Below are 144,179 nucleotides of genomic sequence, written 5' to 3' on the forward strand. Positions count from 1 at the left end.
TAAGTAAATTGTGAGCATGAGGACCATGGGAGAGGGTAGAAGGGGGAGGAAAGGAGGGCAGTGGAGAAATATATATGGCCTAATAAAAACAATAAAAAAACATGAAAAAAGAAACGTTGAGTTTTATCCCTTCAGACTGACTTGCATAAATACCATCTTACAGGTAAGTATTTCTTTAAGGCCTTACTATAAATGTTTAGAAAAAGGATGCATGGATAAAGAGTTTTGGAGACTTTTCATTCAAATTTCCTTCAAGAGATCCCATATATAATTTTCACCCCCTCCATCACTCACCAGCACTCACTCTCATGCCTTTCCATTTTTTCCAGTTCAATAGGCAGATGATGCATTAGCTTATTTGAATTTGTGCCTCTTCTGGTAAAATTGTCAATAATATTTGCCAGGCATATTGGCACAGACCTCTAATCCCAGCCCTCAGGAGGCCGAGGCAGGAGATCAGTGCAAGTTTGAGGCCAGCCTAGGTTACATAGAGAGTTCTAGGCCAACTTAGGCGACAAGAAATCCTGTCTTAATAGCAAAACAATCACTGGCAAAACGATACTCACTTGTATTTGCCAGATTCCCTTGTGTTGCAGTCATAGTGGGGGCATTGGATTTGTTTTGACTGGTCAGCTGTGAGAGAAAGGCCATGTACAGCCTTTCATCTGAGATAATCAGGAAATGATCAGAAACATTTTTAAAATCAAGTACCTTCGAAGACTCACTCTGAATGTTGATTTTACTGTGTATACAATGGGCCTAATAATACCTATTTTACGTAGATATTGGTGAAAACATCGGCAATCCTAATACTGTCTGAACGGGTATGTGGTACAAGGAAAAGCAGTAACATCCTGGGGATAAGAGGTTTTGCCTCTATTCCAATTATCCCCTAGCGTGTCCCCAGTAAACGATGAGCTAGTTCATGAACAGAAAGGTAGGTAAACATCTCAGCCAGCTACAGAATTCTAGACAGGGTTCAGAGCTCATGGTCTCAAATGGAGGTTTGTCCTGTGTGATTTACTGAAATAGTCCACATGGCAGAGAATGTGAGGATTTGGGGTAAGGACTCTGTGGCTGTGCCCAGGGATTTCTATTCCTGCCTGTGGTTCTAACTCCCAGGGCTTCAGGCCAATGCTTCATGGCAAATCTTCCAAGTCCACCCAGTTCCTCAGGTTTTTTGTTTGCTAAGATTTATTTTTATTAGTTTTAGTTATGTGTATCTATCGTATGGGTTCAGGTGCCTGAGGAGGCCAGAAGAGGGGTCGGAACTGGAGTTCTAGGTAAAACCAAGTGAGGCACACTTGAGTTGGGGCCTGGGGAACTGAAGTCAGGTCCTCTGGAAGAGCATCTCTCCAGTTCCCATTCCTTCATTTCGAGGCGTCTTTAGGAAAGAAAGAAACTCATCCGCAGTAAAAGCTTCTCAGCCTCCTTACACTCAGCTCCAGTTCCACTGTCCTGGCTGATGGCTCTCTTGCACTGAGCCCGCGGGTACCTCTTGGTTTTCGCTCACTGGCCTTTCTTCCTTCTCCATAGGTAACGCTCCTCCTGTATAAGCCACGAATCACAGAGTGATGGGCCATTCTCTTACGTGTTCTCACCTATGCCAAATTTGCAGAAATCCTTAGAAATTAGAGCCAATGGACACAACCCAGTTTTAGATGCAAATGCAGGCTTCCCAAGAATTGGAGGGAAATGTGCAAATTAAAAGTCCAAATCATTTTAAACATGGGTCTGGCCATCCATATTTCCATGAGCATTTGAAAAACCTGAAGTGGAAACCCAGATGTTGGCTGAGGGAAGAAGCTGCCATCTCTCGACCCCCACCATCCTCTCCATGTGGAAGGGAGTAGTTTTCAGAGATTTATTTTCCCACTGAAACTTTCCTTAGAAAATGGAAACAATTACAGTGAGTTTTGAATATTATTTTTCCTGCAGTTGCATAAATCACAGAGTGCTAGTCGGTGCTCATTTTCAGTTGCTGTCCCGTGTTCCCGTCAGTTCCTGGATTTCAAACCCCCATTCATGGGTGAGATCTTATCTATGGAAAATAGTTCTTTATTTTTCTGGGGAATGCAGATATTAAATAAAGATACTTTCATAAAACTAAATTATCCAATGTAAATAGCTATCGGGTTATATCCTTTGAATAATTTTTGACATTAAAATGATTTGTCTTTTACAAAATGACTACAGTGTTAGATGATAGTTTGATTTACTTTAAACACTCTTACAACATTAGAAGTTGGCAACTCTGTGTTGGTTTCAAATTTATTTTTGAAATGTTTTACGCTCTAAATAATTCCAAACCCTCTGAGCCACCAGCATGCATCTTCAAATAGTTTTTCAATTAGCAGACCCATTGGCAAGCCCTTCATTTCTAAGAATGCCTGCCTGTCCTGCTGAAAGACAAATTGCCGGGTGTAATGATCTTAGGTCATAACTCCCCCCACCCTTCAAAACTCCAGGGAGTCGTTTGGCATGTAACTATTGGAGAGGAAATGTCTGAGGTCAACCCAAAGTTTTATTCTCTTACAAATTTCTACCTAATACTTGATTGCCCCACCCCCTGTATTTACATTTCTCCCTTTCTGAAGGTATAGTTCAAGTCCCTTCCACACACATGCTCCTGAGGAAATTTCTAGCATCTCTCAACTTCAGGCTGTGTCAACACTTTACTACCCACAGGATCCTTTGTGCAGAACGGCAGGCTGGTGTGTGTCTCCCCAGTAGACATGGTCCATTTCTAATGCGATCTTAATTGGAAACAGGGTCTTGCAGATATAATCAAATTGAAGTTGTTACGATGGAGTCTAAATCAATATGGCAGGTGATTTTACAAGAAGTGAACTTTAAAGCTGGGCATGGTGGTGCAGGCCTGTAATTCCCAGCACGTGGGAGACTGAGGCAGAAGGACTGAAGCCCAGAGCAGCCTGTGCTACACAATGATCTCTGTGTACTAGTCATTTTCCTGTGGCTATGATAAAACACCACAACCAAAAGGAACTTAAGAGAGAGTTTATTTTAGTTTATGGTTCTGGAAGGATCGAGTCTGTCATGGCAAAGAAGGCATGGCAAGGAATCCAGCTGATGGTATGTTCATCTACAGGCAGGAAGCAGAAAAAGAGAGCAAGCGAGAAATAGGGTGCCTGCTTCCACTGATGCTTCTTCCAGCAAGGCTCTGCATCCTACTGGGTGCAGGGCCTCCCAAACAGTGCCTCAAACTGGGGACCAAGTGCTCAGTACATGAGCCTATAAGGGATATTTCTCATCCAAATCACTATACTGTTTGAAAAATGTAAAAGAACAAAAAGGGGGTTAAAATTAGACAGACATGGAGACTACCATATGAAGACACACAGGGGAAAGATGATCACATTTAGGAGGGGTCTGAGACTGGAATTGCTGTTTCATGCCAAGGAATGCCTGGGAAGTTCTAGAAGACTTAAATGAAAATGAAGGCTACTCTCCCAGAAGCAACTAAAGGGCAAAGCTCCACTGGCATTTCTCACCTCCATAGTGGGGAGACAACACATATCTGCTTCTTTAGGCCACCCAGTCTACGGTGCTTATGGAAGCATATAGCTGCCTATGAAACCAAGGAAGACTTCCCAAACATGCTCAGCCTGTTACTTTATAAAATGTAGTTAACCTAAATTATGGTTAGTGAGATTAAATGTCATTAAATGAAATATGATTTATAAATGTGGCAAACCCAATCGAATAAAAATGAGTCATTTTGGCTGGGCAATGTGATATGGGATGCCCTTCTGTATATGTGTTGTTTTATTGGTTAATGTATAAAACTTTTTATGCCAATGGCTTAGCAGAGTAAAGCCAGGAAGGTAATTTGAACAGAGATATACAGAGAGAGTAGGCAGAGTCATGTAGCTGCCCAAGAAACGAGAGGTAACAAACCATGAGCCTTGCGGTAAAATATAAAATAATAGAAATGAGTTAATTTAAGATATAAGAGCTACCTAGGAATATGTCCGAGACATTGGTCAAACAGTGTTGTAATTAATATAGTTTCTGTGTGATTATTTGGGTCTAGGCGGCCAGGAAATGAATGAAAAGTCTCTATTTACAGCAGTGGTGGTGCATGCCTTTAATCCCAGCACTCGGGAGGGAGAGGTAGGCAGATCTCTGGGAGGTCAAGGTCAGCCTGGTCTACAGAGTGAGTACCAGGAGAGTCACAGCTACACAGAGACTCTGTCTCAAAAGACAAATAAAAACAAAACAAAACAAAAGGCACTTTTTTTAATCTTCACCCTCATCAACACTACCAGCATCAGCACAATGCATCCAGGCACATTTTCTGTACTGTGGGGGCTTGAATGACCATGTTATTTGAGGAACATGAAAAGTTTGGAAAGTTTGAAATAGAAAAGCCACTGGACACTTTAAGCAGTGGGAGACCAGAAAACAGTAGTACAATGAGTTATGCGAATAGTGGATGCCCAACTCATAAGATTTCAGAGAGGAAGGAGGACTCTATTGGTGATTAGGATAGAGGTCATTTGTGTGATTTTTTTTTCTTTTTCTTTCTTTTTTTTTTTGGTTTTTCAAGACAGGGTTTCTCTGTAGCTTTGGAGTTTGTCCTGGAACTAGCTCTTGTAGACCAGGCTGGCCTCGAACTCACAGGGACCCATCTGCCTCTGCCTCCCGAGTGCTGTGGTTAAAGGTGTAAGCCACCTCATGTGATACTTTTGACGAAGTATCTGGCTGCCTTCTGTCATTCTGAGAACTTGACTGAGGCTAAATTTAAAGGTAACACTTTTTTCTTTGGCACAGGAAATTTCAAGACAGTTTTATGTTGTGTACTGGTAAAGAGTCTGTAACTATTAAGATTAGTTTCATTAAAGAGATACCTTTCGGTTTGCAACAGAAAGATAGGAAAGCTAAGTTCAGGGCAAGACCTAACACACCTAAGCCTCCAACTTGTGTAAGTGAGCCTAAGGAGTTTCCTGCTCCTACGAAACAATGGCATGCAGAAGTAGCTGCCCATGTATTTGAATACTTGGTCCCTTGTTAGTGATGTTGTTTGGGGAGATTATAAAGCCTTTAGGAGATTGAGCCTTGCTGGAAGAAATGTCACTGGCCATAGAGACATTTTTGAGGGCTTATAGTCTCACCACTGTTCTTGTTCTCTCATTCTTTCTTTGCTTCCTCTGTTCAGTCGAGATGAGCACTCAAAGTCCTGCTCGCACTGCCAAGCCTTCTCCACTACAATGTCACTATCCCTCTGGATCCATTTCTCTGCATTTGCACCTTTAGTCCAAACAGCAAGCAAAACTTATTTTATTTTTTTAATTTATGTGTGTGTGTGTATTCCTTAAGTTGTTTTTGATAATGGTGATTTATCGCAACAACAGAAAAGTAACTACTACAAGGACTCTTATTTTCATATAAAGTTTATATGACTTTAAAAAAAATTGCAATAATTTTTAAAGCTGAATTGTCAGATCCACAATCAAAGCTTTTAACAGGTCTTAGGTAGAAACCTGCATTCTTGCAAAGGTCAAATATGGACTAAGTACTCACAATATAAAGTAATTTAAGTTGTAGAACTGGTATTAGTATCCCGTTCTATACATATTACAAAACTGGGCCAATGAAAGTTGAACCTAAGTCAGCAAATGTAAAATCAAGCAAATGTTTAACTTCAATAACTTCTCTGTTTTGACGAAATTAAAAATTCTAGAATAGAATAATACCAGCTAACAGAGACTGCAATACATAAAATATGGTATGTCTTGGTATTAGACAGGCTTAAATTATAAATGTGGCACCTTTTAGAGTGTGAATTTGGAAAAATGGGTCATATCTGAAATACCAATGAATGTATCAGAGTTCCTGAGAAGAAAGAACAAGACTGGCATGAACAGGTGTTATGTAACAGCAGTCATGCTAAAGGGTGCTAAAAGACGCTGTTTTGCAAATATGTAATGCACTGCTGTAACAAATAGACTTCAGGTATGATGAGCTGGCTCAACTGGTAAAATGTTTGTCCTATAAGCCTAACAGTATGAATTCAACTCCTAGAATGAACCCATGGTAGGAGAGGACCAACTCCTGAACATTGTCTTCAGACCTTTACACAAATGCCATGGCACACATGAACATACACACACACACACACATCAAATCACAAAATTAAGACAAATTTTGTTTGCTGTTGGGCTAAATGTACAAATGCAGAGAAAAAGAGGCTCACTGATGAGAAGGAGTACCTGGTTCCAGAAAAGATATAAGGAGGTCCACATATTCCTAGTTGTTTATTAAAGATTACTGTCCTGGAAGGCACTTACCTGGGATTCTGCTTGCTGGTTTGCCTTCTGCACATCTCCTTGTATCTTGGACTTGTATTTAATACTGACAGTTCACATACCAGAATACAGAACCATTTCTTTAAAATTCCCCACAGCTAAATACCTTAGTCTTTAGTGATGTTCTTAAGGTTATGGATTTCTCAAACATAGAATTTGCTTCCTATGCTTAGAAAGCTTCACTGTCTACTTCACTAGGCTCCAAGATGCTGAGAAGGACCAAACACGGAGAGGAAAGCATTCCGGATGTAGTAAACCAGATGTTTATTATTATCAAAGGAGATGGGTCTACAATAAACAGCAAGAAACACTACAGAAAACAAATCTGTATAAAATGGCCTTTTATTTTTAGTGTTACTTAAAGCATCATAGATTTATTTTATATGAGAAATTATTTCTCAAAAGGTTCAGGCAGGAGAAGCACCAGTTTAAAGTCAGCCTTGGGCTACATATTAAGAACGTGTCTCCAAAAAAAAAAAAAAAAAAAAAGTCACTCTATTTGAATTTGTCTTATTTCCACTCAGCGTGCATCCTTTTTGGAGAGCTGCCACAGTCCTGGTGGTCTCTGTCTCATGTATCTTCAGCAAGCTTTAACGCAGGTTGTTCAGCCCCCTAGACCATTCACTAAATACATCACCCAGGATGCAAGAAACTGAAGCTTATTTATTCTTCAGGCTTGTTACCGCAGAGCTTCAGGATCACTGCCTTGGCTTCAGGAATTTCCAATCTCAATCCTGCTTCCTGAGAATAAAAGAAGCAAGGCAGAAAGAACACCTCCCTTTACAGGTTCGGTTCAACAGCAACCAAAATTTTCTTCAAAACTTCACTAGCAGGCTTCTCTTTTTCCATGCTACTGTTGGAAACCACGGAAAACCGAAAGACAGTTAACGATGAATAAAATTACGCGGTCTTAAAGCAATCATGATTCCTCTTTGGTATTGGGAATTTTGCTTCCCTCGTTACAGTCAGGATCAGTTTGTTACAAAGATGTTGGGAAGGATTTATTCAGTAACTATTTCTGCCAACCTACCCATTTCAAATAACTGTCATTTTCACGTCTAGTACGCTAAAACTCACGTATGGTCTTGAGATCTGGAAAGTTATAAAGGGAAAGGTGTTGGCAGACTTCAACTGAGGTGTCTGTCTGGAATGATCTCAGAGGATGAGACTACCCTGATGTGATCAATCACCTTGGAGGAACAAAGAGGAACTCTGAGGAGCTGAGTTGGGTGGTCAAGTTCATGGGAGGCTGGAAATTCCATCAGTCATTCACAAAGCTACCATGCCTAGAGCTGGGGATAGGTCAATCACATTGCTGCAGGGGTCCAGCACAGCTCTCCCTGTGAGGGTCAAGATGCAGCAAGAGGCACAGGGAGATGGGACTAGTTTCTCTTCCCCTTGCCTCCTTCTCATCTGCCTGTACTTCCTGGAAGCACCTCCTCAGGATGTCATTCCCTAGAAGTAGCTGAGCACTTTTGCTGTTTTTTTTTAAATGTTCAAAGAATCAGCGTGGGGCTGGAGGTAGAACTTAGGACTGCTTGCCTTGGTTAAACCCTTAGTACCAGAACAAAGGAACCACTCCCATTCATGTCCACTAATAGATTTGTTCTTTACTTATCCCTATTGTGAGTCTCCTTTGCAGAGGGGAGACACACTTCTGACAGGGGATACCAAGCAGAGGCTGGGAACACATTGTTAGTGAGAAGCTAGCATGTTGAGCAATGAACACCGAGGGAGTTGGAGAGTCTTTAGCATATTTCTATGAAAATAATGCCCATTATCCTCATCAAAGATTTACATCTGACAAATTAGTACTGTCTACACCACGGTTTTAAGCATATTCAGAGTTGTAAAACTACCACCACAATCGATTTAGGGATATTTTGATCTTTCCTCTATTCAAATGAGCCCTGCACCCATTAACAATCACTCTTTTCTCCCTACCCTGTCTACTAGCACTAGGCAAATGTTACCTACTCTCTCTCTTTAACGATTTAAGCATTCTCGTCTTTTTATATACACGGAAACTATCCAGTAAGTGATCTTTTGTATTGACTTCTCTAACTTAGTATTATTTTCAAGGTTGTAGTATATAGTTGTACTTCACTTTCATATCCACTTTCAGATATTGTGATATTAGAATGAACCAATGCTGTCATTGTCTTGGGCATACACCTGGGAAAGGCACAGTGGGGCCATGAGGTAGCGCTGTGATGAACTTATTGAGGAACACGTCAACTATTCCCAGAGTGGTTATGATAGTTTATATTGCCATAAGCAACGTATCAGAATTTGTATTTCTCCAAACTTGGCAGCTCCTGTTATTGCTTGATTTTGTGTATTACCATCTTAGGGTGGATGCAGTCCTACCACCCTTTGGTTTTATAACATGAATTTTAGTATATACATATACGTATACATACATACATACACACACACACACACACACACACACATATATATATATATATATATATATATATATATATATATATATGGAGCATTGAATCAATCTCTCTAGCCCTTGGGTTCTATATCCTATAACCATCCAACTAGGTATCTGAGGCCTGGTTTGTAAAAGGCTTAGCAATTTATGATGGTAAAAAGGCAGACCCTTCAATGTCGTTGAAGGGAACCAGTTCAAGAACAGTCAGTTGGTCTACTTAGCCAAGATGGATGCAGAGCAGAAGGCCTGATTCATCTAAGAACAAGCAAATGTTGTTGGTATGAATGTAACTCCAAATTGCGCATTTGATTTGTGTATTTAATGCTTGGACTTCATGATATTTCACGAAACAGGGCATGTTGAAAATGCTTGCAAAACAGTGATTGAACGAAGTTGTTATTGACTTTTCAGTTACTCTCCAGGGATCCACTCTCTTGTTCCTGAGTTTAACATTAATTTGATGGGGGACACCGTGATGAACCAATGATTGGCCACGAAGAATCAATCTCACTCTCTGCTGTCTTCCTTTCAACCTGGAAAAACCGCAGTTCCTTCCACTGAGCAGCAAGCTGGGTCTTCAAAGCCTTTCTTCAGAATGCTCACCTCAGAAATGCTCACCTCATTCCGTGGCGCTTTAAGACTCTCACAAGGAGCACTTCTCCCCTGCAGAGAGGTACAGTGCGTGCTCCCGCACAGTCGCACAGTCGGCGAGTCTCCTGCCTCAGTGCCCCTTGCCTAGCACCGGAGGTGAACCACAGGACTCTCACCTCATCGCTTTCGCTCTTCTTAAGGAGTTCCTTTCTTCCTCGTTCTTTTACTTACCAAACCCCAACACGAGAAGCCGGAGGCTGTGTTACATCAGCCTGGAGGACAATTCAGGAGGCTTCAACTCTCAAGCCCAGCCGGGACCGACTCCGCAGCCCTAACCCCACCACGACTCGCTCTTCTGTCCGCGCGCTCGGGCAGTTTGGGCGCCCAGGAGCGTCGCCTCCACCTAGTCTCGACCCGCGGCACCTGAGCGGCAGGTGAAGACACCACCCTGGACGTCCACAATCTCCCCCAGTCGAGCTTTCACTGTCACTGAACACCGGACGTGACGGACAGGAAGTCCCGCCTCATTCATAGGGCGGGCTAGCAAGATGGCGGCGCCCTGGAGCCGGTGAGGTGAGAGGACGCCAGGCTCCCGGGGACAGCTGCACCGGTGCGTTATGGCCGCGTCCCCGCACACCCTCTCCTCGCGCCTCCTCACAGGTATTGTACCCGACCGGGCACGATCGTGGGAGAATTCTTTTCTATTTGCCACGCGCGAGACCTTGGTTCCAGCTGGCTGCAACCTTGGAAGCCCTTGGCTTGTCACCTGGCAGGGAGGTGACCTTTGGGGTAACCTGAAGGGACGAGGCCACGGAGATGTGGACCAGTTTTGTACCGTAGGCCAGGTGGTCCCTAACGTTTGGTGTCTCGTGCTTCTTTGGGGTTTCAGACAGTACAAGCTGGCGGGCGGGGTAAACTGGGGGGCTCCACAAGCCTCGGCCTTATGAGAGCCGCCCTTCCTAGCCACTGCCTTGTCATGACAAGAGGCACACCTGCCCCCCATGGTAGAGCTTTCTTCCAGCTTGAAGTGTTACAGTAATAACCATGATAATAGCTGCAGGCTGAATCCCATTGAGACTTAGCTCTGTGCCATCAGGATGTCTCTTTCCGTTTTAAAAAGGCCTTCTGATAAGTGTTTATTTATCACAAATCCTTGAACAGGTCTCATATCTTACCTTTTCAGAGAGGCCAACTTCTGCACTCTACCTAAAATAGGCTTTATCTTTCTTTCCTCATATCACCTTAATTTATCATGGCTAGGACATACTCTAATTGTTCACACACACTATCCAGATGTACATCAATAATTGTTCACACACACAATCCAGATGTACATCAATTTAGTACGTTTCTCCCAATTAGATACATACTTTGTGAAGGTAGAGATCGCCTCTCTCTCTAATTCACCCCTTTATCTCTTTCATGCCCAGAGAAGTTCCTCTGTACATTGACAATGGTCAGTCACTTGTGAATGAATGAGATTGTTCTGGTAGAAATATTTGAAGAGGAGGTTGGTTTTGTTGCTAATATCTGGAGATGATAGCTAGGTGGACCATCTGAGAGACAAGATAGTAGAAGTCAAGAACTTCCTTTGCGTATCCCAGAAATATTTTGTCGGCCTCACTGTCAGATACAAACTGCCCACAGTGTCTGACTAGCAGTGTTACTAACAGTGGTTCCAGGAAGTTCTTTTCTCCCCTGGGTTCGTGTGATCTCAGTGCAGATCATTTGAGTTTACTATAATTGAGGTAACTGAGAGAGATGGTCTCAAAGGTCCCTCCTGGCTCATAAAATAGGGCGGCAAGAGGAAGGGAGGCTAAGGAGGCAAGGTTGGGCAGTATTTGGTAATTGTTGAAGCTGGGGGATAAGTAATAGGGACTCCTTGGATACCTCAGTTTTTAATATGATTGCCAATTTCCATACTGAAAAGTTTGTGGGGTTTCTTTGGTTGGGTTTTGGGGGTAGGTGGGTTATGAGTCTTTTTTGAGTCACTTTGTTCCTTTCTGTCATTCCTGCTGTGAGTGTTCCTCGATCCTGACCGTTGGTATTCATTTTCAGAGGACTCAGCTCTTCTTGTTGCTTGACTGTTCTCCCTGTATGGAAGCTTCTCCTGTATATGTTCCTCGGAGAAGCCTTTCTTTCTACCTTGCTGTTCTACATTTCAGCTCCGTATGGGACAGTTTGACTCGTGAGTCCCACAGTGTAGGAGACAGGTTGTATACGACCCTGCTGTTCTAGGATCGGTCTCTGGGATGGTGGAATAGAGGAGACTAATAGCTTAGTTGCTAAAATTGGGCATACCTTCCAAAAATCCTGCTCCCTGAGAGTCTATGCAAGATCCCACTCAGAAGTTTGATGGGGAAGTTGGCAGAGGAGGATCAATAGGGTTGTTAGGTACCTAGCAGGTACTTCTGAGTTTGCTTAGAAAAGTTCAGATTGTCTTCATTTCCATGAAATAAACTTCAGGAACTTTCAAGCCACTTGTCTCCTTAGCTGATTAAAAAAAAGAAAAAAAGCCCTACAGATGCCGTCTAGTGTTACTAGTAAATAATGGTGATAGGACCATTTTCCCAGATTTTTAATGTATCTGTTTTAAGCCCTGGATGGCTTAAAGTGTATTTCAGGTCTGAAATAGCTCTCATTTTCTAGGTATTTGTTCATGAACACATGACACACTTTGACTAAACCAAGGGTTGTTATCATTTACACATTCAGTTTCCAAGTTATGTCCTGCCTGCCCTCCCCCAGGATTTTTGTTACTGCCATCCTGTAAAATTTCAACTTGGCCCACCTAATCTTGAAAGAATTTCCAAAGTGGTTCCAAGGCAAACACATATCCATCCATTTGAAAGTGAGCATGTCATAATTGTGGTTCGAGGATTTGGCTCACCTCTACTTTAAGATAATGGCCTTGTGTTTCCAGGGGCGGGGCTTGTTCTCATAGTTGAGGAAGGCTACCTGGGCTTGTCAGTCACCAAACATCATTTCACTTTATTATCTGGCAAGTGTCCAGTAGCTGTGGTAGCAAAGGTGACTAAAGGTGGCCATTAAAAAACTAAACACTATGATGATGGTGTTTAGAGAATTCTTTCCTTGGGGAGATGGAAACAGTGCCTACTCCGTCATTGTAAGGTCCTAATGAAGAACCAAATTATGATTCCACCAACGTTCAACCTGGGAAACCAATGTGTTTATTGGGTTGCTTATAGAACATGGGTGAGGGGCTACTGGTAGGAGTAGAGGGATCGCAAAGCAGCGGCTCTTGCAAGTTTGTCCCCAGTGTGGATGATGGTGCCCTCCAGTGAACCTTTCCCAGCCTTTTACTCTAGCACCTCTGAGCTCTGAGACCACATGCCGTTAAGGCAGAACTGTAAACAAATGATGAGGAGTGGCTGGAATCTCAGAGGAGAGTCCAAGCCTTCCCCAGCGCTTTGTCTATGAGGGAAGGTCAACAGCTAGCAAGCTGGATCCTGATGGACTTTTGCAAGCAAGTGTAGCTGGTCTGACAAAGATGGAGGCTGTTTTGTTCGGAGGACTTCATTCTTCAACAGTTTGCATTAAGAAGTGCTATCTAGGGGCTTGAGAGATGGCTCAGGAATTAAGAGCACTGACTCTTGTTCCAGAAAACTTGGGTTCAATTCCCAGCGCCCACGTGACAACTTACAACTGCCTGTAACTCTGCCTCCAGGGGATCTGACACTTTCCCACAGATATACAAGGAAAACACCAATGCACATAAAAATAATAAATAAATAAGTCATTGAAAAGAAGAAGTGCTATCATCAGACACAGAGACCCACAGCCAAACATTAGGGAGCTGGGGAATCCTGTGGAAGAGGGGAGGAAGGGTTGTAGGAGTGAGAGCATCAGCGGCACCACAGAATATGGCCCACAGAATCAACTAACCAGGGCTCATAGGGGTTCACAGAGATGAAGTGACAACCAGAAAGCCTGTATGTATCTGACCTAAGTCCTCTGCATACACATTATGGTTATGTAGCTTGGTGTTCTTGTGGGACTTCTAGCAGTGTGAGCAGGGGCTGTTTCTGACTCTTGCCTGCTCTTGGGACCCTTTCCCTCCTCTGGGTTTTCTCATATATTTGGGGATGTGCCTAGTATTAATGTAACTTGTTATGCAGTGTTTGCTTGATATCCCTGAAACCCTGCCCTTTGCTGAAGGGAAATGGTGGGGGAGTGGATCTAGGGAAGAAGGGAGGTGGTGGGGGAGGGACTAGGAGGAGAAGGAGGAGGGGGAAACTGGTCAGGATGTAATATATGAGAGAAGACGAAATAAAAATTAAAAAGTAGTAGGAAGTACTGTGATAAAACACAATATAACATGATAGAATAGTGAAAGAGACTGAGAATTTGATAGGTAGAAAGTAGATTGCATAGAAGGAAACAGTGTAAATAATGTTGATCCAGTTGTGTGTAATGTGCTTTGTTGGAAGGTCATGAGGCAGTATTGCTGTGATAAAGCAGATTTGCAGATTTGTGTTAGCAGTCTATGCTGGTTTGAATATGGGCACAGACATTTGAACACTTGGTCCCCAGAGGTGGTGCTGTTTGGGGAGGTTTAGGGGTACAATCTGAAACACGGGTTGGAAAAGAAAGGAGGTGCACGAAGGCAGGATGACCTCCCTCTCACTGCTATAACTCTGCTCCAGTAGAAGGTCACAGGAGTCTTGGAGTAGGAATAGCAAGAGGGGGGATAGGTGTGGCCTGCATGTCCTACCTTGCAACTATTTGACCACATATATAACCTCAGGGAGGAGCCCTTCCCAATCTTAAAACTTTCTAAGCTTCCAGAGCCCTGTAGGTTTGTAGCTTCTTGAGTATTACAAGCCTCCTCTAGGAGGGAATGCTTAAACTTAGAGGAAATGACTACACACAACATAGAAATTTGAAGCACACTAGAAAACTAAGAAGCAGAAAACAGAACATAGATAAACTTTAGGTTGTAGAATCCATGAGAGGAGAAACTTTAGGAAAGATTGGCTGGGGACCCGGAGGCCAGCGAGGGGATAACTGTAGCGTATATGCTGTCACATTCTGGACGAGGGGGATGCCTGAGACAAGCTCTGAATTTGTTGATTTGAAAGGTTTAATAAAGTGATTAAAATTCAAATTTGGGTGCAGCAGAAGCAGCTCATTTCTAACTGGGTTGACGGTCATATTTTACTGAACGTCATTTTCCCTTCCTTGTAGTTATTTTAACTATGCAAAGGAAATGCAGACCTTCATTTCAGTTTGCCAGTGTTTAGTGAGAAAAGATGAGTGCTTCCCTTTCTACTTTATAAAAAATGAACTCATTGCATTGTGTTGTCTTCTTAGAAACATCTACAGTGTGGTAGTCTTCTGAATTCTTGTAAGCATAATGATGTGAAAGTGACATTTCCATCCCTCACCCAAGCCTAGCACTGATGAGTGCCACTTATCCCCCAGTGGGAATCAGTGTGGCTTGGAGACCAGCCCCACACAGCAGCATCTTGCTTGGTTTTGATGTAGGCACTGTTGAGTGAGTGACCACCGTTTCAACATGCCTTCTTCTCTTTGTCTCCTTGCTGCAGGCTCCGTGGGAGGCTGTGTCTGGTATCTAGAGCGAAGAGCTATACAGGAATTGCCACACAGGGTCACACATCTGTTCAGGAATGTCAATAATCAGTGGGTCATGGTCCAGCACTTAAGCTTCCTCAAGCGCATGGTAAGTAGAAGCCTTCCTTCAGTTGCTTTCCACCTCTGTTTTTCTCGTGAGGGAATTGCAGAGATTCCTATTCGAAGAAAAGTTTTAGGAAGTATTGTTTGAAAGGGCTTTTCTTTAGTGTTCTCTTAAGTTTATCTAAAACTTTAATCTCTTGCTTTGATTATTCTTAACTGAAACCAGAATAATTCTGGCATTGAGGTTAAATATATGATCTTGAATTTATTGATTAAGTTTGGAGAAAGATTGAAAACTTATGGCATATTTCAACCAGGCTAAAATTAGGAAAAGCTGAACTGGTAAGATGTATCTTTTATACATTCTTTGAAATTCTGTAAATGTGTCAGGAATACAGTAGTTGTTTAACAGTGTGATCCTCTTATTTTCTTAGACCATTGGTGCTTGAAAAATCTTTAAAAATACTTCTGAGGGAATGTAAAATGGCCCGGTCAGTAAAGTGCTTGCTTTGTAACTATGAAGATCTATGGGGAATCCCCAGAACCAACAGAAAAGAGCTGGGTGTGGAAGTGTGCACTTGTTGCCTCAGTTTTAATGAGTCAAATATAGGATCTGTGGGGCTTACTGGCTAGCCATCTCAGCCATTTGGTGAACCCCAGAGTCTAGCAAGAGACTGTCTCAGGAAACAAGGTGTATTAGGCTGGAGAGATGCCTCAGAGGTTAAGAGCACTGGCTGTTTTTCCAGAGGTCCTGAGTTCAATTCCTAGCAACTCCATGGTGACTTAGAACCAACTATAATGAGATCTAGTGCCCTCTTCTGACCTGTTGGCATGCATGCATACAGAACATTGTATACACAAAAATAAATAAATCTTTAAAAAAAAAAAGATGACTCCCGAGGAGAGTCACTGAAGATTGACCTTTGACTTGTGTTTGTACCTCACTACATGTGAACATACATACACACACACACACACACACACACACACACACACACACTACTGAGTGGACTAAAATAAAGTTATTGTTGTTGTTTTTAATTTGCCAGTGCGTTTACAGTGACACTGAGTGTCTGGTTCTTACAGGCCTGTATCTCTGTGAGCTTGTGGCAACATGATGACTCAGTCTTCTAGGAAAGGGTCATAGACTAGTAAGACAGCTGGAAATTCGTAGTGCTTCTATGAAAGAATAGCAAGTCTTAGTCTAATGTTCTATTTAGAAACATCTCACCCTTTCATTTAAAACACCCACTTTAACTTAAAATTTAATTAATACAAAATGTTACTAAAATCTAATATTGGTTTTGTCAAATTTTAGAAGTTTGGTGTTCTCATCTATAAATAGAAGCATTATAAGTAATGGCCTAGCTTTAAACACTGTTATGAAGATTAATTGAAATATATATTAATATGAAAAATAAGGGCCCTCACAATATTTTTCGTAAGTATCAGTTTTTTCCCACCAGTGACAGGGGCTGACTCTAACACTGGTGTTCTTTCCTCTTCCCGCACTCCTACATGAGTGCAGCGCGAGTGGCCCTGCTCGCCTTCCAGTGAACTCCGCTCACACTGTTTGCTTAAGAGCCAGGTGGTCAGTAGCTGACCTTGGTTATCTGCAGCCTTTCTTATATTTAGATTAGAAAGGCTAGCCTTCAGGAAGGCCAGTTGGTAACAGATGGATCTTCTTTGCCATGAACTTAGATTCCTAGATTTTTCTAAACCACAACTTTAAAACTATAGCCAAAGCATTAACTTTAGCTCCGTGTTTTTAGTGCTGATGTCTGTGTCGCGCACTGTATTGCATGCCGTGCTAACAGTGGAAAGTTATATAGTAAGCTCTTCCAAACAGTGAAAGCTCTCAAGGGGCATCATCATTTTTAGTAACACATGCTGTTTGTCTGTCTGTCTAGTATGTCACACAGCTGCACAGGGGCCTTAGCCAGCGAGTCAAACCAAAGCCAGAGCCAGCAACTTCTCCATTCCTTGAACACATGTCTTCAGGACAGGCTAGAGCAGAAGTGGATGAGCTGCCATCGCTGTCAGCCTCCAGCCTGCCTTTGTCCCAGAAGCCAAATGAGAGGCTGATGGAGCTGGAGGCTGCGTCCATAGTGGAGCATTCTGTCGACACAGCCAAAGAGACCAAGGAAGAAAAGCAGTGGAAAGAGATGAAACTTCACGCTGATGATCTGCCTGGCATTTTGGCTCGACTGTCCAAGATCAAACTCACAGGTACCTGGTTTTCTGGGCCTGTTTTTTATTTCTACTGAGCTGAATTTATTACCTCCCTCAAACTTCGAAATTCAAGATCTTTCTTTCCTCTAATTAGGATTCCCACTTGGATATTCTGAATTCTGCTTCCACAGAATTGGGGATTGTCGTACATTGTAACCTTTATGCCAAAAGTGACCTGGTGTGAATTAAAGTAGACGTTTATCCTGCCTATTTCCTTATGCTTGCTATGTTTACAGTCACTGTGCTTTTAAAATGCAGTACCTGAGTACAGGAAGCTGCACTGCACTACATACTCTAAGCCTTCCCTTTGGGACCTCTGGGTTATCGTGTGTGTGTAGGGCTATAGACTAGATAACTCCAAGGATGTTTGGAAGTGTTTCCCCTTCTAATTCCACTATTAGAGCCAATCTTATTGTATCCATTTGGCTACTGTCCCATAATAGTGTTGTTGATTGTATGGACTGCCCTGTGAGTCTGATGGCTAGAGTTAGATCCACTCTGTGACAGCTATTTTCAGAGTGTTCTGGTTATCCCGCAAATGAAGACCTGCTCCTGCTTCTTCTTGGATGAAAGTGAAGGGACAGTATGGCAAGCTGTGATCAGGTTAAACCAAGTGCTCTTGGAAGGCAGAAAGTGGCAAATAGAGTCTCACCAGATGAGCAGAAGTGAAGACTCTGAGCAGAGAAGGATGGTGGAAAGGAGTCCCTTTGTCTCCAAAGGTACGGACACCAAGAATCTCGGGCAAGCACTTATTTCCTGAGTGACTAAATGCTCTTAAAGAAAATTCTCTTTTGCTGGGAGTGGGGTGGGGTTGAATGGACATAGTGAGTGTGATAGAGTCTAGCAAGAATTCTGTGGTGTAATGAACAGAACGAGTCTATTTCTGCATAGAGACGCTCCGGCTGAGCAAGAGCTCATCATTGTGCTTCGTAGTTCTTGCAGGAGGTCTGGGTGTATCACTACGCTGTAGCCATAGAGATGTCACCTACAAAGTGGGACCTTTCAGGAGGTCAGCCTCAGAAGTGACTCCTGTCAGCAGCAGGGTCTTCTTTGTGCAGTGTCATTTAACACGTCAATGCTGCTGATTGGTCCACTTCTCTTATCTTCCTGTCCCTGTTAGGAATAGTAGCAGTATTCTCTCCTCAGCTGAGAAGCCAGTCTCTTTCAGCTCTAGTCCAGCATCTGAGTGGAACCAGGGGTGGTGCCTCTCAAATGTGCTTCCCCCTGTACAACTGCTATTCTAATTCAGGTTGGGAACATCCAGGGCTGTTGCTTTTTGAGATTTATTTATTTATAATGTTATATGTATAGGTGTTTCATCTGTGTGCCACATGCATGCTTGGTGTCCACAGGTCAGAAGAGAGCAGCAGATCCCCAGGAGCTGGAGTTACAGAGGGCTGTGAGCAGCCTTATGTGTGCTAGGAACTGAACCATGCTCTTCTGGAAAAACTCTTAACCAATGAACCATCTCTTCAGTCCTTTTTTTTTTTTTTTTTTTCTTATTGTCCCTTTGTCTTCCTCCACCCTACCTGCTGGTCATGCCCCTCAGAACTGCCAGCTGCTTTCCCGAGACCACTTCCCGTCTTTGTTTGCTAGTCTACACAAGAGACCTTTGTGTCTATATATTACCTTCTGCTCCAACTCTGCCTGCTTCTAAGGCAATGTACTTTAGTGACAGCCAGTTCTTACATCTCGGCTTACCTATCTCACGCTACCATTTCTAGTCAGATCTTTCAGGCCTGTCTAGGAAACCTGCATGGGGTTCCAGTCTTGAGATCCTAGCTGGACGTTTACTCCCAGTAAGATTTTAGGTGGTTTTTCTTCATCTTTTTGAGAAAATTTACACATCTGTAAGGAAGGAAATAAAATAAATACATCATTTCAGAATTTTAATTGTATAATGTATTAAAGCACCTAGCAATGTTCCTTACAAATGGGAGGTGCTGACAGGTGAGTTTGAAAATAGTTATGGGTAAATATTTAAGCATCTACCGACTGTGTGTTGTGTTTCCAGGGGAACTGTTTCTGTCCATGCAGATTGTATAGGTGAGTGAGGGTTTACTGGGCAGGGAGATGAGGGGAATGAGAAGCAGCAGCAGAAGTCTGAACAACAGCAAAGAACCCTGCTGCATCCTGGCACATTCAGAAAATTGATGTATGACTTGGGTGTCATGTAGGGAGGTGCTGGGAGGACGAGTGCTGTCACATGGGTGTCTACTCTGTTGTAGAGTCGCACTGTTCAACCACGGCGGTCACAAGTTCTCGAAGATTTCTCAGAGAGAGATGGTCACTTTGTGATTTCTTTCTGTTTTAAGTGTCTTAGTTGAACTAAATCTGAAGACTAAGTCAAAAGCAAGCTTCAGACAGCGCTAAGTTGTGCGCCTTCAGCCGAAAGTGCTCCTTTGCAGCACACTGGCTGCACAGATAGTGGGTTTGTGAACTCAAACCATATTCACACACATGTTGCCTGCACCTGCACCCTTCCACTGTTTCCTTTTCTTTCCCCCAATAGTTCCACTTTTATGCTCACATATATTTTGTATTTAGATCTCATAAGAGAAAACACATGACTTTGTCTTTCTTAGTCTGGCTTACTTCAGTTAACACAATCTCTGGTTCCATCCGTTTTCCTACAGACAACAAGGTTTCATTCTTCTTTCTAGCTGAATAAGACTGCACAGTGTGTGTCCTTAGTGCGTTCTCTTTATCTGCTCTTCCACTGGTGGATACCTAGACTGATGTAACTCAGCTGCTGTGGACTGCTACAGTGAGCTTCCCACTCCCAACTTTGGACTATTGAAGTTGGACTGAGAACATTTTGTATTATGAGATGGCCGTGAGCCTGTGGAGCAAGGAATGTTACGGTTTAGATGTGAAATGATTGCCATAAGCTCATTTATTTCAATCCTTTGTCTCCAGCCAGTGGCACTACTTGGGAGGTTATGGGGCCTTTGAGAGGTGGGCTTCGCTGAAGGAAGGGGTTGCTGTGGGTGGGCTCTGTTAGGTACAGCCTGGCCCGTTCTAGCTGGAATCCTCTCTGCTTACTGACTAGCCTTAGGATGTAATCAAGCTGCCTCTGCCATTATGAACACTGCCCTGCCTGTTTGGCCACAAAACTGAGCTAAAAGAGCCCCAGAAACTGAACAGAAGTGCTGTGCCCAGGGTTCTGTCACTGTGACTTCCCGTCCCAGTAGTCACAGAAAAAAGCGTCATCTTCCCTCCAGCCATGCGCACTGGAAGTGGCTGTTCAGCGCTTTGGGTTTGTGCCTGTGATGCTTTGTTGTTTTCTTTTACTCCGCCCCACTTACCTTTTCCTTTTGGTGAGTTCAGATGGGTCCTGCCTTACTCACGGTTAGGAAGGGCTGACTACTGTACGTCATAAAGTCCTAGTTCAAGGCTCTTGTGATAGGCTGTGTGTTTGCTCAGTCTGTAAGGATTTGGTGTCATCTAGTAGTATCTGTTTCACTAGAAATGGAGTAAGGTGACATGGCTCACAGGCCTATTAGCCATGGTCTCCTATATCCTTAAATAAGGTTTTATTGGCACCCAGATACTCCTTTAATCTCAGTAATTGGGAGGCTCAGGCAGGCTGATCTCTGAGTTCAAGGTCAGCCAGGGCTGTGCAGTGAAACCCTGTCTTAAAAAAGAAAAAAAAAAAAACAAAGAAGTATGGGGGAAAGATGAGTTTGATTTTGGCAAATTCATTGAGCAAGTCTCTTCAAAAGACAGGGGTCTGATGGAATTCTATCCTGGAAGAACTTGGGGTCTTCAGATGGCGTTTCACAGGAAAGAACAGGTATGGGTGTGGTAGGTAGAGCGAGCAGAGCAGAGGGAACAGGGCAGAATTCCTTAAGATCATTCCTTCTAGTTCTTAGGAAAGACCTGTAATAATCCTGCAAGGAAGCAGATGGTCAAGGTGGGGGAAACAAATAAGGGCTGTGTCCCTGGCAGAGGTGCAGACCCCTCCCCACAGGAAGGACTCAGACCACGCTGCAGATGCAGGAGGACCTCTCAGAAGCCTGGCTGGAAAGGTACAGGAAGTCAGTGCCCACTACCTGGAAAGTCAGGAGATGGCAAGCAGCGTTTCTTCGAAATGCTTACAGGTGCTGCTTTGAGTAATCTATCTCATTTTTTTAAAGTTTATCCAATGAGTATTTTATTAGTAACAAATAAAGGGTGACTAAGGTCAGGACTGTTTTGCTATTATGTTCTTTATTCTGGCTATTGTACTGTTTTTCCTTTTATGTGGCTTATGTGGTTGTATATCTGAGTTGGCATTCTAGATATAGCAGAATTTAATATGTAAAACCTGAGTCTGGAATCTTAAGCTAGTAGTAATGATTTAATATCTTAATTATTCTTTTAGTATACTGTGTTAAAGGGGAAGGAGCACTGGTGGCATGCTGGTTAAAATGCTAATTCCTTGCCACTGTGCTAGGGACTCAGATTCCCTCGGTCCAAGACATGACCCAGAGATCTAAATGTTTTATATGTAACACCGGGTGATCAGTACTTAGAAACCTGATGGAGGCAGGACCCGGGCATCAGACTTGGTCCCAGACATTCTGGTCTGACTGGTGCTGGGGAAAACTTGCTTATTTGAGAGCCAGAGCTGGCGGATGGGACAGCTGGCCACAGGAAAGGCAGCTGGGCAGAACCTGGACCACACAAGAGAGGCATGCCAAAACAAGATGTTCCGAGGAAAGGGGGCTACCTCCTCACCTACAGCCACAGATGGGAGAGACCTGGGGTTGTAAATTTCCTTCATATGATTTTATTTATCCCATGTGACTAATTGAATTAAAGCCATTTCCTTCTGCTTGTTTCATTTAAAGAAGTAGCACCCTTTAGTGACCCTAGGCCTCTTATCTGACTGACCGTGTACTCTCCTCTTTAGTCTATTACTTGAATTCATACAGCCTGGAGTCAGCAGGAATATTTCTTTAAGGAGATCCCTGACACATGTAAATTGATTTCTCTTGGACTTTTAACATCTTAGACAACTCATTTCTAGCTAATGGCAGCTGAGGCAGGACGTTTTGAGAGCCTGCAGTCACATTATAGAACGAGTCTTTTCTGTGCTTCCTCTGTTTGTGCTATAATATGCCAAGGAAGGGCCATATACTGATCGGACTGCGATTTCCTTTGTAGGAGGGCAGACTAGCTGCAGCCCGAATCCTCAGCACTTCTTCCAGGGCATGGGCCAAACCTTTGCTGGTCTGAATGTCATTTGAAGATGTGTGCACAAGTGTGTGTGTGTGTGTGTGTGTGTGTGTGTGTGTGTGTGTGCATGCGAGCGTGTGAAGGAAAGTAAAACTGAGTTTATAAAGGAGTCATAGGCCTCCCTGAGCCCCTGCCAGCTGAGGTGTTTACAGTAATGTTGTTGCAGCTTGTTGCAAGCACCACACCAGGGTGAGGAAATTTTATTTGGATTAGGATCATAAGAGGCTGCAGTGACTCAATGAGTTTCAACTGAATGTAGGTCAATGAAAAGCAGGACTTTTCCTGACCAACATCTGTGCTAAAAAGTTACATTTCCCAAGGCCAGCACACTAAATAGATTGTTTATTGGAACCAATATATGAAGCTGTTGCTAGAGCTGGTTCATTTTAGATTGCTTTGTGTGGCTTACTGTGGTCTCTGGCGTTAGCTGTGCAAACAACCTATGCTCTCACAGTAATACCTTCCTACTTGCAGAGTTAGAGGGATCCCTTGAGGTTTACATTTTGAATAATGCCTAATAATACTTCCCAAATTTTCTGTAGTATTTTAAATTATGTAACTATTATGTATTCATTTTAAGAAAATATAAATAGGTTTTAAAAAAAGAAGATTAAAATATTCTCATTTTAGTAATGCCAAAATAACTGTCCTTTTATAGATTTTGGTAAATAGGCTTGTAGAATTTAATATCATACTCAGCTTTTTGCATGAGACTTACTCTGATTTTGCCTACTTACGTTGTGTTTTGTTTTTGTTTTCTTTTAAAACGATTCATTTCGTGTGTGTGTGTGTGTGTGTGTGTGTGTGTGTGTGTGTGTGTATGTGCGCGCGCATGCGCGCGTACCTCTCTGCCTGGCTGTGTGAGTGTGAATGTACGCCACTTGCATGCTGGTTCCAACGGAGGTCAGAAGAGAACACTAGACTCCTAGAAGCGGAGTTCCAGGCACTTGTAAGCTTTGCAGTGTGGGCTTTAGGGTTTGGTCACAGGTCTTCTGGAACAGCAGAAAATACTCTTAACCACGGAGCCAGCTGATCAGCCCTCTTATTTTATATTCTTGTTTGTCCCTCAAAATGTGTTAATATCACTCTATGAAATATAGTATAACTTTAAAAGTCCCACACTCTATAAAATTTACGCACTTTAAAAGTTCAGTTTCTTTAAAATATCTAACATCTCTTGAAAAATTCAAAATCTCTCAACTGCGGGCTCCTGTAAAATCAAAAAGTAAGATACATACTTCTTACTCCAGCAGGGAAGAACCAGTGCACAGTTACAATTATATCATACCAAGTCCAGCAGTGTAAGTAGCTCAGTGTCTGATGTCTGAGGCTCACTCACGGTTTTCTGTGTCCCAAAGAATTTGGGCAGACTCCTCCCTTCCTAGTTCTGCCATCTGAAGTACAAGCAACTTACCTTGTAAGCTCTGACCAGCTCATTGCAAACCTGCCAGTGTCCTTGGTGGTCATCCCCAAGCCCTGGCATCTTCAGTATCCTGGGGTCTCCATAGATGCTAAGGCTACAGCTTCACCAGTAGCCTCTTCAGCCTCTATTTAGTGACCCTGACCCTGCCTCATGGTGCCAAGCCTCAACTGCTCTCTAAGACCCTAAAGTCCTCTAGCTCCCGTGCTGCCCAAACTAATAAGATGTGGAAGAATCACACATTACCAAGTTTGTCTGCCACCTTGGTGATGCAGCCTTTGCCCCTTCTGGACCACAGCTCTGCCCTTGAGGAAAACACTTCCCAGAAGTTTTCAACTGAGTGATGCTGGTCTGTTGTTAATCCCAGCTGATTCTTCAGCCCCAGCTGAGCAGTAAAGAAAGGTTTGCTTCAGTGATGCTGTCTCCTGTTGATCAGAGCTGACTCTTCAGCCCCACCTGACCATAAACTACAGCGTCTTCATACAGAATACCTCCCAAATGGCCCCAGGAAGGCTTCCAGGGATTCTCAGCTTCTCCTGAAACTTCACAAGCCAGGCCTCGACCATCTGCATTTCTCTCAGCAGTGTCCTGGAAGTTCCTACAGAACAGCTCACTAAGGTCTGAGAACTCAGTGGCTTTTCCAGACCGAAGTCCGAACGCTCCCATAGTCCTCTCAGGTCTGTCATAGCAACACCCTATTCCTGTCCTCGCTTGACTTTGTGTTGTTCTATAATGGTCTTGTGTTGCTCATAAACACCATGACATGACCAAATACAGCCTGCTGGGGAAAGGCTTTATCTCACAGCTATAGTCCATCCTGGGGGGAAGTCAGGTCAGCAGCCTGAGGGCAGAAAAGGAATCAGAGACTGTTGGGGAACACTGCTTACTGCTTGCTCCCCCTGGCTTACTTAGCTTCCTTTTTTAATACCTTTAGGACTAGCTGCTATGTGGGCAGCATGGCCTACACTGGGTTGAGCTCTTCCACATCAATCATTAATCAAGATAGTGTCCCCAAAGACTTGTGTACAGGCCAACCTGACAAAAACTAATTGGTTTCTTTTTGTTTTATGGAGTTTTGTTTGTTCATGATAGGGTTTCTCTGTATTACATATATGTAACCAGGCTGACCTCAAACTTAGAGATCTGTCTGCCTCTACCCTAGCATGAATAATAGAAACTCAGAGACAGATATTGGGGTTCAACCTGAAGATCAGAAAAGCAAAGCAACCAACAACTAGAGAGACCTTTTATCTTTACCAGATCTTCAGACCAAAGGAGTGAAATCCTGTCTCCATGAGTCCTCAAACTCCACACAACGCTGAGTTTTTGTCTCTTCCCCTTTATATTCTTTCCACCCAACCATATCGCTCCTGTCTCCACCTTCCTAGTGCTGGGATCACCTTTGTGTGAGCTCTTTCTTGTTGGGAACTGCAGACCACCAGACCCTGAGTTTCCTGTAAACAACTTGTTTTTCTCTGCTCTGAGCAGCCTGCAGCTGCTCTGAGTTCTGGTGAATCTGCAGCTGAAAGATCCCACAAGCTGGGGCGTGGCCAGAGCCCTATATAAGCTGCCCCTGAGCACAATAAAGTTGGCTTTTGTGTATCAAGGATAACCCGTGACCCCATGTCTCTGTCTGTGTGCGTGTGTTTTTAAGTCTCCAGCTTAGTTCCTTGCTGGCACACCATCCTGTAGTGTAAGCTCTATAGTTTCTCTCTTAGACAGATTCAGTCTGTGCTACCCAGGGTGGCCTTGAACTCACAGGGATCCTCCTGCCTCTGTCTCCCAAGTCCTGGGATTAAAGGTGTGTGCCACCACTCCCTGAACTGTATGCCTAACTAGTATGACTGCGTTGCCCTCTGATCTTCAGGCTAGCTTTATTTATTAAAACACAAATAATATACCATTATGCCTGAGTGCTGGGATTAAAGTCATGCACCGTTCACCACTGGCTTTTAAAAAAAAGTCCTTTTTTTGAATGACTTATTTTTATTTTATGTGCATTGGTATTTTGCCTGCGTATATGTCTGAGTGAGGGTGTCAGATCCCCTGGAACTGGAGTTACAGATAGTTGTGGGCAGTCATATAGGTGCTACGAATTGACTGAGTCTTCTGCAAGAGCAGAAGTGCTCTTAACCACTGAGTCATCTCTCTCCAGCCCTTAACCAGTTTTGTTTTGTTTTGCTTTTAATGTGGATGAAAGTACATTTAGCTAATTTGCTGTTTTCTCCTCATATCATTATTAATTTGGGATTTACTTGTCTTAAATTCAATTTCATGTTGATTGAACTGGTTGTTAAGTACAAAATGCTGTAGTTAATGCTAGAAAAAGGTAAAAATAAATTTCTCCTGAGGATGAAAATCCCTTTCTGACAATATTGGTTGGCAATTTTCAAGGAAAGAGAAAGAAACAAGAACTGAGAATGGGCTCGGCTGTCTGGATGGGAATTCTGAAGAGCGGGAGCTTCAGCGCTCTTGTCAAGAAGTCCTGAGTTATTTTTTTCAGGATTCTACCATGATGCCTTGTGTCTCTTTCTTTCTCTCACTGGTTCATGATATATGACCCTAAGACCACAAGATGTCTTCTACGCTCTCCTCTTCCTCTAGGCAGCAACATGAACATGGGCAAAGATCAGGAACCACCTTACAAGAGGGGAGGGGAAGCTCCCGAGAGGAGCCTCCACTGTGTCTTGTGCCAGGTTTGTGTAGCATGCAGCCAGCCCCAGGGAGGCTAAAATGTGGCCAAGTTTCAATGTCCATCATTTTAAAAGCCTGCATCAAAATCCTAGTCTAATAAACTCTCCAGTATTTCTCTAGCTTCCTACACCTTTGAGATCCTTGGGATCATGTTTTCATGTGCATTTCTGAGCATGTCCTCCCAAAATTCCTTCTCTCTTGGCCTGAGTTGTAGCCTGAGAATCTGAATTTCAAGTGATGACCCTGATATAGACGGTTCCCATGGCATGCTTAGAGGGGAGAGTGCCGAGTCCCCTTTCCCTGGATCTCTTTTAACTTGCAGAAACCTGTCTTCTTTCTCCTCCCACACAACATAAGGGAGTAGTTCCTGTCCAATAGGAGAATTCCCACATGCCATTATTATCCGATCCCTATGTCTGTTTACCTAGCCCCCACCCATCACTCTAGATACCTGAGTTTCTATTAGAGTCTACAGCTCCAAACAGGTCACCGTCTAGGAGCAAGCTGTCTGAAGCTCTTTGGAGGTGCACCAAGCATGCTAGACTTGGCTGGGTGCCAAACTACCCTTTGGGAGTGTTATTGAGGGCTTAGTTTTCAGTTCAAAGCAAAACATAGTAGCTTCCCGTTTATTAAGATTAAGGGATGCAGTAAGATGGTTCAGTAAGTAAAAGCTCTTTTTTGCAAGCTTTATAATTTAAGTTTGATTCCTAGAATCCACATAAAGGTGAAATGAGAGAATCAACTCTACAAGGTTGTCCTCCCTATTACTCTTGTATTATAACACACACACATGTATATGTCTATAACACATGCATACACATCATGCACACATGTACACATGCACACAGATAAACAACAATAATAAAGAATTTTTTTTAAGATTAAAGAATGAAACACTAACAAAAGTATCAAAAGAATGCTCCAAGGTAATAACTGCTGAAGAAAGATTTTGTCCATCTGTTATTTTGGAAACCTTTCTAAACTCTACTGTAGTTGAAATTTTACAATTGTCTTTTTAAAGCCACAAATATGGAGGAGGAGTAAACTTGGATGTCAGGAATACAAAGAGAAGTCTGTTGTCTGTCCACTGACTTTATAAAGACAGACATATAGTTTGGTCCATATTTACCTTCTGAGAGACTTCATTTCTGGGTGGGGAGAGGCTGGCCTAGTCTCTCACTCTAGAGCTCTTGAGCCAGCCCTTCCATCTGTCTCCAGGACACACACCCCACCTTCCTGCCTGTTGGCTAGGCAGCCCTAAGTTCTTTACAGAGTTCTCTGTATCCTTCACACAGTGAAGCTCCATTACCCGTGTGTGAAATGTGGCGGGCTGACTTGTAGAATAGTCTCCAGATTGAACCTTTGTTAACCATCACCTTTCCCTTGGCTAGTGTCTAGTGTCGTGCACACAAGGAGCTGACGAAGAACTAGTCAGTCAATAGTAAAAGAAAGTGTAGTGGATTCTGTTCCACTATTTCAGTCACAGCTCAGCCTCTTAATGACAAATAATCTATTATAAGGCTACCGTACTTAGTGACGGACCCTTTCTGGTTGGTGACTTTGTTGTGCAGACATCACAGAGTGTTAATCACACAAGCCAGAGTGGGCACAGTGTCGCTAGGTGATAGCATCTTGTGGGACTACCATTACTATGTGATCTGTTTTTGTCTGAAGTTGGTAATGTGTTCCATGGTTGTATTTTACTGTACTGTAGGAGTTTATTGCTTAGGAGCAGCTAAGGAATACTGTGTCTAACCAAGTGATCTTAGGTTGGTGTGTTTTGTGGTCCTTAGTTTGCTTATTGCTAGCTCTGTGTCCTGAAGTCTATAGCCTGCAACTTTGTTTTTCTCCTCAGCGTATCTCTTGAGTACTGAGGCTGCCCCACTTCATTTTTCATAAATTTTCATCAAATTTGAAAACTCTGCCCTTTGAGCTCATAGAATTGTCAGAGACTTTGGTTTGTTCTAAACGATGTATATTCTTCAGTTAAGAATTGTCTTTCTTGCTCAGATAAGTAATGAGCATAAATGTTACCAGTGAATTCCATTAGGCTTGGCAAGCGACTGTTGGTATCCAGGTTTACTTACAGACAGTGGTCCATGAGGGCATTCTTCCAGGTGTTAGTCAGCAGCATGAAGCTTGTTCTTGTTGGAAGCTGTGCCCACTGCTCAGAGTGGTGATGCAGTTAGCACTGCTGCCACTTCGTCACTGGGAAGGAATGACAGTTGCCATGCGTAGGGTTAGACTTGGAGAGGGAGAGAGTAGTCGGTCCTGAGGCAGTAGTCAGATGAAGGAAAATACCGAGTACTGTCGGACAGAGCGAAGATGCTCATTTTTGATGCTTGGCTGTAGGCAGTCCCCTGAACAGTTGGGGTGAGACACTTAGAGAAGTGTCACTTTTTTAATGGAAACTGCCTGGCTAACAAGTCCCTCCTGTCAAACTCTTTTTGGGGACTGCCTCCACTTCTCAGAAGTTTAACCTTCATGCCGGAGCTTTGGCTTTGGAAGGTCATTTTATGGAAAGGTTGTTAGGTATCTAACCATTATATCTCAAAAGAAAAGAACAAAGTTGTAAAGTTATTGAGTATAGAAAATATATTGAGAAGAAATAGTTCTTTATTGAAAAGGAAAAAAACTACAAATAGGGTTTCAAAGCAGGAAAGGTCTCAGGTTCAAAGAGAGACCGTAATTGAAAGAATTATGGGGGTGGTCTCACTTATTGGTGGCATTAGCTTAGTGTAAACAGCTCTTATTTATATTTTCGTGAGGGCTGAGGGGCACTTGATTGCCCTTTGCTGAATGCTAACTCTAAATGCAAACCAAATGCTCCTTGGTGAATTGCCTCGGTAACCATCCTGAAACATTGCATTCTGGCAGCAGTGTTACTCAGTACATTTGAAGGTAAGAGGCTTAATGTGGTCCTAGGTCTTTCAGACCAGACATAGTCATTAAGTATATAGGAGAGGGAAAAAGGGGGAGAAGGAGGGAAGAAGATGGGGACCTAGTGAGTTCTGCAGCTGTTATTCTCAGTCTCTATGAAACATTTTATGTTTTCACCCAAAGTGATTATACGTAATCAGCTCCTGGCTGATACCCTGTCCCTCATCAGTTGACTTGTTACCAAGATTAACAACACCCATAAGAACTGTTCCCCTCTGGTATGGCTGCTGATGAGAAGACTATACTAGGAAGTTCAGAGAAGGCTGCCAGTTGGGGAAGCCTAAAAACCTCACTTAAGTTAGAAATTCAACCAGCTGGAGCAAGGGCGTTCGTAGAAATAAAGACAATCATGGCTGTCACAGAATAGCTACTTAGTGAAAGACATGGTCTCATTAGCAAACCAGGAGAGACCACCTCCTGCGCCTGGATTAAGTTATGTCATAGGAAACTTTCAGATCTAAGCAATTATACCACTGCCCAGGGGCGCACCTACAAACTCATTCTGAGAACACAGTTTAGGTTTGTGGGGTTTGGCTTATGATGTTGCACGGTATCTGCCATCAGTGACAATGAAAATGATAGGTCTGTTTGCAAGTTGAAGTCTATAGAAAATTTCAAAGTGTCATCTAGCTAATGGCTTTCATCTTCCTACCGGGTAGTGTGTCAAAATCAGCAGTTGTCCAGATTGGTTCATCACCATTTTGCTTTTCAAATAATTCTTTTGGGAGTGAATCTTAAAAAATAAATGGGCATTAAGAAGCAGAGCTTATGGGAAATCCATATGTAGATGACTAGAGTGGACTGTGAGCCTTGTGGTCCAGTTGACAATCTGAGAAAGGAAAGCACATGCATTGGTTATACATGTGTTCAGAGACCAGTGAGTCTTGGAATAGAAAGCCTCTAAACATTTTGATGAAATTTGAGTTTCCAAGGAAGACTTTTGTATACCTTCCCAGGAATTACATAGCTCCTCTAGAAAATATACTGTGAGGATGGATTTAGGGATGCTGTCTTGAAAGTCTTGAAAGTGCTGGGTTACAGTGACAGATATAACCACCTTTTCCCCAGCTGTGTGGATGGGACGCCCAACACACACTTTCAGTATGAGGGTAAGTTTCTCCTCTGTGACCCTTTAAAACTCCTCACATCTGTGGAATTCCTTGTGAACCGTATTGTGGGGAAGGGGGTTTAAAGCTTGCCTGCCTGCTTATGATTTTGTAATCCGCTGGGCAAGTGTGTGGTGTGTCTTCCCTTCATTTTGTGAGCTTTTCATCTTTGTGAAAATGAATCTTTGGAGAACTTACTGGAGAATTTCCCATAAAGCAGAGAACTAAATACGCTACCATATTATTTCTGCTGAGCCCCTGGGTGTTTGCACAACTCCCTGTTTACAAAACCAACCGCTCGCTCTCCCAGTGCTTCCTTTGCTGCCTGTGCAGAGCAGACTTCTCCAACTTTGTTAAAGGCCTTCCTTGTATGGAAAGCATCACTGTATGGGAATATATGCATAATTTATTATATACAAATGTCACAGAAGACATAGTTATTTCTAAGTGAAATTCATGTACTCTTATACCAATAGATTCACTTTAAGGTGTGCAAAATGCCAGTTATAAAAGAAAGAATTGGCGTTGTGCTTAGTTAGCATGTGAGGCCCTGGGTTCTGTTCCCAGGAGAGAGAGACAGAAAGAGAGAAAATGAGAATCAAATATAAGCAGAAGTCTTATTTTTTACCTTGTCTCTGGGGTGGCCACATGCCACTGCTGAAACACAGTGGTTTTGTTGCGTTGAGTACACGTGAAGACACTTGGACTTTGGCACTCTAAGTTGTTTACGCCGTTTGTTTACTCCTACCCCCTTAAGCAGGGTGCGGCTTGTGTGCTTCCAGCAGTGCCTTTGCAAGATGCTTTGCTATGTGAAGCCCAAGCTGAGTGGCCCGAGGAGGGCTGCTCTGGAATTCTAGAGAGCTCATTTCACTAGTTACCAAAGCACCACTTAATTAAGCCCTTGATAGTCACCATCATTGTGTTGAGTGCTTTTGATGGAGTGAAAACCCTTTGTGCCTCCACCAAGTGTCCTCAGCATCAACAGTAACAGGAGTCCAGATCCAAGCGTGCTTGGTTGCCCCGGATACCTCTCAGAGAGGAGGAGAGACTGGACATGGTGGCTTGTGCATAATTGGAGCTTTGTACCAAGAAGGTAGAAGCTACCTAGTATTGTTGCGGAGACAGGCACTGCATCGCTAGGTAGGTGTGTCAGGGATGTCGCTTTGGACTGGGTATGTGAGGTCACTGTCGGATAGCTCTCGGAGCCGTGAGGGGTTAGTCCCCAGGCTGGGGTTAGCATTTCTCCTTAGAGAGGTTAGACTATTTGACTGCCTTTTAACAGTGTACAATTTTCCTTCTTAACGTTTGTCACTCTTTGAGCTTGGGAGTTTGTTTCTCTGTTGCAGTCTAACTGCTCATACTTTCTTCAGTAATGAAGCCCTGATCTGCTTACATGGCAGTCAGCTAGCGCAGACTTTTGGGTCTCCCACCCGCACGCTGCAGTGGTCTGTAAATGGTCCCTGAGTATGTTTCCATGCAGCTACTGTGCTGATCTTGCTGAGCACCAACCTTGCCACACCCTTAGCAGCTTGAGACAGTCACGGTTTCACCACTTTTCTAAGGGGACTGTTGACCTGGTGTAGATTCTCTGCTTGGTCTGCCCTGGGCAGAAATCGAGGTGTCTGTTGGTCGGGACCATCATCTTCATCTTCATTTGGAGTTCAGGGTCCAAGTGCAATGGTTGTTGGTAGAATTCATGTCCTTCAACCTGTGACCCGAGGGCCCAGCATGCTTTCTGTCCGCTCTGCCACTCTTTTTACTTCCTAGAAGTTACCTAGAAGCTTCAGCAGGTAGCTCTCAATGGCAAGTTGGAGCAAGCTGTTTGTTTCCTCAGGCCAGTCAGTGTGTGCTGTGATTCTAACAAAATACAACATTTTAATTACAGGAATAGAAATTGAAACTTCCCCTGGAGGAGGCAAGCAGACACGTGAAACTTAGTGAAGGACCTGGAAATAGGATGCCCACACCACATTTAGACTAGTCTGGTGGGCGGTTCAGAACAGACTCACTCATGGTAGGACTCAGTGGTGCCATGGATTCCGGGTGGCAGCTGAGTGGAGCTGCTGCTCATTCTTAAAGGGGAAGCATGGAGTTCTCTGGCTGACCACCCACTCCGGAGCAAGACTGGGTCAAGCTCCAAGGAACGGGGTTATTACTCTTGTGCGTTCTCAGGCATCGACTTGCAGTGCTGCACCTCAGCCTGGACTGAATGGGCCATGCTTGGTTGGCAGCATTGATTTTATGTTTATTTGCGAAGGGACAGAATATGAGATTACCAAATAAAATATAATCTCAAGAGTTATTAATGAAAGAATATATTACATTCACTCTTAATGAGATCCTGGTGTTACAAAATGATTCCATGTAATGAATCCCAGGAAATCAATGTGAAGTTTAATTGCAGCTGCGTTGTATGAGGACATTGCTCTGCTCAGTGTTGCTTGTACAATTCATCAACTCTCTCTTCCTTTTTCCTTCAATTAATTGCTTTGACTTAGTCGGTAAATGCATTCTTTGTTGGCTTGTGATCCTTTTTAGAAAAGTCTTAAAAATCCCAAATTCTACCACAGTAATGAGTGTTTGCTGTCATTTTTTTGTGTGTGTTACCACTTATAATTTGTGCTTTCTAAACTTAAGCCCATTTTATAAATTTATTGCTGTCATTTCTTTCTAAACCCTTTTCCATTTTCTTTGTTGGTCTTTTGCAAACCGTTTTCTGTGTCTTCTCAGCTTCTTTGCTAGACCTGTGGGTCAGAAATCTGAAGTTTTTTTCTGTGGTTTCCACCCAGTCAAATAGTGGGATGAATAAAAAAGACTATGATACTTCTTCCTCTGATTAAGTTTTCTTTTCTTTTTCTTTTTTTCTTGTTTTTTTTTTTTTTATTTTTCAAGACAGGGTTTCTCTGCCTCCTGAGTGCTGGGTGCTGGGATTAAAGGCGTGTTCCGCCACAGCCCTCCTAAGTTTTCTTCTAATTGTGTACCCTTTCCGGCTTAGGCAGTCTTCAGGCTGTTTTGTGTTTGACATTTGGTTGATTATAGCACGTTGTCAGCTACTGTGAGGGTAACTGACTGCTGCTGTTGATTCATTCTGAGACAGGGTCTTCCTTTAGTCCAGGCTACCTACCAGCTAACTTTTGATTCTCCTGCCTCAGCCTACCACATGCTGGGGCTCCAGTCTTGTGCTACCATGTACAATATAAAAAGCTGAGCTGTTCATTTGCAGATTTCTAAACTTGGTCTTGTTTTGGTGTATCTAGGGTTTAACTAGTTGTATGCTGACGATATTCTAATGGATTTTCATTTAGCTGCTCTTGTTTGTGAGTTGTTTATTTTTGGTTTAAGGTTTAAGCCTTAAAGTAGAGTCACCAGTTGTTTTGACTGACTTACTCTGGATGAAAGCAGTCTACTAGGTTTGATTGTAAAAAGGAAACCTTATGGTCCATCAGTCTCTCTTTTCCCAAATCCTCTGTAACTGAGCCCTGGCCTAGGTTCTCAGGGTTGTCTTGGTTCTTGATGTCCCTTTGGTTGTGCAATATGCAAGGAGCCACCTGTCGAAAGCTAGGTGACTCTCACAAAAACCTGTTTTCCCTGAAGCTTTGCAGCTCGTGGTGTGGCAGCTGAAGAAGTGAAGTGCTTCCTCTGGTGACTACTGTTGGAGGAGCCTGTGGGGTCCTTTTCTTACCCTGAAATGTCAGCCTTCTTGAAGGCCCTGAATGTGCTCAGGACTAGAAGCTGATTCTTTCTTCTTAGCGCACGGGTGACATGTCCCTACAACTACTGTTTTCAAGGCCTGGAATCACCATGGAATTGCCTTTGGAACATAAGCCATTACAGAATCAGAGCTAAAAAACTTCTTCCAAAATATTTCCTTTGAAATATGTGGTTTTTGAAATATGCACCTGCTGTACTGTTCCAGGTGCTGCCAGGTGCTAGCTGCTGCCACCACCTCACACGCACCTGTTGTGACTTGCAGTGCCATATCTGGGGGACAGGTGGGTTGCATTGTGCCTCTGATGTCTGAGCAGCTTCCTTTGTTTCTTCATTCTCAACCTGCTTGTCCTCTTGTATCCCTTATCTAGTCATGCACCCTCGGCCCTGCCCTTGCCCCTTTGCTGCTCAGCCCTTTGCCTGTCTCCTCTGCTCTTGGGGGAGCGCCCATGGAGCTGCAAGTGCTCACTGCATTTGCACCATGCTGCTAGACTCTGTAGTCTGGATTTTCAGTGCCCTTCAGAAGCTGTGCAATCCCAGCCTTCCCTCCCAGTAGTGCTGACATAGGTAGTAGGGAGTGGAGCCTTAAGTGGCAGAATCTAGGTGGTAACCGGGATGAGGGGGCGGAGGAATGGACACGGCAAGGGGGTGGGTGAGCAACATGGGAGGACGACGACACTACTTGTGGGAACACAGCTCTTTCATCCCTCTTCCTTGTATTCTGGACATGAGTTGCAATCTCAAGTCCCGAGTAGTGGGAAACTGATCATGGAGTAAAATCTCTTCAATTGTGAGTGTAAATAAACCTTTCTCAGGTACTTGTTCTAGGCCCAGAAAGCTGGCTGGTGTCGACAGTCATCTTAGCACACACACTTGTTTCACCTTTCAAAGGACATGAAACACAGCTAAATAATAATAATAATAATAATATAGAACTTCTAGAAACCAGGCTGAGGGGATGGCTCAGTCAGCGGTAGTTGCTGCACAAGCACAGGAGGGCTTGAGTTCGAATCCCCAGCAGCCATGTAAAAGCTGTTCTGAAGGTGAATGCCTGCAGTCCTACCGCTGCGGAGGAAGAGGCAGGAAGATCACCGTGACTTGCTAGCTAACTAAACTGTTAAATGTAGCCCTTGCCATCCTTTTCCTTGTTTTCTTATTGCACCTCACCCACACACCACGTTCTGACAGTCCTCCAATCCAAATGTCCCTTAGAACCCTTTAGTTTTCCAGTTGCTCACTGGGAATATGCTCATCCACAGGGGTTTAATGGGATCATTTCTCGGTCCCTGCATGGCCTGGGACATTGCTCTTAGATTGAACTGTACCTGTGGATCACCTTCCTGCATGGACTCCCAGGGACTCAGCTGGCTACCAAATACATTCAGTCCAATCTGGCAGCCATCACCTTTCTTCCTCTGCCTTCAGTAAACCCTACTCTATTCCTGCCATGGTGGTAACCCTGAAAACAGAGCCGGAAACTATTCCATAGGACTCTGCCTTCATGGAGCTCTCATTTTTGTAAGGATCCAGTGTGTGGTGAGTGATGTCTGTCAGGGAGGGAGTTACTGAGCTGGCCTACTTTTGATGAGATGACCAGGGATATTCTCCCTAAGAAGGATATCTTAGATGGAACCCAAAGAAAGAGAAGGAGCTAGCTCAAGGAAGCAACATACAAGGACCCTGAATCGCATGACTTCAAGTGGTCAAAGAACAGCCAGAAACCACATGACTAGGCAATAGTGTGCTAGCTGGAGAGAGGTGGGTGCACTTAGTGAAGCCAAAAGTTATCACAGGTACAGTTCCAAACACCTGGTTTGCAGCGGGGTGCTGTAATCTGTTCCCAGTTCATTCCAGAGAGAAACATAGTGGGATCTGGAGAGCCGTTAGGGAGGGAGCCCCTATAGGTGACAGATTGCACTAGATCACGGGATTCGAGTAGACCAGAAAGTTCCTAGTGGGCTTTCCTGTGTTCACAGGAAAGATAAGCAGAAGAACAATGACATCTACCCTCCAGAAACAGCGGCATTTCTTCCTCCCAGTCACAGCAACCAAAATGAGCTCCAGGACTCACTCAGCAATCATGAGGACTCGAGTTTTAGTCTCAGAATCTACCACCCCCCCAAAAAAAAGCCTGACTTGGTATGGTGGACATTTATAATCTGAGTTCTGGTATGGCAGAGACAGGAGGATCCCTGGGGCTCTCAGGCCAGCTAATTAGGCTATTATTTATCAAATCTCAGGGTATGGTTAGATACTGACTGCCTCTAAAAAATATGTTGACCACACCTACACTGCAACAACACATGAAATTGTCTTCTGACCTTCAGTGCTTGTATGCACCGGCACATACAGACACACAGACGATGTCTTCAGACACTGTCTTTGTTTCCCAGTGTGCAAAGCTGCTCGGAGTTGAAAAGTGTGCTGGTTTGAGTCACATTGTCCATGTAGAGCACACAGCATTCCCATCTCCCTGTTGTGTTGCACACCTATCACGCTCTCCCCTTCTGCATTTCTTCCCAAAGGTTAGCATGGTGCTGCCTTGAAGCTTTCCTGATTATCTCATAAATGCTGAAGGATTTTCTGGAGAATTCTTACTACTCACCTCCATGGCCCTCATAGGCTCTTTTTGGACCCATCAGCCTCTGTAAACCCAAAGAAGGAAACACCAGGACTCCCCAGGGCAGCAGCCTCATGCTAGCATGAGTTCCATGGCTTTGTTTTACACCCTCTTGGTGGCTATGATCCTACCATCTTCCTCTATTCCAGTGGTTCTCAACCTTCTTATTGCTGCAGCCCTTTGATTCAGTGACTCCTAGCCATAAAATTATTTCATTGCTACTTCATAACTGTAATTTTATTACTGTTATTAATTGTACTGTAAATATCTTCATTTTCTGATAGTCTTAGGGCAACCCATATGAAAGGACTGTTTGACACCCCCCTCTTCCCAAAGGGGTCATGACCCACAGGTTGAAAACCTGCTGTTCTATTCCATTCTGGCCCCAGGAACTTCCTCTGTTGGAGGCAAGGCCTCCATTACTGTTATCTGGAGTTCTCTGCAGAGTTCAAGCCCTCTCTGTTTGCTGCTATGTGGTTCAGTTACTAACAGGTTCCCTGTATCTCTCAGAACATTGAGCACAGCTTTATCTTTTATAGTTGTTAGCATTGGCATAATATTACTCACAAATTGGTAGTCCTTAAATCTTTGTTGAATGAATAAGTGAATGATGAATTTGGAAGGCCTGTTTTATTTTCCTTCCTCTGAGTCTAATGAATTTAAATATATATATATATATTTAAATAATCTATACATATCATTTTTAAAATCAGAAAAATGCAGATTTTTAAAAATTACTACATTTTATTGTGTGTGTGTGCGTGCATGTGCACATATGTGTGTTTGTATACGTGCCATGTTGTGTATTCGGATGTCAGAGGACAACTTATAGGAGGTTCTCTCCTACCAATGTGGGTTCTAGGTTTGAATTCATCAGGCTTGGTGGCAGGAACTTTTTCCCATGAAGCCATTTTGCTGGCCCAGAATGTAGATGTTTTTAGATGTAAGAACATCCACCTGGAATTTGTAGGATCATCATCTAGTACAAGTGGGAGACTGCTCCTGTACCATGTGCCTGAAAATCCCGCTTCTGACCAGCATTTCCGTTGATGTGTTACAGCTCTCGTCGTGAGCACCACTTCAGCTGGCTTTGCGCTGGCTCCAGGCCCTTTCGACTGGCCCTGCTTCCTGCTTACTTCCCTTGGAACGGGCCTGGCATCCTGTGCTGCCAACTCCATCAATCAGGTCAGTTCTCCCTGAGCAGGTGATGCTGTTGTCACTTGCTGGCTGGGTTGTGCCTTTGTGTTTGAAGACCTCCCCAGATCCTGTGCCCAGCTGCAGAAGTACCCTGAACTCACAGAGGTGGCCTGTGGAGGACTCTGGTTTACTTTGGTTTGATTTTTGAGGCAAATGATTTTCAGAGTGAGGCAGAGTATGTACTTGAAGTGGCCAGGATTTTTTGGGCTAAAAAGCATTGAAAACTGCCAGAACTTTGTGTTCTCTTCATTTCAGAAACATTTCCTTGACTTCATTGCAGTTGTATGCTGTTGATGTAGTTTGATTTCTTTGTATTTTACTTTTTATTTTATTTGTTTATTTTATTTGTTTGTCTATGTTTTAGCATGGTCTGGCTGTGTCACTGAGGGGCATTTAAACACACTGTACCACTGCCTCTCAAGTGCTAGTACTACAGCAATGTGCTATCATGCACAGTCTCTGCATTTTAAACCACCACTGTGCAAACCGCAGTATTTTAATGTTTGTTAGTTTAAATTACGTGTAGGTGTGTATGTCTGCGCGTGTCCATGTGCATGTGAGTGCAGGTGTGTAGGGAAGGCAGCAGCATCACCGTTTGAGGAGCTAGAGTTACAGGTGGTTGTAATCCACCTAACTTGGGTGCTAGGAACTGAATTCAGGTCTCCTGGAATAACAGCATGCACTCTTAACTTCTGGACCATCTCTCCAGCCCCAGAGTACTTTAAAGGAACATACCCAGTTTTAAACACACACACACACACAGTTTTCTTAGTATGTACAGCCAGATTAGATCATATAATTAATTGCTAAATTCTAATAGGTCGTTTTGCTATTTTAAGTACGCAGATGATGCTCTGAAATAGTTTTTTCCTTTGCCTGGTCACTGTGGTGTGCCCTGATGTTGTGGTTTTTCAATAGATACTATAGTGAAAAAGCCTTGGCTAAAACTTAAGGAAAACTGTCTCATCCCCAGAACACCCAGTAGGAGTTGGCACAGTTTTCAAATAGGAGCCAGCTTGGATGCTCACAGGACACCACATAGAGGAAGCTAGTCTGTGGGAGTGTAATTTGATAAGGCTTAAAAGCGTGTGCTTCCATAATGTTTTGTCCACTGTTGGGAAGATGTTATGCATTTCAAATAGAATTTCTTATTATTGTTGCTTTTGAGACAGTCTGCTAGCCTGGAACTCACTGTGTAGACCTCACAGAAATCTGCTTGCTGCTGCTTCCTGAATACTTGTACTAAAGGTTTATGCCACATACATTGGCCTGTTTTTTGTTTGTTTGTTTGTTCCAAGACAGGGTTTCTCTGTGTAACAGCCCTAGCTGTCCTGGAACTAGCTCTGTAGATGAGGCTGGCCTTGAACTTACAAAAATCCATCTGCCTCTTTCTCTTGACTGCTGGGACTAAAGGCATGCGCGCGCACACAGACACACACACAGTTGCATGTGCAGACAAACGTGCACGCAAGCACACAAAACAACCCTTTTAGCAATCACAAGGAAGTATCTGTAGGGGAAGAGGGGGATGGTGTTCATTTATTTAGGCAGAAACTGTTAGGAACTGGGCCCCAGTTGAGAAGTTAGAAGCTTTACAGGATTGAGTTTTAGCTGCTTGGTTTCCAGGTCCATACCTGTGTACTTGCTACAAGGGGTGGATTAGGTTCTCTAAGACTTTTAAGAACATTGAGGAAAGCCACAGATTTCATGATTGGATTCTTTTGGTACCAAGCAATTGCAGTGTCTGCCCCTGTGGTGATTATCCTTCTCAGTTGGTTTTCCAGCCCTGGATCCCTCTTGTCGCTCCCCTCATTCCTGGGACATTTTGTCACATTCTTCCCTTGTGTCACTAGGCCTTGCCAGCCCTCTTCAGGGCTGTGAGTGGTGTGTGCTCAGTGAGTGCACGCAGCAGATGGGTTCCCTGTATCTGTTGTGAGCCTTTGTCCATCTGGCTGGCATCTAGTTGTGTTTGGAGGTGGTGTACTTAAAGCCTTGTGGTGTTCCTCAGCAGAGTGTAGTGTTATTAGGGTTTTACCAGCACCCCAAGCGGTAGTGTTGGTGTCTTACTTTTGTTATTATTAGGCAGTCTCAGAAAGTTAAGAAACAAAGGAGTACAGGGCCATTTTACGAGCAGTCTTCAATCTGTGAGCAGAACAGAACAAGCACAGTAGGCAGCACTAACCCAAGTGTTGTTTTATGCGTCTGTGCGCTGTGTGCATGCCTGGTGCCTGTGGAGATGAGAAGAGGGCATCAGATTTCCTAGAACTGGAGTTATATAGGGTTGTTAGCACCAGGTGGGTGCTGGGAACCAAAACTGGCTCTTCTGCAGCTAATGCTCTTAAATGCTGATCCGTTTTTCCGGCCCCTGAACTGGGCTTTAGTTAGGTAAAGATATATATTTTTTTGAATGATAGTGTTCACATTAAAGAGTATGTCAGCTACTCATGGGGTCTAGGAGAGGGGAAAAAAATCTGTCCATATTCATAAAACTATTCAAATAACATCTTACATATATTTTAAATTTTTATGTGCTTTATTTGAGCTGTTATTCATTTAGCCCTGTTTCTTCTTTGCATCCAGCTTCTGTGATCTCTTTGTGAAAGAAGAAAAGAATAAAGCTTTGAAAAGCAATTCTTCCATTTCTTTTAAGGAGAGAAAATGAGATTCCGTTTCTGAGTGACAAGGCAGTAAGAGGTACTTAGGAGATGTGTGCGAGAACCACGGACACTGACACGCAAAAGCAAAGCTCTAGAGCGTTCTGTAATGTGTACACACGCCACTCAAGACCCAGGCGTGGCTTTAAAGTAGACATGCCTTCAAAGGATGAAAGCAGTCTCTATGTGTTTTCAATTTAACCACTGAAAGACATACTGTGGATGCCTTTAAGTGATCAGATCACGAGAGGGGACAAACATAGCCAAATAAATTCAAGTAGAATGAATTAAGAATTTTAAAAAGTTGTCAGAAAAGTTAGAATTATCTTCAGTATTTATTGCAATAAACTGTAATTGGGATTATTTTACTCATTCTATGTGTGCAGCAGTATCCCCTGGAGTTCTCCCATAATCAGCTGCTTGGAGGGTATTAACTGGAAAATTCCATACATAAATAATTCATAAATTTAACATAGCTTATCACATGTTGTTTTAATATTGCTGATGCTACTTTTTTTCTGTACCTAGTTTGTAAATTAATTTTTATTACAAGTATGTATGTGTGGGGATAAATACCATTTATATAGTGGACTGTCAAATTCTTAAACATCCAGTAAGCGTCTCAGAATGTATTCTCTGCAGATAAGGGCAGCCTGGCATACGTGGCTTTTTAGGAGCGCTTGTGTTGATAAATGTGTATGTCTGTATACGTTTACTGTAGTAAGTGGGGTGATGACACGGTATTCCTCTTTCTGCCTCTTCCTCAGCTCTACAACCCATCAGTCCCCTTTGCTTCTTATGTCACTCTGCACATGGTTCTCGTGGTCTTTAAGTGACAGGTTTCTAGCAGCAGAATGGCTGTTAGGGAAGGCCATCAGCCAAAGCAGTTAAAACTTTATCTTTGGAATTAGGATCTTAAGATAATCTATGTTCATGGAGTACTGAACAGCCCTTTGAAGTAGAAGGCAAGAATTCCTCTTATATTTGTAAGACATTTTGTTTTGCTGTTCCTTTATTTTTTTTAAGGTAACAGTTAAAATTTTTTATAAAATGTTTCTTTGGGAATTAGTGACAAAATGTAAGCAAAAATAACAATTTTTAATATAGAGCATATGGTCCATATGTATTTTTCCTATGAACAGACCCTTTCTAAGAATATATGCTGCACATGCTTGCACATTCGTGCACAGTGGAGAACGACGGCTGCATGTGGGTCTGCTTTATTTAACCGGGGGCTCTTCCTTTGCTGTTCTAGAGACTCAAATGCTGACCCGAACTGTGCTGGCACTAACTGTGTGGATCAGGATGTCCTCCATCTCCCAGAGACCTGCCTCCCTCTGCCTCTCTCTGCCCACAGAGTGCTGGAATCAAAGGCATGCGCCACCATCCTTCTAATGAACTAAAAATCTTGCACAGTTCCTTGATTGTTTTGTTAATTTTCTAAAAATGATTTGTTATATTCAAAGATTTGTTGGGTTTTGTTTAAATAAGAGACTAAAATAAGAGATTCCTGTTTAACATGTAGGTGGAAATCTAAGCTGAGCATTCAGTAATTAGAAGTCTCTGTGTCGTGATTTGGGATTTAGGTTAGTGGCCTAAAAGAAAAAGCCTGGTGTAATTTATGTGTGTCTGTCTGGGGGGGTGGTTGTGTGTGTTTTCATTTTGTTTTGTTTTTGTTTTTCTAATTTTAGTTTTAAATGCTCGACCTAGCTTAGGCATGTTTCTGGTTAGCTCTTACAATTTAAATTTACCTGTTTCGCTTTATCTTCATTTTGTCTCCGGGTATTTTACTTTTTCTTGCTTGCTTGCTGGCCGTCTGACAGCTGCCTGGCTGCTGGCCCTGGGTGTTTCCTTTCTTCTCTCTTCTCTCATTCTTCTCTCATTCTTCTGTGTAAGCCTAGATTTCTCTTCCTATTTATTCTTTCTGCCTGCTAGCTGCGCCTGTCCTTTCTCTGCCTAGCCATTGGCCATTCAGGTCTCTATTGGACCAGTCATTTGCCTTAGGCAGGCAGGGTGAAACAGATGCAGTGCATCTTTACATAATGAAACACACAGCCTTACATTGTTAAATGCAGCAGAAACAAAAGTAACACACCTTTACGGAGCTGAAGTAATAATTCCGCGGCGTAAACAAATGTAACACATCTTTGCCTAGTTAAAATAATATTCTACAGCTGCTCACTCTCAGATGTCTCAATTTGCACCAAAAGTTTAGAGTTTTACTGTTCATAACCCACTTAAGCCTTCACTTGTTCACAGCACATTGTAGAAATATGGTACTGCTACCCTTTCTGTTCACTGGTATGCCCATTGAACGGCAGCCTAGGTTTCCTGTAACTGTGGTCTTAGTTACAGTATTCACACATGCACACGCATACCTTCTTAAAGACTGTTTACAGCTGCTAACTACTTTGTTATCGGTGAATTGTAAAATTCTGATAGTGTATTATGTTATGTCTCTGTTTACAATATTCTTGGTAGATTGTCTTTTGATTACTGTGGCACATTGTTTCCCAAGGCTCTCTAGGTGCTCAACCATGAAGATTCAAACTCTTTTCTGCATATTCAGCCATAAGCCTGTTGGTCGTAGTTCTTATGGGAGAACCTGGGTATTCTTTCTCCATTCGTGTGGCAGTAGTTGCAGCACATCCCTCTCTAACTGTGGTTACTGGGTACTTGTGGTGCTGCAAACAGTTCTTCATTTGCATTACCTTTTTTAGAGTGTTGGTAACTCCCTTGAACCGAATGATTATGACTTGCATGTTTCATCCGTCTCTCACTCTGCCAAGAGCAGAGGAGGAGACCAGTAGTGGTTGTTTTGGAGACAGACAAAGAGATGTATAGGGGAAAAAGTGTAATAATAATTACAGATAGATAGTAACCCTTACTTAGCACTTGCTGTCTGACGAATAATTCTCTAAGCATATACAAATTAGATTGTATTTGAGTCTATGTTCACAGGATTTCAAAGAAATGCCTCTTCTGAAAGATCAAATAAATGATGAATGAATTCTTAACTTGGACTTGTCTTTTGAAAGAACCATTGATGTTCTCAGAGACTTTATTTTAGAGAAAATTATAAGAAAGACATAAAACATAAATAGTCTTAGATCTGAGTGGTAGGTTGTAATTAGAAAGGTACATGTGATAAAGAGAGGCTTCTTTGGATCTAGTGTGCCTATTTGTGGGCGATTTTTATGAAGGAAATGAAAGAGATCAGGAGGTGGGAATAAATAGGGTCAAGAAGAAACATGCTTTCCGTTTGATACTAACAATACTTGAGCGACTTTCATGGCTGAAATGAGGTAAAAAGGAAGGGCTTTGGATAAAGAGCTCTGAATTATAGGGTGGTTAAAGTAAAAGAAAATTCATAGCCTTTTAAACTCTGAAAGGAGAACCAAGCAGATTTTTTTTCTTGGTGAATATGAGATTAATATCTAATGCCTCTTTGCATTTTCCCCTTTCTCTGATGTCTCTTTTGTTTTGACTGTGCAGTCAGCCCAAAGCAATAGCAACCGTCTTTCATCTTCCATGTTGAACAAAAACAGTCATAAAGTTTAGTGTTGTATTCTAGAAGAAGACTTCTGTTCGTGAATGCCAGCGAGAGGGTTTGTTTAACCTAATATGTGCAGGACAAATCAATGAGAAGTATATTGACTTTGAACCTGCGGTCATTCAGTCTCTGGAGGTCCCAGCTTGTAGCTTATTCAGATAAGCTACCACACCACATCAGGTTTGCACAGAGGATCATTGAATATTGTTGGAGAGTCTCCAACTAAATACGACTTCTAGATATAAGGAAAATGATGAACATTGCTGAACAACGTCAAAAAGAAAGTTGTTTTTTTTTTTAAATGCAGCCTGTTTTTCTGAATTTATATAGTCTAAATGAGCCCTAAATTACATTTGATTCTCCTGTCTAGAATGATCGATCTAAGTGGAATAAGTTTGGCACTGGCATTCGTTGTCAAATCATTCCAAGGTAAAGTCCTGCCAACAGACGCAGAGATGATGATTTGAACATGATGCTCGTAGATAGGTTTATCAAGTACTTTGCAGCCACATCAACTGGCTGTTATTTTATTTGCTTCTTGTGAAGCATCTGTGAGGTGACTTTACTTCTGTGTTTTAGAAAAATGAAATGAAGCTTGGCGATGTAGTTGATCTCACATTTGAAAATGGCCAACCTAGCACTAGAGCCTGTGAACCCACCTCACGGCTTCATCCTCTTAGCTGGTGTCAATCTAGCCACTGCCTTAGAATCAGGCTGTTCTCATCAGCAAGTCTTGCTGCTCCCAGGATAGCTTAAAGCACTGCTACTGAGTGCCGGAGGTGGAGTCTCCCAGCAGGCAGAGTCATGTGTCTATCCTGAGTGATCAGGAAGATTTAGAACAATGAATGTCCAAGCCGGCCCAGTGCGCTCAGTGTCAGCTGTTACTGCTTTTATTAAAAGAAAGGCTTTCCAGTTTTGACCACAACCTCTATGCTTCCAGAATCGTCTTTCAGTTGTCCCCACTTAGAGTCTTAGAGAATTGAAAGACACAATGTACTTTTCCTCAGTTTACCAGGGGACGGTTTCTCACTTGTTTGAAATACATGAGATTATAGAAGTCTTTTCAGATTTTGTTATGTTTGTGTATGTGCATGTGTGTGTGTGATTACGATCTCTTGAGGAGGGGCACAAATCAAACATGAAATTCATTAATGTTTCATATGCATCTTATATATTAATCTGAAGGTAATTGCAGACAGTTTTTCTGAAATTTTTATTCAGGTGGGTGTGGAATTTTCATTGTTAGCACTCAAAAGTTTCAGCTTTTGGATTTTTGGATTAGGGATGTATAACTGTACTTGTAAACTATAATATATATGTATTTATTTCAAGTATGTGCACATTGTATGCTTGTTATTCATATGTGACTGAGGGAATAGCTATTATTGAATTATGTATATAGTTTTGGAAGAGGTGATGAAAAAGTAGATATGGGGGCTGGGTAGAGGGACAGCTCAGTGGTTAAGAGCTAGGAGTGCTTGCTGCTGTTTCTGAGGACCTGAGGTCATTTCCTAGCACCCAGTTGACCAGCTCACAACCTTCTATAACTGAAGCTCCAGGGGATCTGATACCTTCTTCTTGCCTCTACGGGCATCTGTGCACAAGCAAACACACACACATGCACATGCAGAGATGCACATTTTTACACACATACACATGCACACACAGTTTGGGATTTTTGGTTTTGTTTTGTTTTTTAGGCAGACATTTGGTTGAAATGTGATGGCAAATGGTAGCCACATGACTTTCGGAGTTAGAATTCCTGGCTTTTGACTGTGTGTGTGATAAAATCTGCCTTGGGTAGCAGATTTCCTTCCTGCGTATCTCTCTGTCACCCCCACATAGTAGAGGTCAAGCTGAGGTTCTTTGTGAATATCTTTCTTTCTTTTCCTGATCTTTGGTTGTGTTTTGCCTTTCCTGTCAGCTTGTTCTGAATCCCATTAGCCAGTGGTTCTCTGCTCCCAACCACAGATCCCCCTCCCTGTTTTCTCTATTAGGTTGACTCTTGGTTTACTGATGACTGATGTTGCTGATGGAAAAGCAAGCTGTGTGGCCGATGCCTGGGAGCCTGTGCTCCCTTATCACTGACTCACACTCCTTTAGTGGCACACAGCTTTTAAGGTTTCAGAATGTAAAAAACAAAACCAAAGCCCTTGATGCCTCACTGTAATTTATACTGTCAGAATGGGTCTCAGTTATTCTTACCGCCATACTGAGCCCTGGATGTAGATAGGAATAGGAATCGGGGTGTTGGAGGCAGGAGGATAGCCAGTGGAACCTCTCACTCAGGTTACCTTGAGAGGTGTCTGTGATGCTCCTGGCTTGTACTGGAGGCCCCGGCTGCCCAGGCTGGGCTGGGCAAGCTGTTCAACCTTTACAATATATGAATGATTTAAGACAGTCTTAAGATTCACATTTTTTTGACCACTCAATCCTGTCTTACCAATTTTCCAAGAAGTTTTAGAAAATATTGTTTGGCAAGAAGGGGAAATTACTTACCTGTGTGATTAATCTTAAGGAAAATTTCACTGTGGCATTTCCTTCAGATCCTATGCCAGATTTCTTCCGGAAGCTCTGATCACAGGGAACCAAAAAAGTCCAAGGATTTGAGTGATGGAATGTGGAGATAGAGTGGAACAAAAGAGAAATTTGGGTAGTTAATAAAATTTCCAAATGCTTATAGCTTAGAGTGTATTTATGCCTTAAAATATACCGTGTAAACTGTTGAAGTGCTAAGAAAACAGACAGTTTTATCTTTTATCCTGACTGAGATTTGCTTAGTAGAGAAGATACATATCTTTTAGCAGGTAAGAAAAAAAGTACCGTTGACCAGTGTCTAATGTCTTAACATTTTTATTTGCTGAGTAAAATTATGGTCGTTCTCTTAGTGCTTTTATAAAGTATGCGTTGCCCTTGGGTGAAGAGAATAAAAAGGATTAGGAAGTGCCGTGTACGAATCCCCTAAACAGCCCATGGTGGTTAGGATGGGAAAGGTCCTCCACCTAATGCTCTTTGTGTCATCTACTAATTTAACATAATGGGATTAAGTACAATTTCTGACCTTAAACACATAAACATATCTTAAGGCCAGCCTCTCAGTTATTAAAATGCTCATAGAATTGCCAATGAGTATGGAACTGAATTTACTGAGCCTGGATTCATTCTCTCAATGATTTTTCACTTGCTGTTGAGTGACTGACTGACCTAATAGCAAAATAGCATATGTAAGTAAGCACCTAGTTAAATTTGAACATAGAGTTATAGACAGTTCTGCAATCCCAAGTCTGACATGTTTTCCCATGAGAGGAAAAATTGCCTATGAGTTTCTAATCATCTCTTCGACTCCGGCTTAAGTAGAGTCAGGTTGCTTCCAGGAGACCCTTTGTAAGCACTCAGTGAATACTTGGGCTTTAGAGTTTTTTTAGTGCCTTTGAGAGGCAGGAAAATATGACTGCGCTGGTTCTCACACAGAACTACATTTATTCTGCTTAGTACAGGTTAAAATGATTGGGGCAGGGAAAGCATTGGTCTCCTGCCTTTCCCTGGCCTGTGACTTGGCTAGGACTGGAAGTCGGGGTGTCTTAAGTAGTGGGTTACCTAGACTGTTAGCTGCTGTTAGATACCGCTCCTTCGATAGCTATTGATTGCTTTTGCTAGGGGTAAAAAGATTGTTCCCTCCTTTCCAGGGAATGTACAATAAGACAGTGAAGTGTGCTAGTACCCGGAGAAGCCAGGAAGTGCCTAAGGTATAAAAAGGAAGCCATCGATGTGGTCATTTCCACCTGGTGGGCCAGGGAAGCTCAGAGAAATAGTCAGTGTATTCGAGGTTGGGTAGGTGTGCTTTTTTCTGGGGATGCACAGGTAAGGACAGCTTCTAAGGCGGAAGGAACATTGGAGTAAAGAACAGCGATGAGAAGTTTTGTTTACATACAGGAAGAACATTCTGGAAACTGCAAACATGGCAGTGCTGCCAAAGCCTGAGGCACAAGCTAGGTAAAGTATCATGAGAGTAGGTGAGAGACATAGCAGGGACAGACCATGGAGGCCTCGCGTGCTAAAGCAGCCGGCTTTACCCAGTGTGCCAGGCCAAAACTGGGAAGTTTAAAGTGGCCCCTAACCCCAGTACTCCTCTGTTCTCTGTGGATAGAAACAAAATCCCCACTGTGTGGCTCACTCTTTTCAGGCCACAGCTCTTTCTCCCACCTGTGACTGTTAGAGCTTCTATAGCATCCATTCAACGGGCATTCCCTAAACTCCTCCTCCTTCCAGGCACAGTGCTCGGGTGGATACAGGCAGTGCCTACTGTTATAGTGAAAAGATAAGCTACAAGTATATTAAAAAGAAAATGCCAGGCAGGGATCCATACAATAAATAAATGAAATTGAATCAGGCTGGGGCGTTGGCTCAATGGTTAAGAACACTTCTCATGCAGAAGATTTGAGTTCATTTCCCAGCAACCACATGGCAGCTAGCTCATAACCATCTGTAACTCCAATTGCAGCAGATCCAACACCCTCTTCTTTCCTCTGTGGTCACCAGGCATACACATAGTACACATAAAAACATGCAGGCAAAACACATATAAAATAAATAAATAAATCAGCTAAAGTAGCAGCACCTTGGGGTCCTCGGGAGACATCCCTGCCCCAGCCCCCTTTCGTGGTCAGCCCTTTCTCACATCAAGCAGTGCGACTCTCCTTCAGTTTATAAGCTCGCAAAGCGTGAGCTCTTGGCTGTGCTGTGTTCTTCTTGTGACTGTGAGCTCTGTGAGGGTGGGAGCTGTCTGGGACTGTGAGTGCTGAGAGGGTCATGCATCCCTGGCACATGAGATGCTCAGTGACACCTGATGGTTCAGTCGGAGCCAGGCCACCTGGCAGCAAGCCTATGCCTACTGCTAGTTAGCTCTGTGGCTGTGGACTGTTGACATAACCTTTCTCATCTGCAAGTAGATAAGGTTGTTGATGGAATGAACTCAGTATTTTTGATGCCAGGATGTGGTGCTTGTGACCACTTTGGTCTAAGAATTACCACACACACACACACACACACACACACTCACACACACACACACGAGCATTTGAGCTCCTGAAATTCCCTGTCTGCCTAAAATCAGAGCCTCCCAGAGGAGCTCAGTTCTCATGGGTTCCTTCCCCCTAGCTGTTCTAATCTCAGCAGAGTTAGCACCACACAGTGACAGATTTTGGCACACGCCATCCTATCTCCTGTTTTCTCCTAAGGGCCCATTTGTCTTTCCGCAAAATCATCTCATTTCCCACTAGCGTCTTCTCCCTTCCTCTTCTGCTGAGATGGTGCTTACATGCTCCAGACTCACAGCTCTTTGGGTACTTGCTCTCTCATGTGATGCCCATGTTCGTGCGCAGAAGGTTGGGAAGGTGGCTCAGGCAAATCCAGAGTGGTAGCAGATCTGGAATCCCAGCCATGAGAAGCTGATGAGGTTAGTGAATGAGGTTAGGCTGTAGAGTGAGTTCAAGACCAGCACGATCTATATAATGGAGACTTGTCTAAAATAAATAAAGGGAAATTTGTGTTTTTAATCTAGTAACCTACAGTTAGTGTCATACAGGACCCCAGTTCTGAGCCTAAGAGGCTAAAGTCTTGGTATTCATGAGAATGCAATTAATGTTAATTATTGCTACTATTTTCCATGAAATAGTATTTTATTCAGTCGGGGGGATGAGATGGAGAGATAGACTTTCTGTTAAAAAGTAGTTGATTTCATGTGATCCTGAAGGAGCATTGTTAGTGGGGAGGGTGAGCTGGAAGGAGTATCGCTGATCACATGTCCTTGTGGGAAAAGGAGGACTACAAAGTAGCTTTGAGATTAAGTATACGGAGAGAGTGTTGTTCAGTGAAGTCCTGATGACCTTCAGAAACAAGACTGTGTGTTTTGCTTTGTTTTGTTTTATAAGTATTCCTTGGTCTCCAGGAGTCTGTCTCAGTTCCCACAGTGACACTTTGATTCTCGGGAAATCAGAAGACACGCTCTCTGACTTCTAGTCGTGGCCTCTGGTTTTAGGACTGTGATGGGTTGGCAGCCGGAGCCCTAACCAGAGGGAGAGAGCAGCTGTCATGACTGGCCCAGCAAATGAAGGCCAGTTTTCAACAGTAACTAGGCATTTGGTTTTCCTCTAAAGTCTGATGATCTTAAACTTAGCACAGTTTTTCCACACACTGTGCTAAACAGCCCCTGTCGGTGACTTGGGGCTCCTGCTTCCAGTTACACTCTTTTGGAATGAGACAGGCAGTTTTTATATTATCATTTACCAAAGAGGGGAAAGAGCTGCATTCTGAAAAGAAAAATTTTTATAACAAAATAATAGAGTCCCCCTCGTTTCATATTGATTAAAAATAACAGGCAAAGTATATCAATAGTCTTAAGAGCAGAGATGTGGGCTGATGTGCTGGCTGCTGTAACTGTACCAGAGGAGGCCTTGTTATTTTTCAAATGTAAGGAGAGGGGTAAATATATTAGTATTTTCGCACTCTAAAGGTAAAGTCAAAGCGGGTCAACTGAAAATTGCTTCAAGAAACACCTGGAAATTGCAGATGTGTTTACAATTATTTCCCTCCTGATGGCGTCATGTTTCAGAGAGAAGCATTAATTGTGGTAGAGTCATATGGAGCTCTTTGTGAAATTTAAGTCCATTGAATATCAGCACCTTCAAAGACAATCAGATTCCAGCCTGTGTTTGTCTATTCCCCTGTGAGGAGTTTCTACAATGTGCATGCATCACCCCCTGAGAGATCCTTGAGCTTAAATCTCTCCTGCTTATAGGCAGTTGTCTGAGGTCAGTTTTCCATTTGGCAGTTGTCAAACAGCTGTCAGATTAAAACACTAGGTCCTAAAGCTCATTTACATGTCATGTCATTCCATATTTGTATGGTTTTTGATTTAAGAATTTAAAATATTTTCTACATTTCATCAGTATCCTTCAATTATTCCATCCCCTCACATGTTCTCATATACATTAACTATAATGCTCCAATGTCTGTATTGTTTTCTAATCACAGATTTTTAAGAATTTTCATGGACCTTTTAGAAGTACTTGAGTGGGCATTCAACCCTTTGACCCCACTGCTCTTTACAGAAAAAGAAATCCAAATCTCATTAAACCCATCGTCCTTGTTTTCATTGTCACACTGTTGTTAACTCTTTTGTTTGTTTGTTTGTTTGTTTGGTTGGTTGGTTGGTTGGTTGATTTTGGTTTTCGGGACAGAGTTTTTCTGTTTAATAGTCCTGGCTGTCCTGGGACTTGCTTTGTAGACCAGGCTGGCCTCGAACTTACCGATCCACCTGCCTCTGCCTACCAGCACTGGGATTAAAGGTGTATGCCCCCATGCCTGGCCTATTGATATCTTTTAAAATTTTCTTTCAAATTGAAATCTCAGTCATAATTGAACATGGAATTCTCACTTTTCTAAATGCCGGTGTAGATTAGTATAATAATAAAAATTCAGTGTTGACTCTTAGTAACTCATCGAGAAAGAGAGGTTTCTGGCTGTGTCATTGGTGGTGTGCTAGAAAACATCTCCGTTGCCTGTGGGCAGCGTTAACATCACATCCTCTGTAAAGTAAGCCAGCAGAGCGCCTGGGGAGTATGTTGAGGTTATCTGCTGAAATTAGGAATTAAACAGAAACACTTTAAAGGTACCTTAAATTATATTATGCTAAGCATTTCTGGGGTAGCGTATTTAACCTTTTACATTAAGGTCTCTTTTAATTTGTATTTAGTTCTTGCTTTTCACAAACTCTTAAGTTAGGGCATTTGACTCACTCTGGATTTCAGCTTGTTCTCTTACGAGGTTGTATAACTCCATTACAGTCTAGTTGCACTTTGTGTCTTGACATACCTGAATGTCTCACTAGCCTGTGCGCCCCTCTGGCTATAAAAGCTGCCTTTACTTACTTGACAAATAGACGTCAGTGAGTGGTTGGAGCAGATGAGAAGTAGCCCAGGAGAGCAAATTCTTCAGTTACAGAAGCCTAACTTCAGGTCGTCAGAGCTGCCATTTTAAAATGAAATTACTTTTTTGAGAAAGTGTCTGGCTGTCCTAGAATTCACTGTGTATGTAGATCAGGCTGGCCTTGAACTCATAGAGATCCTCCTGCCTCTGCCTCTCAAGTGCTGGGATTAAAAGTGAGTGCAGATTTTGTTAGTCATCTTTGAAAGGTTAACACTAAGATAGTTATAAACAAATTTAAAGATTATTCTTTATTAAATAGTATTCCAAAGTTGGTGGTAACATGAGTTACAAACACACTCGATGGGATCGTGTCTGAAACTGCTTGTAACCTCCCAGCAGCATTTTCTCTTCAGAACCTTTGAAACTGTACAGTAGCTGATCAGGAAGCCAGGCGTTCAGCTTTGCAGCATGTCACAGGCACCGCCTACAGTCTGCTTCTAACCCGTTCTCAGACCTGCCCAGAAACCTCTCCCAGGGGCTGTCAGGTGAGCTCTTGGTTTCTCAGGCCAAAAACTTCAGGGTTACTGATGGCTTCTGGTTTTCTCAATTCTACATCCGTGTCACCAAGAGATCCTGCTAATGACTTGCACACACATGCACATATTTGCTGGGACACTCTGAGAAATTTCCACATGGTTGGGTTCTCCACATGGCTCTCTCTGCCTTGCCTGGGTTGTCGGTCTCCCAGGAGGCGGTGCTGCTTCAGCTGGCCTGCACTATTCTCAGCTTGTGCTAGGGGGACCTTCCCAATGTGTCAACTAGGCCCTCAGAACCTCCCAGAGACTCCCAGACTCTTCAAACAAAGGACTTGTGTTTATAATGGCTTTTCCTACAGAGTCATTTTTATTTTATTAGTTCATGTTAGCATAAAGATACCTTTTTCATTGACATGCAAGAATTTTCTTTTTAAGATGCTAGCCCTTTGCTGAGAATATTTTCTAAGGCTGTCCTTTTCTTTGGCCTTGGTGTTTGTGTTAGTCTAGGATATAGAGAAATCTTATGTTTAAGCATCCAAATTTTATTATCCTTCAGTGAGAAGACCATGCAAACTTGTGAATTAAAAAAATAAGAATAAGTAAGGATTGGTGAGGCAGCTCAGTATGCACGTGAGTCCCAGGAACTGAGCTTAGTTGTCAAGCAAGCCCTCTTACCCACTGAGCCGTCTTGCCAGCCCCCAATTTTCTTTTTGTTTTAGTCTTTGTAGGCACTATTGTCCACTGTAGCCCTGATTGGCTTGGAATTCACTGTGGGAACCATGTTAGCCTAAGTGGCAGTCCTTCTGCCTCCGCCTCCCAGCTACTGGAATTTCAGATATGCCGTCATGCCTCACCTGTTAGTTTTTTAGTTTCTTTAAAATAGTTCTTTTTCTTCTGTTTTTGTTTCTGCCTGTGTGTGTGTGTGTGTGTGTGTGTGTGTGTGTGTGTGTGTGTATGTGGTTTTCATGGTACATCCATGTGGATGTGTGCCCTTACAAAGACCAGAACAGAACATCAGGAATCCTCCTTTCTCGTTTCTCATTCAGATTTCTTTAAGACAAGGTCTCCCACTGAATGGGAAGTTGCTTTTTGGATAGTAGCTGACCACCAGATTCTGAGAATTTGTCTGTATCTACCTCACTCCACACCGGAGTTACAGGCACCAGAGCAGTGTGCTGCTGGGGACTCAGACTTCTATCTCTATGTTTGTGTTCCTATCCACTGAGCCATCTCACCAGCCCTCTCGCCAATTTTCTCATTTCCGCCTGTGTTTGGCAGCTTTCTCCCATGCCTGTTGCTGCGGCGCATCACGCCTGTCTGAGCTCTGTGCGCTACCATACAGTTTGTGAGCCCAGCAAGGGGCTGGAGATTGAAACACACAAAGACTCACAGACAGAGACACGGGTCATCCTTGAAGCCAGAATGCCCCCCTTATTGTGTACCAGAGCTGCTTATATAGAGATTCTTAACTGATAGCCATGCCCCAGCCAAACCACCAGAAACCACTCTCCTGCCATCAGGAACTCCTGAGGGTCTCTTGCTCAGAGCAGCTGCAAGCATTGCAGGTTGTTTACCAGAAATTCAGGATCTGGGGGTTCACAGCTCCCAACATGTTGCTGTGCCCTTTGTTAGCTCTTCTTTGGTGTTGAGGTAGAGAGCAAATGCGTTCATATTTTCCCCTAGTGTGCTTCTCCCCCAGGTAGACCTCCCACCGCCTGCCCATTCTCTTCTTATCCTCTTCCTCTTACGTGGGCAGTGTGACCATGCCACTGCTGTTATTTCTGTTTGTTGCACAGTGGACCAGGAGCAGCATCTCTATCCAGAGGGTTTACTCACAGAAATCGCACCTCTGAGACACCCTTGACTCTGCAGTGTACATGGGCTTATTACAGCCCTCCTTTCTGTTGTAGACTCACCTGACTGCAGCGTGCATGTTTTACTGTCATGACTGTGGCCCACCCTAACCTCTGCTCCATGGTGGCTGATGGCCATGGCAGGCCAGTTACCATTGGTATAGACCCACTAGACTAGAGTGTGCATACATACACCCTAGCCTCTGCTCCATGATGGCTGATGGCCATGGCAGACTGAGAAGAAATTCTTTCACCCCAACAGTGTTACAGGAAGGCACTTTGTCATCTGCTTAGACGGTGATTTTAATTGGGGCATTTGGATGAAATGGCCTGTGGTCTGATAACTGCGCTGTTAAACAGCAGGTAGAGGTTGACCCTGAGAGGACAAAGCGAAGAAAAAGTCGTGGAAACAGAGGAGCACATTTCTAGGAAGAGAGGTAGTGAGTACTGTAGAATGCCATCGGAGATTGTGAGCTGAGCTCGGCATTGTGGTGCACACCTTTACTCCTGTCACTCGGGAGGTGGGGGCAGCTGGGTCTCTGTGATTTTGAGGCCAACCTAGTCTACATAGCAAGCTCTAGGCTAGCCAGAGCTCCATAGTGAGAGCCCTTCTCAAAAGGGGGAGGACTGTGTTGTTAACTGAAGACTAAAGAAGTTTCTAAGGTTGAGTGTGAAGAGATCTTTGAAGCACAGCCCTTCAGAGAGCTGTTTTGGGGGTTATAGGGTAAGGAATCCGCAGGCTGACAGTGAAGCAGAATTCCAGAAAGTAACCTTCACACGGGGTAAAATGAGTGTTCCTCTTAGGTGGTTCATTAGGCTTGAAGTTCATTGGGTTTGGACTTCCCACCCACACCTCCCACCAAATGTGGTGGCTACGTTGTCTGTAATCCCAAGTACTTGGCAGGTTGAGCAGGAGGATTTGAGTTTGAGGCCATCTTGGGGCTACAGCGAGAGAGAGCCTATCTCCAAAAACAAAACAACAAAAACATTAGATCCACAGAAATTCAGGAGTCAGGACGTGGGGATTCTCTGACACTTCTGTTGTAACATTATTCTGTTTTCTTCGGTCAGTCTCCCTGTCATTCGTTTCTTTTCTTGACTGTGACTGGATAACAGAGTCGTAACCATTCCTAACCTAATGCCTGTCTTACTTTTTATAGACCTTGTTCTTGAGTATGTCTAGTCTTGATCTCAATTCTGTAATTGTTTTAAAGTTATTTGCTCATATCTTCCAACTTTATTTTTATTCCTCATGTGCCTCGCCTCACCGTTCATGGCAGAATGTATTACCCGAATTTTATTTTGAGTAAAGGAGTAATCAATATGCAAAGTCTACCTTTTTTTTAAAAAAAAAGCAAGAAAATATATATATATATATATATATATATATATATATATATATATATATATATATATAATGTGCTGAAAACGTAAGCTGCTAGCAGAGTTGGTGGAGGGACCTGGTGGAGGGGTGTGGTGGGAGGGACATGGATCCTACTACCCTGCCCGTTACCATTCTGACTTCAGCTCTGACACTGAGGCTCTAAGCAAGCTAAGAGTTGGAACAAAGATGAAAATATCATGGTAACAGCTGCAGTGTCCTGCTCTGTACCGTGATGCCTTGGAACATTAGCTGGAGTCCTGTCAGCGGCTGTGTGGCATGAGGCATGTTTTGATTTCTCTGTAAAAGGGAGACCCCATTGTATAGTCTACCTGTATCATGTGGCGTCATCGTCTCTCCCCTCACAGCAGGGTGGGCAGTGTAAGGAATGTGTGCAGATAACAGCAACTGAGGCTAGGAGCCATGTAAGAGAAATAAAGCGGTATATTGTATCACAAAGAAAGATTAGATCTAGCTTCTGAGCTAGAAAGAGTTAGCGAAGTTTGTAGAGAGGCCACCCATTTAGCTGGCCCGTGTTCATGACTTAAAGATGGGGAGAAGTGGGTTTTAAGTCAAGAAATAATCCAGTCATGAAGAGAAGCTGGAAAGCACGCATACACATGTATGTGTGTTGTGTGCAGACGTCTCTAATATACCACAGTGCAGAGAGGAAGGAGTTGGCTTTGTTCATCTTTGAATGTTATAATTGCCAAGATAAGAGCTCGATTTGATTAAGTGGGAAATATGGAGCCTAGAGTAAGGAACGCCTAAGGCATGTTGACCTTAGGACATTACCATCACAGCCCACAACTACAAGAAAGAAGAATACGAAAACGTGGAGATAATTCCACTAGGAATGGATTAGAGGAAAGGGGCCTTCACTCTGAAAAGGCTGACTTGGCTTAGATAGCGGCTGTATTAGTTTACAGACAGACATGTCAGCCCAGGGGCACTCAGCACTCAGGTCTCTTCCTCGGAAAACTCGTGCCAGTGGCATCTCTACATGCCCTGCAAGGCCAGTTAAGTGAGTTAGTATCAGGATCTGTGGCCTTATTGCCTGGCTGCTTCATATATGTTACCTTTCAGCCACCTTTCTTTAAAAACAGTGAAAATGAGAGCTGTTTAACACAGATACAAATAAAATGTTCTGTGTTTCTAATTGCAAGTAAATAACTAGCGATGCTTTTTACATAAAATTGAAATATATTCCTTTAAATTTTTTTATGTTTTTTGGAGTGAGGGGCATGTGCCTTGTGTGTGTGTTGGGGAGGGGTGTCAAAGGATAACCTGCTAGAATTGCTTCTCCTCCTGCCACCTGGGCAGATTAGATTCAGGCCGTCAGACTTGGTGGCTAAGGCCTTCCCCACTGAGCTGTCTCACCAGCCCCAAGAGCCCCTTTCCTTTCCTCTCTCTAGTAGCCAGTCATATTTTGAAAGAGGAAATGCTGAGCTTTTCATTGAAATCATTACTTTCATGATATTTTGCTAGCTTTGGTAAGTGGCATTTTCAAGACTGTTTAAGGTTGTGCTTGTTACAGTGAAGCCAGTCCGCTGGTGCTGGCCATTCCTTACACATCTCTACTCCAGCCTGATGTTGTAGTGTGGTGGTGGAACTGTGAGCATGTTCGATGCTGACGGCTGGTGACTCCCCACACAGGCTTTGTTTCGCTCTTCTCCAGTTGGATTCAGGAGGAATGACAAGATGGTAAGGAGCGTGTCGGTTCCAGGAGAAGTATGTGCTGTTGTGGGTACATATGAACAGTTGTATTTGTATTTTTTCCCATTAAACGAATTAGTTTTCCTATACTGGGAAAGTAATTTCCAGATAGATGCACCATTAGCAGAGTAACCTATGCCTAGATTTTGCCCAATAGAGGCTGCTGACGTTTCTCAGTCTACAGTGATTCTCTTCTGTAAGGGGAGTTCCCATAATCTATCCGCATCTTCTGTGTCCTCTGCCCCTGTGCTTCTGTTAGGATTAATACTACAGGGCCCCGGTAAAGGAGCACAGGCTCGGTTTCTCCTTCCTTTGAGTTCTTGTGCGTCCTAGTTCTCTCAAGTGAGCTAAACTCTGTACTTCCTCCTTTGCCCAGCTTGCAAGGAGCAACCCCCCCTTAACTGTGCCTTGATGACACTGAGTGCTCCCGCTCTAGCGTGCCGTTTGGAAATGGTTGGAATCAAAGTAAAAATGGTGATAACAATAATAATGGTCCCTCTCGAGGCCACCAAGAACTTTACGTTTACCATCTGATTTTGTCTTCCTAGTAACTGCACGCTCCCTGCTGCTATCACCCCTCTGACAGCTGAGAGATGGATGCTCAGAGGAGGTGCACAAGCTGCTTAAGGTCATGTGGCCAAGTGCTAGCTAGAAGCCAGCCGCTCTCAGCCACCCGACTCCAGCCTGCCACACACAGTACACCTGTGTCCAGGCGCCTGCCTCTTTCTTGCTGCCAACAGGTTTCTGGACCTGACTGGGCTCCATGGTTCTCTATGTGTCGATTTCAGCCTTTCTGTATCTGAGGTTTTACATGAAGATCTGACTGAAGTCTTCATTAGTGGCAGTGATTGCCAGGACTCTTGGGACTGAAAAGGTATCCTTGGTAAAATGTAAGCACCTGTCTGAGGGAGTCATGCGTGACTTCGCCCCTCACCTGCCCGCTGCCAACAAAATGCCCTCACTGCTGTCTCTCAAACACCAAACTGGAGTCTATTGCCTCAGCAAATCGTATTAGATTAATATCTGTTCATAATTACACATCTTCCAGAAAGTAACCAAATTCTTCCTATAGCCATGGAACCAAGAGCTTGCTTTTGTGGGCACTCCTGCATAAAGCCCACCTGTTACAAAGAAAGTTTCTGAGCAGAAACCAAGCCCAGACAGGACCTAACGCTTGTGGTGGCTGGGTGCATAGGCACGGGATGGCAGTGATCACAGGTGGCCTTGCTTTTGTAGTGCACTGTATAGAGAACTGTCTTGTGCCAGGCCTTTGATCTTCTCAGAGTTTTGTAAGTTCAAGCAAGGCACCCAAGGCTGCGCCCAGCACCTCGCCTGAGCACCACATCCCAGAGCTCAGTTCCACTTCCTTTGGTCGTGAAGCTACTGGCTTTTCTCTCTGTACACAGTGAGCTTGTGATTTTGAGTGACGTATTCACAGTCCATCAGAAGGGTCTCTTAGCAGCATTATTTTAGTCAGTCATTTTCTTAAACCATTAGAGTTGCAAGAACTCACAAAGGTGATCTCTTAATATTTGAGCTGTGAAAATGAAAACTGTTGGAGGGAATTCAGGGCTATTTTCCCTGTATGGGTAAAGTAGCCTGCAGCATGATGAAAACACATGAAACTAATTTGTCTGGTTGAAAAATACATATACAAATCATAAAATTAGGGAGGCAACTTATAATGAAAGACATTGACTAGAAAATGTCAATGTTATTTCTCTGGTCTATTTGGTATCACATCTTAATGTAAACAGTGTATCCAAAGAAACTGTGAAATTGATTAGTAAATCCACTCTCCTCCATTGCCGGGCAATGTGAGATGGAGTCGGCCAGGTCTTTCTGTCCGTGGCAGAATTCTCATGCTCACAGGGCTGTGCAAGGGCTGCCACCATGAGAACAACAGGTGCATGCAATTTATGCTAGAGTAGTTTAATATCTTTAATCAGTCGCTCTAAGTCAAACCATATGATGTGCAGACCCAGACATTTTCCCTTTCAACATCAAGCATTTCCCCTCTCCTTGCTGCTTAGTCTTAGGCATGGCCAGCTGTGAAACTGGCTTCTTTTGTTACTTAGGAGGAGATAAGATGTTTACAGCAGTTACAGTTGATTGCATGGTGGTTAGTTTCCCATTTCTCCCTCCTGTCAAGGTGATGGCAGGTCTCTGAAGAATAAATCAGGATACCTGACTCATGGAGTCTGCTTCGTTCAGCTATAAATAGGTTAGTAGTTGCATCAAATGCTGCAGGGTGACCACTCTTGTTAGGCTGGAAGGTGCTTTTACTGATAGAAAAATGTGCTTCATCCTTTCCCCTTAGCACTCAGTCCATGCACTGCTGACAAGTCCTTTAATGAGGTTTGCATTCAGGGTTTATTGTACTTTATTATTGCCTTTTCATTAGAAACAGAGCAGTGGGACAGTCACCGTGAGGACAGTTATAGCCTAGGAATATTCCACACAAGTTTCTCTTTGCTTTTCTAATTTCCTTTAGCATAAAATTAAAATATTAGATTAAATTCCCTGAGACTTGCCACATGGATCATTTTACTTGCTCCATTCAGAATGGCTGAGGAGAACTGCTGTGTCCTGTGTCCGTTGTCCTTCCTTGGCCTGTGTTTGTCTTCTCAGCTCTTGTTGCCCTTGTAATTTGTTAATGGGCCTCTTGGTAATTAAGATGGTGTAGTCATTTCATAACACCCGGTTGTTAAGTGATTACCTGTGGGGGTTACATGAGGAGGAGGAATGGTCTGCCATGTTCTCTCCCTCAGTAGTCCACGCTGGTAAGGGTTCCATTCAGGTTTCAGAGCACAGTCTGCTTTTCCTTGTGGGCTTCTCGTCATAGAATGAAACACATAGTGTTTTCCCACTTGGAGACCATGCCAGAGTTGGCCTTTGTATGAACGTGGCAAATGATGGGTCTTATGTAATGCTGAGCCGGTTAGAGTTATACTGGAAACAAATGTCCCTGTTGTGTGAAGTGATTTCAGTCTTTCTTCTTCCTATCACTTTCCCAGGTCTTGCTTTGGTTAGAAAACCACTAGAAAACGACCAGTAAAAGCAGGTGACAAATTGATTTATGAGATGCTGGCTGGGCTTTCCCCTGAAATGTGCACAATGAAATGCGAACTTCGTCTTTAAACATATTTACACAGGTTGTCACTGATGAATGCGCTGGGCCAAGGAAACAGGAATGTTTTTATCTAGCCACCAACAGTGGAAACCTTCGCGGGGGCTGTGTTTTCAGCATACCCACTCCCGCAGCTGATAACGCAAGAGCTTGCCGGCATGCACAGCATTGTCGTCTCACTGACGGAAATGGCCTCAAACCCTGTAGTTGAGGAAAATTGGCTTTAGGTCTTCCAGTAATGTTTAGAACGCTACATTCTTGCTTTGCCAAAGTAACCTTTTCCCCAAGGGGGTTCATTTGCAACCAAGAGGGAAAAATATTGACAGTTAAAAAATAAATTTAAAAAAAATTTGCTTTCAATACTGAAAAACACACTGTACAACTTAGAACAGGTTCAGAGGGAGAGGCAGATACTTTTGAGAGACATCACAAAGGGAGCACAAATTTGGAGGAGCTAAAGCCAGGCATCCTCAAGCATCAGCGCCTGTGTGCTTCGTGGTTGTTATGTGTGCACTGGGAAGCCCACAGCTAGTGTTCTGGGTACTAGACAGCCTCCAGTTCGCTTTCAGGTTTTAAAATACATGTCAGGACTTAAGTGGGGTAGACAGCAGCACTAATCATATTAAGCACAGTGTCTGACTCTCAGGGAATGCATAATTAATGCATTGTTTTAGGGGACCTAATATATTAGTCGGGGGAGAGAGCGTCATGCATTGGCTGTGCAGTGGGCGAAGAGCAGGGCGTTCCGGTGCTGCCTGCACCCGCACAGCTAGCTCTGCTCACTAAATCTATTTTGTTACACCTCCAATACAAGCCAAAGCCATCAGACAACCTCCATTAAAGTGTGCGCCACAGAGAACTCTCTCTGGGATAGTAAATGCTAATTCAGTGTCAATTAGAAAAATGCTCCTAACAACACGCCGAGATGAATAAGGGGCACTGTGTTGACTCATCCCTGGGACTCCCCCCAGTTCTGTATAAGGACTTGCCTTTCGTTACTTTCTATTTATTATTTTAAATATGTTTGGCTTGAAGGCACTTTACTATTTCGTCTTTATTTTAAAATGGACCCAAATGTTTACTTCTCCGTCAATATCCATTTAAACTTAAGCCATTTGGGTCTCACTGATTTAAATTCCTTTAGTCAAACCATTGAATAAAAGGTTCAGTATAAACTCTTGAATTACTGTATTCAAACACTTTTAAAAGTTTCTGATTTCTGTAATCTCCTTTTTAGTCTCAAAGATGTGTAATGTGTAGTTTAAAAATAAATCCAGTGCTAATAAACATCCTGTTTCCACAGCTCGTTAACAATCGAAAACTAAGCCTTTTCTTTCTTTTCTTTCTTTCCTTTTTTTTGGCAAATTTTTTTCGTGGATGGTTCAGGTTTTTTGTACAGTAAGTACCCTGTGTTTCTGTGTGTGCGTATTTTACGCTGTTTAGTTGAATAATTTTTGTGTTTCTGGTGACAGTGTTCTGTTTTATTATTTTTATGAAAATCATCTTGTGTTGAGTTCTTTGGTGTGAGGGTAGTCTAGGGAGCTGTCTGCTGACTTGGCATGCCAAAAGTTCCATGACAAGGAGGATTTGATCACGTTCCTGTAAAAAGTTGGGGTTTTACTTGATTCTTATAAGTCCCTGCTGAAGCACTAGCGTCTGTGATTGTTTCTCATCTCTTCGTGTTTGAAGATTATAGGGAAATACTCTCAGAATGACCAAATGTGAGCATTGCTGGAGTGTGGTAAGCTGAATTGATTTGGTCTCACATGTGTTTCTAACTTTAGGAAAAAGCTGCAACTGTAATTTGTGATTCTTTGTAAAATAAAATCATGAGTTCTGTACAAAGGACTGAATAACCTATGCATTATTTTAATCTTTGGACTTAAATTTTGAAAGAAAATGGTTTAATTTAAAAAGGCAAGGGCAATTTTGACTCTTTTTAGAGAGTTTATTGCAGTGTAGGCTATGAAGTAGCTTGTAAACTTAAGCTACTTTCTTTGCTGAGCTAACTTCTATACTGTGGGTGAGCATTTTTTAAATTTAATGATTTGACCGGATTCTTCTTGAAGAATATTCTTCCTGTGCCTCTTCTGGTGTTAACACTGAGTGCAGTTCCGGTGGAGTTGGACGCACTGTGCCATGAACATGGAGTGTGTTCCTACCTCCATCTTTGTATGTGTTGGGGACAAGCAAATTTTATTTGATATAAAATAAGAATTTTTAAGATCAGTGAGAAAAAAATCTAAATGTGGTAATATTTTCCGCTTACATTTATGTGGATCAGAACTATGAATAATATAACTCTACTGATTTTCATTAAATAAGTATTACATGTGAAAATGTAAATGTGTTACCTTGATAGTTTATGTACTTACTTTTGTTTTCAATTAAAATATTAATTATTTTACTGCTTTTCTACATTTAAAAGCAAAAGGTACTATTTTTGTGTACTTCGATGTCTGTCTAATAACTGTGTGCTACTGAAGAATTATGACGTGGCCCTCAAGTACCAAAACAGTAACATGGCCACATCAAAGTACATGTGTCTAACTACCTTCCAAGTGTGTGTTTAATCGTTTTTCAAAAGTTGTATTTTTAATAGTAATTTGAATCTTTCTAAGAGAGAGGGGTGGCTTTTAAGTTACCCCATGGAACTTCGAAGGTACACACACACACACACACGCCAGGACCTGAGATTTGTTGTAGATGCTGCATATGAATCTGATTTTTCTTTTTACTGCATTGACACCATATGTTTGATTTTACTTTTTGTTACCTCTAATAATTTAACCTGCATGTTTCACTGAATTGAATTCTGTTTTTTTTTTTTGTGGTATTTTTTTCAAGACAGGGTTTCTTTGTATTCCGTAGCTATCCTGGAACTAGCTCTCGTTCCAGGCTGGCCTCGAACTCACAGAGATCCATCTGCCTCTGCCTCCCAAGTGCTGGGATTAAAGGTGTGAGTCACCACCACCCAGCTACTGAATTGAATTATTAATTAAAGAAATAGACTTAAAATGTGAATGGATTATAAAATTATGTTATTTGATCTACATTTTAATGATGCAGTTTTTGAATATTTGCATTTTCAGCTGTGATATGTTTTTATTTTTCTTACGTTTTTGGAAGTAAAACATTTGAATGTTGGAAATGAGATTTATTTCACAAAAGGCTCTCCCTGCAGTAATTATTTTCAAATACTATCAGATATCTATCTTATTTCATTACGATATGACTGTCTAGCTGTGTTCTTCTTATTCTTTTACGTTTCTAGAAAGAAGCTGTCTACGTTTGCATATTTCTTTGGTCATAACACCTATTAGAATTTAATGGTTCAGAGTGTGAATTACCCATCATTACTGTAATAAGTATGTGTACAAAGAGTAAAGATGTTTCTGTGTTATTTGCATGTATGAATCCTTGTGAAAAATTCTTTCACCATAAATATTCAGATAATTAGATCAAGAGAGTACTGGGGAAAGCAGCTGGGTGCTTTGAGAGGGACAAGTTAGCTATATTATGGATGAATTCTTGATCGTACCTGCTGGACTGACTACAGGCTAAACAAAAGTACCCAACTCTTAAGATATATTTATAAACCTGTGATTCTATGTTTATTTTTTTCAAACACCCATTTTGTATTACTTATAAAAACTGTTCCTCTTTGCTTTTCAGATACTACTATCATACTTAAATCTCATAGTGAAGTTTCCTCTGTCTGCCTAAATAACACTATATTTCAAGTTGTGTGTCCGAACTGCATCCGTGCAGCGCTGTAACCAGTCCTCCGTGCTCATGTTGTTCCAGTGCTTGCTTTCCATGGGGCTGTTCTACTTGGCTTATGTGGATGAAAGAGCTCCTCCAACTCTTATGTGCGCATTTGCTTCAAAACCCCTTGAGAAAATTTAGCACCATCATTTCCAGCATCTTCTGTAAGCTCTCTGGGCTTTGTGCTCCTTACAAAAGATAGGAAGGTGCAGGCCTCTTCACTGAGACGCAGGCCTATAGGAAAACTAGCTTAAGCAGTGTCTGCAGCAAGCATATGTGCTTGACGGTGTTGTATTTATTTAATGAAGAATTAGAAAACAAGTTTATTTCTCCTCCTTGCGTGTGTGCACCAGCCTGTGAAAATAACTCTATAGCCACATATTAAGAAACCCAGTAGGGGCTGGGAAGGTGATTCATCAGTTAAGAACACTGATCGCTCTTCCAGGAGGCCTGGGTTAATTTCCAGCACCCACATGCAGCTCACAACTGTCTGTAACTCCAGTTCCAGTGCACATAAAATAAATTCAGGGAGAAAGAAAGAGGAAGGAAAGGAAGGAAGGGAGGAAGAGAGAGAGAAAGAAACAATGAGAGAGAGAAGGAAAGAAAAGAAAAGAAAACCCAGGAAAGGAGCTCTTTACGCCAGGTGTCTGGTGAGCCTTCTTTGTCTTCTCCTTTCCTCCCCTGGGAGTAGAATGGAGGTGCTGAAGCCAGTAGAGCCACACTGGGACCCAGCAAGACTCCAGGACTAAAACTGGCCTCTCAACATAAATGAGGAGTCTGTCTCCACTTTACACAGGAACTATAAACATCTCAGGAATGGTTGAGTTCTGCCTCCTCGAGGAAATCCCTTCCTCTGCCTATGGATAGCCACGTTATCTTCCACACTGCTGTCTCCATCTTTGTTTCTCTCCCTCTTTTGCAGTCTGGTTTTCTTCATCTGTTACTCCCCTCCCCCACCATCTTTCTCCTGTTGCTCTGCTCCTCTTCTCCCCAGCTGTAGCCCCGTTATCTCTGAAAAAAACTTTTTGGGAAATCCCAAGGTGATTCTGACTCTACAGGCTCGGGTCCAAGTCCTTAAAAGCTCTCAAAGCGGTGGCTCTAGATCATCACTGCCTCCAGAAGCTCATAGACGTTCCTCTCGGTTGGAAAATGCACAGTGGGGTGTGATTTGTATGTATTCAACTCACTCACGTGGCCAACTAGTTTAGAGAAAGTGAAAGGCCTTGTCTAAATGGTTACTATAATGTAGAACAACCAAAAACAGCACAAGGGCAGTCAAGGGAGATTGTTTCAAAGTATATTTTGGTATATCCATTGAAGGATATTCTTGGTGGTGTTACACAGACAGGTAGATCTGTTCATCCACCCATATCTTCTTACACAAATATGTTCACCATAAATTAAAGGAACATGTAAGAAAACAGTATACTTGAAGATATTGATTTAATTTTTCGTGCAAATTAGAAGCTTATATCTTTTGTTCTTTGTATTCTCTAATTTTGTTATCAGAAAATAACATATAACATTAAAAAACCAAAAACTGTTTTCTGTATTAAATATTATAAATGGCTTCTTCACTTTAACTAATAGGGGCTCAGAGTAGCTTGTCCAGCTTGAGATTACCATGAAAACAACAGTTAGAGTTTCTAAGTAAATATGGTCCTCAATGATTCACTTCTGGAGTTTTCTCTCTGCCTAAAAATTTGACTGTGTCTTTCATGGGAAGCATAGCGCTCTGGCCCAGCTTACCCTGGCCGACGGAAGCTGCGGAGCTGCTGGAGCACGGGTTTTCATTAGCAGTACTTCAGGTCTCATTCTCTGCTCATTTTGGAAATTTGAGAGAGGATTCAGTGAAGTATTTAATTTTTATTAATCATGCTGTTAAGAACAAGATGAAATAGTGCTACTGAATTCAGATGTAAGGAAGTACTAAACAACATTGTCATGCCCAGAGGTTTATTTGGGAGCTGATGTATAAAAGTTAACACTGGCACAGGAGGCCATCTGGGGTACAGAGAACACAGAGAACTTTGATATACTGGAATGCTCCAGTCAGGGACACAAGCCTGTGTGCAGGTGGGAGCTGGCAGTCCTGCATGTGAAAAGCGGCTGTTTGCAAAGCAGCTGCTGACTCGGTGTTCCCTCCCCCCCCCCGCCCCTGCCCCCCCCCCCCCCCCTGCTCCTCCAAGCCACTGTGATCTCCAGTGTCTCCTACCCAGGCCACCAACCTTGGCCAGGTATTTGGGTTTATTTGGGTTTTGTTCTCATTTCTTTCACATTTTTTGTGTGCTGCTGCTGGTGGTGGTTTGAGAAAGGGTCTCATTTGTATCCCTGGCTATTTTGGAACTCACTATGGCCAGGCTGGCTGGCCTCAAACCCAAATTCACGGAAAGTCACCTGCCTCTGCCTCCTGAGTGCTAGGATTAAGAGTGTGCATCACCACACCCAGCTGTTTTGTTTTTATCTGAGAATTCAATGTTTCGGATTGTTCCTACTATCTGTTGCTTTTATATTGCAGTCTGAAAGATCACATTTTAGTGTTTGTTTTTTGGTTTTGCATCAGAAGCGTATGTGAATTTCAGTACTAAGGCTTTTATCTTTTTTGTTCTTTTTCCTGTTTCCCAGTTTTGCTATCAGAATATATTATATAACTTTAAAAAGCAAAGAAAGCTGAGTATCTGTATTATATAACATAAAGTGGATCAATTTACCTATTGTAAGAGAGATATTTAATGCCCCACCCAGAAAGTTCTGTGCAATCAAGTCTTAACCCAGAAGAAAATGTAAAAGCAGTATGAGGTGAATATCCAGATACAAAAGTTTATCCATCTCAATAATGAAGATTATTTCAAATTCATGCATGTGAAAACATTGTGCACATTGTGGAATGGCAGTTAAACTAACTCCTAGTTTTTCTGTGGAGTGGAGAGATTTACAGCGCTTTATAAAAGTAGATGGCGGCAGCTGGGGAGATGGCTGGGTGAAGACGAGAGCTTCCTGCACGAGCCCGAGGGCCTGAGTTCAGATCCCTGGCTCCCTTGGGAAAAGGCCCTGCAGGGCTACACATGCTGTGACCTCAGCAGTAAGGGGTGAAAACAGGTGGAACCCAGGAGCATGCTGAGGAGCCAGCCTAACCAAAATGGCAGGCTTCCGGTGCAATGACTGCCTCTCTTAGTGTAGTGACTGTACCAGGGGAATCACAGAGAGCATAGATTAGGGTACCCAATAGCCTCCTTGACCTCTGCACACACACGTGACCAAATGCACCCCCTATACACACATGCACAGTGAAAGGGGCACTGCTCACTGAGCCCTTAGTATGTGCTGACTGCCAACATGCCTTTGTCTCTGTAACCATTTTTAAGGGTAGGGATTGTCTTATAGAACCAACTAAACAAATGAGACAAAGCCCAGAAGCCCCTGGGTTTGCTTGTACCCTTTCTTCCCAGGCTGAATTCTACAGGCCAGGGTGCCACAGCCTCCTGATTTCTCTCTAGGGAAGTGAGGGAGGTGTTGAAACTTCCTCCCCCATGCCTGCCAGAGCCCCTCAGCCAGAATTGCAAGAGAAGAGAAGGGCGGGTTCCAGCCATCCCCTTCCTCCACTGAGAATAGTCCAATGAAACCCTGTGAGATTTGCTCTGGCCCTGGCTTTGCATGAAGAGAGCATTTTATGTAACGGGAAGGCCTGGGCAATCACAGTGCATCATAATGGGCCAGAAACAGGCAAAACTCTTTACCATGTGTCCTCGTGGCACTAATTGAGAAAGCAAATTTCGGAAATGTTATAGAGCAGATATTTCTCCTTAACAGAAACCATACTGTAGCTTGTCTGGTTGCCATGTGCTAATACACACATCTAGGGGTGTTATGGAATTATAGTTGCTGTGGGAAACACCACACTGTTTTGTTCTTGGAGGTCACGATGTAGAGAATGTGACTGAAGTCTCTTTCAGGTAGATACCTGTAGGGTATCTTCCTACAGAAAGCAAACTACTGAGGTTAAATCCCAAGGTGGTGGCAAACACTGATGATTTCTGAGGTAATTTTTAATTAATGAAAAGCTTCCCTAAATAATGTATCTTTTCATCATTTATGTCTGTGTTAAAAATACTTATTTGCATTTGTGTTTTAATACCCATTATATTTCTATAGCTCTTGATAGAATTTAATCACAAACCAAATACCACATCATTCTCCAGCCAAACATCATGAAATCATTGTCGATGAGGTGAGGAGATAAAGTAATTGGATTAGAAATGGGCGGTTTAAGTTTACACCATTTTATTATATCAGGAATTTCTGATATTTGAGCTGTAGCTTTCCACAGCTGTGCGGTCACTTGTGCCTGGGATACGCATATAAGCCAGGTGCCATGACTCTGTCGCTCTACATTCCAGAGGAAGATAGGTTGTGGAGATGTTCAAATGTATGGCTTTAGTAAGCTTTGTCTGAAGTAAAACAACTGATGTTTCAGCTCATGCAGCACAGAGGTATGACCTGTACAGTCCGGGCCCTCTTGTCCTGCCTCTGCACTTCCGCTGCGCTGCTAGGAGTGCGACCCGTGTAAGTGGCAGCATGGCAGCATGGGACTTCTGCCCTTAAGTGTCTGTCTGCAGTGTTTTCCTAGTCATAAAGGTATGCATTTTGGTCTTACAAATAGATGGCTCTCACTAGAACATTTTTATGAATATTTTCTGCAGTATGCAGCCATTAGTTGAACGTGTAAGCAGTTGGTCTGTGGAAGGGAGAGAGGGATCTTTGCAGCGAGAGAAACACCTGCGGCATAGTGGACTCCTCTCTCTTTAATTTCCAGTGTCCATTCTGAAGCTTATATCATAGCTTGGTATATTAAATTTAAAAATAAAACCAAAAAAATGTATGCATTAATTTTCAAATAATGTGGATGGGATTGTGTCAGGATATTAAGTACTGTTTTCAGTTTAGTTCATTTAGATTGCTGCAATTCTGAAAGGCAGAGTACAGCGCAGTCCGTTCGGGCTTAGTGAACTGTTTAACTCGGTAACATGATGAGTGCACCATGTGGGGCGTATGTATGCGAGACGATGTGTGGCGTGGAACATGTGTGAAGTTCCCCAAGACAAATGCTAGCAACCCTTAGCTTAGTTGATTTAATAAAATTCTTTAGAATTCCCCTTAGATTTATTTTAAAAATAAACCACATGTATTTAAACACGCCACTACTTATTTTATCCGAAGTGATGTGGTAATGTGTGGAAGTCTGTGTTCTCATCCAGTTGGATTGAGCTAAAGGCAGTTTCTGTACTTCCTGTGAAAACACAGTGTGGAGACCATGAGCGACTGTTTTCAAGTTGCTGAGAGCGCTCTAAAAGTGCACATTTAGGTCGGAGCAAGTGAACTGCTAATAAAGGTTTCCACCAGCCGTTCTCTGAAGGAGGCTGGGAGAGGCCTGCGGCTGCCTGTTACTCTATACCAGCTATAACCAAATTACACACATTTAGACTGTCAACGCTTATGAGAAGTTCAGCCATAGACTAGTTCTGAAAAAATAAATATTGTTATTTTAAAATTGAATTAGAACGATGATCCTTGAAGAATTTCTTACTTTTTAGAGTAATCCCTGAGTGTGGGTCTTATGTCTATTTTTGTACAGCTGATTTTGTTAGATTAACAAATTATAAATTATAATTGCATTCAATGTATGATGTAAGGTACTTGGTGTACTCAAGATACGCAGTTGACAATCAGGCCTTTTAAATGCCTGCCATCCTGATCCCAGATGGGTTAGAGCTGTGAAATTGTACCTGTCTAATAAAATAATGCTAAGTTGGCTTCCTTACATCCTGCCTTCACTGTGAATCTTCAGAAAATCACTGATTATGAGGTGTAGACTGAAAGACTTTTATCCTAATTGAAATTAAGGAAATATCTTTTGTTTCAAACTTATCCTTGATTCAGATTTCTCATTAGTTTCAAAATAACCTGGGCCACATGGCATTCGATGTCACACACAGGGCCCTTGGATTTTGTATAGCGTGTTTCCTGTCAGGCGAAGCTGAGTTACTGTTTACAGAATGACCCCTGTGGTCACAGTGCTCTTTCGGTCAGTGCCGTGGATTGTGTATGTTTTTTGCTTTGTTACTAGGGGATTTCTTTTTAGTTTCCTCACTAACCTGTGTGGTGGCGTAGATACTACACTGTCTCTGAGTTCAGCAAGTGTGACTAACTTTGGAATTGTTAAAAATTCATCTAAGTCTTAGAGAATACAGTGATTCAAGCTTTCTCTTGTTACTTCATACATGTGACCCTTGGGAGTGGAGTGTTCCTCAGGACATGCTTATGTGCATTCGAAAGCATCCTTGAAGAAGGAAGAGACAAAGATACAGGTTTCTTCTGTTCTGAAATTTTTAAACTAGCTATCAAGAAATATGGTAAACAACTTATGCTCGAAAGTATTTAGTTCTGGAAGAAAAAAAAAAGGAAAACCTAACGGGGTTCTGAGGAATCTTAATGGCCGTTCGTACTGGAAGATGAAATGCATCCACCCTTGTCAGGGAGTGTGTCCGAGCCCAGAACAAACCTGTAAGCTGCCTAACTTTGTGTATGGGTCACTGATGTCTTTACCTCCAGAAAGGCACAGCAAGCACACAGACTAGACTGGCCTGCTCTCCAGGACTGCCTGCAGTGCAGAACAGCAGTGAGGAGAGCAGCTCCTAGACAGCGTTGTGGCTGAACTCGCGGGATCGGGCAGCTTTGGGAGTGTGGGCTAGATGTGGACAGATTATGTTGCCACAGAATTTTCAATTAAAATGCTTATTTGAGCATATCGTAGGGCCATGTGCAGCTGTAAGAAAACTCAAGCTCCCATGTGCCCTTGGTCCACGTTTTCCCGGGAATGATGTCGTACAGAACCTTAAGATAATACCACCAGCAGGGTGATGACTTGCTGCATTTTGGAAATGTTCTTTACTCTGTCCAAATGGCAATTTTCGTGTTTGTTGTTTTCATTCTGATTATGAAATATCAGTATATAACTGCATGAAAGTCATTTTTTTGTTGATTTTTGTTTGTTTGTTGTTGTTGTTTTGGTTTTGGTTTCGTTTCGTTTGGTTTTGGTTTTGTTTTTTGAGACAAGGTTTCTCTGTATAGCCCTAGCTGTTCTGGAACAAGGTCTCATAGATAAGGCTGGCCTCAAACTCACAGAGATCTGCCTGCCTCTGCCTCCCGAGTGTTGAGATTAAAGGCATGTGCCACCACAGCCTGGCTGAAAAGTCATCTTTAAAATTAATAAGCATTCAGTCAGATTACTGTTGCCATTAGGCATAAATACAAAACAAACTCATACTACAAAGCCATTTGTTTCTAGGTAGGTAAATACTATAATTACACAGTGGGGTGCTTTTTACTGTTTGTTTGCTTCTTTATTCTTTTGGCAGACTTTATTAGAATCTTTTTCTGTATCAATTATGTATATATTTTATAGAATTTATATGTGTGGGTACTTTTGCCCATTAATTTAATTTTTATATTAAATGGAGTTGTGTTGGATAAGAAACTGTGTGCAGTAGTACTTGAGCAAACTGAACACTTATTTAAGACTGGATTAAAGCTCTCCAATTTTGCTATGTATAAGGAATCCCTTGCAGTGCAGCTGCTGGAAAATGCAGGCCCCTGCCTCTGCTCTGAGTTCTTCTGCTTTAGAAGCCTGGGAATACACCCTGCGCCCCACCTGGGTCACTGAGTGCTACAGAAGGACCTGATGCTGTGTCTCCTTGAAGAGGAGCAGGTCACTAGATCCTGAGGCTTGCTGGCCTTGTGTTGTTGAAGAAACAGAATATGGTGTGATTGTACGTGTAGAGAGCATATTCGCTCCCAGACTGTCATTCCGACATGAAAGCGCTGGCTTTCGTAGTCTCTGCTTTAGACCATGGGAATTTTTAGATTTAAACCCAACACCTGTGTACTTCATCTGACATCTTTTTCAAACCCATGGCCAGGAATTCAGGAGATTCAAAGGCCTCTCTCTGTGCAGTGAAGAGCGTGGACTAGACATTCAGAGCTACCAAAAACAATCCTGTCAACCACGCATTTAGTCAGACAAAAGTCTGGTTGTTGAAGCTGATTGGTTGGTTTTGCCTAGCTTTTAAATTTTTCGCTTTAAAGTAATGCCAGAAGGAATTTAAAATAGTTAGAGCTTATAGAAGGAAGCTTATAGAGAAGAAGGAAGCATTGGTCTAGAAGTAAACAAAGAAGTAGCATTAGGAAAATGTACTTTTAAAAGTCTTCTGTTTCCCTTAACTGCACCAGTGTGCTTCAGTTAAGAGCAGAATCCTGTGCGGTAGGACGGCCCAGCTGAGGTGGCTCAGGCTGTTCGCAGACGTTGTGTGGCGAGCATGCGTGTGCAGCACAAAACCCTTGTGTTACGAGTTCAGAAAAGTGTGCAGTGAAGTCCCTTGATAAGCTCTGGGTGAACACTGCCAGAACACACCACATTCATCTTGTGTTTGATTTTGGTTGTTGTCCGTTAGAAGCCTTTTTCTGTTGCCCACATTCTGTTGTGCAGTCCGACACGGTGTCACGATGCACAGTGTGCCTGATGCTCAGAGCAGGCAATGATGAGAGACAGAGGCTGGGAACCATCATGCCTGGGTGAGTGCTGTGGCCTCTGTTGGTTAGGCTGTCTGAGCCTCACTGTCTTCATTTTTAAAGAGAAAATAGCGATACTACCAAACAGCTGAAGTGAGTGAGGGTTGCATGACATAATGCTCCAGAGCTTCTCCTCGAAGCTAACATCCTTGGTGTTAGAGAGCCCTTAGGGGGAAATTATTTCTCCTCCGCAGTGGTGAGCTGCAGGCTACGCCGGTGCGCCTCAGTTTACTTATCTTTTATGTTTATTCCAGCACTTGGTGAACTCAGTTCTCATTGCTTTGATGACGTTATGAGTGTGTAGCCTAAGTTAGCCTGTTAACCCTCTTGAGGTTAGCTCATAATTTGAATCAATTATTTGTTCAAAACAAATTTGCCTCTTGACTCATTGGAAATAATATTTCGTTAATTGTGTGATACATAGCTGAAAATATATCTGATTTGTTTTAAACCGGAAAGTTGATTGTAAGATTTTGGCAGGCATGTTGGTACCCGTGATTATTAGTGACATTTTCCTTTAAGACTTTCAAATAAAATAACCTCAGCACAGGTGAGGAAGATCGCTCAGCAGTTGAAAGTCCTTGTTCCTCTAGAGAACCTGAATTTAGTTCCCAGCACACATGGGCTCACACCTGCCGGTAACTCCAGTTTCAGGGTATCTGATACCCTATTCTGACTGCCTCAGTCACTCGTAAATCCATAAATAAAAATAAAGCATAATCTTTAAAAATTAAAGAAGTAGTCTCACCACATTTTTTGTACAAACAAACAATATTCCTTAGCAATTAAATTAGACTCATAAATGTATAAAACTTGCATCATGGAACTGGTGGACAGTTGGTTCAATAAAGTGCTTGTGTTTAATATGCAGAGCCCGTGTGACAGAAACAGCAGGACACAGTGATGTGTGCTCCCAGCACGCAGAGGTGGAGGCAAGCTCCAGATCAGTGAGAGACCCTCTTTCAAACTGAGGTAGACGGCCCCTGATGGTTGTCCTCTGACTGCTAAGTGCGTGTGCACCCTCACACATGTCCACCCACAGACGTACAAACACGCACACACAATCTCGTGTTGAGTTCTGTGCATCCACAGATGTACAACACGCACGCACTGTCTTGCGTTGAGTTCAAAAACTTGAACATTTCATCCATAAACATCACAGATTTAAGTGAAAAGGCAGAGGGCACATAGAAACCTCTTTTCTCGCAGTGGTTAGCAAATTGTTTTGCTGTCCTATGTAACTTGAACAGATTGGAGTGAGAAAAAATAATGATGATAGGAGCCAAGGTTCCGAAGAGCCCAGCCGAGGAGAGCTGCAGCCAGGGTTAAAGGAACAAAGCTGTAGACAGTGCTTCGCCAACGGCTCTGAAAAGTAAAGAGACTTTGAAACTGAAGCAGCAGCGCCTTCTCCAAGGCAGCTTGAGTTGCCATCTGTGGACAGACCCTCCTCGCACCGACCTTCAAAGGGCTTTGTGAGGAAGCTTTTACATTTCTAGTATGTTTTGGAAAAATCTAGATTTAATGTGGCTTTAAAAATATAATTTTGAACTTTTAAAAAACTTTCCACACCAAACCATTTACAAATCCTTTCTACAAAACACATAGCCACATCTATCTGTGTTATTTATTCTGTTTATGGCTTGTCTCCATTTTATTATAATAAAGGAAAATTTGAAAACCCATAGCCCACAGCTCTGAACCCAGTACTGACTAAATACAGCATTAGTTCGCCATCTCCCCGATTATTGAAGTGTCCCCAGTTGTTTTTAGTCTCCTGATGTTTTAAGTCATTTTCTACACATGTTGCCCATTCCTCGAGGTTTTCTTCGGTTTTTACCTAGACAAAGAGGTGCGACACTGGACACTACTTATCTGGCACGTGCCTACTTCTGCCCTGTGCAGCTTCCTACGGGGGAGTTTCCCTCTGTGTAGTTTCAGAAGTGGAATCGCTAGCAACAAGCTGACCCCATCACCCCTCTCCTCCTCCATCAGTGTGCTTCCCCTTCCTTCCTGACTGATAGATACTCTTATTCCCTAATCTTGCATCATTCTTAAGCACATTGTAGTTTTAGTAGTAATCTATTTGGCCTATTAGGAGCAATAGAAAATTTAGATTGTTAACCACCATGTACTGTGTGTGTTTTGTATTCAGTCAGTAATCTTCAGTGAGTTTAATTCACTCTTACATCGGATTTCTTTGCTGCATAGTTTTCAGTTATTTGACTTGTGATAATGTTCTTATTTCTTGCTTTATTTTTAATTAACAAATAATAGCATGTTTTGTTGTGTAATTGGTTCTTACACACACACACATTGTGAAATGACCAAACCAGTCTAATTAGCATATTCTTACCACAAACGCTTGCCCTTTCTTTGTGACGAGACCATTTCAGTACACTCTTAACTTCTTGAAGTAGCTAACACGTACTAATAATTGCCACCATACTGTGCAATATATCACAGAGTAGCAAATTTCCTTTAAAAATAACTTTGACGAGTGAATTTCACACCATGATGATAAATGACAAAGGAAATAATGCCTTAAATATAGTTACTCATTAGAATCATCATTTTGAAAAATCACATTCGTTTATACTAGGGTCTCTTTAAAGACTGCTAATAATATATTATTTAATTTCTATGCATGAATATTGGGACTTTCTGACTACTTCTAACTTGTAGTGTTAATATATCTGTCTTAGATTACACTTTTATATTAGAATGTTTTAAAGTAATTATTATTAAATGTTAGTTGATATATGTATTTTATATATGCCGACTGCCCCCTGTAGCAATAGGGACTATTTTATTTAGTTCATTCTCCTTATGGAGTAAAAGCCACTAAAGTCTGGTTTAGCATGGTAGTTGTTACAGAATTTAGCATCACAGACAACTATCTAATAAGGCATTTGTTTTCTAATATCACCTTATATTATATGTCATATCTAATTAATCTATTTACCTTTTCAATCCTTCATATTTTGTGACTGTTGCCATGGTTATTGTTAATATTCTTTTCTGGCATGTTTAACTTAGAATTCCATTGTCTCACACCCAGAGAGACGGCTCATCTGGTAAAGGTGCTTGTCACCAAGCCTGGTGACCTGAGTTCCCTCCATGAACACATGGTGGAAAGAGCTTGTCCTGACAGCCACGTGTGCAGTAGGTGTATATGCCCACAATATGGCATATACACCACAAGTGTATATGCCCACATATATACACTTGAAGTAAATAAATAGACGGGAATTTCATTCCTGCACTAAAAAGAAACAGTATATAACATGGAAGATTTTTAAATACAGGATTTCAGGGACTGTGACATGGCTCAGAGAGTAAAGACACCTGCCACCAAGCCTGATGACCCACGTGGTGAAAGGAGAGAACCAACTTACAAAAGTTGTCCTCTGTATGTACCCACAAACACAGAGAAATACATAAATAAAATGTAACTAGAATTTTCTTTTGTTCATTTTATGAGACAGATTCTCACCGTGTAGCCCTGCCTGGCCTGAAACCCAGAGAGACCTGCCTGTCTTTCTCTCCAAGAGCTAAGATTATTTTTTAAAGAAAATATGTATGTGTTTGATTCCATCAGAATGAGCTCGGCAGCCCCCGTGGTGTATGTAAGTCTCTGATGTAGATGTACTTATGCACGTTTCACAGTGTCTTATCTGTCCTGCTTGTGTTAGATAGCATTTGACGTGACCTGGGGACAGCTTCTCATCACTTCTTAGTTTAATACTCTGCTAATATCTAGCTTTCTCTTATTTCAATGTTCCCTCACTATGTGGAAGTAAGGGCATCTCTTAGAAATCCGTCTTTTCTGACTGGGCCTGGCGGTACAGGCCTGTAATCCCAGGTACGTGAAAGGTAAAACACAGAGGATTCTGCTTTCAAGGTCTGCTTGGGCTGCAGGGCAACTTCAAGACCAGCCTGCATAACTTCTGAGACCCTGTCTTAAAATAAAATAAAATAAAAATAAAAAGCAGACTTGGCATACAGCTTTTTGGTAGAGTAGTTATCTAGAAAATACACAATGCTCCAGGTTCAACCTCTAGCTGGGACCAAGGGGCTTCTTCCAGTTAACTGAAACCCACTATTCAAAATTCAAAATATTAATTACTTCCTGGCCTTTTAAGCAAGATCAAGTATAGTTCTGCTTTAATAAGTTTAATGTTGTATACAGCCTCCCTTTGAGGACTGTATTTTCAGACTTTTGGAGCAGAGAGGGAATAGAGACGTGCTCCATCAACTCCATACTCTATCAGTCGTAGAACCTCCAGGAACGGTGCATCCCTTCAGAGGACTAAATTATTTTAATTTCTCAAAGATTAAAATAATAATTTAAAATACATTCATCTACTAATAAAAGTCTTTCCTCTGGCAAAACACTTAGTGAGGATACATTTTACCTTTTATTTGTTTTTGTCACAAAATTTGGTTTCCATTTTACACAGATCCCTAAGAAGGAACATCTATCTATCACTCATATCTTAAGAGATTTAGGGGAGACCTGGTAGTGATGACACATGCCTTTAATCCCAGCACTTGGGAGACAGAGGCCAGCCTGGTCTACAGGGCTAGTTCTACAACAGCCAGGGCAACACAAAGAAACTGTCTCAAAAAAAAAGAAGAAGAAGAAAAGAAAAAGAAAGAAAAGAAAAAAGAATTGTATCAGATAAGTGAAAAGAAATGTGAAACTCTTAATATTGGGATTTGATGACCGAATACAACATACATAAGCTCTCCAGAGGTTCGTGCTAATAAAAACTGCTGTCACAAATACTTCAAAGGCATTTTCATATGTTTGCCTGGGGCATAGATGACTCTTGCTGGAGCATAGATGACTCTTGCAAAAGGACCTGGGTCCAGTTCCAAGTCCCATAGCCATCTGTAACTCCAGTTCCCTAGTTTCTGACGCCCTCTTCTGGCCGCCATGGGCACTTTCACATGCACAGTCAATGCACATAAAAAGTAATAAATCTTAAAAGATGTGTGTCTGTTTTACGGAGTTAAATTGTTGTTTAGCAGAAAATTGGAAATAAATTCCTAATATGCCATTTTGTTAAACTGAGTTAAAACTTCCTTAAAGTTACGGAATCATTGAAAGCCAGTTGTGAAATTTGGTCCTTATCATGGCTTCATCTTTCCTGGCAACACCTAATAATTTGTTTTTATCCACATATCGAAAAAAAAAGCAAGCATTTTCCCCATTTACTTTTAGTACAAGGCTTGGAAATACTTAGTGTTGATTCAAGCTTTCCCTGCACGGGTTGACTGGCCATGCTGCTGTCCACACCTTCTTGGTGAGGTGATAAATATACCCTACGCTTTCTAGGACATCACCCTCATCGGAGGATTCTCTGTGGCTTCTGAGAGAAAAGGCTATGGTGTGCTTAAACTTTGAAGGTTCTGGGCAATTACCCAGCATTCCTACCCATCGTGCATGACAAATAACTTGCCCTATATAGGAATTCCCAGCCTTCCCACATCTTTCAGTAGGAACTGTCCCCGTTCTCAGACATGGGCGGCCCAGCCCAGCACTCACTCATGTGGACTCAGCTTACCAGCCATAGAGAAGGCAGTTTCACTTGGCAATGAGGCAAGGAAACACAGGGCAGGGCAGTTGTTAAAGCCCAGTAGAGGTATTTCCTCAGTGACTGCCCTCTGCCACCTGGACTTTCACAAATAGTCTCATATTTTCTTTCCTCTAATGCTAGCATTATTTTATTTTTATTTATTTCAAGTGACTATTTGTTGCTTTTACTTGCTATTGTAGTTTTCCACTGAGAACCACAAGGAAACACGTTTTATAACACACTCTTGAAACTGCTTATTCCTTAACATATGTTGTAGTTATTTCAAAATACTCTTAGAGGGTTGAGAAGAGACCTTTTGGGGATTGTGGAGGAAATGGATAGCAGAGAAATTTTTTTGAGGTTGAAATGTGCTGTGATTGCTCCGACAGCCTCTCAGAGGCATGAGGAACATAGTAAAATGCTGGTGTCTCCTAATAACCCAGTCATTTCCCTCTACGACTCTGTAACGGTTATGTTTGGGCCAGTTTACAGAAAGCAAATGTGACCTCCTTTTAGGAGGCTGGTGTGTAGCACAGTACTTCCTGATGTAAGAAAGACTTTCATTCCCCCCCTCCAGCTCCTCCCTCCTTCTGCCCCTCCCCTTCCTCCTTCTGCCCCTCCTCTTCTGCTGCCTAGAATAATCTCTCACAGATGATTAGACAACAGGTGCCAGGAGAGCAAGGCAAGCTGGCTTTGTGCCACATGCGCACAGTGGAGATCCAGTGTCGCCCGGGTTTTGGTGTATCGCCGTGTCCTTCCAGCTGAAATACATACTGCAGCTCCTGAGGGATTAAGTGTTTCCTTTGCTTTATAGTACAGAATTTTACAGTGTCTTTGTTTGGGAGTTCTCAAATTGCCTAATGATTTCTCTAGCCTCCCTCCCCACCCACTGTGGCCAGATGTGTCTTACAGCAGCCTTCGAACCTCCGCAGCTTGGCCAATTTCATTGCACAGCTTTCCTTTATTTAATGATGACATTTAATTGTTTTGTATTTTAGGGAGCCAATTCAGAGTGAAAATGTTGTTCTATTGTTTAATCTCATTACCATGCCTAAAATGCCTGTGTAGTGTCACAGTTGCGAGAGCTCTGCTAGAATTTTGTTCGTTATTCAGGTCTTAGGTCTGTATTAAATCACAACTGGAATAGTACTAGTTGACCGTTTTCTAATCTTTTAAAGTTGAGGGGGTTTTTGTTTTGTTTTGTTTTTGTTTTGCAGTCTCTATTGGTGCCACTAACTTTGGCGCATTTATTTACTTTTCAAAGGCCTTTAGACTTCAGTACTTCAAGAACAGACTTTGAGGGAATTACAGCCTTTGGCAGCTGTTTGAATGGAAATTCCTTAGCATTTTCTTAGAGATTTTAGAAGGCCCTTAACTAACCTTGAACTCCCCCATTGACGAAGCATGCTGAGATGGGAACTCAGCTCATTTCTCCTCTCTCAAGAGTTCACCTTGTGCTGAAGTAGATAATGCCTTTGGAAGTGAAGCCAAGAGGGAAGGTTGGGATGGGAAAATTGAGCTCATTTAGAAGGACAGGAGAATAATCCATCGCTGAAAGACACAAGCTAAATATGCTGAAGGGATCACTGATGCACTGAGTTTCCTGGAAGGCAGGAGACGGGAGTGCCAGCTCAAACAGGGTCACCAACCATGGATTAATAGCATTAGAAGAGGTTACACATGGTGGTAGGATAAGAGGAGGAGAAGGGAGCCAGCGCCCGCTAACAAAGAAGGCCCTGGCTAGTGTTGGAGGTGGAGGAAGAAGAAAAGCAGCAGGTGCCTGAGAGTGACTGGGAAGTGATGAAAGCCCTCCTTACAGGCTGGGGCACTGGGCTTGAATGGTGGTGTAATGGTGTTACCCATGAGCAGTGAGGACCCAGTGGACCTTGGCAAGTGCCCTCCTTCGATGATTCCCCCATGGCAGCTTTCCCCAGTAAAGTGCTTCTGCGTGGGCACAGCACAGACTGTGAAATCTAGGGAAACCTAATTGGCCCTAATGTGGGTAAGCAGATCCCCACAGGCAGGGGATCCCCACACGATGTGTGCACTGCTTAGGAAGTACCATGTAAGAGGCAGAGACAAAAGAACCTAGAGATGTGGGTGACTGAGATCTTTGCAAGCCATGTTGGAGTATTCACTTCACTCCCTGGGTGGTGGGGAGGGCAGGGAGGTTTCTGCTGGAAAAGAACATGACCAGCTTTGCTTCTAGAAAGATCACTGGCTGCTGGCTGCAAAACCAAAGGGAACAGGGATCCTGAAAAGAAGTGGAGCTGGGGGAGGGTGGTGGAAGGAAAGTGTCTAGGAGGGTTGAGCCCAAGGGGCAGTCTGGGCATGGAATGGTGACGGTGTACGAGGTCTTTGAGATTAGTTCTGTCTTATGTGACTCGGGGGGAAGAACAGGCTATGATTGCCTATGTTTCCCTTAAGGCTGGTTTTGGATTAGATGAGGTTAGAAATTATTTTATTTGGTTAATCTAGAGAGGGGCTGTCTAGGTGTTAGATCAGCTAGGTAGAAATGTTTAGTTTGAGTTTTAAGACTGTTTGGTCATTCAGTCAGGATAGGTCTAACTCGCTATCTCCCTGATAACCCTGCAAGGCTGGATTTAAAGGTGTGCACCACCACACCTGGCTTGGGTTTATTTTCAGTTACCTTTCTTTTCCCTAAAGAGAAAATACATGGTCTTTATAGACACTGAAAAATAGAAAAGATAAGAGCAATAAATCATCCTCCCTCACTACTCAGAGACAGGTGTTATAAATATTTCCATTTCCTTCCATCTTTTGTCAGAGAGCAGTGTTTACAAATTGAGGTTCCCCCTGGCAGGAACGAAAGGTCACTTTACAGCAGAGGCTCTGAGAGCTAGGCACAGAATGGGCTTTCTTGCTGCTTTTTCTCTAGGACACAGTATTTGCCTTTAATATGGGCTAGGTCACCTTTTGAGTCTTTCTTGTTTGTTTGTTTGTTTGTTTGTTTGTTTGTTTGTTTATGACCTGTTCCGAGAAGACTGCCCAGTGACCATGTGTGTGAAAGATACCTTTAATAAATATCAGATTGCCCACATTTGCTAATTCAAATTCCTCATGGGAAAAAAACCTCAATGGAAATGAGTCTAGTTTGTTTACTGGAGGTAGACCAGTAAGTAGGACATTGGTAACAAGGGAAGAGTAAGGGTTGACTAAGCATCTTAACTGGCTTGTAAGAAGAAATGTTATGTGGGTCCTTCTGGGCAAGGTGCCCCTCCCTGAACTATTTTTTTTTTAAACATCCCTTTTAATCTGGTCCAAGATTGATGGAGATATTATCTCGGACTGTAAAAAGCTGTGAGCTAGATTGGAATGACAAACACACATTGACAGCTTGTGAGAAGATGGATGGAGAAACAAACTCTAAACTCCAACAGACTCCATGGGCTGCTCTTCTGTGGCCCCTTTGGAAGAATGCTGCCCTCACTATGTAGTGTGGAGAGAGAAGAGTTTTACCTTGTTATCTAGTTGGATATTTTCTCTAGCCAGACTAACAGACATCTCCACAATAGAGGTCTATCTTTTTGTGTGTAGGATATAATTAATCATAACCAAATAGTTTATCCTTTGAACCAAGCTGTATTTCTATCTTGTGTCTGTGTGACGTCAACTCACAAGACTCAGGAATACCATAGAATATGTTGTCTGTGAGAAAAGTTAGTTAGTAAGTGTATTTTGTCGCTGAGCATCAGCTGTCAGGGTGAACAGGAATTCTGCGCTGAAGTGAAACGACGGTATAATAGAAAGGCACAGGCATCACTATCGGCTCTAATAGTTATCATTGTGCGACTGCAAGAGGATAAAATGGTGCCTTTACTGCTCTAGGGCTATTGACTTGGCTCCCAAACTGATTACAGTGTAGAAATTACTATAATTTACTAAAACCCATCAGCTGCTTATGGGGAATACCCTTGCTCCTGTAGACAAGGTCTTTTGTAGGTATAATGCACACAGACTATTGTAAATAGCTTTGCCTCTCTGCCTAGCGCCTTTCCATTTCCTTTGGAGGTTTGCTTTTCCTTTGCTATATAGAAACTAGCACTTGTGGTTTGAGTGTGAGCAGTGTGTCACTCCACCAGCACCCTTCCTGTGCTTTGAGGATAGTCCCCAAGGCCTGTTGGTTCTGAATCTTTGTCTTGAAATGAGAAGAGACTCAGCTTCCTATTTGAGATACTGGGATGGGAGGCAGAGAGCAGTGGTGCCTGCTTCCGGCTTTCTGGAACAAGTGTACCTGCAAGAATAGACAAAGCAGGCTGGGGCCAGAAGAGTGATGGCTGACATCTGAAGGTGACTCTGCCATTCCTATGAGCAGCTTGCACAAGATGCAAGAGCCTGCAAGGCCCCTGTCCTCTAGGCTAGCTTGGCTTTTGTTTCCACTGCTGTTCACCCTAGGAGTGAGAGCAGTACAGCTAATCTTGGGGTTGTTGGAGGGCAGGGAGCCCATGGCAGAGTGTGACAAAAAAGCCTGGAAACCTGAGGAAGAAAGTTCAGAATGAAAAACGACCAAATGATTGGTGAATTTCTACTAGGACGGTGGGGCACAGACTGAGAAGAAAAAACTTCTGAGTCTTCTGAGAATTTAACCTAGACAGAAAATAAGTTGTTTCCTGAGGGGCAAATGAGAAATGTTCGAAGTCTCTTTCCTCATGGTCCTGGGACACTGGAGACAAGCACAGGAGGCTTTCAGCTAAGCTAGAGAAGGGAGGGGTGAGGACCGTGCGGATCTCTGCTCACTAGAATCCGCATTGTTCTCTCCTCTCATTTTCCTTCTCCCGCATGTCATTCTGTGACCACTGGCAGTGAGAAAGAAGCTGGTCATATTTCCCTGGGCACTCACCGCCTTGTACTATCCTAGGGAACGAGTCTCTGCTAGTTCAGTTTAGATCAGGTTAGCCCTCAGGACCCATCACTGTGTTGGGAAATGAGAAGTGGTGACTGGTCCTGTGGCCACACAAACCCTGAGCAAAACCTTCTACTAAAAGAGCATCTCGGGCCCAGAGCTGGGCGCTGGGAGACCAGTGCAGCCGTCTGGAGTGCGCTGTCTCCAGGGTGGCGCTCTCAGTGTGCTTTGGACTCTCCTGGGTACAGCTCATTGTCTTTGTCTTTTATTGCATGGTCCATAAATCTGACCCTCCAACTCAGAGGTGTGTGACGAGGAACTGGCCTCTGCTGGATCATCGAGCTCCTCCTCCCTGTGGCTCTTCCTTGGTGGAGCCATACAGTACAGCTGCCGCCTCCCCACATTCACGTTGTGGTCGGTGGAGCAAGGAATCTGGGGGTGACATAGATCATACTCTGTATGCCATACTTCCCAATCCATATATGGGACTCAACCGCAGCACCTTGAAAGCAGTCTCCCTTAGGTGTCAAGGAAACTGTATGTTCTGAGCATTTATATCACATTTGTCTTACTGTATGCAACATCGAATTGACTGCTTCAGAAATAGTTAAAGCCAAGTTAAATGATAACGTGATAGACAAAAAGTTATAAACCCCAGGGAACCATGAGTAGACAGCGGCTGCTGTATGTCAGGTCTACAGTCTGACTGCTAAAGTGTGTACACTTTGATCTGAACATACTCTGCTTTGTGGATGTCTAAACCAGAGCAATGACCAAGACTCTAGAAATGCATGGAAAAGAGAATCAGGCAGCTTGAGCTCTGATCCCTTGGTGTGCAGAAGAGGTGTCGTGTCTTCACTGAAATAAACACTAAGTCTTGGTTAGTGTGGAATTTCTGCCCAAATGTTGCTTGTCCTTAGAAATTGCAGCCTTCATGGAGTCCAAAGCTGCTGCCAGTTTGTGACATCCCAGAGTTCTCTGCTACTTTCTGGACCCAATTGTTATTTCTGGATGGCTGTCTCTTTAGAAATATAGAAACCATTCCATCTTCCCTATCCAGATGAACTGATTCATGAAAATTCCTGCATTATGAGCAAACACATGTATACACCCATGCACAGAGCTCAGGTCCCCAAAATACCACCAGTTTCTATATCATGTTAGAATAATACCTTACATATATCGACATAACATAATTTGTGATTGAAATGCTCATTAGTCCTGTGGAATGAGATTAATATATATATATATATATATATATATATATATATATATATATATTTCAGTTCAAAAAGAGAAAACATCTCAAATGCCTAAAAAATGAATTTAAAAATTTGGGACTGGGTGGGTGATATGAACATTTACAACAGAACCTTTTAACATGAAACTTTGGCTAATTCTACATAGAATGTGGATTCTGGTAGGAGAACATTGTAAATGCTTACAAATTGTCCATCACTTTTTACTAGATATAACAGTCTGTGCATATAAGCATTATTTGCATTGATGGTTCATTGATTGTTCATTGAGTACTCATTTACTGTTTCTCTTTAACATTTAAATCTTATATTCACATCTCAAGAAGTCTGTCACTTGGGTTAATAATGAAAATTCAAAGACTCTTTAAAACCATTTTAATTGCATGCATGAGCATGGGTGTGCAGTACCACCTGTCCACCATGGAACAGTTTGTGAGTCGGGCAAGGGGCTGGAGATTGAAACACAGAGAGACAGACACTGGTCATCCTTGAAACAGGAATGCCCCCTTTATTGTGTTCTAAGGCAGCTTATATAGTGCTCTCCTTGACTAATGGCCATGCCCTAGCTCGCGGGACTTTTCAGCTGCTAGCCCACCAGAAACCACTCCTCTGCAATCAGGAACTCATAAGGGTCTCAAATGCTCAGAACAGCTGCAAGCATAGTAAAACCAAGTTGTTTACTCCGGCAGGGAAGGGAACACAGAAAATTCAGGGTCTGAGGGTCTGCAGGCCCCAACACATGGGTATGTGCAATACCTATAGAGGTCAAAAGCATCGGCCCAGTAGAGCCAACCAGTTTATAGGTGGTTGTGAGCCATCTGATACAGGTGCTAGGACTTGAACTTGGGTCTTCTGCAAGACCGGTACATACACTTAACCACTCACTACATCTCCTCTTCAGTTCCAAGTCAAGACATTTAAATAGAAGCCATGTTGAAAGTAAGGGCAGACACCCATGTCAATGATAATGATCAGAATGTCAGACCCACTATGAGTAACATAAGGAATATAGAGGGATCAGCTCCTCTGCAATCTAAGTGTTGATCAGATTAATGTAGGGCTATTTTGCTTGGATATAGTTATGGATCCATAAGCAAAGCCATGATCAGGAAAGAAGTCTGGAACACAATGACAAGTGAGATCAAACTGAACCATCTGGACTCCTGCAAGCAGCTGCCACTGATGCTCCAAGTGACCTGCAGAAGAGCTGGTACATTTTGCCAGCCAGCAGCACACAAACTTGGCCCAGGATCCTCAGAAGCTGGAAGAACTCAGAAACCGGCTGCAGCCTGAGGAGTTCTGGCAGGAGCTGGAGAAGCTGCAGGCCTGGTACTGCTGGAAGCCGACAGCTTGACCACCAGATCTACAACTAAGTGTGAGCTACAAATAGTACCTGACACCATACCAGCTTTCCAAGAATCAACATGGCTATTGCTTCTAAGTCTCACTCAAGCCCCGTAGTCGTCTCTAACCTACGACTATGCAGGAATAGACTTTGAGTGATGTAGTTCGAGTATAAGCATACTGCCATCAAATGGAGCCATCATAGTTCATCCCTCTGAGCATGACCCTCAGATGCAAATAGACCATAGCAAAATATCATTTATGCTCCTACATTCACCACACAAAGGCACTACTGTCTCCCCCAAAGGGGAGGGGGACATTTGTCTTTGGGTACTACCCATTGTCTTCAAGCCTTTTGTCTTCTTGATACTGCATGACTTATAGTAACTAAGATGTGAGAAGCAAGCCAGGAACCAACATTCGAGAGACTTTGGATTTGGCGGGGCAGGGGAAGAGTGTCCAAGATAGGGTTTCTCTATAGCTTTAGAGCCTGGAGCCTGTCCTGGAACTTGCTCTGTAGACCAGGTTGGCCTCAGACTCAGAGAGCTCTGCCTGCCTCTGCCTCTGCTAAGTGCTGGGATTAAAGGCCTGTGCCACCACCACCCAAGGAGACTTTGGATTTTTAAAGAGATGTTAGATATTTTAAAGAGGCTGAACTCTTAAGATTTTGAGTGAATTTTTAAGACTGTGGGACTTGCTAAATAGCTCAGAATACAATTTTGCATGGTTTGTTTTTGGTTTTTCAAGATAGGGTTTCTCCGTGTAACTTTGGCTGTCTTGGACCAGGCTGGCCTCAAACTCACAGAGATCCTCCTGCCTCTACCTCCCAAGTGCTGGGATTAATCAAGCACATGACCTTTGCTTGATTCTTCATATGTGTGTTTTGGTTGTTTTTTGTCATCTTAACAAAAGCTAGAGTTATCTTCTCAAAGATGAACCTCTGTTGAGAAAATACCCCATCAGATTGGCCTCTAGGCAAGTATGTAGAACATTTTCTTGATTAAGTATTGATGTGAGAGGACCCCGCCCATTGGAGCTGGTGCCCTTCCTGGGCAGTACTCCTGGGTGTTAAAAGAACACTTAGTAAGAGCCAGAGGAGCAAGCCAGAAATCCATGGTTCTCTGTGGTCTGTACTTCCTTTCCTGCCTCCAGGTTGCTGGCTTGAATTCCTGCCTCAGCTTTCCTCAGTGATGGAATATGAACCAAGAGCTGTAAAATGAAATACCCCCCCACTAGCTGTTTTTGCAAGCGGTGTTTGATCTGAGCAATAGAAAGCAAACTGAGACAGAAATTGGTACCAGAAGTAGAGTATTGCTGTAACAGTCCTGACTCTGGTACTTTGGGGGGATGGTGGAAATGTTTGGAGCTTGGGGCTGGAAAGGCCTTTGCTCAGAGTTTAATGAGCTGTTGCAGGAACTCAGAAGATCTGAATACTGATGCGGTATTTCAGGAGGAAGCAAAGTCTATCAAGACTGTTTGTTGAGATTATTGACTATGAATTTGTGGCAGTGAAGCCTTTGCTTTACTAGGATAATAGATGGTGATTACCTGGGCTGAAAAATCAGCTTTGATTATAAGAAACAGGCATCGTTGAGGTAAAATCTGGGGTATTTTCTCAAGAACACAGGCACTGTGACAGAGTAGGACAAGACTGCATCTCATTCTGGCAGCTAAACTTGGTCTGCCAGGTGGTGATTTTTAAAGGCAAGAAGGGGTGGTAGAAAGTAGCTGAGACTTGGCGCTGTAAGAGGCCAGGAGAGGCGGTTGGTAAAGGTGCCGCAGCCTGAGTTACAGTGTAGAATTACAGGGGTCATGGAGAGAAATTGACGCTTGATACCATGTAGCAGGGTCAGAGTCTTAAGGGTGCCTAGGAGAGGTTACTGATGCAGACCTGTGGGAGACCCTGGTATGGTGCAGTCAACAGGAATATGGGAAGACTGCCAAGGGCAGTGGCAGGTATGGATTGGAACTGACCTGAGCCTATGAGCCAGCTTTGTGTGCTTAGGATGGCAGAGCCCCGGGGGTGGGGGTGGGGGGAACTTCTCAGGCCCTTTGAAGCCCAAAACATTATGAGTGAATCCCAGACGCAAGACACTGAGCTGCAGGATTTAATTTACACTGTTGGAGTTTGGTTTTCATTTGATTTGTTTGTAACCATGTCCCGGTTCTTCATCCTTAGAGTACAAAGTATGTAACTTAGTTTTGAATTTATAGGAATACTTGAGAGACTTTAGATTTTAAAGCGATATTAGGTAGGCTGAACTTTGAAAGTGTTTGAAGTTTTTAAAGACTATGACTTTCAAAAGTTGGGATATGTTTTATATTGTAATGTTGTTATTAGTATGAGCTCTTGGATATAAACAAGAAAGAAAAGATATTGGTATGTCAAGGTAACAAGTGGTCACTTGTCCTGGTTGGTTTTTGTTTTTTTGTTTTGTTTTGTCAATTTAGCTCAAACTAGTGCTATCTGGGAAGAGGGGCCTCAGTTGAGAACTGCTCTCATCAGATTGCCTGCAGGCAAGTCTATAAGGCATTTCAATGACTGCTGTGAAGGGCCCAGTGGACTGTAGGTAGTATCCCCCCTGGGCTGGTGATCCTGTGTAGTTTAAGAAAGCAGATTGAGCCAGCCATGGGAAGCAGCATTCATCCGTGGACTCTGCTTCAGTTCTTGCATTCAGGTTCCTGTCTTTGCTTCCTTCCCTCCGTAATGGAGTGGGACCAGAGCGTTGTGAGCTGAAATAACTCCTCCCCCGAATGCTGCTTTTGGTCGTGGTGTCCATCACAGCAGTAGAGAGCACACTAAGACATGTGTGCTTGTCAGAGGTGGCGTCAGGTGGCTCCTGTCAGTGCCCCAGCCCTTCCTACACTGCCCTCAGCAGCAGTGTTTCCCCCAAATCTGTAGAGAGCTCAGAGTGCAGAGCCTAGGATTTGGAGCTACAGTTTGCACACATGTTCATGTGATTCCTATCGCTGAAGTAGACTCGGACCAGACGTTCCTGAAATCTGTTAAACACGTTTTTCTTGAAAAAAAGGAAAAGATTTCATGCTCAAATAAGTTTTGGAAACACTGAGTAAGCAGCATTAATTAGATTTATTCATGTTAGTATTTTCAGAGTCCTTATCGCACTAATATGATTTGACCATTAAGTCATTGTGGGAGCAGCTCCCAGGGTTATTAAGGAACATGGCTGGAGATAGACGAGCTTCTATTGAATTATCGTTTCTTCTACTGATTTGCTTCAAGCATATTTAGTCAAAGATTTTCTGAAATACCTTGATCAGATTTTAGATTATTGTTATACCCCTAAAGTTGACAAGTTGGCTCTGATAACAAATTATAGAACGTATTTATACAGTTTATCAAGGGTTTGGAAAATGAGTCTTAAAAATTTCTTGGGCATTGCCTTTGACAGGTAACAGCAAAAATTGCACTTTTGAGTTGAGTGTGTTGTTGAGTGTGTTGTCTAGGCTGGGATGCTGCAAGCATGGCCCTATTGGAACACATGAAATCCAGCCTGTGCCAGGCAGAGCAAGAGATTCAAAATCACAGTCTCTCCTCAGTTCTTTCCCTGGGCGCTTAATTCCTCCTGATGCAGCAGGCCAGTGCTGATGGCACATGCACAGGTCTACTGTGTGTGAAGGACTCTGCTGCTTTAAACCCGGAACAACGGCTTTAGTGGTTGTGACTGTGTATTTAGCAGTTTTAAAGAGAACAAGAGTACACATTCTTGACAGTACATTTCTTAAAAATTTGTTTTTCTCAGAGAATTTTTCTCTAAGAAATGACAAAATTCATGTTATCTAAATTGAAATGAGAAGTGGATGGGAGATCCTGGGTCTGATCTCCAGCAGCATCACCATCACCAACAAAGAAGGGAAGAGGGCGGAGTTTACTGTGGAAACGCTTGAGTACCAAAGCAGAACTGGTTCAAATGATGTTTAATACCTGCTGTCTTCTTTCTCTTTCTTTTCATAGTTTTTTGAGGTGCCATTTGACTCGAACATGAGTAGAACAAAGAACAGGCCCCTGGTTCGCGGACAGATCAGGTAAATCATGACTCTTCTACATTCTCGGATAGCCATTGACTTGTTCGTCCTGAAGCTTGTTGAACTGTTATGTCCACTCAGCTAAATAATTATAGTCAGTTTTCCCTTAGGTCCCACGCACGACCTATCTCGTCTCGGGTTCTTGGCCTCATTAACAGTGTCAGATATGAGTTTACTCAAACAGTGGGCCTCAAATCTGGTCAAAATGCTGGCTACTCTCATAATATTTGCACCGCTATTGTACCAGTATCAGGCAGGCAGACTGCTGTTGTAGCTCTCCAGGTTCATTGCTGGGTAAGACTGGCGATTGCTTTCCTTCTCCAGCAGCATGTGCAGCCCCTTCCAGCCGTGTGAGCCGCGTCAGTCAGTCCTCCAGTGTGTGTGTGCAGTGTCAGTCAGTCCTCCAGCGTGTGTGTGCAGTGTCAGTCAGTCCTCCAGCGTGTGTGTGCAGTGTCAGTCAGTCCTCCAGCATGTGTGTGCAGTGTCAGTCAGTTCTCCAGCGTGTGTGTAGTGTCAGTCAGTCCTCCAGCATGTGTGCAGTGTCAGTCAGTCCTCCAGTGTGTGTGTGCAGTGTCAGTCAGTCCTCCAGCCGTGTGTGCAGTGTCAGTCAGTAAAGGTGAAGCATCTCATTGAGGACCAGGTAGATTTCTTCTCGTTCTATGCTATAAGTAAATGGTGTCTTTAGCAATGGGGTCTTGCCCTCAGGGGAGGAACTATTGGGACTCCTTTGGCCAAAGACTCAAAAAGGTATAACTCATTAATGGTACTGAGGATTTTACTTGGTAGTATAATATGTCTAGTTGGGACATTGTCCCAATAGACATCTTCCCCAATAGACAGTAAGTCCATTTAAGTTCTATTTATATGTGTATATATGTTAGGAAGCTTCTACAGCAGTAGGTTCCAATATGGCTTCCCAAAGGCCTTTGGAGTTAGTTATCCTACCCTATCTTTCCTTCTCTGCTTTGTCCTCCCATCTTCTTCCCCATGAGTTCCTGCTGATTTCCCATTCTTCATTTTATAATAGGATATTATATTTCCCATTTCATAGAAGATACCCAGAAAATGGCTTGGTTTTGTTATTGTTGTTGTTTGTTTGTTTGTTTGCTTGCTTGCTTGTTTACTGTACTTACCAGACAGGACTGTCATAGACTCTGGGGGCAGTGATGGCCAAGGTAACAATTCTGTGTCTTACAGGATACCTACTTCTTAAGCATCTTATAGAATGTGCCAGACACTGCATAGGGACCAATTCTAGGTGATGTGTAAACACAGAAAGGGGTATCTAACCCAAGCACAGGACCTCCCTCTTGTTTCATCTACGCTGTTTATTCTTCTCTATGAATCGCTGTTCTGGGCCCAGGGCTTTGGAGATCTCTGTCTGGTACCCTGCAGGCGTGACAGGCTGGGTGTTACCATCTCTCCTTTTTTCTTACATTTCATTTGTTTTCTAAACCAGGCAACTGGAGGCAGCCTTGAACTTTCTATTAACCCTGCCTGTTATTTACTATTTCCTGGTCTTCTAGCCTCCTGGACTGTCCTGGAATCTGTGTCCTGTTGTCCATGGCTGTTGCCAAGGACCACCTTCAGCTCAGTGCAGGTTACTCAGCAGCCTGGCTGGCTTCCCTGCCTTTATCATCCTTTTCTCTTGCTTCTACTCAGCTGGCAGATGCATCTTCTTTAAATGATCATACTGCTTCTGACCTAAAACCTTTTTACAAAATGTAATTAGACAAAATATTTTGTTTTGTTTCTTTACTATGTTGCCCAAGGTCTTTTCTCAGTGTACTTCCCTGCAGGCCTCTCAGCCTCATCCTGAGTGCTGTGGTCTCTTGGTTTCATGTACCCTCATTCCCATGCCACACTCTTTCCAGTCTGCCAGGTATGCCAGCTGTGCCCCCGTGACCCGAGGATCTTGTCTCTGGTGCTGCAGGCTTTGCCGTGCTGCTCTCATTGCTTTCCGTGCATGTTGCTGTCACAGCACTGCTTGGTGCTGTCTGCTCCTGACTCCCTACGAGACCACAGTGTGGTAGAGACCATGTGATGTCTAAGACAAAGCATGCATAGCACATGTGGCCGAGTGCTGATGGCAGTTGTCTTCATTGGGTTTTCTGTGGCTGCAATAAAACACCATGACCTAAAACAACGTTGAGAGGAAGGGGTTTATGTTATCTTAATTTGCCTGACACCCTCCGTCACTAGGGCAAGTCAGGGCAGGAACTCAAGGCAAGAACAGGTACAGAGGCCATGGGTGAATGCTGCTTACAGCCCACTTTTGTAGACAACCCAGGACCACCAACCCACTGGTGGCACCACTCACAGTCAGTAAGCAAGGCATTACCCCATGGCCTTACCTACAGGTCAGTCTATAGAAATATTTTCTCACTTAAGAGTCCTTCTTCCCAAATGACTCCAGCTTATGTGAAGTATGCTAAAACTAGCCAGCACACCAGCACAGCAATGATGTGCAGATATACAAACATATGAACAGAGATGGACAGGCAATAGAGAACAGAAATCTCCTAGGCCAGAGAAATGCAGAAGTCTAGATATTTCTTGATTCCCTAACATTTTGGTGAAACAAGCACACATGGCATAGACTGGCAAGGCCCTGAGAAGGTTAGGAGTGAAGATGAATAAAGGAGCTTTAAGACTAGAGGAGGGTGAGCGTACAAGATGGCAAAGCAGGTAGAGGTGCTTGCTGCCAAACATAACCACCTCAGTGCAATCCCCTGGGTCCACACAGCAGAAAGAGAGAACTGATTCCCACAAGTTATCCTCTGACCTCCACTAGCATCCTGTGATACGTACACACACACACAATAAATAATAAATAACAGGTATATAAATAAGTGGAATTTGGGATGTTTTATAAACGTCTAAGAGGAGTGCACCTTGACAAACCAATAGAACTCCGATTTGCAGCGTTAAGCCAAGACAGCCCTGGACACAATGGCCAGTGTAGAGCAGATGGCATACACTAGGGAACAAGGAACAGGGTGACAGGAGGTGAAAGTAGGAGAAACCATGGCAAGAATCAATTTGGATTAGCTGTAACCTGGGAAGCCAGGAGCCAGTCCTAAGTGTGGGACACTGGGGCCGAGTATCCACAGCAGGGAGAAAAATGGAGACCTGTTACATGTCCCAGAGGACCTTAGTGACAGCTGGGGGCGGGGGTGGATGCTGAGTTTCAGTGCTGAAGCTTCTCTATGCCATGGCTCTGCACTACTTTTGTCAGGTCCTGCAGCTTTTCCTGCAGGTCTCAGGGAGCCCAGGAGGTGGAGGAGCCGAGAAGAATTAGAACATAATGGCAGGGAATTTGTGAGTGTAGTGTGGGGTCTAGTCCTCAGCCCACCACCACGCAGAAGGAAAACTTCATCACTTGGGCAGGAGGGAGTCCACAGGCAGCCCTCCTCTGTGCAGGCCTCCTGCTGGCCAAATGTTGAGTGCGGACCCCCTCAGCCTTTGCTTCTGCTCCGCCTGCAGCGTCACTAGACCCGGCTCCAGCTTTAGTGGGCACAGACAGTGTTCCCTAGACTTGTGTGCACATAACCTGTGTGTCCCTTATGGATGACTTCAGGGGATTTTGAAGGATAATTTAGAGTCTAATAATTTCACCTATATAAGCTGAATACATTGTGGGACTGGGCTTCGCATGCTTCAAGATGAAAGTGTACCCAGGCCTGAGACAGCCTTAGCAGCCCGAGCACTGCTGCCTGTCCTTACAATGTGCTGTGTTTTGTACAGCTTGTTTACATGGGGGGGGAGGTGATACTGTGTATTGTTGATACGAAAGGAGTATTAAGTTAACTTACTATTTCTTAAAATAATGAAAACATGTTCTTTATATTTTAAACATGGAAATTTTCTATATTTTTTCATTAGAATCAAAAAGGGAAATAGAGCTAAAATACAGTATAATGAGAATAAAACTTTACAAAATTATATTTTTTGTGTTCCCTTTCCAAGAAAATACAGAGGGCAGTACTTCAGTTTTAATTATTGACAGTGGCCTATATAAAATGCCTGTGCTCAACCCTGGGATTCCTGGCATCAGAAAAGGCCACTTCCTTTATTGTTCTGCTATCACCATTTAAAAAGAATTTTTTGAAAGCAATTATTCATCTTAACCCATTTGGAAAATACTGCTTCCATTTTCTGTATTAGTGTCCTTATGTTAGATGGGTGCCTGAACTCATCCTTAAACATACAGGCATGGTTCTTTGCCACCAGGGTATCTTTCCTGGGCCTGCAGTGCCTTGCAGTAGCACAGGTACTTACTAGACACATCTTTACATCTTCTCTGTGTTTCCTGTGGAAACACTTGACCCTGTGGCTTTCTACTTTTTCCTTTGGCTCTGGGGCCATTGTAGCGGAATTATTTATCAGACTCTTTAGTGGCATGGGGATCACCATGTAACTATAAGCACATCACTCAGGAAGTGTCTCAAATGCGCATGAAGCCTCCTGGAGCCATGGTGCTCTTGCCTAAAGAGCTCTTGCATCTGCCTGGGAGGAAGTCTGCGGAGAAGTGCTCCAGGGGCTTCATAATGGAGCTGTCTTAACCTCGCTGTCACCTCCATGAATGTAGCCCTGTTGGAGCCAAACCACTGCATCTCTTCCCCCTGGGAACACGTGATCCCTGGCTTCACATTGACCACTTCTATTGGCAATTGGGGTTTGTCACGTACAAAGTTAAGAGGTGGTTTGCGTCCAAGGTCTATGGTCCTAAAGGATAAAATGGATTCAGTAGTTCAGAGGTGCCTGGAGGGGTGAAGTGAAGTAAATATCCCCAGTATTTTTTCCGAAGATTGACTTCAGTTCCCGTGAGGATAGGAACAAGCAGTCATCCACAGCTGATTAGAGCTGCAGTCCTAGGATCTGTGGGAGGAGCTGTTGGGAACTGGCTTGTCCTCCAGGTTCTGCCCAGTGCTGCTGAGAGCGGGTCATTCTGCCCAGACTCACCCTGAGACCTCTCCCAGGACTCTTCCAGCCATGTGCTCCCTGGGGTCACCTCTCTGGCTTAGTACCTGGACATGTGAACTTCTCTCTCCTACACAAACTTCCACCGACCAGTTGTGTGCAGTGGTTCTTTGTCTCTCCTCCTTGGAGAGAGCATCCCCCTTAGCTTTGCTGACTGCAGCTGACTTCCCGTCTCCCAGCCACCTCTGCTTCTCTCTGCAGCACACTGTATTTTGCTCTCTACCAACCCACTGCACCCCATTCTCACCTAAATTCACACATCCCTGGAATGACCAGCTCAGCCCTGGCCCCCAAAGTCTTCAGTTCAGTTCTCTAAGTACAAAGCTTCGCCTCCGCAAGAAAAAAACTTGGTAATCCAAGTATGAGCCTGGTACTTCACCCCTGAGCCAGATCCCTGGAGCAACAGAAAAGCGAACAGTAGCAGTTAACCATTAGAGATGTGCAGGGGGCACCGAGGGCGCCTGTGCCTAGTGTATGCTTGCTCTGCTGTTCATCTCAGGCCTGGGTCCACATGATAACTCTGAAGCTGCAATCCACCTCTTCCCCTTCGGGCACATGTTCACATCAAATCATGTCACCGCTTTACACTCAAGACTTAAAGGGCTTTTGTTTGGTTGGTTGTTTGGTTTTGGTTTTTTGAGACTGTGATCTAGGATAGTGATCTGTCCTAGAATTCACTTTGTAGACCAGGCTGGCCTCAAACTCAGAGATTCGCTATTTTCTGCCTCCCAAATATTGGGACTAAAAGTGGGCGCCGCCACACCCGACTGAAATTTCTTAAACTTAGCAGTAGCTGTGTTTGTTTCGCCTAGGAAGCGGAGGCTTGCCCCCTCTCCCCTCTCCTCTTCTCCATCTGACACAGGTCTTCCCCAGCATTGTTTCACTGTTCTGTCAAGGTTGAAGCTGTTTTTTCGAGAGTACAGAGGGATGTAGAAACTTGTAATCTACTGTCTTCATCAAACTTGAACTTCTCCAGTTTAAACTTCCAATGTCCTATATGAGTAGTAGTTCAGTGATGCCCCTGTCCCTGGTCTGCCCTGTTAAATTCATATTTCTTAATAGCATCAAGGCCTATTGTTTCTTGTAAATGTTTTAGAATTCTCCCTTTTATTCCCACTCATCAGAATGTATTAATTACCTGTGGTGTGCTTTGTTTGTGTGATGCTGAAAACATCATAAAGTGGGCAGGGAAACTGGATGTATGGAATGCTTAGCAGACAGGGCTGGGCAGCCCCAGAGTGCTTGCTAAATGAAATTAATAAATTGGTGTGAACAGGAAGGTCTGAGAAATAATAGCAGACACAGAGAAGGACAGAGTATACACAGCATGCTTCCTGGCAAGGGTCCCTGGACTAAGCCTTTCTTCCTGTTACTTTGAAAAACATCTGTATTTTGATTGCGTCTCCTTTGAATTTTCCATTTTCCAGCTTGGTGATGCTGACAGAAATAATAGATGTCAACATTAGTTTTTCCAAGTTAATGGATCAGATGAGGGTGATCCATGATGTGTAAGCTTAGGTGTGGGCTGTAAGCAGGGGAGATTGCCCGATAAGAGCTGAGCGCAAGGTTATTTGGAAAGGATAAATGGAAACCCTTGGAATCAGGGTCAGCCATACTTGTCTTGAAAATGAATGATAAAGATTGAGTTTTAGAATGAAATGAATGGATTGTTTAGTTGGCATTATAACTTAAAGAGCAGGGTTTAGCTTAAGTATTATAGAGACTTACAGAAGACATTTTTCAAATTTACTGAAGGTTTTACCAGTAAGCACTTAAGCAAATGTAAACATTGTGTGGGCTGCAGGGGAGCTCTGAGTATTAGTCACCACCTAGTCATGCTGGTCTAGTGGACACGTCCCCGGCCAGGCACAGGCCTGCACAGCTTCGAAGGCTTGTTATGATTAGTCTCTCAGTGTGTGTATACTGCTAATGTAATAAGAACATAAACATTTGGTAAGTATAGAAATTTCTTTTGGTAACATTAACCAGTGATTTGAAGCAGCAGGAAAAACAAATTTGGTCTCAACTTAGTTGCAGAGGTGTTAATGTAAAGAAGATTGTTCTGGAAATAAGATCGTTCAGTATCATGAACCATAGAGTTGAAGAATCAGCAGAAAGGCTTTGTACATATCATCATGCTTAGTCATTGCTGGGGTAAGCAAGGGGCACACTGGGAGTCTCTGAAAGCCACGGTCTTCTTGGTAGTCAGGAGACAAGGGAGAAAGCATGCATGACTGAAGCGCTCTGAGTTCTTAATGCTTGTTGATGTTGGCCCTGTGTGTGATGGGCATTTTAGGTCCCACGGCCCTTCTTACAGCTGTAAGGTATCCAGGCAGTCAAATATTCACTTGAAGAAATAGTTATCATATCTTAGGAACTTAGTCTATGTTTTGGTTTTTCCGTTTGTTTCGTTAAACATTAACCAAGCTTCATGTAGGCTGATGTCCCCTCTGAAGACTGGACATGTGCAAATGCTATTCCTGTTGGTGGGTGTAAGTGTAGGCTTAGGAGTTGCCTATTTTGATTTGCGGTACTTTTATTGGGCATCACTTTTAGGTACAGAGAACATCAAGTTGTATACTACAGACTCACTGCACTAAAAAGTATAGCCTGGGAGATGTACCGACCCTATTCACACAAAGACCAAGAAGGGTTGCAAGAGCCCCTGAACAGACATGGAGGCCCTGCTCCTGCGGGTGGAGGGGTTTTGAAAGAGAAAGGTGAAGAAAACTGTTCTTGGAAAATTTTTATTAGTGTTACTGTGCCATTGCATTTCTTTTCTGGAGGTGCTGGGGATGGATGGGCTAGGGCTTCGTGCAGGCTAAGGAGCCATTCTTACACTGATTCTACCTTTAGTTTTTGTCTGTCCGTGAGATGAAGAGAAGTATGGGGAGCAGCATTCATAAAGTTAGCAGACACTTTCCTGCCTAGACCCAAGAGAGCAAACAGAGCAAGCTGAGATTATATTAGCTGCTGTGCTTACCTTAGTTGCCAGCACTTAAAAACAGAAGAAACTCGCATCAAACCTCATGTTCCCAGACCCAGGTGATACACCCCTACATGTTGTCTGCCAAGCACAGCCTCTACCACTCTTTCTTTTAAGTAAGCCCATGTGCCTCCTTCCTGTTGGCAGCTGGTTCCTGCTGTGGCTTCATTTGCTAGCCCTGTCCCAGATTAAGCATGCAGATTGTGGGGAGCAGGATAATGCATACCGCTAGGCGCACATACAGCCTCCATCATCTCCGAACCTGTCGGGACACAAGATCCACCTTCATTTTTTTAAATTGTGCTTAGTAAAGCCTTGCAAAGACTCCAAGATCCATTAACTCTATTTTGCATAAGTGAATAAAGTCCTATAAATTAAAAACTAAAGGGAAAGTTAGAAAGTTAAAACATCCACCTCAAGTAAAAGAAGAAAAGTACGGGTCTTCTGTACTGTGGGCACTGGCTGTCAGAGGGTGAAGAACAGGTGTTTCGGTGGTAGCCCTGCCCAATGGCTTAAGTAGATTCAGAGACTGTACTTCTGCACTAGGAACTGATTTTCGTAGGTGGATCAAAGTATTTGTGCTGGTTTGAGTAAGAATAGCCCCCATACACTCATACATTTGAATGTTTTGTTCCCAGTTGGTAGACTGTTTTAGGAAGATTAGGAGGCATGGGCATTGTTGGAGACAGTGTATCACTGAAGGTGGGGCTTTGAAGTTTACAAAGCCCATGCCAGGCCCATTCTCACTCCCTGCCTTGCTTATAGATCAGTTGTGAGCTCTCAGCTGCAGAGCCATGCCTGCCTGCTGCTACCACACTCCCCTGCCTCAGGAACAAGGCCCCACTAAATGCTTCCTTTTATAAGTTGTTTTGGTGGTGATGTCTCTTCACAGCAGTAGAACTGAGTAGCTAAGAACTAAGAACTAAGCAGTAACTAAGACATTGTTGGAATCACCTGCCCCCGCCACTCAGACATTCTGAACTGTTTGTTCTGTAATTTAGGTGAGTTGGTGTGGCACCCTTCCAGAGTGCTGGCTGCTGCTTCTTGTCTGAGGAGGTTAGCTCAGAAGTCTGCCATGTCTTGCCCAGCTTGGCCCTAGAAACCTGACTGAAGTAACAAGGAGTGAAGAAAGGGCACAGATAGACACACATTCAGAGAAGCTGGGGTCTGGTGGGCCACTGTTGTTCATTTAACTAGAAACTTGGTGTTATATACACGAGGAGGAGCTTAGTAAGGTCTCTGTGGGTCAGTTCTTAGGCCATGGTCATGGAGGAGGCTGTGGAGAGAAGTCTTAGACTACAGTCATGGAGAAGGGAGCCATGGTGGCTAGTTTTAACACACACTGTTAAGGGTCTTTCAGTTGGTTTTTAAAATTCCTTTAGTATAAGCAGATGTACTGGTTTCTTCCTTCAAAAAATTTTTTTCATATACTACAACCTCCATGTTCTAAGTATAATCAATAGTAAATAGAAATATTTGTTACATCTCTTACATTCCTCTTAAATGTGGTTTAAAACTTAGTCTTTTAAAATAGGCTTTATAACCTCATTTTCTTTAAGTCCTAAAATTATACCACTATTCTGCTGCTTTATCATATCTACAGCTTGAGACTTATCAGAAATAGAAAATTCCTAATAAGATTGGAGGAAGACATTTTCAGAGCAGTTATCTGTGGACCTTCTCCAAAAACTCATTTCAGAGCTCAAGCACGGGATTTATGCAGGAAATTAAAGTTAAATTGGCTTGATTTGGTGAACATTTAAGCTTTTCTTTTGTTTTTGAAGAAAGGAAATTTTATTTTGTAATTTAAAAATCATTTGTGCGGGAAGGATGGCCAAGAGTATAAGATTAATTTTTGAATAGGCCAATTACCTGTGTTCATAAAGCTTAATTTAATGCAGTGTTTCCTGGACCCCCAACATACTGCTTAAACAGAAGGGTTCAGTTTCCCCAGGAAGTTATTTAAAAGTCAAATAATTTAAATTATATTTATTAAGTGCAATACATTGAAAAATTAATCCGTGTATTTCTCCTTCAATAGAGCTATATCAGGACCAGTATTTAGTAAACAAAGCCATGTTCCATTCCAAGGGAGGAAAGTCAGACCCTTGAAAATATGTGGATAAACCCCCATTCTTGGTCTGTCAGTTTCTCTTCGGTAGTAGCCTTGGGCAAGAAAGGCAGTAGAGAAATTCCATAATTTAAAATGTAATTCAGTTTGCATGTCAGTTTTGAAGTAAATCATCCAGCCCTCATCATGAACTGTGAACCATGAACCTCTTTGCATGAGTGGCTGAGTATGAAGGAGCTCTCTTGGTCAGTCCACCCTCCCACACTGCCAGACAGGGCTGTTTGCCTTGTCCCTACACGTACTCATACCCTTAAATCACCAGGCAGTGAAACTGCATATCACCATACTAAAGCTTGGTCACCTATTGTCATACCCTCTGCATATTCATTTCTGGTCTTTCCCATACCAATTCAGTCCAGCCAGATCCGTGCAGCGACCCTAGTGCCTCTGATCCCACTGGACACTGTCACAAGTGACAAGGTTGGGAACACCAGCATTTTTTGAAGATCATTCAGGTTTTGCCTATTGCTAGTCCATTTTCTGTGATTTGATAGAAGAAAATTAATTTTTTTATTTAAGTTGTAACTGCGAATAAAAATATCTGTATATAAATAAAATACCTGCAAAAAAAGTCCTTTGTCTGTAGGTTTAGAAATAAACCAGGGAAAGACTCACTCTGCGTTTTCAAAGCCCCTATATCCAGCTCTGCTGAAAGGGTCCTCCCTACTTAAATAATGCCATCTCATTGTGTGTGTTCTTTCATGTAGCTGATTTTACAGTGAGAGCCCACGGGACTTGTGCCTGTGTGTTTAATGTCTGTCTTCCTTTCTAAATAAAACGTCCCTGTTTTCCTGTCTGTTCTGCTGCCTGGGTAGTGATTAACTGTCCAGGTAGTGAGAAGTGGGGATGAATGAGTAAACAAACAAACAAGGGAAGTCCCTTGCACACGTTGGGTGCCCTGTGCTCCATCCATAAGAGGTTCCATGAAGAATTTGTTCCCCATTTAGCTGAAGTTACAGAGGAAGAACTCTGCACAGGGGGCACAGCTGGACACGGGAGACCCTTTCCTCCCCTGTGCCTTGCTAACGAGCCTTCTTACCTAAATGAGGAACAACACTGGAAGAGCCCTCACTCCAACCCCATCTTTTTGTTGAGGAAACAAAGGACCTGACAGCTTCTCCCAGGCAGTTGCACTGTTTCGTGAGTGGTTAAACATCCGGATGAGACCTAGACTCAGGGTGCCTGTGTCCTGGCCATTGTGCTGGCCATTCTGCCATCAGGAAAGCAGACAATAGGAACAAAATTAAAAGACTTTAAATAATTTTGCTGAGAAAATGTTTAGCAGGCACTGGAGCAGGGGTAGGGCTCCAATGACCCAGGGTTAGCAGTCACCAGCACTTTGACCACCCTTCAACTTCTTCTTAGGGGTCTTTGTAGTAGTACTTTGTACTACTACACAAGCCCACAAGTAACAGCATGGAGACTTACTACTAATCATGAAAACTTGGCCTTTAGTTTTCATGTCCTCAGCTAGCTCTTATAACCTTCATTAATCTGCTTCAGTTAATCTACATTCTATGTGACTCGGTTTCCTCTCCTCTGTACTATATACCCAACTTGATCCGTGTCTCGCTGGCGTCTTGCATGCCTCAAGTCATTCCTTCGACTTCCTCTCTCTTCCTGGAAGTCCCACCTTTTCTCTCTTGCCTAGCTATTGACTATTCAGCTTTTTATTAAATCAGTCACAGTGACACATCTTCACAGTGTACAAAAGAATTATCCCACAACAATACTTTTAGTGGTACACACACTTGAAGCTGTTTGACTAAGTCATTTTAGGTGAGCCAGGGAAACCAAGGGACACACCATTTCTTTGCTAGCGACTACTGTTGCTAGGTCATGACCCCATGTTCTTTCTGCTGGAACAGGTCAGGGGGAGCATGCATTGAGAGGCACTTAAAGTGGGTGGGTGACCTGCCCTGGCCAACCACAGTGAGCACTGAGTTTAGTGGTTCCTGTAGGCCCAGAAAGTATGGCTTTGCCATGTGAATGCCAGCACTGTGTTGGCAGTGAGGTGGCATAGTTTGTGACCTGTAGCAAGCCTGGCTGGAGTCTTACCTGTTTCCCAGGTTAAGCCACTGCTTCTAATCTGTGAGCCACACCCAGAAACACTGTGGAGGGTGGGCCCGGAAATCCATTCCTGGCTCTGGACCCAAGGGAACCCAAGGAGGCCTGCTGAGCCTTTCTCCTCAGCTTACCCCCTGGCAGCCAGCTGTGACACGCCAGATGGACATGAACTGCTAGAGAGTTAACGCATATAAAGAGCAGAACGGGAATAGGGAGGTTTAAAACCGAGTTCTAAATGCGGAATAAAGTGAGTCAGGAATAAAAGAGGTGGTTCCACTTCCTGTGTCAGCGCCTTATCTCCGTGTTGGAGACCTGGAGACCCTTCAAGGAAGGGAGGTGCAGATGGGCTTTCCGCAGCAGTCGAGCAGTCGCTAAACGGTGTGACCAGGGGATGGTGTACAGGGTAGCTGGCCTGAAATCACAGGAATGGCTGCCCTCAGTCTGTGACCTGTGATATTTCACTCTCATCGTGTAAGCAGAGTCTTTGTTCTGTTTAACAAGGTAAGAAAGGGACACTTTTTTCCAGGTGAAAAACAGGTGTCTGTTGCTTGCTGCCTGTGGCCCTTGCCGGGCCTAAGAGCACATACACAGCAGAAAGTGCCAGGCTTCTACAGCTTTAATATCGCGGTGATGCTGTCGCTTTCCTGGCAAACTGAACTTTAAGACGTAGCCCAGTTGCCACTAGCTATATTCTCTCTTCCCGAAACCATTCTCCTTGCCTGCTTCTTCCTCCCAAGTTTCAGAGACCAGTAACCCTCTGGTGGTAGAATTACATTGGATACTTTTTTTTTTAATTTTTAGAATTACATGTATTTGTGTGTGAGTGTGTGTGTGTGTGTGTGTGTGTGTGATAGGACATGTGGTAATCAGAGGACAATTTTTAAGAGTTGTTTCTTTCCTTTCACCAAGGAATCTGGGGGTTAACCTCGGGTCATCAGGCTTTGAGAGAGCACTTTCCCCACTTAGTCATCTCGCAGAGCCTTCTCTGCCGCTCTGCCCTTCTCCCTCTCATCCATCGTCAGCTCTCAGTATAAACTTTCCTTCCAGTCAGATGTGGTAGTGCACACCTTTAATGCCAGCACTCATTAAATAATTAAGTAAACACTATAAGATAGATTCATGTCCTCCTTGAAACATTTCTACTCTGCCCTCCCATCGTGGCTCACTGAGGTAGGTACCCCCATGTCTCCCTGTTTCATACAGCCAGCGGGGAGCAGGAGAGCGAGCAGTCTGTCCTCTGTCTTACAGCCTGTGTCTGCACTTCAGCCATGGCTGTTCTTTGTGCTTTGTCAGGAGGTGCAGTAGGTAAACAACGAGGAAAACCCAAGGAGCTCAGATGGGAGACTGCACACCACCGACAGATCCCACAAACCTGAGCTGACCCAGGAAATCTGAGGGTCTGCACACGCTGGGACACTTTGGATTCAATTAATGAGCCAGCCTATAAACCCAAGCCCAAGACTACCTTCAAGTTCTTTTACTTGCATTGGGTCTGTTTCTCACCAGAAAAATGAGGAGATACTATGCTCTCTAAGTATACTGTGTTAATTGTAGGAGTCGGCTCTGTTGTTGTTTGTTGCTGTTGTGGGAGCGGTTGTGGTATTTGTTTTGGAGATATATGATGCTGTTTTCCATCGATCCTGTTGGCAATTGTTGGTTCGGTTTTGCTTCGTTTTTAGTGCCATTTCCACATCCACGGTGTTAATGTAGATTATGGAAGTGGGCACTCTTCTGTGCCACTGGCGGGAGTGACCGCTGTGCAATACAGGCTGGCAGCAGGTGTCATACCATGCATCTTAAAATGTGCACATCAACAGCAGAGCCTGGTGGCTCTAAAGCAGCAGGATAGTGCATACCATCTCTCTGCAAGGTCTCCTAAGTGGAGCCATGAGCAGAAGTCTCCATGAGAAGTTCATCCAAGTAGTACCTGAATTTTTAAAATGATAAAAATACTGTATTCATAAAGGGTATGTTGATTAAGTTGTCATATGTCCATAGAATAAGCCACTTTGTAACCATCTACGCTGATATAAACCAAGTAGTGACATGGAGAATCCGAAGATTTGGGAAATTAAAGAAGTAGCAAAATCATAAATGAATATTTACTTTCAAAGTAACTGTAGGACAAGAAAAGGCTGAGGTGTAAACCATATCTATCTCGGACTCATTTAGAATTTCTTCTTTTTTATTTTTATAGTTGCAAATTTTCTGAGTTGAATGTGCATTACATTTACAATTAGAATTTTAGCAAAAATGAAATACAAGAGGATAATGGACCTGAGGACTGAAGTTTGCCGCTTGGGGCACTCTCTCCTGGTGCTGGGCTTCCCAGGGCATGCTGGGTAAATATCCTCATTCTTGTTTGTGCAGCCTGTTGGCCTACTTGGTTTTCATTCATGCCCCTGAGCACATTGATTTAGATGCCAAGATCAAACCTCATGATTTCTGTGATTCTAACACAGGTCAGAAACTAAACTTCCACCCCAAATTGCCTATCTCAATAAATTAAATTCACGTGTGCGTCTCTGAAAGGGCTTTTCATAGCACTAACACCCTGAATCCAACTGCTTCCCAGCCCTTGGCGACTGGAACAACCCTCTTCTTCTTCCTTTTTTTTGCCCCAAAAGAAACACAAGGGCCAATTCAGGAAAAATAAATATGTTTATGAGCCACATTTTTCCTGCCAGAAAATAAAACCAGCCTTTTGGAGTTCCATGTATGGGAAGAGCTGTTCTCATAAACTGGAAACCACCTTTTTGAAAGAAAACAGAATGCTTACATGGGTCTTACTGCCTCTGCGCTCCTTTCTCGGCATGTATGATAACACCTACGCAGCTTCCTGATCTTTCATCTGGACAGTTCCAGACAGTTCCAAGTCAGTCAGTGTTTGTCCCGGCCTTAGGAATGAAATGGAGGAGATAGAGGTGCATGTCCAGTTTAGAGCCCCACTCCATCTGTATCTTCAGTTTGAAGATGATGTGCCTAGCAGGATCTCCTTGGGGAGACAGGCACATTCGAGGATGTGTGGAGTAGGAAGACAATAGGATTTAACAAATGGGGAGGGGGGGGGAGATGACTCGGCAGCTAGGAGCTCTCCGTGCTCTTGCTGAGGACCCGAGTTTTGTTTCCAGCACCCACATAGTGGTTCACAGCCATCTGCAGTTCCTGGGGATCTGAATCTTCTGGCCTCTTCAAGTACCAAGCACACACATAAAATAATAAATAAATAAATAAATAAATAAATAAATAAATAAATAAAAGAGATTAGTCAGGAAAATGAGTCAAAGCAGAAGTGCAGAGTGTGTCCTTAAAAACAAAGGGCAGCCACTTCTGTAATCTGAGGTCTTGTCACTACCATGTGAGAAGGAAAGGCATGTGTCCCCATGGAGAGCTAAAGGTGGGCAGTAAGTTCAAGATCACAGGAGACACAGGCTGGAGATCACGTCTAGCCAGGTGCTGCGATAGTAAACCATCCTCTTGAAATGGTCTGACCTGTGTGTTTTCAGGACCTTTTCCCAGCAGGAGCAGAAACAGTAGATCACAGAAAGGGGAATTGTGGGGATGGGGGTGATAGACAGACAAATGGAAGAAAGGCTGAGGGTGCCTGAGTATTTCAGGAGTCATCGGCCATGGAGTCTGCACCCAGGTCTTAGTGAAAGCCATGGTTCTTCTGTGACCTTAGGATGGCCACATGTCCGTGTGTGCTCCCACTTTCCTGAAAACCCCATTCTGCTCTGTCCACCTTCCAGGCAGGGCGACCACAGCCTCTGGGTAGAAAGGGGGCCAGCTAAGTGAGAGTCAGAGTGAGCTGCTGGGCCCTCCTTCTTCTCCACTCCCATCTCCTGTGGGGCTGGGGGAGATTGAGTTCAAATTCAGCATCATTCTGCAAATTAGTCCTTCTTAGAGGGCCCAGCTGACAGTCCAGAGCACCCCTCCTCAGTGGGAGCACACCGCAGCCTTGGCAACAGGAAGGTGTTATCTCAATTGATTGCATCCCTTCGAGAAATGACATTTTTTAAACCAGAACCCTCTAGAAGCTGCTAACTGGTGACTAGAGCTTCTCATGAAGCATTTTGTGGCCCCTGTAGTTGCGTGGGTCTGGGACACTGCAAACATGAATTTCTTGGGAGTTGAATTGTAGCTTTCACAGAGAAAACACAGTCTTGAGTGACCTACATTGATTCCCTGAGAGAAAATAACTGTGTATATAAGCAGGAACCAGGAGGTCCACACTTTTCTATCCCCACAAAGTTTTTCACATTGTAGAATGTTCTTTCACATGCATAGCCCTCTGTGACCTCTTGTTGAGAATCACAGTCACAAACCAGGTTACATCTTTGGCAGTTGCACCGGCCCTGGTGTCAATTGATGTCATGGGATTACAGGGCCTAAAACTTGTAATTTACCGAAGTTGATGCCGTGCAGATTCCCTGGGGCAGTCATCGCTGTTTGGAATCGATTTGGGGACACTTTAAAGTGCAAGCAAATGAGTAGAATGTCTTGTGGAAGGGATCCTGTCTTTGTCCAGAACTTGTTTTATTGTTTGTGTCTGTCCCTTATTTAGTAACAGTTAGAACAGAGCCCAAAGAGGAGATGAGGAATGCAAGGGGGCGCCACCTCCTACCTGGGCTTCTTTCTAGTCTCAGGAAGACTCCTCACACCTAGGAAGAAGGTCCCATCCCATTCAGTGGATGTGAAGATGCTGGCTCCTCATCAGTGCAGGCTCTGGGCTGCGGGCCAGAGCTAAGTGGACTGTATTCACTATGTCCTCTGCTCTCTTCCAGCCCATTGCTAGCTGTGTCTTTTGCCACCTGTTGTGCGGTGCCAGGAGTGGCCCTGCTGACCTGGGGAGTGAATCCACTCACAGGGGCCCTGGGGGTCTTCAACATTTTCCTGTACACCTGTTGTTACACACCGCTGAAGAGGATCAGCATCGCCAATACCTGGATTGGAGCCGTGGTTGGAGCCATCCCCCCTGTCATGGGCTGGACAGCCGCAACCGGAAGCCTTGATGCTGGTGAGTATCTCCTGGTGCAACACTGAGGCTTTTCTCCACAGACAGGCTGGTGAGAGCCAGATGCAAGAGTTCATGAGTCTTCCAGTGAACTCGGCACTCACCAGTCGGGGCTCCATGGGGCTCACTGCAGTTCCGTTTCACTCCAGTGATTCCTACGACAATGTATTGATGGGGCATCCCGTGTCATCCTGACATGGGAGACCTAGGGAAGACTTAAGAGAAAACAGGAGGCCTGTGACTGCAGGTAAAGTGAGGAAAAGCCCTGAAAAAAGTGATCACCTGAAGGCCAGTCTGTGGGGAAGGGATGTGGAACTGGCCTGCTGTTCCCTGCTGAAGCCATGTCACCTAGCTGACTGGCCTCCTTCCTTCCCCTGGAGTAGGCTCATTTTCCTTGTGAAAGGACAAATTATCTTCATTAGCTCCTCGTTTACTTTTACATGGTTTGCTTAAATTGTTCATGCTGTCTACAGTAAAACCATTCAGTGGGTCTCCATTTTTTGGTGGTATGTCACAACTGGATTTGTGGGGTGAAAATAGCTCATTTTACCATCTGTGAGGGGAGCGTCACAGTCTGATTAGTCAAGTAATTAGTGTTTTGACCGACACTTAGGAAGGAAGTGGTGAGGTTTCCTGCAATATATGTAAGTACATATTTTTCACATGAGAGATCAAAAGGCAGTTGGCCATAAACCGTTGCCCTGTAAGCCACATTTCTGAAACTTTTCATAAAAGCTCTGATTTGGCAAATGCATAAATGTGATTACACCTTTGCCATGATCGTCTCCGAAAATGGTTTTAATATCCTGTAAGTGGTGGGTTTTAATGAATGTACAAATACAGCATTCTAAAGCTCACGTGCTCCTTTGCCCTGTGATAAACCCAGCTTGAGCCTCATCCACGTGGGAGGCAGGCAGCAGAAGCAAAGGGCTATAAAGCAAGAGCTGGGCCAGCCCCTGTTTGCTGCTGACCTCGGACCTGAGCTTGACCTTTCTCCCAGTCTTCTCGTCTTGTACTGATGATGATCTCTCTTTGTGGAGGAGTTCTGAGGACAGATGGGTTGTTACTGTAGTTGGACCTGTGCTGCCACACCAGATTAAGTCATTTGTATGAGAAAGATGTATACTTATAGGAGCTGGGACATCCAAAGTTAAAAACCCAGCAACTGTGCCATCAGGTAAAGGCTTTTGCCAACAAGTCTGGTGACCTGAGTTCTACATGACCTTTCTATAATCCAAAATTTAATTGTATATAGACTTGTTAGTGATGGGTGGCCGAGGGGCCAGGCATGCCTTGTTCACAAAGAGTACGCAGCTGTCTAGAAAATGATACAGAACCCAGTATAAGACAGAAGATTTCTGAAGACACCAAGAGAAGTTCCTCTGTCAATTCTCGACACTGACTTCTGTTCTTTGTCTTAGATTCTTGTAACCCTACTGCTCGGGGGACTGGGGAAGAAGGACCACAAATTTGAGGCAAACCCTGCAAAACACTTTCAAAAAGGAAAAAGATACATCATGTACCTAACCCTTAAGGGTCTGTCCAGAAAAGGTAGCAATAGCTCCGTGTATGAAGCATTCATCCAACAGAGCCGAGATCAGAACGAGCAGATCTACGAGTTTGTCTTTCAGAGGACAGAATGTAGGAGAGTGTTGTAAAGTATTCGTTGCTGGCTTTTCAGGAGCTAAGTTGACTGCAATTCAGTTAATGCAGTTTAGTCACCTCTGCCCTGTTGAGGATGGTAGCTGCTAACCGTGGATGACTGTTTAATTTTTAAATCAAATAAGCCTAGATTTCCTCAGTTCCACTAGCCATCATTCAGGTGTCCAGAGCCACATTTGGTTCATAGCTGCCATACTGACAGCACAGAGCAGAACCTTTGTTTAAGGTTCAAATATGACATGTCCCTTAAAATGTTTAAGGTTGAAAGGCTTGGTCTCCAGTGGCAGCAACACTGAGATGCGGTGGGGGCTTTAAGAGACAGTGGATCAGAGTTGGATAAAGTAGATCATTTGAATACATCCTTACAGGGGCCAGGGCCTAATTTTTCTTTCTGACTGCTCTAAGTGAGCAACCTCCTCTGCCACATGCCTGCTTCCCTCATGAACTACCTCCTCCAGGTCCAACATGACTGGGCAGATGGTGGTCTGAATTGTGAGCTACGAGACACCTTTCATCTGTTTTCAGTGTTCGTCACATCAATAAGAAGGTAGAACAGTTTCTGTCAGGTAGCTCACTCAGAAAGCACTGCCTAGAAGCAGAGACTGTCTTCCTGAAGCCATGTCAACTCCTTGATGTGTGTGGCCTTTTAACAGTGGGTGCCGTATGAACCTGTCCCTGTCCTGCTAAACCAAAGCACCGCTTCACAACTCAGTGCCCGTTCATTTTTCCCAGATGCTGCTGGGCCGCTGAGCATGCAGCTCAGACAGCCCGAGAATGTCACATGTAACAAGTTCCCAGGTGCTGCTGATGCCCCTGCTCCAAGAACCACACTCTTCAAACTCACAAAGGCAGAATCCCGAAGAGCTCTAGCCTTACGAACCTCAGAAATACCTAGAGCGTGGGGCCGATGCTTCAAGCTGTACAGACAGTGGTGCGTTGTCTACAGAGGTTGGCGAGCGCCAGGGTTCTGCTCTTGGGAGATGTGGATGGGATGCGGATGGGTAGAAGGAGCTTTTCTGAGGGGGAAATGGCAAACACTTTCCTTTCTTGTGTAGTACTCCAGACCATTTCATCTTTGAGCCTCAGAGTAGGGACTTCAGAGAAGCCAGGAGTGGCAGGACTTGGAATACCACACTTACCGGAAGAGGAAATGGGAGATGAAGTGGGTGTCGAATTAGTGAAGCAAGAGCAGCTGGGAGACCTGGCAACTGCCTGTCTACCATCTTACCAAACTAGTGCCCATAGTCACTTCATCATGCAGGTGTTGAGGGCCTATGTGTACTTGACTTTGAGAGATACAAAACTGACTCAAACCCCTGTGCTCGTGAAAATCATGGCTGAGCTTATCCTAGGAGAGGCAGACAGACATTACTTAAGGATGGACAAGCTTTAGTGTCTCCTGACGGCATGGGCTCACACCTTCCACATGAGTTCAGGAAGACTTTAGAGGCCAGTTGATGGGAAGGATTGTGAGTGTATTGAGAGCTGGGATAGTGCAGTGTGGGCCGAGATGGTACCTTCAATGACTCCCTGCAGAGGAACTGATAGTACAGTCAAAGAAGCTAGAGACCCTGGGGCAACTGAACCTGCAAGGAGATCGGGCTTATCTCTGTAGCGAAGTGCAGCAGGTTCTCCTGGGTACTGGAGACTCGAGCATTGGTAGAGCCTGCCTTCACCACTGTCCTAGGCCCATGTGCCTCTCTCCTCCAACACCCACCGCTGCATACCCTCTGCCCTTCCTTATAGGACTTTGCCCATCCTAGGCCTGCCCTTCATCCTCCCAGGTCATTGTTTCACCTTGCAAGTATTTCGGTGAAGCATTAGTCTGATTGCCCTCTGAAAGAACAACTTGTTAATACCAGCAAGATGGGGGTAGACAGAAGCTGTCTGAAAGGAGGCAGATTGACTGACTATTTTCCATTCCTTTGTCACCCACTGCCACCCCCAGGGAACCAGGGCCCGCCGTAACCAGCAGCAACACTTTAGTGTCCCTGACCATGCCTCCCTCTGCAAAAGATTAGCTGGGCTCGGTAGATAGAGGTCAGGATGGCAGCAAAGCTGCTGGGCAGTAGATGAGGTGGAAGGCCTTTAGCCCTACCTGTAGGGCGTACATGACGAAGACGGCGGGTGTGGGGGGGCCTGTGTGTCACAGTAACCCACAGAGAAAGGTTAGGACCACATCCAGAAGCCCGTTTCCTCCCTTGGTGGCATGGGTTTTTCTGTAGTGTCTGTGCTGGACACAGACTGCTGGGCGATGAAGTGTTTTCTTGGCCTCTCCTCTCGCCTGGAAGGACAAGAAACATGGAGGGAGTATGTCCCATGGATTGCTGAGTCTTTTCCCACAACTGCTTTGATTTTTTTTTTTTTTTTTTTTTGTACCAGATGGTGGAAAAGAATTTGTGTTGAGGGTGCCCCAGTCAGGAAGGTCCCTGGAGGGCTTTGGATCTGCCTGGCCGTTGTCCATCACAGGACAAGTGAGGTGGGATTTGGGGGTGGTGAAGAGGATTAAGCACATTAGCAGGCAGGAACTGTGAAAGCTAAACAAACGTCAGTTGTTCTTGATACTTGCTATTTCCTAGCTTCCCGGAGGACTGGAAACCACTCGGCTCTCTCCCGCTCACACAGCCAATGGCTTTGTTTGTGGCTGTCATATCAAGGCAGTCAGGGCACAGCAGCCAACTGCTTCTGTGCGCGGGAAATGCCTGCCTTTTACAAAGCCCTTCTGTCTACAGAGTGAGCCATTGTGATGGGATTTTACCTGGGCTTCAGAGGTGGCCTTTTCCTCCCCCCCCCCACCTAATTATTCTGCCTTTATTTTATTATTTTTTTTTAAACTTAAGTACTGTTAGTAGGAAACACTAGAAATGCTCCACAGCTAGAACGCAGGGTGGCCGTCTCACTGCTGGCAGAGCTAACCTGCTGCCTGCTGCCCTAGGAGATGAAGTACTTGGTTTGGTCCCACATGCAGAGGAACAGGGATGGCAATGACAGAAGTGACCTGCTGGAACCCCAGTGAAGGAGTCCCTAGGGAGCTAGTCAGATAAGTGGCTGGCAGCTGACATTCGGCCACCAGCCAGGGTCCTGGAGCCATACACATTAGGCCTCTCGACAGTGTTTATCTCCAGAGACTGTTTGTCTCAATCTTGATCCCTTTCCCGTCCCCCTTCCCCCTCTCCTTAGAGATGCTGGGATTCCTTTTCCTAAATCTAAAGAAAGTCCTTGTCGTCCCTGCAGTCTCTGCAGTGATGATGGTTACAGTCTGGTTGGTAATTCAGGTGTTGTGCAGTAAACATTAATTATGTCAGCCAACATTCAGTTACAAATGGGGACTCAGAAATGGGCTCTTATCAGGAGGTGACACTTGGCAGATGGATGGCTTTAGTAACAAAAAGAGTGAGTTGTTTTAACCTCGCCTGGTAAACTGCAAAACCTTAACCCTCCTTCTACTTTATTTAACTTATAGTCCCAGATGAGAGAGGCTAGCAGAGGGAATTCAATCACTCATTTATTCAACAAATATGTATGAAAGGCTTACTAAATACCCAGTACTATTGAACCCAAGCCTTTGTAGAGATTTCCTCTAAAATCCTGCCTCCGCTTGCGTCCGACTCCAAAATGAGTGTCTGATCCTGTGAGATGTTACCTTAAGTGGCTGAGAGCACAGCACAGCTAAGATAAACAGCATCTCTTTTTCCTTCTGTTGGGGGGATGGTGGGATAGTCTCACCGTGTGGACCAGGCTGGCCTTGAACTCTCAGAAATCTGCCTGCCCCTCTCTCCTGGATCCTGAGATTAAAGACTTGCACCACCATCGATAAATGCTGTCTTTAAAATACAAAATGAAATAAGGAAGACTTGTGGAAATATTCGGCAACAATATTTAGAACCCTCAACTTTAGCCAGTGTCCAACATTAAAGCAGAAAGGCAGTGAAAGTGGCTGTGTGGTGTCGATGCCATAGCAGCAACATCTGCATATATAATTGCAGACTAGCTGTGTTTGCTCAGGTTCATTGGCATCACAGTTGACTGTGGCTTTTAGGGTACCAAGCCAGTACCACCTAGATGAGAGGATAGAGTAGGCCTTGGCTGGACAGCCGCAGGTGCACACAGTGCCTGGTGCAGAATGCCGCAGAATTAGCTCTGGTGACAAGAAGTAACATTGAGGATGATGCTGAGAAGAACTGGGGACGTGAGCTAAGGGAGTTTGAATTCTGGAAAGAATCTATGGGGGCCCAAACTTCTAGGGAGGTAGTCTGAGAAGGATCAAAGCTTTGTACTTTTCTCCCTTCAATGACAGCTTCTCTAGATGTGCTTGAAAGTAGGATGCACACAAGGTTAGAGAGAACCCCCAAACCCCTGCCACACATCCTCTTCATCATTCCCAAGTTCCTTGCAAAGAATTCTCCAAGTTGCAAATGCCCACCGTTCCTCCTGTTTCCAGAGGACCTTTAATCTGGCCTTTTGTCTCTCCTGTGCAGTTGATAAACTGGCCCCACATCCTGCTCCCTTTATCTGCCTCTCCATAGAAGTCTATTGCAGTGACCGACCACTTCAGAAGTGCCTTTGTGTTAGTCCCCCAAAGAAAGGCTTTAAAACCTGTGACCGTGAAGCTCTGGTCCAGCTCTACTTCTGCCAGCTTCCGCAACTGTCCAGCCCTGAAAGTCCCAGTATGACCAGCCATGCAACAGATGAGCTTCATGGGCCACGTTTAGAGAGGACCAAACCTAACCCAACAGTCACTGCAGCGGGTTCTTATCCTTACCAAGGTCATATGTGGATGGTGAATGCCAGTGAATAGGCTTCTGTAAGGATAGCAGGTACCCACCAGGCGTCCTCCAAAGCAATCATCCTTGGAAGAGTACATCCCCGAGGTCAGTGCTCCCGCTTGAGGATCCCTCTTCTTTTTGGAAAGGTACTGCGTAGATGGATTGCTGACCTTTCTTTGTCAACAGTGATAGAAGAACATTTCTGGACATGGGGAGAGGCCCCCAGTCTGTTTTTTATAGAAATAATAAATAGGAGTTTTGAAGAGAGCTGGAAAATCTCCCCAAGTGTCAGTGAGGAGATGTTGATGAGAGCAGGATTTGTTGGGACAGTGTCCGTACATGCACGGTGGTTGCTCTTCTCTGCCTTCCACATAAGCAGGGGGATTAGCAATGTGCTGGATGCCTGGATATGCTCTAGAGTCACACCCACTGCTGCATGACTGCTCCGTAGATTTCTCCTGTGATTAACGGGAAGAAAGCGGATGTTTCTCCCAGGTAGGTCTAAGAAAATGAGAACACTCATTTAAAAAGAAGTCAAGCATGGTGGCTTGTGCTTGTAATCCTGGCACTCAGGAGGATTGTTTTGAGTTTGAGCCCACCCTGGGCTACATAGAGAACTCCAGCATAACCTGGGCTAAGAATGGGACCCTGTCTCCAAAATGTGAAAAGGAAAGAAAGGAAGAGAAACAGAGACTATGAGTTCCAGCTCACTCTTGTGTTGTCTCCTTCCCTGGCCCCAGCCCAGCAGAGGAACATCCCTGCCTCCCACCCCCAAGAGTAGGCAGTCTCCAGCAGGCAGTTGGTATCTGCTGTCAGGGGAGACAGGCCCACTAAAAATGAACTTCTTTGGGGGAGTGAGGCTAAAGGGATGTGCCGAAAGATCTTTGAATTCTCCAGCCCGTGCTGTGTTCACCCCACCGGGAAGGTGGGCCCCACCGCAGTTCTGAGCTGACTCGGGCCTTCCTGCCCCACCTCACCTTATCTTGATGAAGAAAGCATTTGTTTTCCTTTTCTTCCGTGAGCAGCAGCAGCTGAAACGCAGCAGGCGGAGCCGTGGGTGGTGTTCTGCCTGTAGCTGTAGTTCGGATCCATTAAGCTGTGGATCCGAACGTGATTTCGCTTGTGACATGAGCCAAACCCACACCAGTTTCCTCCCTAGGACAACAGCTTGCTGCTCTTCAAGAACTGAGGTTCTGCCTGAGCTCTCTTGCTCTAAATAGAAGCACAGCCAAAATTTTCTGTTGCACAACACAGACAACTGCAGTCGGCACACCAAAGGTGGGGGTGGCACTTGAAGAAAGAGTTCCCATTGCAGCTGCCATCTTAACCATGGCAAGTTTGTTCTTTCTCAGTCGTTTCTAGAATAAAACCCACCCGGAGCGCTGAGCCTTACCATCCCTCCCGAGTCCTCCTGTCTCCCTTACCCATGCCCTGTGTCTGTTGCCACAGGGAGTTTTTCCTGACAAGACAGTCACTTGTTGCCCTTGTCATACCCACACCCCATGTGGCTGTCATTGCTGCGTACTGCACTCAGCTCAAGGCCTGTGGGTCCAAGGCAGCTCATGAGCTCCACTAGAGCTTGCTTTCCCACATGTGATGCTCAGGAGCTTTAAAGTCACCCTGCGCCCTGAGATACAGATAATTACAGATATAGCTGTATTTCTATCAAAATCCCAAGAAGTCTAGGTCCTTCACCATTTGCTCCTTCAGCTGCAACTGGGTGACCCCGCCTTCCCTCCCTGCCTGCTAATTCCCCAAGAGGACTTCCTGTTCAGATGTGTCCTCTGTTTGTCGCTGAAACAGGTACTAGGACTCTTATCTCTTATCTTAATGAACAAGAAAATGTCTCTGTTGTTATTTCCAGCAGGTACTCCTTGGGTACCCTTCATATGGGAAGGGGCCTACTGGGCATCCTATAGGAACAATTTCCTAAAGCATGTATCTGATCGCATCCATAGTACCAGGTATCACCAGGTCATACTGATCCCAGCTGCCCCCACCCCTGCCCCTCACCCCAATCTGATTGCAGGCAATACTGCCAGGAGTCACTGGGCCATACTGATTCCAGTTGTCCCTGCCCCTGCTTGAAATGCTTCTAAGATCCCCCAACGACCTAGGTTGATATCTGAAGCCTCAGATCATGCCTTGCCCTCCCATATCCTTGTCGGAAAACTTGCTGAGATTAATTGCTAAGTGCTTAATGGGAAGGTCGCATAGACATTATGGACACACTGAGCAAACTGATGGTTCACATTGTAGGCAAGCTACAGCGGACTGTGTGAGGTTTCATTACACTGCTCAGAAACACACACAATTTAAAATTTAGTTATTATTGGACTGGAGATGTGGCTCAACAGTTAAGAGCACTGGCTGCTTTTCCAGAAGACCTGAGTTTGATTCCCAGTACCCAAATAGCAACTCATAACCATCTGTAACTTCTCACAACCAGCTGTAATTCCAATCCCGGGGCTCTGATGGCTTCTTCTGGCCTCTGTGGACACCTGGCATGCAAGTGGCATACAGACATACATCTGGAAAGACAGGCCAAACACCTATACACATGAAATAAAATAATAAAAAAAACTTATAAATCAGTTTGTTTTCCATTTACTATTTCTGAACTGCAGCTGAAGCCATGGATAAAGGGAGCGGCTATAGACCTTCTCGTTTGTAAGGTGATGGTAATGACATGTAGGTTGGGTTAGCATGTGTAGTTCATTTCCATAGTACCTGGATCGGATAGCCACAGTGCATTCTGGCTGGGCAGCAAATAAACATGGCCAATCTAAAAATGACCAAAAATAAGACTCCATTTCTCTGCCATGAACGCATTCATGGGTGTCCAGGACCCTGCTCTCTTCCAAACCCTCTGCTTCCCCATAGTCCCCACCCCACCAAATCCATTCTCCTCACTGTGCTGTGGGGACACCACTCTATCCTGGTTTCCAGATGCCTCTCCAACCCACTCTTGCAGCTCTGCTTTTCCTACTGTAGCCTCTCTGCTGTTCCAGATACACTGGGACTATTCCCAGGATCAGAGGGTGTTTGCAGTCCAGTTAGCTGGGTCATGGCCATAATTTGTGCAGAGGAAGTCTTTGTCTGGGTAGTCCTATCGCCTGTACAGCACTGTCCTATTTTGAGCCTGTTAACACACTCTGTGTTAGTTTCCTATTGTGCTGGGCTCTGGGGAATGGTGTCCTGGAAGCCCAGGTTGTCCGCCAGTGAAGAATGTACACAGATAGAAGCCAGAGTCTCAGCAGTGGCCCAGAGGCATGCTCAGTTCTGTGTCAGTGTGAACAGGGCATTCTAGTTGCCCCACAGGGAACTTACCCAGGAGGGGAGGCCAGTGGGCCTAAGTGGCCTTTAAGCAGTGACCCTGCTCCCATGCTCCTCTCCTAGAGTCAGGACTAGACTCAGTACTGACTTCCCTCATGTCACAGTGTTGGGAGGGCAGCAGGTGGCCTGCACTAATCCACTTCCCATCCCACCTAAGCCCTCCTTTGCACAGCCCTCTCTTCCCATCCCACCTAAGGCAGAGGACCCGCACCTCCCGACTTGCCTACCAGGCTGGGTGAGGCAGAGAGGAGAACAAAGAAGGTGCGCTAGGTAACTTTATGTCAAGTTGACACAGGATAGAGTATCTGGGAGGAGGCGCCACAACTGAGAAAGTAACTCTATCAGTTTGGCCTGTAGGCAGTTCTGTTGGGGCTTCTTTTTTTTTTAATTAATGATTAATATGGTAGGGTCAAGCCCATCAGGAGCAGTGTCACCTCTGGGAAGGTAGGTAGTCCTTCCTGAATTATATAAGAAAGCAGGTTGAGCAAGCCACTAAGCATTGTTCTCCATGGTCTCTGCTTCATTCACTTCCTGCCTCCAGGTTCCTCTTCTTTATGCTCTTGCTCCAATTTCCCTCAGTAAAAAACTGTACATGAGAATTATAAACAGAAACAAACCCTTTCTTCCTAATGCTGTCTTTTTGGTCATGATGTTTTAGCAGAGCACTAGAAAGCACACTGAGAGGACTGAGATGTGAGTTGCTGGTTCCTGCCCTCTAAAGTCCAGCAGGACTTTGGGACCGAGAGAACCTTCCTTTGGAAATCTCTGCTGGCACCTGATGGGTCCTCTTTGTCCCCACCCCTCTGCACAGGTGCACTCCTTCTGGGCGGGATCCTGTACTCCTGGCAGTTCCCCCACTTCAACGCCCTGAGCTGGGGCCTCCGAGAAGACTACTCCCGAGGAGGTTACTGCATGATGTCGGTCACGCATCCAGCCCTCTGCCGGCGCGTGGCACTGCGCCATTGCCTGGCCCTGATTGCTCTGTCGACTGCTGCCCCCATGCTGGACGTCACCACGTGGGCCTTCCCCATCATCTCCCTCCCCATCAACCTGTACATCTCCTACCTCGGCTTCCGCTTCTACGTGGATGCAGACCGCCGGAGCTCAAGGAAGCTGTTCTTCTGCAGCCTGTGGCACCTGCCACTGCTGCTGTTGCTCATGCTGACCTGTAAGCAGCGGCCGGGTCAGGAGGGAGACAAAGGAGAGGCTCCAAGCTGAAAGCGAGTTGGTGTGAGGGAAACGTGAGAGCGGACATGTGCAGACAAATGCAGAGCACTGCCCTGGGCCAGTAGAAGTGTGTTTTGGTGATTCTGGCTACATACGGAGAAATGGATAGTGTTAGCTGGTGACAGATCGACTGGTGCTGTGTCATCACTTAACGGTTCTTTTTATCTTAATATCCAAACTGCCCCCCAAATAAGAAGGGACTGGTGTAATACTGAGTTAATACAAAAGAGAATATTTTTCTCCTTGCAGGTCTTTATGCATCGTTCCCTACAGCCCTGTGTTCTCTCGCCCACATGACACCTATGCACATCTTCCCATTCCCAGCTCACGCATACACACATACTCACCACCTGAAGGCCATGGTGGCCATTGGTCAGACAACTGGGTGCTTGGAACCCAAACTCTCTAGTTCTGTATCCTGAGGCTCCCACAGGCTTCCTCAGAAGAGTACGTACTGTGGCTACAGCACCCCAGTTTCTTCCATGGAGGCGGGGCCTGACCAGCTTTCTCCTACCAGCATTCTCAACCACATATCCCATCAAGTAACAGAACATCGGGAGTGAGGATTCCAAACGGTTGCCTGTAGCATCCCAGGCATCACCCATCCCCATCCTCACCCCACATCAGGACTTCAGAAACACCCAGAAGTACATGGCGTCTTCATCCCTCACTTTGAAGTGTAGGCACGGTCTGAGCATTTCTTTCTGGAAGGGTGTCACTTGGCATGATCCCAGAACCCCCTCGGGCACTGAGCCCGCCACAGTACCACTGTAGTGGTATCTGGCTGTTAGAATTTTGCTGATGACCTTCTTGGGACTTCATGGGAAGGAGAGTGAGCTGGGCCAACCGTCATCCTGTGCTCATTCTTACCACTTTTGTGTAAACAGCATTTTTGCTCTGGTGCCTCCTGAGTTAGAAATTCTCCTCTATGTGTCCAATGGGATTCAGAGAGGGCCAGTTGGGCCCCCAGTGACCATGGGTCCAGTTCTGAGAATTCATGGCCTCTGATACAAAATGCAGTCACCTGTAAGTCTTGAGTCTTATGTGTACCCCTCCAGGTCCACAGAGAGGCCTGTTGCCTTAAAGTTGTGGAGCCTGGCAGGGTGTTTGAGTTCCTCGGTCTCCCAGGGTGCTGTGCCCTGTCGGGATTCTCTCAAGGGGTTTAAGCCACTTGAAAACAGTTCTTGAATTTGGACTGTTCTCTCAAAAATGTGGAAGGCATGGGCTGTGGTCCAAAGGCAGAGCACTTGCTTAGCCATGCTCTAGGCTCAGGGTTTGACCTCAAGCACCCCAACCCCCCAAAAAAAGAAAAAGAAAAAATGGGGTGGGGTGGGTTTGCACTCTGGTACCTCTTTCTGCCTATTGTAATATTACCTCCTGGCTGTGTCCTGGCTGGGTACTGTGGGAACGGAATGGGGATGTCTGCAAAGGGCATCTGTGATTTGTTGCAGCCTTTAAGTCTGTAAAGTGTTGATTCTCCTCCTCCCAATAAAACAGTTACATAAACAAGAGCATGTGTCCAGTTGTTGCTCCCAGGCCCCACAGGGTTCAGCCCCGGCTGCCCTCCTCCTGCAGCTGGCAGACTGCTACAGCAGGCTGCCCTCCTCCAGCAGCTAGCCCACAACTACAGCAGGCCGCCCCCCTCCAGCAGCTAGCCCACGACTACGGCAGGCTGCCCCCCTCCAGCAGCTAGCCCACGACTACGGCAGGCTGCCCCCCTCCAGCAGCTAGCCCACGACTACGGCAGGCTGCCCCCCTCCAGCAGCTAGCCCACGACTACGGCAGGCTGCCCCCCTCCAGCAGCTAGCCCACGACTACTACGGCAGGCTGCCCCCCTCCAGCAGCTAGCCCACGACTACGGCAGGCTGCCCCCCTCCAGCAGCTAGCCCACGACTGCAGCAGGCTGCCCCCCTCCAGCAGCTAGCCCACGACTGCGGCAGGCTGCCCCCCTCCAGCAGCTACAGCAGGTCTGTGTTCCCTTCTTCCATTTTTTCTAACTGTAAATTGACAAATTAGACTCGTATCTACCTAGAGAGCAGAGGGATGGGATTTGTGAATCCAAGGTGGAACGAGTTAGCATAACCATTGCCTCAAATGGTCGTCACTGTTAGATGAGGTTGTTTGAGATTTAGTGATTTTTGGAATGTAAGTACAGTAAATAACATTATACAACAGTGAAATATTAAATAATAATAATGCCCTTCACTCCCTGTCTGGCCATGCACTGTGGCCATCACCTCCCCTAACTCCTCTTCCTTTACCGGCCACCCTTCTCTTTTGGGTCTGAATGGCTTTTATTCTTCCGGTTTGGTTTTGTTGTGATGGTGGTTCTAAGACAAGGTCTCGTGTGGCCCAGGCGTGTGTTGGGGTGACAGGCGTGCAGCACCACAGCAGCCGCATCGTGCAAAATCCACGCAGGAATGAGATCATGTGGTGTTGGTCTTTTCAAGCCTGGCTTACTGCACTCAGCAGAAGTCTTCCGCTTCTCTCCATGCCGTTTGCACATGGTGGAACTTCACTCTTTATGCGGCTGTTCTGTTATAGGTGTGGACCTCATTGTCTCTGTCTGTTATCATCTGGATCGGGGGTGGCATCCAAAGACTAACCTACTCACTGCTTGATCCCCAGACTGTGGTGTCGGGTGATGATTCTCTAAGACACAGGGCCTAGTAGGGGTCTTCTGGGAGCGCTTGAAGGAATGGTAGGACCCCGGCCCCTTCCTATCAGTCCCTGCCATGGTTATAAGGTAGCAGCATTCATCTGCCACATACTGTCATCAGGACCAGCTCGCTGCCTTTACAGGACCTGAGAACTCCAGCTCTGTGAGCCAAATCAGCCTTTCTTCTTGATTGTCTCAGCCACAGTTCTTAACAGCTCTGGAATGCTAACACACGCCTTCACGCCCAGCATCTCCCGAAACCCTCCAGTCTCTCCCAGCTGCCTTCAGACCATTAGTCTTCCACCCTGTCCTCCTCGGGGTGTTGCAGAGATGTGACTAGGCTTCTTGACACTCAGAGTTCACCGTCCTCTCCAGTGTGCTCAGCACTGTCTTCCGCCCAGAGCCCCACACCGGGCTGCTGGGGGCTCCCTGTGCTCAGGGTGTCCCACCCACCAGACGCCATGGCTCCCACAGCCTTCGGGGCTCTTGTCAGGCCTTCCTGCCTTCTCTGCTTTCAGATGTCCTGCAGTCCAGTGTCCTAAAGATTCTGCCCACTAGAGATCTCTCCGAGGCCCTGGGAACATGAACAGAATAGGCCTCGGGGACTCAGACTAAAATCTGAAAGGTTGGGCTTATGTAAGCAAGTATTTTCCCACCTTCCTAGACCCAGAACTTTCTGTGTTGATACTCCCTAGTCCTGGGGCCGCTGAGTGGCCTGTAATGTGTGATACACATACCACCCAGTGTGGAAAGACTTGCAGTATAAAGCAAACTCATACTTGTTTTATTCTGTACCATGGCACGTCGATGACATGTGGGCTGGGGATGTGGAGCTGCGCTGCAGTGTGGACATGGTGCACACTTGCTCACAGAGAACTGTGAACTCGAGCCCTCCCAGGGCTGCCAATGTGCAGCCAGACTGTTAGGGTGCCGGGCAGTGGTCAGCCACAGTCCTGTGGGGAGACCCCGTGCACTTGCTGCACCTTCAGCATACATTATTTTCAGCTTCTTTTTCACAAGTTTGCTGAGGCACAATCCCATTGTAAACTGAGCAGAATTTATCTTCCTTTTAAAAACGTGTTTTTAAAGCCAGGCAGCTGCTGTACACCTTTAATCCGGCACTCGGGAGGCAGAGGCAGGTGGAGCTCTGTAAGTTCGGGGCCAGCTTGGTCTACAGACCTAGTTCTTGGATAGCCAAGGCTACACAGAGAAACCCTGTCTCCCTGTCAAAAAACAAAACAAAACAAAAACACCTGTATTTTGAATTTTTGTGTATGTGTGTGAGAGGGAGGGAGGGAGGGAAGGAGGGAGATGTGTTCAGGTGCCTGAGGAGATCAGGGAACAGCATCACATTTCTAAAGCTGAGGTTCCCTGGAAAAACAAATATACTATTAACCACTGAGCCATCTCTCCATCCCCTCTATATTGCTTTTGACTGAGAAAATTCTGACACCTTCCTTTTGTTTTAATGAACCCGTCAGTGAAGAGTAAACCGAGTTTCAGGGAAAAGAGGTGGTTCTGTGGGTGAAGTGTCTGCCTGCACACAGCATGAAGACTTCATCCCCAGAGCCCGTGTGTAAAGCAGTGTTACTGTAAATGGGACGTAAATACAAGGGACTCCCAGAAGCCCGCAGGCCAGCTAGCCGGGCATACACAGTGGTTGAGTGGTTAATAACGAGGTCCTGTCTCAAACAAACACCTGAGGTTGACCTCAGACCTCCACAGGGCACCATCTCACGCATGTGCACGCTCTCTGTCTCTCTGTCACACACACACAGAGAGATGTTTTGATTTTTGATTCACCAGAAGGTCCATCTTTGGAAGACTTTAGCCATAAGAGGATTTTACTTTTTTTTTTTTTTGGAGTCAGGGTCTCTCAGTGTAGCCCTGGCTGTCCTTGCTCCGTAGCCCAGGCTGGCCTCAAACTCACAAAGCTCCACTTGCCCCTGCCTCTTCAGTGCTGGGATTAAAGGCATGTTCTACCACACAGTGGGATGCTACTTTTTAATGCTACTTTTTATCCTGGGTCAGTTTTTCTTTTCAAACATAAAAATGGGATCTAACACCCAATAGAAATGCCTTTTATTAAGGATTTGTTTAATTTTTAATTACACATGCATGTGTTTGTATGTGCACATGTGTGTGTAGTTCCCTGCAGAGGCTATAAGAAGGCAGCAGGTCCCCTGGAGCTGCAGTTCAAGGTGGTGGTGAGCTGCTCGACATAGGTGCTGGGGTGGAAATGGGTCTTCCTCAGAGTAGACCTCTGTTAATTGCGGGGCCATCTCCCCAGCCCCAGAGATACCTCCCTAACAACACTTTAAATATGTACAAGGGATGCCGGGCACTGATGCTGGCTGCCAGAAGCAAGAGTGTGGTGCTGGTGCTACACTATGCTGGGTCTGCTGGGCAGTGCCTTACCATGAGCCTGTCCAAGGCTATGCATCTGCTCATGACGTCACTCTTCTGTATTCCTCCACCCCAGTTCTAGTTAAGCTCTTGTTGGCTTTGCTAAGGAGCAGCTAACTGGGCCTCTGTGCTCCTTTGCCCAGTGGCATGCTGAGAACAGAGCAGAGCGTTTCTGTTCGCTGGCCCTCGTGCCGTGAACACTTGCTCCTCTGACTTCTGCTAGAGCTAGGGTCTCAGGCCTCTAACCCCCTCTCTTTTGCCCGCTAACACACTTAAAGTGACTAGTCAGTCATGACACTGAGACTTCTATGCAGTTCTACCTGCCGAACCCCATAGGAATCAGGTGTTTGAGGGACTTCCAGGGGCAAAGAAAACAGTCACCTCAGTTAACGTGAGTGGAGAGCAGGTTGGGGCACTGACCTGGCCCTTTCTCTAGAGTTGAAGCAGCTAGTGAATACCCAGGAGGGTCCCCCACCCCTCCATTAATGGCAGCCCTCCTCCATCTGTCTGCTACAGTCTGTGGAGTCCAGCCAACCAGGCAACTAGACACAATAAACAGGTCTCGGCAAGCCAGTTGGACATCTGACACACCACATTGGCCTTTCCCATCAGCCATTAAGCCTTTTAAATATGTCTACTAAGCTGCGTCCTAGAGGGGCACAGAAAGAGGCCATCTTGTAAACCCACATATAAATAGCCTCTTGCCAGGTGATTACACTCCCGGCATCTTTTAACCACAGGTTCTTAGTCAGCTGCAAGAAGTGAAGATACGCTCTGGGTCAAAGAGCCTGTCACACTCGCCTCTGCCATCAGGGTTAGTCCTTAGTGGATGGATCCGTCCTGTATATCACAGAACACACAAGAGGCAAGGCAGCAGATGACTGAACTTAAAATCTGATTGGCTGGCCTGGTCATATATCAGTGCGGTACCCATCACCCCTCACCGACTCAAGCTGCCTAATACAATAGTGCATCTTCCATTGTACCCTCCCCCCTGCCTAGGCCTTTTCACCTGAATAATCCTGACACCCCGGTCACCGTGTCTCTGGGGTGATGGAATAGAATGCAGAGAGCGCTCCTCATGTGTATCGGGCCCACATGATCTGACCCTGCTTCACCCTCCATCCGGAAACTACCCTTCTTCCAGGTCTTTCGGTCAAGTGCAGAGCAGCTGCAAAGTAAAAGCCAAGGGCCTGGGAACCCCATGTGCAGAGACCATCAGGGCCAGTGGCTCCCCATTCAGTGGAAGCCTTGAGGTTCCAGGGTCTTCCAGAAAAGCTGGTCTTCACGTGACAGCCAGGGGGCGCTACAGGAGGACGTGGGAGTAGAGAGAGCACAGTGTGTGGTTGAGTGGCCCCTCCCCACTCAATCTGCCCAGAGGGAGGCAAGGTGCCTAAAACAAACAACTCAGGGAAGAGTATCCAGGCAAACACAAACAACACCCCCACCCTTCCCAGCTCCAACAAACACAAAGAGAAGAGCCCAGGGCAAACAAAGCCGGCACTAGCACCCAGAGAGGTGGGGTGTGCTCAGCGCCGGCCATTCATTCTTATCCTGAGCCACAGATTATCCGAGGTGGCCTACAGTGGCAGCTGGATCCCAGAGTGTGCTCTGGGGATGGCAAAGCCTTGTAGGGACAGAACGTAGAAGGGGTCTTTTCCCCCAGGTCTTTCCCCCCAGGTCTTTGGACCTCCACTTCCAGGCCTCCCTACTCAGCCTCACCATGATCCTGACTCTGTCTCTTAACCTTTTGGCCTTCCTTGCCTTTGGGCTCATGCCTGGCATATAGAGTGGGTCTGGCTGGAAGCCCCAACTCTAAGGAAATGTGAGCCAAACTCAGAGGTGAAGTCAGCCTACACTTCTTTTCATGGCTTGGTCCAGTATTATAGCAATTCCATTGTTTTCTGCTTACACAAAAGAACTCAGCATAGGCAACCGTCACTAGGCGGGATCCGATGTGGCAGAGGGTGGTGAAGGAAGGGGGAGAAGGATCGACAGGTGCCTGGAAGCATGAACCACTCACCATGGCTCGAGGTTGGAAGCCAGGCGGGACAGGAGGAGGAGGTTCAAGAGAGAAGCAGAGGGACCCATCTGGCAGGCATCTTAGCCGTCCTAGACTTTACCCAGAGGTGATAGGGAACCATGGAAGAGTTGAACAGGAAAGCAGCATGATTTAAGTTTGTGCTGTAGGAAGACACCTCAGCCCACATGATGGAGAAGGTGAACGTGGAGACTTGGAGAAAGCAGGTGAGAAATACCTCAATCTGAGCAGCCAAAGAGAAGGAAAGGGATAGGAACCCTCAGACCTGACTGTGGTCTTTGGCTGGAATAAGAACCTGATATATTCCCAGTGAGAGACTAGGAGTTAGGCAAATCCCCCAGTAGGCAGACAGATAGATAGGGAGCCTGACCATGGTTAGGTAATAAAGGTGGCAGATTTGTAAGATGGCCAGCTTCTTCTTCATCCATCTGACTTGAGACAAAAGTCTGGCAGCTTCAATAAAGGCCTCGTTGGTTTGTCTCCCACCACTGGGCCCACTTTTCAAGCCCAGGGCCTGCTCAGGACATGACACACAGCAGTTCTGGACGAGTCTGCCATTCTAACGCTCTAGAGGAAGAAAACGTCAAAGGCAAAAACAAAACCCTCCAGGCCTCAGGAAAAAATGGGATTTTTCAGCTTTTTAGTTTTCTAAGCTCTCCCCCTCCCCAAGCCCCACCATGGTCACCTTGTCTGCTGCATGCGTGGTCTCTGCCCCCCCCCCCCCCCCCAGACCCCACCCTGGTCACCTTGTCTGATGTATGCATGAGTCTCCTCACCCTCGATAAATGCCTTCCTTCAACTGCTGACTGTGTGCAGTGCTTGAGGGTCCCCCCCACCCCCTGCTGCTACCTATTGTCCTCCAGACGTCCCTGCCTTTTACTTCTTTAACTGGCAGAGAGAACGAACCCAGTCAAGACCTATAGACTGTATAACTAGAATCCCAGTTAGGGAGATAGGGTAGTTTCATTCACTGCACAGGACATTCCTCTGCCATTTCTGATGTCCCCCTTATGTTCCCTGAAGTCATAGGCTCCCCCGTTGCTGGTCTCATGCCTGAAGAAGCAGCGAGCTGCCCTAGGGTGTCCCTACCCTTCAGCCTTTCCCAACATGTAGGCCTCTGACAACCCAAGCCTCTGGCTGGGATTCAAGGGAAAGCTTCCTACTAATGCCTGCAGCACGCTGCTGTAAACAGCCAGACTGCTGGAGACCCAGCACTGCCCGCCTCTGGCTGATGGTGGCCCCTACTCAGCAGTCAGGTGCCTCCACTGGAAGCTTCCCAGGATAGGATCTCTTTCCACCCTCCCTCACCTGCCGCCTGAGCCCCAAGCTGGAAACCCCACAGAGCATTCAGTCAGAATATGCATTTTCCAGACAGGAAGAATGAGAAGGCTAACCTTAAGCCCGCCTACCCTGAGATCTGAATAAACAGTTCTTCGAAGGAACACAGACGGCCCCGAGCGCATAGGAAATGCTCAGCAGAGTTAGCCACCGGGAAAACGCAGACCCAAACCAGTGAGCGTTTGTGCCACTCCAGTAAGAACAGCTGGTGCCCCAGTGGAGCTCTGATAGGGTCAGCAGCAGCCCTGATTCACTGTCGGTGGCACGTAGGTTAGTGCAGCCACCACGGAGACCCATGTGGGCTATTCAAACCCTGGAAGTAAAGGTTGAGAGTAGATGACGGAGTACTAGAAACTGGGAAGGAGGCTTGGGACTGGGGTCTGGGGCAGGGCTGGGGTGTGGTCAGTGATGTGTACATTCTGTGTGTGGAACCCACGTGGTGAATCCCATTAACCCAAATCCTAGCTGAGACCCAGGTTCCTCACAGTGCCATTTGGTACTAACTTCCCTTCAGAATGCAGATCATCCACCCAGGAGCAGACAAGGCAACTACACCTACCCGCTAAGTCTGTTGTCTAATCATAGGCAGGCTGTGCAGTCTGAAAGCAGAGTGTGTCCTTGTAAGGTCACCATTTGACTCACCGGTTTCGATCTGAATCCCATCCTGCACATGGCAGAAATCAAGGCTGAAATGGACTCAGTCGAGAGAAGAACTGGACCGGGTGTTGGTGGTGCACCCCTTTAATTCCAGCACTTGAGGGCAGAGGCAGGTGGGTCTCTGAGTTCAAAGCCAGCCTGGTCTACAGAGTGAGTTCCAGAACAGCCAAAGTTACACAGAGAGACCCTGTCTTTAAAAAGGAGATGGGGGGAGGGGGAGGAGAATGGGGAGGAAGAGGGAAAAGGAGGAGGAGGAAGAAGAATGGGCAGTTCTTGTGGCTGGAAGTTGAAGCAGTATTCAGCATCCTAGTCTCGGGACTGGCTTGTTTCGGGGGTCAGGCAGGTCTCGGCACCACTCTTGGCAAGATCTCTCCCCTTAAGATATTAAAGCCTCTAAAATAATCCTTTCCTTTCCTGCCTTAGGCCAAGTCCTGTTCCAGGTGCTGGGGATGCAGGTGAACATCTGCCTCCAGGATCTCCGAAAGAAGATGCAAAGATTCTGCTGACCATGCTAGAGAACAGGAAGGCTGGGGTAGTTTGTTCAAACCAAGGAAGAAAGAGCTGAAGTCTTGGGACAGCCCAGGCCTCAATCGGCCTGATTCAGGTTCATACGTGTTTTAACTGACCCTGGCTCCTGTCAGTCATAGCCCCTACATGTGGTCATCTTTCCCATGACCAAGATGGTGGAAGAATGACAACACCTTCCAGGTTGGTGGCCACAGTGACTTGGGTCAAAACGCTCTAAGGAAATTGGGTGCTAGGGAGAGTCCCAGGACTTTGGAGAGCTAATCTAGTCAAGCTGGGCCACATTGTTCTCTACACCCCTGTACTTCCCGCTCCCCCAGCCATAGTTAAGGCAGGGAGGCCTGGCCTTCCCCAGATGAGGTGAACTTTGTGTGAGGTCATTGGCAAGGTGACAGCTCATGCCTTTTACCACCTGCTGAGATTTTGCAGGCCAAAGCCTTGTTCAGGGAAGGCAGGGCCAGAGTCAGGCTAAAGCAGAACCGCAAGGGTCAAGAGCGTCGTGCCAATGCCTTTGAACTTCAACAGTTTTTTTTTCAGAATACAACACTGCTTGCAAGGGCCTTCTGCTTCCTCTGGGGTCTCAGAGGGAAGCGTCATGGGGAGCTAGCAAGGTCTGCCTTTCACCCTGCCTGTGACCTGGAACTACTGCAGGCAGCCAGGCAGGAGAGTAAGTGATCTCCAATCCTGAGCCTGCCTGCAGGACCAAGGACAGCCAGTGCCCAGACACTCCAGGAAAGAGGAGAACACCTGCCACCAGCAAGGCGCCCCACGGGAAATGGTCCTCTCCTTCAGAATTGTCCCTGCTCCCTCATCTAGAGAGGGGACACTTGGCATTCTCCGGGAGTCATTTTAATGCTAATATGTTTAGTCAGACAGAGGAGGCCAAACAGATGTGGGCCATTTGGCAGGGATGTAGTTCATTTGTTAGCAAGTGCGAGAGGCTGGTTGGCAGGATATTAAATATTACCTTGGTTATTCACAAACACTTCATATTTCAAGAGAGGCGGGGAGGCGAAGGCTGCATCCGATAAATCAGCCTTTGTCAAAGAAGCAGAAAGAGGCAAACATTTGATAAATTTGTGTCATTGTGCTCGAAGATCAAAGGCCCTAACATATGTATTTGTGCAACTGGCATTCCAGCAGACAGCTAGAACGGAGCGAGCCTGGACAGCTGGAGACAGAAAGAATTAGCCGATTCCAGTCTGTAATTAGCTGAGGCTCGGGAGCTGCAGGCGAGTCAGTGGCTGAGTCCTCCTGCTGTCTGTGCCAACAGGAAGGAGGATCCATGGTGAGTGGCAGGGTGGAGTGGGGCTTTACTCAGCCCCTCAGTTGACCTGATGGTGTCTGTTATGGCTGACCTCATGCCAACTTGACGCAACTTAGAATCACCTTAGCAAGGAGCCACACCTGAAGAACTGCCTTGATTGATGGGAGAGGACAGAGTGAGAACCTTCTGGTAGCAGCCCAGATAAAAGAGTGTGGCAGGGGAAGAGCATCTCCCCGTTTTCTGGCCTGGCCTTCCCTCTTGCTGTCCATTTGATTTACTCTGATGGCTGCCTCTGATTCCTTCGCTGATCAGAACCAGCATTTTGAATCTTTCATCATGGATTAGGGAGCAGCAGCTCTCCAGGAACATTCCAGGCTTTTGGCAGTAGATTAGGACTGCTGAGGCAGCCAGCCTCGTGGACTGAGCAACTACCAGTTGTCTCCCCGCCCCAGCCCCGGCAGTGAGAGACAAGCCTTTGTGGGACTTGTGACCGCTGAGGCACCCAGCCTCAAGGACAGAGTAACAACCAGGAGCAGCCCCTCAGGTGTGATGCTACTGTTATGACCTTCAAACTGAACGAATAAGTTCTTAAAGACACACACACTCACCCCTTGGTTCTATTCCGCTAGAGAACCCTGACTAATACAGTGTCTTCAGGTCCTTAAACCTGCTCCCACATGAAAGTCTCTTCCAAACAAATACTCAGGGATGGTCACCTGCTCCCCCCCACCCTCCCACCCCCTCCCCTGTTCTGTGTCAAAAGAAAAATGCATCAAGTGTTGGCCCCAGTCAGAAGTCAGGGTAACCATCTTGGTTTGTGGAGTATCCAGGTTAGCCCAGGGCTCCCTGGGTTGCCTGCTGTCATCAGTACCACAGGCCTCACGTTCTTATTTCTACTCTCCCATAACCCCGCCCATCTTCACCCTGCATTCTCTATGCCGTGTGTGTCTCCTCAGTCAGCATAGTAGATGATGGCCCTGACTGTGTTAAGTTAGAGGCACCTGTGTTCCTGTAAACGCCTCCACAGCCCCTGAAATAACTCCTGTCAGAGCCTGATGTGCCTACAGCATGGGCTTATTCCCTTCTGGTGGTCCTCGTGAAAGGCCCCCCCACGCTATGGGACATAGCTGCCCCACACCAAGTTTCTTGGTGAGCATGGAGGAGCCAGCCAGGCAAAGACACGCTTCAAACACGCTGTCCCTGCACCATGGGGACTGAAGCTGAGGAACTGTTTTGTGCCCCAAAATGTATAAGGCTCTCACAGCTCAACCCAAGCACAGCCCATGCCGGCGTCAGGCTCGCTGACATGCTAGCTTTCTCATGTGCACTTGGCAGTGACGTCAACCCTGGCGACGGCTGTAGACCCAACCTGCGCCTGACTGTGGCAAGGGCTAGAGAAATGCCCAGCATGCAATGCAGACGGCCTACCTTCACCTTCAGACACACACACACACACACACACACACACACACACACACACACACACACACACACACACCGCTCCTGTTCAAGGACAGACATCAAGTCTTGAGCTTCCAGACCCTGCCCTGGCTTCCCTCCTCTCTTAGCTGCCTGTAGCACACATCTTCCTCCTTCAGACCTCACCCCTCCTCCCCGCCCACCTCCTCTCTTCTGTCTCCAGCCTGCTGTCATTGTGTTCACCCAAAGCCACCCTCCCTTGCAGGGTCTCACCTCCTGCCCTTCACGGACTCCAGGCAGTTCTCCACAAAGCCCTCTCTCTTCTCTACAATGTGAATTTCTAATTTTTTTGGAGGGGGGGTCTTTCTCACAAGCATACAAAATTCTCTTTAGTTTAAGTACAAACAAGGCAAACCCTATCTTACCTCTGCTTCCCCTGCAGGTTGTCACCATGTCCTTTCCTCTGCCACAGAATTCACAAGGACCATCGGTACTAGCTAATTTCTGATATCCTCTATTAATGTCGGTACTGGAGATTCAGCTAAGTGATAGTACACTTCTCAGCATGCAACTATGTGAGGCCTTGGTTTCAATCTGGAGTCTAACAGTCCAAAGTCAAGCCATTCTGTTTCCTATAAAGCTCCTCCCACCCATCATGGGAAAAAAAAAAACCCTTTTTACTACGTCTTCCTGTGCACTTCCTTGGTGTCTCCACTCACAGGGCTCCAGTTCCACCCATAACAACCATGCCCGACCTTTATGTCTTCATTTAACCTTAATTTCTTCCTTCCTCCAAAGGTGCTTGTGGCTTAGGACTTTGATGGATGAATTCTGGGTTGGCTATCAGGCCCCCTGCACCACCTGTCTGCTATAGCAATTCTTATGTTCACTGTGACCCCCCCGCACAGCTAAGTCCAGCGGGCAAGTCCCCTCGTCCTCCCTGCCCTCTCGGCAGCATGCAGCCCACCATCATCTCCCGGCTTCTCAGCCTCCTTCACACTAGGCTCGCGCACCCTCCTCCGCCAGCTCTTCCATCATCAGTGATAGAGGCCGCAGAGCTCGCCCTGGACTGTCCTCTGTCTCTCCTCATACTCGTTGTCCCGTCCAGTCTTGAGGCTGCCATGCTTTGAAGGGTGCCCTAGACGGTTATATATTGGAAATGTAACCCCACATTCAAGTATTTGGAGCGTTTGAGTTTACAGTATTTGGAGGTGGTGGCTTTGGGGGTCAGTTGGAAGCAGGGGAAACCAAGCCACTGATGCTCCCGTGACGGCTTTGGCAGCTCTGTCAAAGGAGTGAGCTTGAGTTTCCACATCTGCTGTGTCTCCTGTGAGCTACCCTCTACCCTCACCGCTCGACACCTGTATACTGGCCCTGTGCTCCTGAACGTGTCAGCTTCCGGAAGTACAAACTAAAGACACATCTAGTTTTTGTAAATTGCCTAGTCTGTAGTACATGTTATAAATCAGAAAACAAGATACCATCTGCTTGCTAGAAACAGCTTAGACATCACGGGCTCCCTCCAGTCACCGCTGAGCCACCAGCAGCATCTCCCCAATTGCTTCACAGGCTTTCTTTCTCATTTTCACCCTGGAGGTAGTCTCGCATCTCTTCTTAGCAGCAGAGTTGGCGGGATCATTGAAAATCTATTTCTCTCTTTTTTAAAATTTTATTTATTTATTTATTTTTATTGGTGATTTGCCTGTATGTGTGTCTGTGTGAGGGTGTTGGATCCTGGAGTGACAGACAGTTGTGAGCTGCCATGTGGATGCTGGGAATTGAACCTGGTTCCCCTGGATGAGCAGTCCGTGCTCTTAACCACTGAGCCATCACTCCAGCCTGCCACTGGTAAATGCTCCACTTAGCTCCTCAGTTCCCTCAGTGCCAATGACCACCGAAGCCCTCTGTGAGTAATGTCCATTCCTACCTGGCCCCGTTTCCCCTGCTGTCTGATCTTCATACCGGCTCTTCTCCCCTTTTCCCCAGAAAGCAGCAGCATTTAGATGGTGGCCACTGTTAGTCTGGCGCCGGTTGTGGAGACATAGCATCGTCTCAGCTCACTTCTCTGACTGCCCTTAAATAGATTTCAGAAAGTATTTCACCTGTGGGGCACTAGGCTAGCTACAGTATCAAACACCCTCTAAATCTATTAGTTATTTTCTTTCTTTTTAAAAACACACTTCTTTGAGACAGGGTTTCACTTTGTAGCCCTGGCTGACTTAGACATCACTATATAGACCAGGCTGGCCTCCAACTCGCAAAGTTCCCGTTTCCTCTGCCTCCTGAGTGCTGAGATTAAAGGCACACACCACCATGCCTAGCATAAAATTATGGGTTTTTTTTTTCTTTAAAGCTGAGGGCTCAAGTCAGTTGCATATCCCAGGTGAGCTAAGGTTTCGACTGCAGACCCAGACTGGAGCACCCAGACTGGAGCACCCAGACTGCAGCACCCAGACTGCAGACCCAGACTGCAGACCCAGACTGCAGACCCAGACTAATAGGCCATCATCTTTCATTTGCTGCTTTCTGAGGCAAAGGGGAAAAAAGCTTAGGAAGTCTCTCAAGGCAGCTAAAGGCCCCACCCACTCTGATCCAAATGCCCCACCCAGCCACAAGGGGAAAAAAGTGTTTTGGGTTCCTTCTGTCTGTGTTTGGGACACCTAATGTATTTTCCGTACTAGAACTCTGCACCTAAACTCATCAAGGCAAAGAGTTTTAAACATCGTTTCCAAAAAACAGGCGGACAGAGGTTTCTTTCAGCTCGGATTCTGTGAGAGCGTGCACGGTGCTGGCGATCACACCCGGAGCCTTGCGAATGCTATGCCCTTGAGCTAGAGTCCAAGCCCTGGTCCTTTTTTTTTTCTTCAAAGGTTTGTTTTATTTTTATGTGTATGTGCATTTTGCCTGCATGTATGTGTATGTGCACGACATGTGTATCCGGTACCCACAGAGACCGGAAGAGGATGCCTGATGCCCTGGATCTGGCGTTACAGATGGTCATGAGCTGCCATGTAGGGACTGGGAAGAGACCCCAAGTTCTCTGGAAGAGCAGCCGGTGATTTTAATGGAATGGAATGTCTCTCCAGCACCAGCGGTCCTGACTATGCCCATTTTCTGGTGGTTGGTCAGTGGGGGGGGGGGGGGTTGGTCTTTTGAAACAGGGCCTCGTGTGACCCAGGATGATCTCAAACTCAGTAAATAGCCAAAGAGGACCTTGAACTCCTGATCCTCCTACTTCCAGTGCTGGGAATTACAGCTGTGCACCCAGCTAGAGATACCCATCCTTGAAGAATGTTCTCAGGCACCAGACCAACAAAAGGCCTGGTTCCCCTTCTGTGACTTGCCCTGAGTGACTTCTTCATCACCCAGTGCTGCTCCAGTCCCACTGGGACTCGCACTTGTAGTTTGCTTGTAGTTTGTCCTAGAATAAAAGCTGCAACACTGACAACAGAAATGCTGCCGGCCTCTGCAGCTGACTTGGCAGGGACGGCAGCTTTGGCGGGGCCACTTGTTAAATTCGAAACGGTGATCATTAGGTGGGCTTTCCATTCCCATTCCGATCAGAGTGACTGGACCCTCATCTAGCCAGTGTGAGCCCACTTCATTGTTAGGAGTTGGTTTGGGGACAGGCATATGAATGCCTTTCGCCAGTAAGGCTTGAGTGGGGTGTGTGAGAAGCTTCTGGAAGGGTCTCTATCTGTACACAACAGGACTCCTCCACTACCTGTGAGCATGTGGTATCTGGAGGGGCTACCTGTGGCCTCTGCAGTGGTAAATGGAGCAGGGAGGTCCACAGCCCAAACCTCTGAGCCTGGTGTTAGGTGGGATAGTACACCATTGCCTCAGTTTAAAACCGTTAGAGTTGGTTTATAGTCCTGGGCAGTAAGAGGCATGCTGGCTGACACCATGAAGGGAGGGGAGTTGCAAGGGCCTTCACCTAGTGTGTTGACTAATTTTATATCAGCTTGCCACAGCCAGAGTCATCAGGGAGGAGGAAACCTCAATTGAGAAAATGCTCCCACCATAGCGGTCCGTGGGCAAGGTTGTGGGAGTATTTTCTAGATTGAGACTGATATGGGAGGACCCAGCCCCCCGTAAGTGGTAATACTCCAGGGCACCCGGTCCTTGGCTGTCTAAGAAAGCAGGCAGAGCAATCCAGGAAGAACAAGCCATAAGCAGTGTTCCTTCGTGGCCTCTGCTTCAGTTCCTGTCTTGAGTCCCTGAGCTGACTTTTCTTTGTGATGGACTTTTGATCAGGAGGGCATTTAAGGTGAAATAAACCCTTTCCTCCCCAAGTTGCTTTGGGCCATAACATTTTATCACAGCAACGGAAACTGTAACTGAGACACGGAACTTCCCACAGCACACATGGGATGCACAGGGAAGACAGCTATAGTGAGCTCCAAGAGGCGTGTGCCACAAACTCTGACCCAGATACCACCTTTGTCAGCCAGCACTGCCAACAGATGGGCGGCTGGCTTCCTCCAAGCAGGGCACGGTAGAACCTCAGCCACTTGCCGGCCCTTGCCCAGTGCTCACTATCTGCTGTATTAACGATCGCCCAAAATCTTGATTTGTAGAAAGCCCACTAGGATTTTCTTACCTAATTTCTTTGGATCTAAAATGATCACTTCAGTGACTGCTTTTCCTAAAATCCAGATAGACATGGCTGAGCTAAGGGAAGCAGGGATTGTCCTGCTTCAGGCCTTGTCCTCACTGAAATACCAACAAGCATTAGGCACAGGTCTAATTCCTGTACCACCAACACCATACAAGTTTCTCCTTCCCTCTTTTCTCCCTTTCCTTTCTCCTCTCCCTCCTCTCCCCTTTCTCCCTCTCTTTCTTAATTGCACTTGCTCTTACTCTTTGTCTCTTTGAGACGGTCCAAGCTGCCTTCAAGCTTGCAGCAATCCTCCTGCCTCAGCCTCCCCAGTTGCTGGCATGGCAGGTATGGACTATCACACGGCTATCGTGTCCTCTTTCCTGGTCACAGCATTCGTGGCTGCATTTCCGGTCCTAGAACATGGCCTCTCCTCACCATGACTGACATTTTGTACTGAATGATTCTGGTTTGGAAACATTGTCCACTGTGTGCAGGGTCTTAGCAGCCTGCAGCCATCCACTGCCGCAGCATCTCCAGCTGTGACGAACTGAAGTATCTCCTTTACCCTGGGAGCAGACCGCCCGTCCCCAGGGAGAACTACCGACTCACAGAACTGCGCTTGTTTAACGATCTAGTTAGTGAAGGTACAGTCGAATTCAGCCCCCAGCTTTTCATCAATGTTTCTTCTGTTAAGGTGACCCTGACATTCTGGGTCACAAATGCTCCTATTCTGTTCTTGGCTGGCAAGATTCGAATAAAGCTGATATTAACCAGGTGCCATAGGTGACCTGCCGAATGAGACTGATCTGTGGGAGTGTGTAGTATCCTCTTGGCCACCGTGACCTGTCCAGCACTTGAGTATGCATTTCAGGTATTGACCTTGAGACTAGCACTCGGGCCTTCCACTTGAACTCCTGGGCCTGCACTTGGGAGAATATAGCCTGGAATTCCTGGCTGCCATCCTGCTACCTCAGAGCGGAAGTCTGTCTGGGAATGCAGCCAACACAAGAGAAGGTGAGAGACACTTCCCGGTGACAGTATCCGAGTCTACAAGTAAGCGTCTCTCCACTGCAAGGTTGCCTCCTGGGAACTGTCATTTATATGGCTAGTCAGTTGTCGTCTCTGGGGATTCGGGCCATTCGACTGGAGTTTCCTCCCGGCTGCAGAGCATCCTCGCCACAGGATTCGGTTAGGGTCCAGTCCATCTGCATCGCTCAGGCTCCGGCTTTTACACCGTGCCCAGGGCTTTACCGGCACACCAGCTGTGGATCTCTGCATTTCTGGTCTTTCTCTTGTGTATTCTGTGGTGCCAAGGATGGAACCCAGGACCCGGCACACCGCAAACACCGCACACACCGGGCAAGCCTTTAACCCCTGAGCTACACCTGCAGCCTGCTTCTGCCTTTGCTGTAGGTTCGATCCTAACTCTCCCTGTTGTTCCCCAGAGTGGCTGCTAAGGGGGTGGGGGGAATTAGTGGGAGGTTTCAGGTCTTTGAGGACACACCCTGAAGAGACAGTGGGGCTCTGGTTTCTCGTGTCTTGATCAGGTGATCTGCTCCAGGACAACTCCATAAACAATGGCGGGTCACCCACAGAGGGAAGCTGCCAAGACAGTGACCGGTGGAAGTTATTAGTCTGGGTGTTTGCTATGGCAACTGAAGGTGACTGAACATACCTGCCTTTAAATGACCACTCTGCAAGGATGCTCTGGGATGAAGGATAAAGCTCAGGATACATGAAGGAGAACAAGGAGAATGTGGACCTTCTTCTAGGCTAGAGAGTAGAAGAGTTTATATGTCAACTTGACTGACTCACAGGGCACCCAGATAGTTGGTTAACCATTCTAGGTTGTGTGTATATATGTGTGTGTAGTTTGTGTGGTGTTGGGGGGGAATGTGTTTGTGTGTGTGTGTGCTAAGTGGTGTTTGTATATGAGTGGCGTGTGTGCATGTATGTGTAGTTTGTGTGGTGTGTGGTATGTGTGTGTGTGCTAAGTGGTGTTTGTATATGAGTGGTGTATAGGATGTGTGTACGTGGTAAGTGGTGTGTGTGTATGTGTGTGTGTGCATATGAGTGGTGTGTGTATTTATGTGTGTAGTTTTGTGGGGGTGACAAATGTGTGAGTGAGTGGTGTGTATATGTGTGTAGTTTGTGTATATATAGTTTATGTAGTGTGTGGGTGGTGTGTGTGTAGTTTGTACGGTATAGGGGTGGTGTGCGTGTGTGTGTGTGTTTGGGTGAGATCAGTGTGTAAATCTGAAGGAAAGCAGAGTTCCCTCCTCAGCGTGGACATGCCTCACCCTGTCCATAGGCCTGCAGAGAATAGAAAGGTAGCTGTCCGTGCACTTCTGCCTTTGGATTTGGACTCAGACTAGAGATTTTGTTCTCAATCCTCTGCTTCTCTGGCTTTGATATCCAAACTGAACCTACATCATGGGCAGTTCCAGGGCTTCCCGTTGCCAGCTGCAGGTGTTGGAACCTCTTGGACCTTAAAACCACACGGGCACACAGTTCTTTGTAATAAGCTGTAGAGAGTGTATGGGTATGAGTGTGTGAATGTGTGTGAGTGAGTGTGTGAGTATGTGAATGTGAGTGTGTAATTGGTGTGTGTGAGAGAATGTGTGTGTAAGTGTGAGTGTGTGTGTAAGTGTGAGTGTGTATCCTTTCTTTGTTCCTTCTCTGGAGGACTCTGACGGCAGGGGGTTGGCAGCATTGTAGAGGAAAAACACTCCTCCTCCCCTTCAGTCTCCCTGTCACATCTAGTCACCCTTCTCTCATGAAGATGAGACCACCCTACTCATGAACTTCATGACATCCCCTAAAAAGTCACAAGGCTTAGAAAGCTCTGGGAATGGGTGGATCATATGGACACAACACTTTAAAGAATTTTAATGCAACCTGTGTGTTATGGGAATGCATGGTATTTCTGGCCTTGATTTTAGGAAATGCCTTTTCTATTTTTCTACTACCCTCAACTGTAAGATAACTTCTTGCAGAGATGTCTCCTAAGGTGAAAACTGAAGCATATTAGTATGTCACTAAATGTCCGTTCCCCCTGGAGTCTGTATTCGCAGGCTCTGGACAGTTGGCACTGTGTTTAGAAAGATGATGGCCACTAAGAAATCTTTCCTCTTTGCGTGGCTTTCTGTGCCCAAAGTGGCAGGATAAATGTATTTTGTGACCTTGATAAGTGGTAAGAGTCTTGCCATCCAGAAAATGAACATATGATAGCTTTTACATACATCATGGGGTGGGGGTGTGGCTCCCCTAAGCTCACATGTGGGTTTTCTGAAGAGCTTGGGCTAGGGATGGAGTCAGGCTGACTCTGTGGGGTGTAGGACTGCTTAACAGACATGGCCCCCTCCTTGCAATATCTTATTTCCTCTGGTGCATGCTTCGGGGCAGCCAGATAGCTTCTGAGATGTAAGGTGCATGTAGATCCACTGATCCTGAACAGGGATGGACTCATGGCTGGGGCACTAGGCCCAGGTTCCAGTGCTAGTCTGCCACTCCGCTGTAACTGTGGCGGTGTGTGCCGCCACTTCTGGGAGCGCCTGCCTGTAATAGCACACAATCTTAGCCATATCAGATTAGAGAGGAGAATAGAGTTCCTCCTGCATGGGAAAAACATGAGATCAAACAGCCTTTGACCCTGCTACCCACACAAAGGGCTCCTGGGTCCCCAGTGTGTGTGATTTTTTTATGCTAAGCAGTTCTCTGAAGATTCCGGCAGGCTTGCTACAATTTAGTGCAAGGTGACACTATCTGCCAGGAGTCAACAGAGACTTGAGGCCAGGACTTAGTCCCAGTGGCCTTCTTCCACTCCACAGACCACTCTGTGGTCCAGGTTGCTGCCTGTACTTCTGGCCAAGCATCTACAAATGACAGGCACCCACACATTCTCCTCAGGTTTGCTCATCGACTTAAATAGCCCACAAGTATGCAAGGGTACACACAGGACCAGTTACACAGCGGACACTAGGAGGGTGCAGCCTGAGGATGGTCCCAGGAGAGTCTGTTTTGCTCAGCTACCTTTCCTGTAGAGCCCAGGCCCATCTGCCTAACCATGGTATGTTCCACAATGCACTGGGTCTTCCCATTTTAATTTACAATGAAGAAAACATCCCGTAGGATGGTCTTCAGGACGTTTGGTGGAGGCATTCCTTAGCTGAGGTGCCCACCCCTCAAGGTGACACCAGTTTGTGCCAAGTTGGCAAAGATTAGTCAGCTCACCGGCCTTGGACACATCACCTCCCAGCATCTCCCAGTCTCACTGGTTTGGATGGCTCTGCCTGGGGTTTTGTGAAGCCTTCACTTTATGGAGGCATGACTGGCTGTGGCATAGCCCAGTGGTGATGATGTCATCCAGCCTACTCTCAGCCTTTCCAGGAGATGGAGATGCCAACCCTCTAATACATAGCTGGTTTCCCTGGCAGCCAGCCCCCGTGAGGAGACTGCCAAGGTGTCCTGTTAACATAGCTAAGTGTTTCACAAAGGGCTTCTTATGATCGCTGATGCTTACATGCGTGTGTACATGTGTGGGGGGGAGATTATATATATGTGTGTGTGTGTGTGTGTATAATTTTTTGAGAATATATATATTCTTACTATAAATCACAATATCACACCTCTATAACATGCTGCCTCCTTGAGCTCTTAGCTCAGGTAAAAGTTCAGCTGATTAAAAGTTTCAAAGCAACCATATATGGTGCTGTGTGTCTTTATCCCAGCACTTGGAAAGCAGAGGCAGGAGGATCTCTGTGATTCAAGATCAGCCAGCACTACATAGAGAAACTTCTCTTTAAAAAAACAAAAACTGGGGCTGGAGAGATGGCTCAGAGGATAAGAGCACTGGCTGCTTTCCCAGAGGTCCTGAGTTCAATTCCCAGCAACCACATGGTGGCTTACAACCATCTGTAATGAGAACAGGTGCCCTCTTCTGGCCCACAGGGATACATGCAGGCAGAATATTGTATATATAACAAATAAATAAATCTAAAAAAAAAAAGCTCACATGGTTATGCAATTGTGTGGGGGTGGGGTGGGGTGGGGGGATGGGTGGGTGGCAGGGGTGCTGAGACTCGAACCCAGGGCTTCACACATGCTAGCTAAGCGTTTTACCATTAACCTGTATCCCCAGCAGTCTTTTTACTTTTTCTTTTCTTTTCCATCTGTGATAAGATCTTACTAAGTTTCCTAGAATATTCTTAAGTTCAATTTGTGTCCCAGACAGGCCTTAAACTTGCCATCCCCCTGCCTCAGCCTCCAGAGTCACCGGGATTGCAGGCCTTCCCCACCAGAACTGGCTGAGTTATTTAGTTATTTTGGCCTCATGTAGACATAGCTGGAGGCTCTAATGTAAAACATGACTTTGGTTTAAGCCATTACACCACGAGCATGGGGTGTAGGCGTATGTACATGTTTGCCTCTGAAATGTCTGGCTGCATTTCCTTGTTTGCTTTCCCCACTCCTGGGCATCCAGCCCTTTCTACTTCTGCTAAGGCTAACCCCAGGTCACCGCACCCTGGCTCCCTTCAGAGGATAACTAACAGTTCCTAAGCGAGATTCGAATCCTCTATTACTGTTCCTTCCACCTAAAACCGTCACTGTAAATAATTTATTATTAGCCATATTCATTGTACGTAATGAGACGGGTTTCGTCATGCTATTTTATGCCTGCATATTGTGTGTTGTCTTTTTTTTTTTTTAATTCTGAGACAGGGTTTCTCAGTAGCTTTCGAGAATATTCTGGAACTAGCTCTTGTAGACCAGGCTGACCTTGAACTCACAGAGATCCTTTTGCCTCTGCCTCCCCTCTCCGGAGTTCTGGGATTAAAGGCGTGTGCCACCACTGCCTGGCTTTTGTGTGTTGTCTTTATATACACTCTCCACAGGCCTCTCTCATCTACTTCCTCCTCCTGCAAGTGCCCTGTCTCTGCTCAAATAGTAACAAATGACATGAATATATTGGATAAAAGTACATACATTAAGATCTAGATTTTAAAAATATAGAACAGGGGAAAAAGGCAAATGATCTAGATGTGTTCCTAAGAGAGAAAAGATGCTATTTGTCTTGAATCTGGATAATTTTATCCTCCTTTCTGGTGAGTGAAACTCCAGTGTGTCTAGATGCCCCTGTTTCTTTATCTGCTTACCTGTTACTGGGAATCCAGGCTGATATCATATCTCGTCTGTTGTGAATCATGCCACAATACACGTGGATATGCAAGTGTCTCAATGATATGCTGACTTAAAGTTATTCAGCCATCTTCCTACCCAGGAGTGGTGCAGCTGAGGGGAGCTGAAAGCCCTGAGCCAGGGAGAAGCACTCACCCGCTGGAGGACTGCAGGCTCTCCTAAGAGACACTACCACTGCACCGCCTGGCATTGCCAGAGAGCTCCCGCCTACATACATATCATAGCCTAGGGGAAGAACAAAAGCCAAGCACATCTCTACCGAATGCTGTCTTTGTATCATTGGGAAACGGGCAAACTCTGAGACCTTTGGCCTTCATATTCATAAAACTGACTCTTGCTTCTTAGAAAGAAATTGCCCCCAAGTTTACCAGAGTTTAAACTACCTGCCGCTTATCGAAATTTAAACAATTCAAAGGCCCTCTTTCCTCCTTCTCCTGGTCAGGCTCCATTGTACTGAGGATGAATCAACCCTTACTTTAAACCTCCATCTGGCCTTTGGAGGTCCTGGTTTTACCTGATCCATGCCGGACCCCTTTCCCTCACCTAGAGGGATCACTCGCCCAGCTTCCTATTACCTTCTCCTGGAGCTCCTGATCTTAACTGATCCACTGAAAGTCGCAGTAGTTTACACACACTGGAAGGAAGAAAGGAAAGAGGGAGGGAGGGAGGGAGGGAGGGAGGGAGGGAAAGTTCACACTAGGTAACTCAGACTGCTATGGCTCCTGCAAAGAGAGCAAGAGGATTTAGGGGTGCACATGAAGGAAAAGCGAGTTGGATAAATGAAGAACTCAATTCAAGTAAACATGTTCCATCCCCCATTCGTTAGATGCCACAACCTCCAGTTAGAGTCTTGGAGTTCGCTCCCCCTTGAAAAACAGGGGCAGAATGTGGTATAGCAAATGCCACAGTCAACAAAGGGAATTCTCCCATAGCGTGTGCAGGGATGTAAATTAGCGCAGCCATTATGGAAATCGGTGTGAGGGTTCCTCAAACACAGTTTCACTTCCCTCTGTGACCTTCCGCCTGCAGAGTCACGAAAGAAACTGCCCCCAAGTTTAACAGAGTTTAAAACAACTTGCTACACATTGTAATCTAGATGCCAAACCAAACACTCCCCTCCCTCTTTCGCCTGCCAGGCCCCATTGTACTGAGGATTAACAGACCCTTACTTCAGACCTCAGTCTGGCCTTACCTGCTCCATGCCCAGACCTCTTCCCTTCACCTAAGGCAATCACTTATTTTGCTTCCCACTAGCCTCACCTGCAATGCAAGTCCTCCACCTGTTCAAATCTTGCTCACTGCTACCATCCCCAACCCCCAGAATGCATTTCTCCCCCTTAGATCATTTCAACCTGTTTACTCTGTCTCCTTCCATCTCCTGCAGTAATCCCCATTGACAACATCATCCATTTTTAATGAACCAATGTCTCTCTTTGATCTCCCAGGCTCAGCCTCCCAGCCTTCTTGGGTTTCCAGCTTCATTCTCCACCTGCCACCCCCAGGCATGGCTGCATCTTTAGATGGCTCCTGCATCCTTCCAGGCTGGAGTGGCGGTTTCATCAGACAGATGTGAATGTCGCGCCAGCACATTTTCTCCAGTGCTCTCTTCTTTGCCTCTGGGGACACCTGTGCCTTCATCCCCCTGTCCTGTGATTGCCTAGGGGCTCTGTAACACATTGCCATTGTCTTGGTGGCTTGAAACAGTGAAATCCTTCTCCAGTGTGGGAGCTGCCAGTTGGATCTAGAGGCCTAGGTGAGAATCTTTGCCCCAAGTCCAGCTTCTGTAGTCCCGGATGTCCTTAAGTTAGTGAGAAGACTACTCCACTCTCAGCCTTCACACAACCCTCTTTTGTGTCTCCCTTTGTCATACTTCATTAAGAGTATGACCTACTCCGGGAGGATGATTCTGAGTGACCGTGATTGGGTGGGGGGAGCTACCATTAAAACCGCTATACCTCTCTACTTTCGAATTTGAACGGCGTACCCACTGAAGAACATGGACCCGATGTCCTAGTTTAGCCAGCAAGGAGAAAGATGAAGCATACCGGCCAGTGAGAAACTGGAAGAGGACTCTGGGTGTTTAACTTCCCACCTTCCATGGCTACCTTCAAAACTGCGGGGAAAGGCTTGTGTGCTAGCCTTGAAAAAGCCTCTGTCAGCCCACTGCTTATCCCAGGAGAGCTTCACGGAGGCCACGCCTCTCTCCTTCACAGAGTACTCGTTGGGACAGACCACAGCCATGGAAGAAGTGAGACCTGCTGGTGTCCCACAACTACACTTCTGTCCATCAGGGGCCTGGCTACCCAGGAGGGAATAACTGGACTGGGGAACATTGTGGGAACCTGTGCTGCAGGAGAGGACAGACTACACTCAGAGACCGGAGAAACAGGCAGCCAGGAGAGGAAGCAGGTCCCAAAACAGGGAGCAGAGGGGCCATGAGGCAGACTGGGCAGTTGTGCACAGACCACAAGAGGTGCGGTGTGGTAGTAATG

General features: G+C 44.9%; 1 protein-coding gene across 1 annotated transcript; it reads left to right on the top strand.

Moving 5' to 3' along the window:
• Positions 1-9,879: 9,879 nt before the first annotated feature.
• Positions 9,880-120,083, top strand: Cox10 (cytochrome c oxidase assembly factor heme A:farnesyltransferase COX10). The gene is made up of 7 exons (XM_048448254.3): positions 9,880-10,026; positions 14,937-15,070; positions 16,935-17,253; positions 38,028-38,152; positions 90,332-90,402; positions 107,354-107,586; positions 118,159-120,083. Exons 1-7 carry the CDS (start codon positions 9,984-9,986, stop codon positions 118,563-118,565), a joined length of 1,332 nt encoding a protein of 443 aa, XP_048304211.3. The 5' UTR covers positions 9,880-9,983; the 3' UTR covers positions 118,566-120,083.
• Positions 120,084-144,179: the final 24,096 nt, after the last annotated feature.

The sequence above is a fragment of the Myodes glareolus genome, chromosome 9, assembly GCF_982192425.1.
Source record: "Myodes glareolus chromosome 9, mMyoGla1.1, whole genome shotgun sequence".
Classification (NCBI taxonomy): Eukaryota; Metazoa; Chordata; class Mammalia; order Rodentia; family Cricetidae; genus Myodes; species Myodes glareolus.

Bases quoted from the DNA above. Each gene is read 5' to 3' on its own strand.
- Cox10 (XM_048448254.3), top strand. From the start codon at position 9,984: ATGGCCGCGTCCCCGCACACCCTCTCCTCGCGCCTCCTCACAG. The intron at 10,027-14,936 runs GTATTGTACCCG...TCCTTGCTGCAG, and splicing joins CTCCTCGCGCCTCCTCACAG to GCTCCGTGGGAGGCTGTGTC. The intron at 17,254-38,027 runs GTACCTGGTTTT...GATGTGTTACAG, and splicing joins GTCCAAGATCAAACTCACAG to CTCTCGTCGTGAGCACCACT.